Genomic DNA, 144,179 nt, shown 5'->3' on the forward strand with positions numbered 1-144,179 from the left:
GCCTAATTCAACAGTTGTTTCATGTCTCAAAAAAATATTTAGAGCCATTAAGATGTCATTAACTGCCTGGGATTTAGCTCAGTGGTTCTGCTGCCTGCCTTGCAAGTGAAAGGACCAGAGTTCGATCCCCAGTACCAAGAAAAAAAAGATGTCACTAACTATTCTTATAGTGGAACTGCAGGACCAATCACTGTTTCTTTCATTTATGCACATATTTATTTGTATTGAAATACTGAGTTATGGCAGAGATAGAAAAAGGTGCTTATAACACCAAAGAGAATTGCTTCTACAGATGATAGTGTCAGCATTTAAAGAGGTTTTTGGAAGTTTTCTCCATAGGCCTTTTAAGAGTTGGCCAAATAGTAAAGCAATTCTGTCATTTTTCTTTTTTGGTAAGTGGGAGGAAAAGATTAGTGATCAGCCAAGTTGCCATAAAGACCAAGGAGGTCCCTAGGATACCCCAGGTAAACTAACTTCTAGTGAAGTTAACTCAAAATGTCATCAGCTTTTCCTATGTTAATGGATATGCTGATCTGGAAGAATTAGTCACTCAGCAGGCATCTATTCTCCTAAAACCCCCTTACCAGTAGTTTAAATTCTTCTAAAGAAACTCCACCCTTTTAGTTTAAGACTTTGATGCCTTTAAACAAAGAACTTTGCTGAAGCAACTGCACTTGAAATTGTCATCAGTCACATATAGAGTATTAGGCAGTTTTTGGTCACTGTAATGAAATTCTTGACAAGCTAACTTTATAAAGAAAACAAGTTTGTTAGCTTACATCTCAGGAAGTTCAAAGTTCCAACGACATAATGCCCACTTTGGTTAAGGCTGCCCTTTAGCGGTGTCACTTTATGGCAGATAACAATGGTGGATGCACATGTGTGAGCAAGAAGTTACATCTCAAGCAGAGAGCTGAGGGAAGCTAGGGATTTAAGGGTTTGTTTTTTTTTTATGCAAACAGTGATGTGAATCCTCACTGCCAACTACACTTAGGAGATGAGTAATGCACACTTCTGGGTTTGTCTCAGGGCATGGCCTTGAAGACTATATTTGGTCGCAGGCCCTTTCCCTATGGCTCTTTCCTTCTCTCTTTGCTTCCAGGCTGCCAGTCTGAGCAGTTTTCTTTGGTCACGCCATTCTGCCATGATATTTCTGACTTAAAGAGCCAACTGATCATGGGCTGAAATCTTTGAACCAAAAATGAATCTTTTCTCTTTTAAGTTGTGAGTGTCATGTGTTTTGTACCAGCAACACAAAGCTGACCAAAACAATCTCTTGTTAGGTCGCATGAAAGGGTTATTATAACTCATAGGCATTCAGAAGAAAGTATTATTATTGTTCCAATTTTACAGAGAAGGAAACTGAAGCTTAAAAAGAGGAAATTACATGCCCATTGTCACAAGCAAGAAAGCCATGTAACAGAGAATTGAGTCATGATGGCTCTTACCTTAAGATTTATGTTTTGATCATTACACTTCTTAGTAAACTTTGCTATTTTTATACATTCCTTTTCTTGAGACCATGGTGGGATCAGGCCCCAGCAATCATGAAACAATCTCTTCCACCATTTAGATCCCTTTGTGTTACTTACTCTTTTTGGTGTCCTTGGCCACGTACATATTTACATACTGGGTGTACTTTCTCCTTTCATCTTGCTTTTTATGTACTGCTCCTCTGGCAGGAGTATATTTCTCACTTCCAAACTTATTTCCCATCCCATCTCTCACACATTGCCTGAATAATCTTCCATATCCCCAAATGGTTGTAATTTCCTCCCAGGGCTCACTTTACACCACCTACCTCAGCTAGATGCTCCTCTATCATACTCTAGCACTTTTCAGAGGACATTGCAGCCTCCTCTAGACACCCTTAGTGTGTGCCACTGCAGCTTTCTATATCATAACCTGGTTACAAGGTGGTAGATATTTATCTGTCATTCTTGTACCATGAAATATAACATAGCTAAGCAATTCAAGGATAAAATGAAAAACCCCAGCATGATCCATATATGGTTCCCAGAGACCAGTCCAAGGGTGAAGGGTTTGAGACACCAGAAATTTCAGCTGTGGGTGCACCTGTATCCTGGGCATCTCTCACCTCCTGTATTGCCTGCCTTGCATCTTAACATCCAGCTTGGATGTCACTGACAAACTTCTTTTGTCATGACTTGGATGCTCACATTAGAGCAAAAATAGTTGTTACCTGTTTTTTATTTCAGTCAAATTTTAAGAAATTTTCACATCAATTTCCTGCTAAAACAGTAGGTACAGCTCATTGAGGTGTCTTAGAAGTTTGAGAGGGTGATTGGGTAGACACAGGAGCAGTTGATTTGGAAAGTGAAGGGATAAATTGGAAGGACTATGCATTTACTGATGTTACCTGAGGTCTAACCATGCATGGACTTGAGAAATGGGTAGAAGATGCTTTCCTACAAATGACCATGTGAAAAAATAGAAACACTTCTCTTCCTAGTTTCATTTTGCACCCTGGATAAAAAAGTAATAGCTAGCACTTAATATTTGCATAGATTTGTCACAGTCTTTTTATTTGGTAGAATAATTGGTGAGTTCCTCTTAAAGACCTTCTCAGTTTATTTTTTTTCCTCAAATTCTTTTGTTGGTACATTTTAGGTATACAATATATTTACATTTATCATTGGGCGCTTGTAGCTGTACATGATGTATCTTGGTTCTTATTTTTTCCCCATTACCTGTGCGCCCTTCATCCCCTCCACCCTTCCCTATTTACATAGATTTCATTTCCATTTTTTTTTCTTTTCATATTTTTTCCTTTCTTTTCTTTCCTTTCCCCTTCCATTCCCACCACCCCTACACCTTTGGACCTTTTCCTATTTCAAATTATCAATTATTCGTTTTAATCTTCTTTCCTATCAGCTGGGGAACTTTTAAAATTAAGTTCAGTGTTTAATTACCTTTGACAGAAGATATCAATGCATAGAGAAGGATCAACTAATATTGGGTAGCTTCATCTTTCTCTGACTGGCTGGATTTTTGTCATAACCTGGGGAACTGGAAAAAAATCTGTAGGAGAGGACTGGGCAAGTAGGATGATGTGCCTGGACAATTTCTCACTTCTCCTAGAGCCTGTCCTCTTTCATCTCACTTTTTGAAAGGTTAAGCATTTCTGAAATGCAAGACACTTGTCCTCAGGTGGAAGTAATGACAGTTTCAAAACTGCCAGAAATAGGATTTGGATCATTCATTCTGTTCATCAACCTCAGGGGGAAAATAGAGTGTGGACTACTTAAACTGGCCATGGGACATGTGCTGCTCCATGGTGTAGTCTGTGTAGCATTAAATGTATTCTGCAGAGGCCTACTAATATTTTGTGCCTGCTTAAATACTTATTTCAGAGTTTAAAAGCATTGGAGTGGGATGGGCATGTAGATTAGTAGTACAGTGCTTGCCTAGCATGTATGAAGCCCTGGGTTAAATCCCCCGAACCTTAAAAAGAATATAAAGATAGGGGAGCATACATTAACACAGATGTCCACAACCCTTCTGCCATGGACTGACCTGGTCCAGTGGTCTTTTAGGAATCAGGCTGAACAGCAGGAGGTGAGTAAAGGGTAAGCGAGCAAAGTTTCATCTGTATTTCCAGTCACACCCTATCACTCACATTACTGCCTAAGCTCTGACTCCCTTTAGATCAGCTTCCACACTGGATGCTCATAAGAGTGCAAACCATACTGTGAGCTGCTCATGCAAGGAATCAAGGCTGTGTGCTCCTTATGAGGATCTAATATAAATAATAATAATGGAAATAATGTAATAAGGGAAAGAAACCACACGATAAATATAATGGGCTTGAATCATCTTGAACTCTTCCATTTATATCCATGGAAAAGTTGTCTTCTGTGAAAACCATCCCTGTTGCCAAAAAGGTTGAATTGGCCATACTAAAGGATTTAGTTATAGACAGTAATTAAGAGGCTAGCAAGAAAAACAAAAAAGTACAATTAATCTTGGTTCAGTTTACAAGGCAGATAATGACAACAATAACTAATAATAATGACAACTAATATTTTAAGTGCTTAGTCTTTGTCAGCCTTTACATGCTGAGTATGTTAAATATTGTATCTTATTTAATCTTCACGATGCTTGCAGTAAATAGATATTATTACTCAGCTGTTAACCAGGACAGAGACCTTGCTGTTATTCTCATTAGGCAGTCAGGAAATTTTCAGTTGAAATCATAAGCTTCTCCACATAGTGCTTGGCACATGCATTCAGGAAAGTTGCTGCATTTTGAAGTCTTTCTTATCGGTGTTTTGGGGGGCAAGAATGGAAAATGTTGTTTGACAAGGACAAGTAAGATTCATCTGAAGCTGGACCTTTGCCCTGGGTGCTGAGGACCAACTGCTGACTTAGGACCCAGGCTAACAAGACTTGGGACCCAGGATAACAAAACTTTGTCCAATGGAAAGCAAGCCTTTCACACGCAGCACCACATCATCCGCAGGAAGTCTTCAGACTGATGTTTCCCCACTGAAAGCACAAATGAACTATTTACTGTGAATTGAAGAATTTAAGGACAGCACTGATTTAAGGGAGCACTGATGTTTTCCTGGAGTTGAATTCCTACTTAGCCAACCAAATACTGTAATTAAAATATAGAAAACCCAAGCCAGGGTTTTTGTTTTTTTGTATGACAAATTTTAAATGCACATTTATTAGACATTGATTAAATCCGCTCTATTTCTTTACATCAAGTGAGAGAGCATTTAAAGTTTATGCCTCGCCTCAAATAATGCTACAGATTCATTAAATAAATACCAAGTTTGGAGGCATGGTTGGAGGTGGTGAGTGGCAGTTTAGAATGAATGAAAAGTAATGAACGTAACTATTCAAGACGTTAGCTACTCATAGGAAGAAATGGCCCCATGGAGGAAAATCACTTAGGTTGATTCAGTTGATGTTAGATACAGCTCTGAAAAGAATTAGTCATGCTATTACCCAGTGTTCAGTGCTCTGCAGTTTTATAAATTTTATATAGACACACATAGGTAATAAATATCTAATGACTATAAAATCTATTGTAGTGGTTGCCCTCTCTCCCTTACTTCAAGTTTCAGGATACTTCATGCTCTCCAAATAGCTGCACTGCCTTTCCCACTCACATAGGACATTTTGACAACTCCAGGAAGCAGCACTCAGAGGTCCTTCTGAGTGAGTACTTGCAGTTGATTTGAGTTGGAGGTCCTCAGTCTAACAAGGGAGTCAAGACAGAAGTTTAGATGCAGAAAAATAAGATTTTTCTCTTGAATGAATGAGCTATGATATTTTCTTAGACATTCGTGAGGCAAATCATGGTTGTGATTGAGTTAGAAAATAAGGAGGAAAGGAAAAGTTTAAGAAAATAATTCAGTATGCTACAAACAAGTCAGTAACTCATTGGGGGGAGGCTGTAGATAGAAGTAATGAGAGGTGACCAGTAAAAATGAGGAGTCCTTGCCCTCTTGGAATTTGGGAGAATCAGAATACAGATATTAAGCCTAGTAAAACAGAAAGCCACAGTATAGGAGTGTTGAATGCAAGATACTTGGCATATGATGGCTGAGAGAAAAGAGAAAAGAGAAAAGATGAAGCAGAGCTGACAGAAAGAGAAATAGCCAAATCTGTAGGTGTCCAGATGGACAGTCACCTTTTGGGAAGTCCATGCCTTACAGCTTAATCACTGAGACTTTGGTCCCAAAGTTCATTATGGAAAAGCCTCAGAACTCACCAGAGAACCATGATTTCCCAATTTGTCTGACAGGGAGAATGACAGAATGAGCCATGGCCCACCCTCAGAAGGAGCTAACTGAAAGGAAAAGACTCTCAAGCCCACCTCCTAACCCAATCCCCTTATCTGCTTCAGAAGGATTAAATTACAAAGTTGTATTTGGACAGGAGAGTATCCTTTCTCAGGGTGTGGCAGCCTTCAGCATTCTCAGGAAAGCCTTTTCATGGTGATAGATTAGACTGAATGTTCTCCGAAAGCTCACGTCCTACAAGTTTCATCCTCAGCCCATGACACTATTAGGAGATGGTGAAACCCTTAGGGGTTGCAGCTTAGCGGAAGAAGTTAGGCCACTGGGGATATGTCCTTGAAGGAGATTGTGTGACTCCAACTCTTTCTGTCTCTTTGCTTCCCAGTTGTCATAAAGTGAACTGTCCTTCTCCACCATGATGGTACTTCTACCATGATGTACTGTGCCAAGACGGGGCCCAAAGCAATAAGCCAACCAATCATAGACTGAAAGCTCTGAAACTGTGCTAAAGTAAACCTTTCCTTCTGTGTTTCTTGTCTGCTGGGCAGCAGGCAATGGTCTACTGTGGCTGACTTTACAAAGAGCTAGCATGATAGTGAATGGGGAAAAGTTACAAGCTTTCTCTTTAAGATGTAGATAAGACAATGAAGCCTCATTCCACCCCTTTTATTCAGCATGGTGCTGGAAGTCTTAGGCAGATCAATCAAGCAAGAGAAATAAAGGGATTCAAACTGGAAAAGGGAAAGTCAAACTGGAAAAGGGAAAGTCAAACTGTCACTGTGTGCAGATTCTATGATCTCATACATTAAAAACCTAGAATCTACCAAAAAGCCAATATAACTAGTAAATAAATTCAGCAAAGCTGTAGGATATAAAAAATAAACATAGAAGGCCGGGGATTTAGCTCAGTGGTTCTGCTGCCTGCCTTGCAACCCCAAGGTCCTGAGTTTGATCCCTGGTACAAAAAAATAAAATAAAATAAAATAAAATAAAATAAAATAAAATAAAATAAAATACATGGAAATCAGTGTTGCTATACTAGTAGTGAATTTGCTGAAATAGAAATTAAGAAAAAAACCCCACCTAGAATACTACAAAAATATTAAATACCTAAGAATAAATTTACTACAAAGGTGAAAGATTTATATGACAAAAATTATAGATAGAGACCAATGGATTACAATATAAAACATAGACCAATTGATCAGAATAGAGACCCTAAAGAATATTTACACATCTATAGTCATGGATTTTCTACAAAGATGCTAAGAGCATGCACTAGAGAAAGGACAGTCTATTAAATAAATGGGGCCGGGAAAATTGAATAGCTGAAGAAGAAGATTAATCTAGACCCTTTATTCTCATCAGTTACAAATATCAACTCAAAGTAGATTAAAGACCTAGATTTAAGTTTTGAACCTGAAACTACTAAATGAAACCATAGGGAAATACTTCAAGACATTGGAATGAGAAAATATTTTTTGTACAGAACCTCAAACACAGGAAATGAAAGCAAAAATGGACAATGGAACTACATCAGACTAAAATACATCTGCTCAACAGAAGAAACAGCATAATGAAGATATGGCTTACAGAATGGGAGAAAATATTACCAATTTATATATCTGATAAGGGGTTAATATATTAATAACTCCAAAAATACCCAAAAGCAAAAGAAAATTACAAATAATCCAACTGAAAAATGGATAATAGACCTAGGAATTTCTCAAAAGAAGACATAAATCAGCCAATATATATGTTTTTAAAATCTTCACTACAACTAGTCTTCGTAGGAATGCAAATCAGAACCACAATGAGATATCATGTCACCACAGTAAGAATGGTTATTATCAGAAAGACTAAAATCAGCATATGTTGTTGAGTATATGGAGAAAGAGAAACACAGGTACACTGTCAGAATGTAAGTTAGCAGAGCCATTATAGAAAGCAATATAGAGCTTTTTCAAAAATTAAATCTAGAGGGGCTGGGGATTTAGCTCAGTAGTGCAACTGCCTGCCTTGCAAGCTCAAGGTTTTGAGTTTGAACCCTGGTACCAAAACAAAACAAGACAAAACAAATTAAACCTAGAGCCCCTGCTCCTGGATAGTTAGAACCAATATTATCAGAATGGCCATACTTCCAAAACTGTTATACCGATTCAATGCAGTCCCAATAAAAATATTAACAGCATACTTTGCAAATCTAGAGAAAACAATCCTAAAATTCATATAGGACCAGAAGAGACCTCAAATAGCAAGAGTAATCCTGGGCAATAAGAGCAAAGCTGCTGGCATAGTAATACCTGACTTCAAGCTATACTACAAAGCAATAGTGATAAAAATGAAATGGGACTGGAACAAAGACACATAGATCAATGGAACAGAATCAAGGAATACAGAAACTTCCTCAGACACATTCAACTATCTGATCTTCAACAAAGGGGTCAAAAGCATATGCTGAAGGAAAGATAACCTCTTCAACAAGCAGTGTTGGGAAAATTGCTTATTTGTTTGCAGAAGAATGAAACTGGACCCTTATCTCTCACCATTTACTAAATTAAATTCTAAATGAATCAAAGATCTAAACATTAAACAGCAACGTTAAACATCCTGGAAGATAAAATAGGCAAAACACTTGAAGATATTCAGGTGTAGGAAAGGATTTTCTAAACAGAACCCCAATTGTACAAGAAATAGCAAGGAGAATCAACAAATGGGATTGTATCAGACTAAAAAGTTTCTGTATAGTAAAAAGAATCAATCAGTAGAGTGAAGAGACAATCTACAGAACGGGGAAAAGTTTTTACCAGAAAGAATAATTTCTAGAATATACAAAGAATTCAAAAAAATTAAACCATCTAAAATGAAAGACTCAGTCAAGAAATGGGTAAGAGAAATGAACGGACACTTCAGAGAGGAAGAAATACAAATGGTCAACAGATATATGAAAAATGTTCAACATCTCCGGCCATTAGAGAAATGCAAATTTAAACAACCGTAAGATTCCATCTTACTCTGGAAAAACTGGCAATCATTAGGAAATCAAAGACAAATGCTGGTGTGGCTGTGGTGTAAAAGGAACCCTCCTTCATTGTTGGTGGGAATGTAAACTAGTATAACCATTATGGAAATCAGTATGGAGATTTCTCAAAAAACTGAAATTAGAAATTCCATATGAGCCAGATATCCCTGATAGATATCTTCCCCAAAAAGCTTAAGTCACTATACCACAGCAATCTTTACACACCCATGTTTATAGCAGCAAAATTCATAATAGCTAAATCCTGGAAGCAGTCTGTATACTCATCAACAGATGACTTAGATAAACAAAAAGTGGTGTCTATATATAATAGAATATTATCTAGCTATAAAGAAGAACAAATTTGAGACATTTGTAAGAAAATGGATGCACCTGGAACATATAATGTTAAGTGAAATAAATCAGATGGACAAGTTTAAATACTGTACGGTATCTCTCATCTGAGTGAAGAATAGTAAAAACAAAGAAAATGATATAGGATGGATAGAAGGAGACAAGTGGACAGATCTCTTGCAGTAGAGAAGTGGTCCAAGGGAGCTAGGATGAGGGGAGAGGAGGGAAAGGGGAAATAGGAAGACTAGAGATGTGCCATATACACAAACCTAATAACCTCAATTAATGTAAACACAGTATGCCATAACATGAGCTAAGACAAATAATATCGACAAATATGAAAAGGGGGATAGGGGAACACGTGGTGGGGGAAGGTTGGAGAAGTGTATTAAAAAAAGAAATAACAAGCTGTAATGTGTACATGTAACCATTCCCAAGATGATTGTAAACTGCATGAACTGCAAACACATACTAATAAAATTTAAAAAATTAAATCCAGAATCATATGATCCAGCAATCCCACTACTTGGCATGTAACCAAAGAAAATGAAATCAGTATGTTGAGGAGACATCTGCACTTTTGTGTTCATTGCAGTACGATACACAACAGTCCAAGGACTAGCAACAAACTTAGTGTCCATCGAATGGTGAGTGGATGAAGAAAACATCATGGTGCGTATTCATGATGGAACATGATAAGAATACTATTTGGCCACAAGAAAGAACAAAATTCTGCCATTTCCAACAACATGGATCAAACTAGAGATCTAAGCACAGACAAACAAGTACTGCACGCTGCCACTCATTGTGAAATCTGAAAAGTTGATTTCATAAAAGTGGAGAGCAGAATGGTGGTGATATGAGGCTGGAGAGAATAAGGAGGTCAGAGGAAAGTGGAAAGGCTTATGAAAGTGAGCTAAATTTCAGTGAGAGGAGTAAGAAGCTCTGGATAACAATAGATAACAGTGTAACACACTGTGTGTTTCAAAAAGTTAAAAGAAAGGATTTTGAATGTTTTCAAAGTAAACAAATGATAAATCTGTGAAAAGATGTTTAACCTAATTTAAACATATACCATGTACACATGTATTGAAACAGGACATGATACCTCATTAATATGTACAGTTTGGATATTTTCATGTATAGGTTAAGTAAATTTAAACTTAAAAGAAGAAGGGAACACACTCCCCATTTCCCATCACCACAAATATCCTCTTGAAGCCACTCAGTAGCACTGTGACCCCCCTCAGAGATGAGCAGTCTGAAATTCAGGGTTGCAAATTTAAGGGCCTCTGAACTCACTGAACTGTGTAAAAGGGTGCTTTGTTAGGCAGCCTTAGAATTCACAATGTCTCCAGATAACGGCATTGCTTTCTGAGCTGAGAACAGAGGTGACAGGGGTGGCAATGCATGGAGATTTGCTCCACAAACACCCTTCATCAGGAGGGAACACAGGAGCTAGTAGAAACCACCACATTGGCTATGGCACCAATGGGCCCTTGGTACATTTTACCATGCCCTGGGCTCATTTCGTCCCCCTCTGCTTTCTCTTCCTACCTCTTATGGCCTAGGTTCATGGAAATTTCAGATCCTGGCCTTTGGAATGACCATTTTGCCATGTTTTCTCATTGCTAAAGTGATTCCTTCTTCTTTCAGGGTCCAGCTCTCTGGCTACGGTGACTTGAGTGTTATGATGTGGATCTGGAGTGCTCCCCATGTCACTTGTGCTAAAGGGTTGGTTGCCAGACTGCGGCATTATTGGGAGATGGTGGGAATACAGGACAGAGCATCTAACTGGGAGGAAGTTAAATTACAGGCGGTAAGCACTTGAAGTAATATTGGAACTCCATCCCTTCTCTCTCTTTCCTCCTGGATGCCATGAGGTAAGCAGCTTTGTTCTACCATCTCCCACCTATCAGGGTGTCCTGCCTCAACACCAGCCCCAAAGCAATGGAGCCAACTGGCCATACATGGAAATCTCTGAACACATGAGCCCAAGCAAATAGTTCTTTTTTATTTTGTTAATCTCAAACATTTTGCCATGGTGATTAAAAGCTGACTAGTGCAATAATCCTTGCTGATTATGTCATTAAGGGGGGAAGTCACTTGAATAACCCTCAATGGTCACTATCCATACTGGGTCCAGTGTAAGGCTCAATGTGTCTCCAGGGAAAATTTCTGTGAGATGTGAAATAAACACTCAAGATCCTCTTCTCAGTCTCCAGTCCTCTTTGGTGAGTGGCTTTGTACTACTACAGCCTGCATTAGTTAACATTTTGCTTACACCAGTGGTATGAGCTAGTAATTATGAAACTATGTAATGGACATTCTAAAATTGAACAATTGAATTGCACTTAATGGGAGGAAATTTTCTCACTAAAAGAAAAGGGATATACATGAAAAAGAGAAAGCTAGCATGAATCTGGGTGGTGTTGGAATTAAATAGAGGGTATCAGAATAAACTCAACAGACAGACATGGGAACATTACAAATAAGACGTACATAAGAAACCAATAAAGGAGTTCTTTTACAAGGCCACATACTGGATATAAAAATTTGTATATAATCTTTATGTCATTAGCACCAGGAAGTGAATACAGATACTGAACACAGCAAGAAAGTTTCAGGCTGGAACTTTTAATCCTCCTGCCTCAGCCTCCCAGAGTGCTGAGATTACAGGTATTTGCCACCATGCCCAGCTCCTCTATATAAATTCTATAATTCTATAAAGATCTAAAAGTATACAAAAGCAAACACTGTATTTCAAACACTATTTTGGAATTTACAGTATAATGTGCAGCTGTAAAATTTATTCCAGGAGCATGAGTAATTGAAGGAGTTAAATTAAACTGTTTTGTAGTTATATTTTAACATTTATTCGAACAATACAGTGTTAGCTCTAAGTAGGTCATATGCTTTATGTCAAAGTTACATATTATAAACCCTGGAGTAATCACAAAAGATCCAAGTATGGTTCATTTATATGCTAAAAAAGAATGAAATTAAAGAAAAAACTAAGAATGCTCATAAATTCATAGTGATAAAACTCAGAAAATAACCAGCCCCAGTGTCCATCAATAGGAAAATGGGTGAACACATGAAAATATTGCAATGCATTTGCACAAAAGGATACTACTAAGCAATGCAAAGAAACACACAACCTAAACACCCACTCACCTGTGTCAATCTCGTAAGTGTTGTACTGAGACATCAAATAATACACATTGTCTGATTTCAAGCAAAATGGGCCTATGGTGAAAAATAAATCAGAACAGTAACTTGTCTCTGTAGGAGGAAAAATTTTGCCTAGGAAGGAATATAAAAGAATTTGCAAAATGATTCTTAAATGAGGTGAAGGTTATATGGGTAAGTTTGTCAAAATTGTAGAGCCAAGATTTGTACCTTTCAATGCGTGTATGCCAGATCTCACAAAATGTAAAGAACTAAAAGATTAAGTGAAAGAGTGGGGCATAGGTTGATGTGTTAAAAAAATTTAAAAAGCACGATTGTTAGATTTTGTGATCTGAGTAGTATGTCTATCATACTATCCTGTTTATTTTACACGTACTTAAAAGTGTCTGTAATAAAACAATTTTTCAAAATACAAATTTGTCTGTTGGCTGTTAAGATCTTCATCAGCTTTGGGAAAGGAGGAATGAGGAAGTGATGAAAAGGGGATGAGTAAAGTCGGTTCTATTTTTTCGGTTATACAAGTGTATTCTATTTGCATTGATTATTTCGCTTTGCATGAGTGCTATGTATGTGTCTTTCTGTACATGTTTCACAGTGAGAAAAACTTAAATAGTAGATACTTACAGAAGATCCTACCTCAGTATCTCAGATTGACTACAGAGTTACGTTCTCTTTTAAAGTGGGGCATGTTCACTCGTATTCTCATTAGACGGATGTTAATATTTTAAGGTATGTATTCATGTCCTAGTCCCTGAGTGACCTCCTAGGTCTGTTATTATTTGTCTGAATTTGATAGGGGGCATGGTTTTATTATTTTTGTATACAATATTTTACCCAAAAAATGCTCTCCTCTACAGCAGTGCTCACCAAGGCTGAGACACCCAGCACAAAGCCCAGAACACAGTAGGGCACATATGGGACCAGATTAGTTCAGGAACCAAATGGGTAGTAGAGGTTGAGTCCAGCAAAACATGGTAAGTTCATAATATATGTAAGATCGGAAGGCTATGTCAGCAGCAAATGCTTAACATTCATTTAAGAAGCCTCTTGAAAGGAGTTCAACAAAGATATTCATTTAAAGCAATAGTATTTGGGCTTAGCCTCACACTGAACAGCTTTGATTAGTTAAAACCAAAGAATAACTCAAAAATACATTCAGCTGCTTGGCTGAATTGCAGCAAGAGGAAATGTGTTCTCAGCATACACTTTGTGTGTCTTTATGCCACTTGCTTTCAGAGTAAGGTATTGTTTCAAGCCAAGTAATTTGACTTTGTATTGCAAATCATAAATAGTCAACAAATACCAAAATGATTGAAAAAAATTGCATGCCTGTGGAGTGCATTATATGTGCTTTCAAAGGTCTCCTATAATGATAAATGAAAAATGCGTGGTTGTTACCACATTCCCTAAATTCAGTCCTCAGCCATTTCCCATGATTTATTCCAAGTCCTTCCAAGATGCTTCAGAGGCATTATTTTAAGGAGATCATTTCCAATGGTAAAGAGTACTAGATGAATATGAATCCTGCTTTTTTTTTAAATAAGTGTCTTTATATAAGTCCTCAAAGGATGAGGTGTTCCAGTGGAGGTATTTAACCTTTGGAGTCAGGTGGAGTTGATCCATGGTCCTAACCAGTTGCTTTCTAGTTGTGCAACTTTGGAACAAGTTTCTTGAATTGAAACAGTTGTATAAACCTCATCTATAAGGAAAGGCAGAATGATACTGGTGCAAACGATGCTTTCCTGCATCATTCTTCAGGCTTTCCTGCATCTGTGGCCTTGGCAATATATTTTCACTGTTGTTATCACTAGAGCAGAAACTGTTCTATAAACTTTAAATCTGTGCTGGCCTTATTCACTGTGGCTCATATAAAGTTGTGACTATAAAAGTCTACTAGTTCAGTACCTAGGGTGGAAAGGTCTTAAATGTGTTGGCTATTTTTCTCAGAACCCTGACATTTCCATCTATGAAAATTAGCCCACGTTAGCTTCCTGGAGAATGGAATATCACAGGGAGGAGAAGCAGGGTGCCCTAGTTGCAGCCAGATTACCCTCTTAAATTGTCTCCTTGGAAACCAGCAGGGAAGCACACAATTAGAAGGAAACCAGCTAAGCCCAGCCTAAATTGTTTATCACTCCAATCATGAGCTACCATAAAAAGTTTTAGAGCTTTAGAGCTGCTTCTTAGCCAGTGATAGATAACTAGTATGCCCACAATAGGCAGGATGCCGGAATTCAGTGACATGGGTTATCTGACAAGTTATCTGGCAAACAGTAGTGTTCCTATAGGTACAGATCTCTTCTTAGGTGGTTTCAAATTATACGGAACTACATATAGACATGTATACCTATGATAGGTGAGTAAATCATACAGAATTACACACCACAGGAGAAAACAGACATCCACAGTCTGATGGTTAGGCCCAAGAACAAATTCTAAAGCAAGAAATTTCCCTTTATTTAAACTCTGTAGTTCAAGTCTGTGTATAGATCTGAAGACAAGGGTTTCTCATCTCCTGTGTCTCCATCTCTCTTTGTTTACTGTCTGAACTCTGAATGGAGGATGGACTAGCAGGTGGAAAGCAGTCATTTATCTTTGGAAACTTTTTTTTTTAATCTTCAGGCCCAGGAAGAAATATTGGTTAAACAAAGTGCATTCCCTTACCTTTGACATAAATAGGAAGTGATTCAGGTCCTTTACCTCTCTGGGGTCAGGGGAGTCATTAATCATGAAACTGGGAAGTGGGTGCTCTGAACTGAAATATTCTAGAGCCATGAGTTCTGAAAATGTAGCCTAAAAATATGTGTAGGTCATTAGTATATTGATCACATATAATAATGATGATAATTTTTGATATGTCAGATTATTGCAACCAATTTCACCTTTTAAATTTTCTGTCATGGCACTGGGGATTGAACCCAGGGACTCACCTAAGCAATTGCTCTGTCACTGAGATACACTCTAGCCCTTTCACTTTGTTTTTTTGTTTGTTTTTGAGACAGCCTCTTGCTAAATTGCCCAGGTTAGATTTGAATTTGCACTCCTGCCTCGGTGTTCTGAATTATAAGCCTGTGCCACCACACTCAAACCAATTTTTGTTTTATAAATATGATTTCACTTGAGCAGTGAGGCTTTTGCTAGGCCTTTAAATTTTAACCCAAGGCTAAAGTGGCTGGCCCTAGTTCCAGTGCCACAGAAGCACGCAGCACTGGAAATGTGCTTTTCTCTGCCCAGATCCTCCAGTCCACACAGCTGTCCGACAATGGGAACTCCTAATTTTTTAAAACATGTAGATGCCATAAAATTTAAAAATACACTGTGCCTCACTTGATATACATTAGACATTGCTACTTCAGAGGATTGCTTCCCATTTCAAAGCTCAAGCTGCCTCCTAGCAAGACCAGAGACCAGAAAAGTTAAGTGAAATTTTAAAATAATTGTCACATTGTTCCTATTTGTGAATAATACATACGTAATTTATAAATTGATATGCGCTCATATACAAGGTAAAAATGCAAATGTCCCCCCCTGGCCTGCCAGGAGGAAGCCCTTGACTTTATAAATAGATGCAACCAGAGGCTCTGAGTTCCTTCTCCAACGAAACAAAAGCCAAAAAATAAACAAAATAAAATCAAATGACATAAAAATGCTGCAGTCAACAACCTGCCAGTCTGGCCTTATTGTGCCATAGGTTAGATAGCATGTTCTGTCACTCAGGACCCAGGGCACAGCCTGAATCTCTGTCCAATCAGCGACCCTGGCCTGAGAACTGCCCAATCAGGCCTTCAGCCGGAGAGGAGGGGGCGGGCTTTCCCATCGCAGAGGCCTTCATCTCCGGAGCTGTCCGGTCTGGGATCGATAGTGATAGTCTGGCACCCGCTCCTTTGCTCTAGAACCCCTGGGGGCTGTAATGCAGCCCTTTTGCTCCGTGACCTGCAGAAGCTGGGAGATCCCTAGAGAGACACTCCAGAAGCCAAGACATGGTGAGTTTGTGGGGCCCAGTGTCCTGAGCCTGGGTGGGGGTGGGGGTGGGGGTAGGGGGAGAGGCTGCTTGCATCCAGCTCGAACTGGCTGTGGTGTGACCTGGTGTCTCTCTGATCGGCTCTGGAGTGTGCAGATCGAGTCCTCCTCTGGGGGCACCTTGGCCTTCGGTCCCTTCTGGTCTGTGAAGCCGGCCAGCAGCTGGAACTCTGTGATTTCTGTTCCATCCCTCTGAAGCTACTTCAGCCCCTGTCAGCAATCCTTACTGGTCAGCTCTGCGAATGCAGCTGTGAGTTTCCCTAGATGCTGTCCTGACTACTGGGAGGATCCTTAGAGAATCCCGACTCCATGTGAGGGATTCCTTAGGAGAGGAGCTACTAGCTGTGTGGTCCCTAGTTTCCCCTGTAAAATGAAATGTCGCCATTTGCTACTGAGCTTTCTACATGTACAGCAAGCAGGATCTCACAGCCCTGTCCACCCTGCTAGCCTAGCTCCCCCTGGGTTTGGCAGTAACTTTCTAAAATCCCAGCTTCCTTCCTGCATTCCTAAAGGCCAACTTCCCCTGTCCACATTATCAACTATTTGTTTCCCATGATACATTTCAAACAAACATGGTATTTTGTCGTTATTTTTTTTGAAATACTGGGTAGCGCTTTTTAAGAATTGGATTTCTGTTTGTGAACATTTCACAGGAGAGGAAAGTGGAATAGAATAACAACCCTTTGTAAAAGAAAAATCTTTGGGATTCTCCTCTTTTTGTTTTTCATAGACATAGACATCTTAGCAGAATGCTTTTGGGTTGAATCTCACCCTTGGGGGCTTTACAGAGTGATGTCTTCTCAGCCCTCCATCTTTCCCAGGTCCTGGGTTTTAGAAACACCTGACACCGGCGGTTGACATCAGGTGCCTGCAGCTCCAGTGTCTGTTCCCTAGGAGTCTGGTGTATATCAGCCCTAGGTCCTCTCCTCCTTGACAACATCATAAAGTGGGTGTGGAGCTTTTCAGGGGAGTCGCTGGATGCCCCGGGACTATCAGGAATCTCCTAATATACACTTCATCTGTGATGCCTTCAAATCATTTTTGTATCTTGGCTACTGAGAATAGTGCTACAGTGAACAGAGACACGCACTATTTGGCATACTGATTTTAATTCATTTGGATACATACCCAATATCATGACTGCTGCCTCATGCTCTATTTTTAGGGTTTTTTAAAGAACTTCCATATTACTTTGCAAATGGCAGCACTAAATTTATATTCTAACCAACAGTGTACAAGAGTCCCCTTTCTTCAATATCCTGTACAACATCTGTTAGCTTTTACCTTTTTGATGATAGTCATTCTGACAGCAGTGCTCAGGCTCCAGGATGTCAGCTGTTTGAAACATTAAATCCGTGATGCAAGTTAATTTGAATCCAGACTGTGGAGCAGCCACTGGACAAGTGTGCTTTAACTCTCTTCTTGGAATAACCAGGGATTGGTGCTTTATAACTCCTTCTCTTCCCTACTTCTGAGGGTTGCAGCCCGTGGAAGTACTTACACACCCAATGAAAACCTCGTTTGTCTTTTATGTAGGGAGATTTGCACATACGGTGTCTCCTTTGCTCCTAGAGCTTGGAGGCTTAGGATGTAGTCCTCAAATGGTAAATGTTAGAGTTGGGACACTTGTGCATGAATAACTCCTTCCAGGAGGATTTAGTAGAGCTGGAGGTATTATTTGTAATGGCCTCAGGGAAAGGAGTCTAGAAATGCTGAGTTCCCATTCAGCCTGCTGGACCTCTATAATTTTTGCCCTATAAATTCCCTGATGCATACTAAATAAAATTTCAACTGTCAGCAACAGTAGTTGGCACAGTATGTGGCAAATCTCTTCCTGGGAAAAACTGGGACCTTTGCATTTTAACACATTCTCTTCCCTGGTGCAGGATAACGAAGCACAAGGAAGTACTTGTATGACCATAGGAAACCAGTATCTCCAAATGTGCCTCAGCTTTCCTAGTCATTTGATGTGGCTGTTTTTTCTTCTTTTTTGTTCTATTAATAGCACCATATTTGCCATACATTATGGATGCATGTACATACTTCATTTTAATGCTTTTTAACTTTCCACCCACGCCATTGCTCTCCATCTCAAGTGTGCCTCACCTTTCCTACTCTTTCGATGTGGTTCTCTGTCAGCAGCAAGTCTCTTACCTCATGTATGACTTTCTTTCAGAAGAGCTAGAAACATAAGTAGATGTTTATTCAGTGTGCCCACAGAGGGAGGGAGAGTCAGGAGCCTTCTGCTCTATTTCCATTGTCACATCTTGTTAACTCATCCTTTCATGAGTGTGCAGAATTGAACCCAGAGCCTCATACATTCTGGGCATGCACTCTAAAACTGAGCTATGCCCCAGCCCCACCATCTGCCTTTTGATTGTGTTGTTTAATCAATTCATTTTTTATGTTATTCTTCACAGGGTTGGGTTTTCTATAGGCCTTTCTGCAACTCTTAAAATAAATAATTCCTTATATCCATAGGGATTTGCTTATGGATTTTGTTTTTATTGTGATCAGTCTGTATTATTGCAATAGTATAATTGCACTATATGCATTAGTGTCAAGTAATGGTAGCTACTCCTGTTGTTCCTATAACTCAGAAGTTTCCTTGTTAAATATCTTTGTATAAATATCTATGTTTGTGTCTGTACAAATATCTATATTTATCCCTATGTTTTTTAACTTTCAAGTGAATTTTTAAATTTTTTGGTTTGTTCCTTTCTTCCACCAAGAAATTAAACATACAATTTTGGAAAGATACTATAGATTAATTTGAGAACTCACCTTTGTAATGGTGAGTTTTATCATCTACAAACATGATGTATGAAACTGAGTCTTTAAATTTTTATTATATCATAAATTCTACATGTCTCCTTTTCAAACATGTATCCTTGTGACATATCACATGCATGTGACACCCATATAAAACTTAGATGGCTTGTTGTACTTTTTGTTAAACTGGATGTAAGAAAGTGCCTCACACTTTGTTATCTATCTCTTCCTGAATGTACCTCCTCTTTGCCCACCCCCTGGATTTCATTCTTAGATTTAACGCTACTGTCTCTTTACATTACTTTTATTTTAATGTAGTATGATTTATGAATATTTTCTTTTTTATTGTTTTGTGTTATCTTGAAAAAAAAACTACTTTATCCTATTAAAACTTTTAAATGTTTTATAATTAGTTTTTGTATTTAAGTATTATTACCTCAGAAAACAATTTATTATGTAGAATGAGGAAAGGATACAATTACATTTTTTTTCACATTGATGTCCATTGTTTGAGTAGCTTTCATTGGAAAGGTTATTTTTTATTTTTATTTTTTTTTGGTACCAGGAATCAAACTCGGGATCTTGCGCTTGCGAGGCAGGCACTGGTGGTTATCTTTTTTATTACTTATCTGCAGTGCAATCTTTGTCATTTTGGGGGGTGGGTACCAGGGATCGAACTCAGGATCTTGCTCTTGTGAGGCAGGTGCGGCACCCCTGAGCTAACTCCCTGGCCCTAATCTTTGACATTTTTAAGTGTTCAAAAGGCGAGAATTTTGTAAAGGTTTTGTCTTCAGTTCGACAAGTTTACTTACTCTTGTCTTTGCACAGCTTTATGATATAGTCATGCTCTGCACAATGACATTTTGGTCAGTGAGGGCCTTCATATGTGACAGTAGCTGTAACAGCTGAGGTGTGTAGCAGGTTTGTGTTAATATATGTTACATCAAGGTTTGTGGTAATAGATTCTGTGATGTTTCCACAAGGATGGAATCACCTGCTAATGAATTTCACAAAGGCATTGCTATTGTGAAGTGAGGCGTGACTGTGTATATACATGTATACGTTCCAATTATATAATATATAATTAATATATAATTTTCCTTATCAATTTTTCAGAGTTCTTTCCATTTCATTACTGTTTTATTTTTACCATAGAAAACATATATAATTTATTAGATGGACATAAAAACCAGTACAGATCAGTTTTGGTTACCTCTTGAATACAGACTATGGGAATTTTCTGCCAAAGAATAGCATATCTAGCAGGCAATGCCATGAAAATTTAGGTTTTAGTTTTTAGAACAATACCCACTGGCAAGACAATTGTAAGAAATGTTGTGTAAGCAATCTAACAGTATCTTATTACTGTGTTTTAAAGAACCAACATTTGACATTGCTTGTACTCTCTAGGTATGTTCATTTACATTATCTTTGAATTTTGCTTTTTGACTTAGCAGTTTCCTCTACTTTCCTATTTATAAAATTTGCCTTATCTAAACTATCAAGAATGATGATTAACTAATGAGCTCTTAGTCTTTTTTTACTATGCCTATTAAAGCTGATGTTTCTTACCTTCAGCATTCGATCCATCTTAGTCTATTTACAACTTTATTGACATACATTAATCTTCATTACAAGATGTGATTGAACAATAAGGTGAATATTACATTTTTATTGCAATAAAAGCCACATTCCCATTAATTCCCCTCAAAATACTCCCATCACTTCAAATAAACTTTGCCCATCATCCTTGCCACTTTCTGAAGCAGTTTTGAAGTCCTCTTTCATGTCTTTAGTTGTGCTGATGTGGTTGCCTCAATGTCCTAAATCAATTCAAAGCATTTACCTTTCATGAACATTTTGACTTTGGGGAAGAGCCAGAAGTCACACAGTGCCAGATCCAGAGAATAAGGAGGAGGAGGACCCACCGCAGTGTTTGTACAAGCCTGCCTTTCCCTTGGACGGCACTGGGCAGCAGCATCCACTGTATTTTTGTTCCCACCTCATGTAGACGGTTCCCCAGAGTGCAGTCAAGAGCACAGGTTAGGGCCTGCACCTGGCCATAGTTCCGTCCTCTGTTCTGCATCCGGGTTTGACTCTCCCCCTTGAGCTCATCTGGGTTTGGAGATCTTGGAAATATTTCCTCTTTATGATTTCAGAGGCTGTGCACCCTGCCTCCCTTTCCCATTTTCCCCCTCTGTGGCTTTTCCACCACCCTCTCCTCTCTGCAAGTCCAGAGACTCCCATGGCTACCCCCACACCCATTATCCTCCTGTGCATGGGGCTGAGGTTTCCCTAGTCCTGGTAAACACTGTGTAGGAAGATAACTTCTCTGGAGGGTCTGCATCTCCTGTGCCGTGGGGGCAGCCCTGTGGTATTTGAGGGTTCCCGTGCATTAAAAACTAGCAAGCACGTGAAATGACTCTCATGCTTGAAAGTTCTAACTTCATGTCTCAGCTCTCTGGCTTGTTTTTCTGATTCACAGCCACACTGGGCCCACTAGGATAATCCAGAATAATCCTATTTTAAGGTCAGATGATGAATTGCTTTTATTATATCAGCAAAGTATTTATTTTTATGTAACATAACATAATGATAGGAATAGCACCAAGGGTTGATATATGTTGATGGCATTGTAAGAGTAGTGAATTTTTCAAATAAAAAAAAGCTTTTAGTTATCAGCACAAGTAGAAAGCTGTTACACTTGCAAAAGAGAAATTGATATCTCAAAAGAATTAAAATCAGCACTCTGTAGAAGGTTGTGGTTTATATCTAGTTGTTCCCCCAAAGCCTCATGTGCTCAAAGGTAGGGGCTTCGAAAAGTGACTTGCTGTTAGGATGTAGAGTCTGCTCAGAGGACACACTGGTCACTAGGAGTGTAGCCAGGAAGAGTGTATTTTTTTAGCTCCTCCTCTTCCCTCTCTGCTTCCTGTGCTCCATACCATGAGCAACTTTCTTCCACCCTGCCCCTTTGTCATCCTGCCTTGGACTGAAACCTCTACAAACTGTGAGCCAAAATAAGCATCTTTTCCTTTATGTTGTGGGTGTCCGGTATTTTGTCCCAGTGGTGAAAAAAGTGACTAAGACATAGAGATACCTGAATTACCTGCATACCCATGTTTATTGCTGTGTAATTCACGATAGTTAGCTATGTGCATGGTGTAATGGTTGTGGTATACAGTATAGCGTGAGAAGGACCCAGTCTTGTTATCATACATAGATAGGTTCAGGATTCTGTGACCTCATCCCTTCCCAAAACTATGAATGCCATTTTAACTGTTTCTGCAATGACATTGAAGTCTTGAGAAGCTGCGACTCTATATAAATTGTGTGCGTGTGTGTGTGTGTGTGTGATAATTTCTAAAAAAAATGACTAGCTCTCAGCTCTTATCTCCAAAGAGAATCTGAAGTGTTTGGGAAACTCTTTTCATTCTTAGTGCTGGGGATAGAACCCAGGGCCTCATGTATACTAGGCAAGTGTTCTGTAAGTAAACTACACCTCTAGGCCCCCAAGAGGTTCATTCTTATCCTTAATCCCTCTGGGCAGACAGGGGCTTACCTGATCTAATCAGGAAATACTGAGCTCTAGCACTCAAGGAACCGAAGGCAAAATCTGTGTGTATCACTAGATTCCAGTTTGCAAAGAAGTCTCTCCCAGCCAGATAGAAGTCTTTCTAAACATGAGACTTATAGGCTGTATGTTAGATAAATTATATGCAGAGAAATGGAATTGCAAGCAGTGCATAGGAAGGGTTTTAAAAGAGGAACATGATGCCAATAGTTCACATCACAAGTCACTGGACTTACATGCAACTTAATCCCAATTAATGTGAAATTTTGTAGAAATGTAGTTTACAGACATTATATTAATATATAAAATGTATATAAATATATTTATAAAAATATAAAAATGTGTTAGTAATATGTAGCATACTAATTTATTCTTTTGTATTATTTCCATTTCATTTCTTTTTATTAGTTCATATTAATTATATAGAATAGTGGTTTTGGGGTTATTTTTAGTGGTTTTTGTTTTGACACAGTCATTTCATGCATGTGATATACTTTCGATCATTGCCCTACCACCTTCCTCCTGTCCCTGGGCCTGCTTCATCTTCTCTGATAGTCTCCCTTCTACTTTCAGGTCATCTCTGTTTTCCTAGATTCCTCATTTGAGAGGAACCATGTGGTATTTAACTTTCTCAGTTTGGCTTATTTCACATAACTTTATGGTCTCTAGCTCTATCCATTTTCATGCAAATGACATGATTTTATGTTTTATGACTCAATAGTAATATTTTATCACATAAATATCACAGATTTTTGTTTCTTTGGAGGGGTTGGGGGGATTGAACCTAATGCCTTCACACTGAGCTACATCCCCAGCAATTTTTTGTTTTTTATTTTGAGAGAGTCTTGCTAAGTGGCCCAGGCTGAATTCAGACTTGTCATCCTCTTTCCCCAGTATCCCAGAGCGCTGGGATTGCAGGATTATATACCACATTTTTCTTTATCTATTCATTTGTTGATAGGCACCCAGGCTGCTGTCGTACCTTAGTGAATTAGAGTCAGGTGAGCATTCTATTTCAATATAACAGGGCAAGACTTTTAGGGACATTTTGAAAGCAGGAGTCTAGGTAAGTGATCCTGTTGGAAAATGGGATTTTTAAAAAAATTTGATACTGGTCCATTTCCAAGGCCACTGAGGAAGGAAGAATTGATCCTAAGGCATGAGGTACACTAGGAAAGAAAAATGAGGCTCCTAAAGCCCTCCACCCATCCCTAATGGCACCTAATATCATATAATCTAATGTCATCCCCTCAGATCATGAGTATTGATTTTTAACATTTGTAAAAATTAAATCTTAGTTTTATGGTGTCCAAAGACTATTTTTGAATTTCATCCAATGATCAGCCCACTTTATACAAATTGTGAAATTTTTAGGTTCTAGACACCTGCCTACATCTTCTCCATGTTCACAATAATGAGTGGCATAAATTTATAAGAACCATCAAATTCTATCCAGAGTCAGTGTATCTGAATGGCAATTGCTAAAGCAGAAATGTTTTCTCACACTCCAACATATGAGGTGCCGAATGGAGACAGCAGTTCTCTCTGTACTGAAAGCAAAAGTGCTGTGGTGATAATGGTGACATTATTAGTGGTACAGTAGGTCAGGAGACAGCACTTAAGAGAAGAAGTAAATTTATAGACCTCAGTTGCCAGCCTTAAATGTATCTTGAGATTATTTTCTCTGGTTTTGAAAAATTCTAGTATCAGTGCCCCAAATCTACCATTTCAAATTATAAAATGCCATTAACTTTTAGCAAAGCTTCATGCAGCCTTCATCCTATCTTTTCCCTACCTATGGGGCCTCCTGTCCTTACAGGAGGAATCATAGGAGAAGATGCTTTTCAATTTGATGAAATCCCATTTATTGATTTTTGGTATTATTTCTGAGCAACTGAAGTTCTGTTCAGAAAGTCCTTGCCTATGCCTGTGGCTTCAGGTGTTTCCCTATATTATCTCCCAGTAGTTTCAAAGTTCCTGTTTTACGTCTATGTCTTTATCCATTCGATTTGATTTGGTACAGAGTGTGAAATATGAGCTTAGTTGCATCCTTCTGCAGGTTGATAACCAATTTTACCAGCACCATTTGTTAGAGGCTATCTTTTCTCCAGCATATGTTTGCAAAAATTATGAGAAATGGAAAAAATGGAAACAAAGACTTTGTAAATAGGGAAGGGTGGAGGGGGTGAAGGGAGGGCTGGGAATGGGGAAAAAGTAAGAACCAAGATGCATCATGTAAAGGTACAAGTTCCCAATGAGAAATGTAAATGTGTTGCATACCTACAATGTACCAAGAAAAGAATTTTTAAAAAATCAGATGGCTGAATGTACACGAGATTGTTTATGTGTCTTCTGTTTATTCTATTGATCCACATGTCCATTTTTTGGCCAGTATCATGCTGGTCTTTTTATTAGATCTTCGTAGTATACCTTGACAGGCAGAACTGTGATGCGTCCCACTTTGCTCTTTTTGCTCAGGATTGCTTTGGCTGTTCTGGGTCTCCTCTGGTTCCACATACATTTTAGGATTGTTTTTTCTAGTTCTGTGAAGAATGTTGTGGGTATTTTAATCGGGATTGAATTAAATCTTATGTTGTTTTCAGTAATATGACCATTTTAGTATGAATTTTACTTATTCAGGAGCATGAGATTTCTTTCTAATTTCTGAGGGTTTCTTCAATCCCTTTCTTTAGAGTTCTACAGTTTTCCTTATAAAAGTCTTTAGAAATCCTGGTTAGAATGATTCATAGGTATTTAATATTTTTGAAGCTATCATGAATGGAATTATTTTCTTGATTTCTCTTTTAGTGGATTCATTATTGGTGTACAGGAACATTATTGACTTTTTGTGTTGATTTTGTATCCTGCTACTTTGATTTATTGAATTTTGTTTACAAGTATCTTATTGAGGATTTTTGCATCTATGTTCATCCAGGATATTGGCCTGTAGTTCTATTTTATATTTTTAATCTTTCTCCAATTTTGTTAGCAGGGTAATGATGGCTTCATGAAAAGACTTTGAAAGCATTTCTTCTCTTTAAATTGTATGGAAAATTCTTACAAATAGTGGTGTCATTCCTTATCTAAATTTCTGGTAAAAACTGAGTGGTAGGTCCATTCGATCCGGGGCTCTTTTTAGTTGGTAGATATTTTTATTACTGTATTGTTTCATAGCCTATACTTCTTGGTTTGATTTTGGTAAGTTATATGTGTCTAGAAATTTATTCATTTCTTATAAATTCTCCAATTTATTGGGATATAAATCTTCAAAATAGTTTCTTACAATCTTTTGGATTTCAGTGGCGTCTGTTGTAATTTCACATTTTAAAATTTTTAATTATACTGATAAGGTTCTACTGTCTCATAGTAAGTTAGGCTAAGAATTTATTAATCTTATTTATCCATTTGAAAACCAACTTCTATCCATTAATCCTTTGTATTTTATTAATCTCAGTTTCGATTTTCACTTTACTTTTTATAATTTCTTTCCATTAGTTTTGCATTCTTGTTTTTCTAGAATTTTGAGATGCATTAATAGCTTCTTTACTTGTGATCACACTGTTTCTCTAATGTAGACACTCACAGCTACAAACTTCCTTTTTAGCATTGCTTTCATCTGTGTCATGATTTTGAGATGCTGTATTCTCATTGTTGTTTGCTTCTAGGAATTTTTTAATTTCTTCCCTAATTTCTTCTATGATCCATTGATCATTCAAGGATATATTATTCAAGTTCCATGTGTTTGAATAGTTTTGTGGTTTTCTCTGTTAATTCCTAATTCCATCCATTATAATCTGATAGGATGTGAGAGATTATTTCATTTCTTTTGTATTTATTGAGACATACTTTATGGCCTAAGATATGATCTATTTTTGAGAAAGTTCCAGAGGCTACTGAAATAAGTGGATACTGTGCTGATATTGGGTATACCACTTTGTAGATATTTGATAAATCCATTAGTTTTGTGGTGTGATTTAGCTCTGATATTTCTTTGTTGTTGTTATTGTTGTTGTTTTGGTCTGTCTGGCCTGTCTACTTGTGAGAGTGGAGTATAAAAGTCCCCCTCTATGATTATATTTTATGTCAAGTTGGTTTTGGTTTATGTACTTGGGTGTGCCAATATTTAGTGTATATATATTTGCAATTGTTATCTTTTCTTGGTGAATTATTGCCTGTACCATAATTCTATGTTTTCATTACTTTTCATTGGAAGTCGTATATTTATTATCTCTTAGATTTTGACCTAGAAATAATAGCTTAACTTTTAACTACTAATCAAAATGTCAAGGAATATGCCCTGTGGCCTCTGGACACTGATGCATTAATCTAAATTTTAGACTCTTCAACTTTTAAAATAATTACCAATCACATTTCATTTAAACAGGTTATAAATGGGTAGCCCAATAAAAATTAAAAACTAAATACACTTCTAGGTGAGGTCTGGTGGATCAAAATAACCGACCTCCTCATGTCACCTTTTATAATTTTAGGACATTTTGTATTCTGAAATGTTGTGTCTCATCATCAAATACAGTAATATGGGATAATGCTCATTTTATCTCCTTTTCCTCCTCCTGGTCCACATACCTTGGTCAAGTAATTTTTAATAAATGTGTATTTCACCCCAAATGGGTGATCTTTTCTTGACTGCTTCCAGGATAAGAATGAAAAAGGTAGAAACTAGATGGATCTATTTCCAAAATTTAAATTTTTACCCTGGCCTTTCCTGAGGAAAATGTGACTTTCTTTTTCCAAATAGCAAACATAAACAAGCCTGGTTCTTTGTTTGTTTGTTTGGTTGGTTGGTTTTTTTTTTTTTTGTACCAGGGATTGAACTCAGGACCTTGTGCTTGCAAGGCAGGCCAGGCAGAGTGAGCTAAATCCCCACCCCAAACAAGCCTGGTTTTTATCCTGAGTGTTAGCCCTGCCAACAGGGCTCCTGCCTTCTCTTCCTGACTTTTTATTTCTCCTTTCTTTTCTGCCCAACAGGGTTGGGGGAGACAGCAGGAGTGAATCAAACAGGATTCACAGGCTGATGATCTTGCACGTCCAGGTAATACTCTAGCCCTTCTTCCTGCCCACAGTGCAGACTCCCAGCCATCTCTTATCTATGTTCCAGTAAGTGGGTGAGAAAAGAAACTACTTTCATGAGTTTCAGTTGACCCTCAACTTCAGACATGTTGTATACGCCCATCCACACAACTTCCTGTCCACTTGCCATAAAGGAATTCCTGAAGGTCACAGATTTACTTTTCCCAGTTCCTCCTGATCTTAATACTTGAGACAAAATCCTGCTAGTTCTCTATCCCTGGACTCTTTCAGGAGAGAGAGAGATAAGTTGAGGTTCTTGAGTGATCATCAGAGAAGATCTCAGAAGTAATCCACTGCCTTCAGGTTGAAGGATATAGGATTTGTAAATGGATGTCATCTTCTATCTCACTTGAATCCCTTTGAGTATTACAAAGTTGAATTTTGTGCTTCCTGGACGTTTTGTTGCTCCCAACATTCAATTCAAAAATAAGACCCATTCCAGGCACTATAAATCTTGTTAACAGAGTTCAAAGAAGGTAGAGGAATCCTAAGAAATCATAAGAATTGAGCATCAGAGGATGACAGGATTGAACACTGAAAACTAAAACCAAGCACATCGTGCAAAAAATAGGTCTGAAAAAAAAAACAGGTCTGAGTCTACCAAAAAGAAATATAAAACATGGTGATGGCCTTTCCAAGAGGAAGACACTGGTCAGGTGGGTCATGTCACTCAAAAACTCATAGAAGATGAACTCAGACGAACTCCTTGAAAAGGAGATTAAATGATGTTAGGGAATTTTCAGTAGTCAGTGCTGTTATGTTTAATTTTAACTTGATTCTGAGCCCCAGCGACCCATTCAGTAGTTGTTCATATTCAGTTAAGTGAAGGCTGCGCTCTGATGGGGTTAAAAACATAATATGTGAAGTCAAAAGGTGGCCTTATGAGAGGCCCTGGAAGGCCAAAGGCCTAGGATGGTCATTACTTTGAGGCTACCCCTTTCTGACTCTTAGAATTTTCATACATATGCTGGAGTTAGGAGGCTGTTAAGAAAAGGAAATGAGATGCAGTAGAAAAACATGCAGTTTTGCACTAAGCATGAACCACACAGTTTTAGAATCATCTGATATTGTCACCATGTTAATAAATATACACAGTGTAGTCAGTCACATAAATAGTGTGCTTGATCATACATGCGATGCATCCAATATGTAGAGGCTATAAAATTCATTCTTATTTAAAAATAATTTTTTATATGTAGAACATTTGTAACTAAACACAGTGGGTTTGTCTCTCTGAGTGCAAAGCCAATTATCTCAACCAGGAAATAAAAGAGTGAAGGTTCATTACATGCAAAAATAAGGAGAACACTGGGGACAGTTCCCAAAACTGTGTGTTTCTTTGAGAGAAGAACATGAGGCAAGGGAATTGTATAGGGGAACTTATGCATATTCATAGCATTATAAGGAGATGATAATGAGCAAAGAAGAATGAGTCAGTGATTTTGGCTGACTTATTGTGGTTTTGTCTGGAGTGCCTTAACTGAAACAAATAAAGCAACTTAAAGAAATAGTAGCAGCAGTTTAAAGAGGTACCCGTTTCCTTCCCCATAAGCATAGGAGTTTGCCCCTAAAAGTTTCTGCTTAGAAGCTAACAAATGAGAAAAAACATCACCTTGGAAATATCTTTTCCCAGGTGTGTTGTGTTGACTCACCTGCACATCCAATGGAAAGAATATCGAAGTAAAGGAAAGAACATGCTGCAAGCATCCCATCCACAAAAGGTGGGGGTTTGGGTATTGTTTTCTAATAAAGTACATTTAGTAGTATGGTCAAGATCAGAAAGACGTTTGATCCTTGATTATATAATACATCATGTTTCTGTATGATTCCCTTCATGAAATATTTTCACTTCTTTATCTCAATGTTTTCTTTGCTATCTTTCATCTTTCTGGCTGGAATTTCTCTCATTAACTTAAAAACGTACCTTATCACCATTATCTCACATTTTAGCAAATATTTCCATATAGTCAATACTCATTGTTAAGCTAACAATACTCATTGTTTTGTTGTTATGTTTTATTTTATTTGTCCTTCTGCAGAAACATCTTTTATGTTCCAAGTCTCATTTGTTATCAACCAGTAGATAGGCAGTGTGCTCATTTTATTTACTCTTAAAATCTGCTCCTTTCTGAAGTTGGCTGTGGCTGCAAAGGATTCCATTTCTGTAATAGAGATGACTCAGGGGATCTTTTCCCTGCTTTGGAAGTAGTTAGCTCAAATTTTAGTCTGGTCCTCCTGCCCAGCCTCATCTAAGATAATGCCCTACACTTTCTCTCCATTTAGCACTACCTTCTATAGCTGTCTTCTCAGCAGGCTCACAGTCCACCTCAAACTCATCATACATGAACTGCCGAGTCAAAGAAGACTTGCCCACCCTATTGTGCCCACCATGATGACTTTGCTCCAGGCCAGACAATTCTAACCCTTAGGCTTTTTGTGGCTGTCTTGTGTCACTGAGTTTTCACCAGAGGATTAAGAAGACATGGCACTGCTGGCCGGTTCACTGCCCCGTGTGTTTCCAAAGCCACAGCTGAGAAAATCCACTTAAAGGAAGAAATTTTGGGCTCATGCTTTCAGAGATTTGAGTTGGCTCTGGAGAGACAGCACATCACTGTGAAAGTGCATATTGGTGAACAACTGCTCACCTCGTGGCAGCCAGAACGCAAAGGGAACACAAAGGATTGTGACAAAATAAACACCTGAAGCCGTGCCGCCAGTATCTATTCCTTCCAACTATGCTCCATTTCCTAAAGTTCCACCACCTGACAATAGCCCATATAAGTATGAATCCAGTCTGGAAAATCTGGTCAGAGCCCTTGTGACACAATCACCAGCCGAAGACCCCAGCTCCCAGCAGTGTTGCTCCAACACATGACATTTGAGGGTACGATTCAGATCCAAACCATGAGAGTTTTCACAGGGAGACCTCCCATAGCGAATTCTTGTCATGTCATGAGAAAGCAGTGATTAATAACAGCAAAGGTTCGAAAGTAGATCTGTCAGATCCTGTTTCACACTCATAGAGGGGTCTTTACACAAATTTTCATTACGAAGTTATTTAAAATTCAGTAATTCACTCACCAAATATAGCTTGTTTTTGTAGATTACTGTTAAAATCAAATTAATTGAATTTAATTCTGTTAAAATTTTAACTGGGGCCAGGCATTTAGCTCAGTGGTTTCGCCGCCGGCTGCGCAACTGCAAGGACCTGAGTTCGATCCCCTGTACCAAAGAAAAACAAAATTTTAACTCAATTTTCTTATAAAAGTAAAATTCATTTGACATTGTGGTATTTAAATTCAATTGAAATTTACATAATTTATCTTTTAATTTTTTATTAGTACATGCTTGTGATATATAATGAATACGTTTGTCATGGATAATTGGTACATATACACATCACATCTTAATCTCTTTTACTTTTCCTTCCTCCTCCCTCCTTCTCTTTTCCTTCCATCCCTATATCCCCTTCTCATCTGCAAAAGTTCTGCCTCCCTGTTTCCTATCATCTCTTTTATTTTTTATTTTAAATTACTTACACTTTGGGTTTCTCATATAAGAGAAACCATGCAATATTCAACTTGTATCTGATGTATTTCACTTAGCATTATGGATTTTGGATCATTAGCAAGGTGAATTTTCCTATTCATGACTCAAATTTATCCTTTTTATGCCTGAGTAATACTCCATTGTGTATACACACCAAATTTCATTTATCTATTCATGGGTTGATGGACAGATAGACCATATCCAAGAATTATCTAGAAACATGGTGTTATAGAATTAGGTATAAACATGGGTCTGCATGTATGACTGTAATATGTTTTTAACTCTTTGGTAAAGATCCTCAGAAGGGCTGTATCTAGGTAAAATGGAATTTCTATTTTTAGTTTTTTGAGGAATTTTCATACTGATTTCCACAGTGGTTGTACTAGTTTATATTCCCACCAACAGTGTAGAAGAGGTTCTTTTTCCCCACAACCATCCCAGCATTTGCAGTATTTTCAGTTTGTGATGATAGCCATTCTTTGTGGAGTAAGATGGAATCTCAGTGTTTTTTTAATTTGCACTTCTCCAGTAGCCAAAGATGCTAAACATTTTTTCATTTACTGGTCATTTGTATTTATTGGTCATTCTTCTTCTGAGAAGTGTCTGTACATTTTAATAGTCCATTTTTTTTTGACTGGATCGTTTATTTTGAGAGGTCTAATTTCTTTTCTTTCTTTTTATTTTTTTGAGACAGAGTCTTGCTATGTAGTTTAGGCGGGCCTTGAGCTCACTGTGTAGCTCAGGCTGGCCTCAAAGTTGCACTTGTCTCCAGAGTGCTGAGATTACAGGTGTGCCATCCAGCTTTTAGTTCTTTATGTAGTCTAGATATTAGTCCTCAGTCCAAGGAGTAGCTGGCAAAACATTTTTCTATTGTGTAGGTTGTCTCTTCACTCTGTTGGTTTTTTCCTTTGTTGTGCAGAAGCATTTTAATATATTTAAATTTGTCCCTATTTGTTGAGTCTTGGTGTTATTTCTTGTGCAATTGGAATTCTATTCAAAGAGTTCTTGCCTATGCCTATGTCTTCAAGAGTTTTACCTATATTATCTTTCAGCAGATTCAGTATTTGTGTGGGGATTTTTGGTACTGAGGATCAAACTTGGGACCTTGTGCTTGCAAGGCAGGTGGCGGAACCACTGAGCTAAATCCCTGGCCCAATATTTATATTTTAATATTTAGGATTTTGACTCATTTTTATTTTTATTTTAGTACAAGGTGAGAGATATGGTTCTAGGTTCATTTTTCTGCATGTAGATAACCAATTTCTCCAGCAACATTTGTTAAAGAGTCATTTTTCCAGCATATGCTTTTGGCCCATTTGTCAAAGATCAGATGGCTAAATGTGCCTGGAGTTGTTTTTATAACCTCTGTTCTGTTCCCTTGATCCACTGAACTGCATGTCTGTTTTTGTGCCAGTATCATGCTGTTTTTATCATTGTAACTTTGTAATATAGCTTGAAATCTACATTTGTGATGCCTCTTGCTTTGCTCTTATTGCCAAGGATTGTTTTTGCTATTCTGCATCTCTTCAGCTTCTATATAAATTTTAGAGTTTTTTTCTAGTACTGTGAGGAATGCTATTAGTATTTTGATTGCAATAGGCAATATGGCTATTTTTTTTTTTTTTTTTTTTGGTACCGGGGATCAAACTCGTGTCCTTGCGCTTGTGAGGCAGGCAGTGGAACCACTGAGCTAAATCCCCAGCCCAGCAATATGGCTATTTTGATGATATTGGTTCTGCATATTCAGGAACAGAGGGTATCATTCCATTTTTTTATGTTCTCTTCAATCTCCTTTTCAGATTACTATAGTTTTTTACTTCCTTGTTTAGTTTAATGCGTAAGGATTTAATTTTTTGAATCTACTGTGAAAAGAATTGCTTTCCTAATTCCTTTCTCAGTTGGTTGATTGTTAGTGTACAGGAATGTATTGAGTTTTGTGTGTTTATTTACTTTGTATTCTTGTACTTTGCTAAATTTGTTTATTAGGCGTAAGAGTCTTTCTGTGGAGTTTTCTTTATGGGGAAGGTATACTGTGGAGAAGATCATGTCATCTGTGAATAAGGGTAGTTTGACTTCTTCATTTCCTGTATGTATCGCTTTTATTTCTTTTTCTTCCCAGATAACTATGACTACATTTTTGATTACTATATTTAATGGGAGTGGTGAAAGTGGACACCCTTGTAGTGTTCTTGCTAGTAGAGAAAAAGCTTTAAGTTTTTCCCCATTTAGTGTGATGTTGACAGTGGATTTGTCGTAAACATCTTGTCAGTTTGAGATTTGTTCCTTCCATACATATTTTCATTAGAATTTTATCATGAATGGATGTTGCATCTTGTCAATGACTTTTTCTCCATCTATTTAGATGATTATGTGATTTTTGTCCTTGCTTCTGTTTATGACGTATTGGACTTGTTGCTTTGTGTATATTGAGACAAGGTTATGTATACTGAACCTTGCATCCCCGGCATGAAGCCAACTCAGTCATGCTGTATGATCTTTTTAATGGTTTGTTGCATTCAGTTTGCCAGTATCTTGTTAAGGACTTTTGCATCCCTGTTTATGAAGGAGATTGGATTGGGTTTCTTCCTTTTCTCTTTCTTTCTTTTTTTCTCTCTCTTTTCCCTTCCTTCCTTCCTTCCTTCCTTTCCTTCCTTCCTTTTTTCTTGTCCTTATCAGGTTTTGACAACAAGGTCACATTAGCTTGCAAGAATGAGTTTGGCAGCAGTCTTTCCCTTTCAATTTCATTGGAGGTTTTTGGGGTTTTTTTGGTACTGGGGATCGAACTTGGGTCCTTGTGCTTGCGCAGCAGGCGGCGAGACCACTGAGCTAAATCCCCGGCCCCCTCATTGGAGGTTTTAAGGAGTAATGGTGTTTGATTGTCCCTGAAGTTGTGGTATAATTCTTCAGTTGGTTTTTCTTTATTGGTAGAATTTTTATTACTGCCTCTATTTCAGTGCCTATTATGAGTCTATTTGGAGTTTTTATATCTTCTTGCTTTAATTTTGGTAATTCATACATGTCTAGAAATTTATCCATTTCTTCTAGGTTCTTCAGTTTACAGGAATATAAATTTTTGTAGTAGTTTCATATAATCCTGTGGATTTCAGCACTGTTAATTGTAACTTGTCCTTTTTATTTCTAATTGCCTTGATATGGATTTTTCTTTCATTTCTTGGTAACATTGGCTAAGGGTTTATTAATCTTGGTTATCTTTTTAAAGAATCAACTCTGATTCATTGATCCTTTGTACTTTTTTTTGTCTCAGTTGTATTAATTTCCATGCTAATCTTTGTAATTTCCTTTCATCTACTAATTTCAGATTTTAACTGCTATTATTTTTCTAAGATCTTGAGATGCAGCAGTAGGTTATTCGGGATTGCTCAGTTTTTTACTACTTTTATGCTGCAGATTGAAGATCAGTTAGGATAGAAAATCTCTGTCACTGCTGTGGAGATCTTTGTAGTTAGAGACTGTTTCCCTGTGATGTGTCTTTGTGCTTGGTTATGTTTTGGAATTTATATCCCTCTTCACCTTACTTAGCATATAATTTGATAGCCTTCTTAGTAGCTACAGTTCTTGAGTCTTGATCCCCACCACCACATAGAGAGGAGAGAATGAGCCACAGTAATATTGATAACACAAAGACAAACTAGATATTAACATTCAGTGAAAGTCAATGAACAGCAACAAATATGCCATGACTGGCAATAGCAAAGAAATCAGCAATACTAATAGAATCCAAGATAAATTGGATATTGACATACCATAAACATCAATAAGAGCTACAACTATTCCACACTTAACTATAAAAAAAGAGATCCACATTAGTTATATAAACACAAAGACAAACCAAATATTGACATGTAATAAATATATACTAAATACAACTACTATAACATTACTAATAATAGAAAAGAATTCAGCAATAATAGCATATAGTCAACCAAATGTCAAAAAATTAATGAAGCATAATACTAGTAATAATAAAATGGAGAGGATGCTGAAAGGAAAACAAAAAAAATGAAATTTGTAAAAGAAAGAAAAGAAAAATGAGGAGGAAGAGGAAAAAGTGAGACAAAGAATAAAAGAAAGTTAATTGAATTAAGTAAAAGTAATAGAAAAAGCAAACAAGAAAAAAAAAGCCAAAAAGAAAAAGACTAAGCACAGCAAAAGGAAGGAGAAAGAAAAAAAGAAGAAAAAGTTTGCAAAACAAAGAAAAAGAAAAAATAAATCCAAAAAATTTCTTTCTATAATTGGGTGAGTGGATTCTTTCCAGGGCATATAGGCTTGGAACCCATCTATGGCGAACGGATAGTGCATCTCAACCAGTGCTTATTTTATCTCCACACCCACTTCTTTTGTATGTGTGTGTGCTGAGTCCTGCCCTGCCTTTCCTGCTGGGTGGGGTATCTGCCTTAGGGCTGTATTCACTCCAGCAGCTAATCACCACCTAGCTTTTTTTTTTGGCATCCTCCATATTTATATATTTATATTAATATTATATTGTACTACTGTGCATTACATAACAAAAAATGAAATCCTAAGATAATATAAAAATGAACAACTTTCTCGCAGATAATCTGCTAACATCTCAAAATGACATATATTCAGGGTAACACTGAATGACAGTGTTAAATTTAAATTTCAAATCATCATATCTGCTCTTCAGCCATGCAGAAAGTACTGATGCATGCTACAAGCCCTGAAAATAGTATGCTAAAAGCAAGAGGCCAGACACAAAAGGCCGCATATTACCTGACTCCATTTACAGGAAACACACAACCGGAAAAATCCATAGAGACAGGAAGTAGACTGGTGGCCCTCAGTAGCAGGAGGAATGGAGGGAGACACCTCTGGGTGCCAGAGGTGTGGGGTTTCTTTTTGGGGTGATAAAAATGTTCTGAAAATAAACACAAGTAATGGGTGCATGTCGTGAGCATACTGAAAAGCACTGGATCACATACTTTTCGAAAGAGTGAATGTTACAGTCTTTTAGTTACATCTCAATTTTTCTTTTTTTTTAAAAAAAAGTATCAATAAATAAGCTAAGGGAAATACATCACATCTCCTTGGCCCATTATGGTTTCATCTCACAAGGCACTGGCCATTCCCTTGCTGTTTGCTTGGCCTTATATTAATAATCTGGAGTTTTCCCTGCCAGAATCTTTTAAAGCCACCTGCTGTCTTTATGATGTTAGTTTAGTTAAGTAACATCCTTAAAGCCAGTCACGTGGACACTCATAAACCACAGTCTGCCTTTCAGCACACTGCAAATCAATCATGGTAGAACTGGGCTCCTTCCGCAGCAGGCTCCGAGAACCGGCCTGGGGCACGCCTACCTGTTCCCCGAGGGCTGGTCCCCTGCTCATCCTCCACACTCTCAGTAAGATGGAAACTGCACGAATTTTGGAAATGAAAACATGGAGAGATCCTCCAGACTCTTCCAGTCCCCCAGGGGTGACCCTGCAGACTCTGCCATGGGTCACGGGCCGTTCTGCACCCTGGAATCACCCGGTTCACCCTTGAAAGCTTCAGGTCTGGGCGCAACTCCCCAGGGCTTCTGACTCTGGCCGAGACCTGACCCTGTGCAGCAGATGCCATGCTTTAGGAAAGAGTGCTGCAAATCACTGGCCGGTGAAAGGTCGGGGAGCGGGGAAAGGCACAGGGCACACTCTAAGACGAGCTGGCTCTGATGGTTCCACTCTAAACGCGCTAAAAAAAAAAATCTCTGAACTGTGTACTTATCAGGGCTAGGGTTTTATTTAATTAATTAATTTATTTATTTTTGCTTAAATTCTTTTATTGGTACATTTTAGGTATACAGTACATTTACATTTATCATTGGGTGCTTGTACCTGTACATGAGTATCTTGGTTCTTATTTTTTCCCCATTTCCTGTGCCCCCTTCACCCCCTCCACATTTTGTTTCCATTTTTTCCTTTTCTCATAATTTTTCCTTTCCCTTCTTTCCTTTCCCCATCCCCTGCCACTTTCCCTACACTTTTGGACCTTTTCCTGTTTCAATTATCAATTATTCGTTTTAATCGTTTTAATCCTTATTTACACTTTCAGTTTCTCACACTAGAGAATCTATTCGGTATTTACACATGTGTGTCCTATTTATTGCACTGAAGAGTATGGCCTCAACGTGCATCCGTTTAGCTATACATTTCTCTAGTTTGTCATTCTTTATGGCTGAGTAGTACTCCATTTTATTAAAAAAAAACCCCACATCTTCTTTATCCAGTTTCCAGTTGATGAGCACTTGGACTGTTTCCAAGCTTTAGCTATTACAAACTGTCCCGCTATAAACATGGGTGCACATGTATCGCTGTGGTATGATTCTTTTAATTCTTTTGGGAAGATACCCAGCAGGGGAATAGCTGGGTCAAATGGGACCTCTAGTCCTAGTTCTTTGAGGTATCTCCATACTGATTTCCACAGTGGTTGCCCCAGTCTGCACTCCCACCAACAATGGAGAAGGCTTCCTTTCTCCCCACACCCCCGCCAGCATTTGTTATTGATTGATTTTTTGATAGCATAGCAGCCATTCTTTCTGGGGTGAGGTGGAATCTCAGTGTTGTTTTCACCTGCATCTCTTGAATGACCAGTGAGGTTGAACATTTTTTTGTATGTTTATTTGCTGCTTTTACTTCTTTGTCTGAGAAATGTCTGTTCATTTCAGATAGGGCTAGGGTTTTTTAAAGCTATTAAAAACTATGAAAAAGTCCTCATATGTCTCATCGCAGGAGCAGCCATGTGCTCCCCAAAGGACCTGTAGATGTCCAGGGAGGAAGACGCACATGGCCTCACGCAGACCTCGCCCACAACCTTGAACCTCACTGTCTGCGACCCAAGACCAAGGCGACCTCCATTTATGAGCTTCCGCCAGGAAGGAGAGTGAGACAGAGTTCATGACAAGACGTGTCATTTTCTGACTTTTAACACTTTACACAGTGTTAACTGTGCGCAACTGAAAATGAACCATAAACACTGAAATAATAGACAAATTCCCCGAGACACAGTGGCTTCTGTAAATATCACAAGCTCTTAAAAATCCCACCAACACAGGCCAGGGCACCTCTCTGCCAGACACCCCATGTGGGAAGCTGTCTGGCATAATCCCAGGGGAGGCCTGCCGTCCGTCAGACGGAGAGGGCTTGTCCATCACAGTCAGACACAGGCCCCACAGAGGAGCAAGGATGGGGCCAGGGCTGCTGGCTGGGAAGAAGGGGCTTCTCCAAGACAGAAAGGTGCTGTCTCGCTGCCCTGAACTCGGGATCTGGAAGGGGACACAGCTCACACCTCTGAGCCCACAGGGCAAGCAGGGAAGAGAAGGGAACCAGTGCAGGTGATCAGGCACAGGAGAGGGTCGGCTTCACCGAGCAGGGAGAGGGCGTGAAGACAAATGGCTGGACTGGTGATCTGGTGGCAGCAGGCACTGCTCTCCACCTAGGTTTACAGCCTGTGGTCTTGTGAGGTGACCCCTTTGCTCCAGAGGCCCCTCTGTCTCTACATCCCAGGATAGGACAACTGTCCAAGCTGAGGTGTATTCGTCACATTGGCAGACCAGGAAAGCAAATAGACCACTGAGCTCTGTGTTGGACATAGGCAGCAAAGGAGGAGCGTCTGGAGCAGTCTGCTGGACTTAATAACAGCAATTTTGACCCAGACCCCTCAGAAATCCACATACAACTGGCCCAGCTTTTCTCCACAGAAGATAGGACCACTGTATCCTTCCTGGCCTGACCTCAGCACTCCTTAAACTTGCGAGGCGTCTATGCCTAGTCTGCCTCTGCTCTATGACTGTCTCTTGTGGTCTGTCCCCATCTCTTAGCCAGTAATCATGGTAGGGTGACCCCAGAAACCCTGAAGTGTAGTTGTTCTGTAACTTCTGATTCCTGAAGTAGCTCAGTCTTAAATAATTAACCCCTCCCCAAAATGGCTCCTGATTTATTACTCTGAAATGTGGCTGCTGTAATGGATTTCTCCTCCAACTCTAGCCTGCCATGTGAAAGGAGTCACTTTCAGAGTAAGATTTCACACCCTATTCAGTTTACAATAACAATGGGCTTTTCTTGCTTGGGGCTAGTGCTACCAGTCTGTTGTTTCTCCCTTGATCTGCCAACAGTTTCTGGTTTATCTTGTGTTTGTGGAGATGAGTCTGGCTCCTCAGAAGCCATAGTTGGTGTTCAGATTGCTTTGGGGTTGAGGAAGCATTGTCTTCAGTTTTTACATGATTTCTAGTTTTCTTTTTAGCTCTTTCTTGATTTCTGGAGCTCTTCTTCCTTTTCTCTTTGAAAAGTTGTTGTTTTCCTGGTGTTTGGATTCCAGGTCCTGATATGCTTCCAGCCTTTACTCTGTCATCTTCTTATCAGAAATTTGTGAAATTTTGACACATCAAAAATTTTGTTACCACCCAATATTATTTGAGACTCCACTTTATATATAGATAACACAGCTTGGGAAACACTGATTCACCAGATACACTTCCCCCCATCTTTTCTACTCTCTCAGTGTTGAGTCAACTAAGTCAAATGAGAATAAAGCTCATTTCCTAATATAGAAGTCTCTTTACTGGGAAAGCCCTTCAGAGGAGAACTGTACCTTAATGAGACATGGCCTAAATCCCATTCAGTTAAGGTTGTGAGTTCTCACTTCTCAGCCAGTAGGGTTGAGATACCAATTTTTAACATGGAAATTCACTATTTGACTTAGTTACTTTTCTTGTTGCTGAAACAAAATTACCGACATCCATAAGTTAAAGGAAGAAAGGTTTATTTAGCTCACAATTTGTTAATGTTTCAGTCCATAAGTGGCTGGCACCAAGGCAGGGTGGCTTGGCAGAGGGGCATTTCAGAGGAGAAACAGTTCATGGCATGGCAGGGAAGGCAACTGGCAGCAAGCAGCAAGAAATAACAGCAGGACCAGACCACATCTCCCTTTTATCCCTTTCAGACTACCTGCTTTTTGGGTGGTGACACCTACACCCAGGGTTGACCTTCCCATTATCCATACCCAGAACTATGCTAAATCCATCAGTGGACTGATTTAGTAATCACACATCCTTAATTCCAGTATCGTGCCCTCAATCCCAGGATCACACCTTTAATGTACACTCACACACTTAAGATCTACCACCTCCAAAAAACCCCACCTATGACTGGATGAAGCGTTGGGGGGACTTCTAGAAACAAGTCGTAATACCACCCTTTATCCTGTTTAATCAAGACAGTTCTGAAGGCGTATTATTAAAGAGGCCTAGACAGTGGAAGTGAAGGGACACTGTAGACCTTAGTGGGATGCAGATGAGGTCTATAATGAAGATTAGATATCTGTTCCCAGGATCTGTGTGTTTTCTTTTGTTCCTGTTTGGGCACTCAGTCATTTTTAGTGGCAAGGAGGCTAGTGAATCTGTATAGCTCCCAGATTTTATCTCTGATTCTCTTTGGAGTATCAGGACTGAAAGAAGCTAAGTCTCACTATTTTGGGGAAATTCTGGAAAGTCTGGTTTAGATACCTGAAAAGACACTCTTTTCTGGTGCCTGAATTTTCAGTTTGAAGTCCTAGGCTCATACATATTTAGCAGGCAGAGAATAGGGTTTGCATTTACATCAGGACATCTTGTGCCAGACGTGCTAGTGGCCCAGGACAATGCCTTGGTGTCAAGTTAATCAGAAAAGCAAACATCAGGTCTGTTGGCTATCAGGTTGGCAACAAGTGTAGTATCCTAGCCAAAGAGTTTGGATTCAGAATGGGATAAACCAGTACATTTATCTTCTATCCTTTAAATAGTCCTTTGATAAGAGGGAGCTCAGTGTATCTGTTCAGGTGGGTTGTGTTAGACAGATTTTATCTTAGGTTTATTGACAGCTGACTGACTTATGAGAATAGATGCAGGAGGATATGTTCTTGCATGTATAGAAGGGCATCAGGCTTCTAGGATGATGTGGGAGATAAGACATTCCAAAAATATATTAAGCTAAGCGTGGTAGTAAACACTTATAATCCCAGGAAGGTCACATGGTTGAGGCCAGCCTGAGAAATTTAAGTGAGATCTTTCTTAAAATAAAAAAATAAAAATGTTGGGGATATAGCACAGTGGTAGAACAACTTGACCCTAACTCTCTTTCTCTCTCAATCCTGATTTATATATTTTCAATCCCCTTTTCAATGAAGAATAATTACACAATTTAAAACCACACCGAATCCATGAAAATATTTTATAGACAAAATGAAAATGATGATTTCATACTTTGGTGTCCAGCAAATTACAAAATAATTGTTTTTTGTGTGTGACTATCATTTTGAAAAATGATGATTCCTAATACTGTCCATTTACAATCAGTAGAAACATAGAAATTTGTTCATGCTTGTGAATAGTATAAATGATCAGAGACTCACGATATATGTGGGTTGGCAACAGGCATGGCAATCAGCCCAGATCCTGGTACCCAGAGGATGCTCCACTTCCTTTTTGGAAAAGCTTGGATGACTCCCTGTGTGCTGTGTTGAAGGCAGTTTATCAAGCTATAGCCTAGGTACAGGCCCAGCAAGTACATTCCCTGCAATCCTGGGAGAAGCTATTTGAACTTGCCCAGTTCTGAGGGCCTGTGTGCCTCATAGTATGATCTTCTAAATCAAGACCACCCAGGCAGGCTTGTGTCTTCCCTGCTGAGGGCTGGTTTGTCATAGCTGCTTTTGTCTACTCTCTAGTATCTATCCTTGAATGAGGCATTATCTCTCAAATGAGGCAATGGGCCCACCCTAATCTACAAGGATGATTTTAAACACAATGCTAATAAATTGCAGAATGTGAGGTGGTCTTAGGAGAGGAATTTGAAGTATATACTCAAATGTTAAATGCTAAATTTAATGTAGACATTTGATATCTTTTGTATGTCTGTGCATAGTCATGAATTTCTTCATGATCAGGAATGGATTAAGGTATAATACTCATGTGTTTGACAAAGAATGAATCTGCAGAAAGAGAGCTGATGTTTGAAGACCATGGGTGAATGAATTCTCAGGTCTTCCAGATGTTTGTAAATAGATGATGGCCAGGCATTTTTTTGGATGCTTGACCCGAAGAGGTGATATGTGACCTTCAGAGGGAGGTGGAGGAAAATGCTTTGCACAAACCCATCGTGCATCATATTGGCTGGTCGACACAATCAGGATAACAAATCAGGTACTTTCAAAAGACATTGTGGATAAAGCTGGAAGTCTGGAGGCCTTTGACTATCTTTCCCAGTGTCCCAATATCAGTAATATTGATACATCTAATCCAGCATGTGACTATTTTTATGCTAATACTTATATCAGGTATGTGCCTACCATAGTCTTATTTTGCCACCAGAAACATGGTTGTATATATAAATAGCAAGTACATATAGACATGGATGCAGATATAAATATAGATTAAAAATGGACTTTGTAAAAGCTGAAGGTTAGCAATTTTGAATTTGCAACCTTAGTATTTACAGAAACTGAACACTAGGTGGCAGCCAGTTACCTTCACATTGGAAACGGATTCAATTTTTGGCTTCTCTTTTTCTTATATGGGAAATTTAAGTGTTTCTATCCTTATATAATGTTTAGTCATCAACTATTCTGACAAAATGAACTAGGGCTGGGCTCATCAACCATATTGAGTTTGCATACAACTTCATTTTGTTTTATTTGTGGTGCTCAGGGCAGAATCCAGGTCTTGAGTTATACTAGACAACCACTCCACACTGAGCCACATGCCCTCCCCCTTACATGCAGTTTTCAAAAAGTAGATTTATCATGCAGCTCCTTAAACTTTTATTCTCTTGGTCTCCACAGAACTGTTCAGTAATGAAGAGTAATAAATGAGTAAATGAACCTTCACTTGGCTCCAAAAACAGGCCAATCCCTAATCCCATTATTGATTATAATTACCTTGCCTAAAATCACAACTCTGCATTCAAAATCTGAGGGAAAAAGTGCATCATTGTCATTTACATTTTTTTTTTTATTGTTTTTACAGACTCACCAAGGTGAATCTTTATTTTAAAAGGGCCTAGGCTGCAGCGCAGTCGGGGCAGGCCACATGAGGGAACCCCCCTAGAATAAAACCTGGGAGGTGCTACTGACATAGCAGCTCCAAGGCCCATTTCAGTGAGGGTGAGGGCTGAAACTGAGGCATCCTCTTCTGCAAGGCTTGCTGGGAATGTTTGGTATACAAATAAGGGGTACAGATCTATCCATTCCGGATCTTAACCATTCCGGCGCATGCTTCCTTCTCATAAATGGAACAGTATCTTCTGAAGTGACTGGGGTGGGGTAGGGTCACCATGCTGCCTGACTGTCTGCACACATGTTGGAGTGGAGAATGGCAGCTTGACAGCCAGGGAAGACACTGACGCAAACTGTTCCAGTCCATTATGGTGCAAAGGGGTGCCAAAGGAAGCAAGGGGAGGGGCAGACAGCCCTGACAGGATAATATGCTTAGTCTTGATATCAATTATCAGTCCTATATCTAGGGTAATATTATTGTGTACCTCAGAGATGGTCAGATTTCCTCTTTGACCCTTACTGAGTGTGAACTCTCATCAGGCCTTTAACTGTGGCCATTTTGTTTTTGTTATTCACAGACGACCATGGCATGGCTTTGAGTCTTTGAAAACATAAGAAATCAAGTACAATACAAATTCTTTCTACTTCAGAGAAATTTATGAAAATTACTGGAACATACAAATTTCAGAACATATGTTTCTGATTAACTTTATGTTTCTAACCATTGTGCTGGGTAAATATTTCCAAACTGCAAGAGATACTAGATTCCTAAAACTTCATCCAGTAGAGCCAGAATTAACCCCATGTAAGTGAACTGATAAAGGGTTATTAATTTGGGGTATAATTTTTTAAATTTTTATTGGTACATTTTGGGTATACAATATAATGACATTCATCATTGGAAATTTGTACCTTTTCATAATCTATCTTGGTTCTTATTTTTCCCCCTTCCCCTGCCCTCCCTTCAACCCCTCCATCCCTCCCTATTTACAAAGACTTTGTTTCCATTTTTTCATTTTCTCATATTAATTCCATTCCCTTCTTTCCTTTCCCCTACTCCTCCCACTTCCCCTTCCCCTTTGCCCCTTTTCTTCCTATTTCACCTTATCTATTATACCTTTTAGTCCTTATTTACACTTTCAGTTTTTCACACCAGAGAAACTATTCAGTATTTACATGTGTGTCCTGTTTATTTTACTTAAGAGTATCACCTCCACTCCACGTGCATCTGTTTAGCTATAAATGTCTCTAATTTCTCATTCTTTAAGGCTGAGTAGTACTCCATTTTATAAAAGTTGCTCATCAACTGGATGAAGAAATGTGGGTTTTTTATAAAATGGTATAAATTTTTTTAAAAAAATTTGCTGATTCTTCTGCTTGGCTTGCAAGATTTAAGAAAAAATTTCTTTTGGGTTACCTACACTTTATAGCAATTCAAGGCATTTCTGACTCCAGCATCCCTGAGGTGAGTAGTGAAAACCCGAGATGCTAAGGCTCTCTTTCCCCTTAGGCTACTGAGACTCCTTCCTTACTCCCACTGCCGTGTGATGCTCCATGCCTGGGTGGTGGTGGTGGAGTCTAGTGAGAGACGCTGGTGCAGGGGCAACCACATCCATGTTGTTGCAGCGAAAGAGGAGCAGGTCAAAGCGGATGAGGCTGGCAGTGGGGATACAGGCACCCTCTCCTATGGCCAGAGTGGGTGGCAGTACCTTCCTCTTCATCCTGGTGGTGATTACCATAATGCTCTGTTGGCTGAAGAGTCCCTTGAGAAGGGCTTGTGCTCCCCTACCATGTAGAAGGTCCTCTACTTCACATTAAAGCAATATGTCGCAGGAAATAGATAGCAAATTCTAATCCACACATAGAACAGGGCAAGAAGCCTGAAGATGACACACTTCTTCCTCATGTGTAAGGGAGCAGAGCAAGCCTGGAGGGCTTCCTGGAGGTCTGAGTGATGCTGGGCCTTGAGAGCTGGGCCAGACTGGGGCAGGTGAGTATCATATAGCCATAGTAGAAGTGAGCATAGAGGAGTAGGGGCCTGATTACTTGGGTTATTTGGCAGTTCACACCTCCATTCTCCCTCTCCTCCTCCCAGATTAGCTGCTCCCTCTCACTAATGCTGCCCCCCATCTTCACCCAGCATAATGACTGTCTTGGAGGATGGGTAGGGAGCATTGGTGATAGAACAAGGACAGCAGTCACATTTCCCACAGCCTCCAGAGCCCTGGTGCCCTTGGGCAGCAGTCTCTGTGACCCCTCACTATGGCCAGCAGCACAGCCCTGGCCTGTTTCCTTGGTGACTACTGGTACCTCAACACAACCCACTGGTGGTGACTCTCCTGGGGGATGAGGGTTGGTGCTAAGGGAATGGGGTTGTTTGTCCCCCGAAGCTGGTTCATCCATTTCAAATCTGGAAGATATTCACGCTAGAAGACTCACCATACTCCAGTACCTTTCCAAGTGCAAAAGACACCACAAGGCGAAGCTGGTCATGTGCACACAAGACCTGTGCAAGTCCTTTACCTACTAGTACACTAATTGCTGAGGGTGTGTGTTCTCCCAGGCTGAGAGCCAAGCTTCTGATCCCATAGTAGCTCCAGCTCCTGGAGTGAGTGGTGAGTGAGCCATTAGCTGGCATCCTTACAGACCCTTCCTATATAAGGTGGGGAGCATGCAGTAGGTCAGTTGAGAGCCATATCAGCCTCCTGCCCCCAGGACAAGATTCTAGAAGAATCACTGTATGCCTTCAGTGAGGATCACCTTCACATAGCTGGTGAAGGGCCTAGGTAGCATCCTTATCTTGATGTCTATGCATATGTGTCGTGGTCCTGGCTCTGACTTCCATGTCACTGCCCTGTTTATACCTGAGGTGGCTGTTTTAGCTTTGGGAGTGGGACAGATCCTTCAGTGCATAGCCTGAGTACAGCTGTGGAAGTAGAGGGTGGGAGAGCACAGAATTGACCACCCCTGCTTCCTGCTGGCAGGAGTACGTGGACCATTCAGTGCCCCTTGAGGAGTACTCTACAAGTTGCCAGGACACACTCAGCTCCTATGACTGCTGCCCCTGGCCCTCCCCAAGATTGGGGACCTTCAATGCAAAAGGCCCCCACTAGTGTGATACTAGACCCCAGCTTGTCCTGTTGATGCTGGTATGCTTTCGATGGGGACCAAGACCCATTGTGGATGAGCAGGCATGCAGGTATAATTTTATATCACAGTTGTGTGGGGAGCAACTCTCAGTCCCTTGGTTGCCTGTGCTACTGCATGACCTCCTGACCAGTGCCAGGAGCGCCAAGGAGGGACTTTGTCCTGGACTGAACCAAATGTGGATGGTACCACACAGAGAGCTGCAGAGAATAGGCCACTCTCTGGTATCCAAGATAGACCTCAGCCCCTCCACTGGCCAAAGCTCAGGAAAGACCCCATGGGGCAAACCTGCCAAAGTGTCACTTTGTACCTGGAGGTGAAGTCACAGCTCCCCCACCTCCAGGGTTCCCTGTTCCCCCCCACCATGACTGAAATTATGGGCACCTGAAAGTAGGATCCTTTAACTTTTATTTAACAAGTTTATTCCAGAAATTATTGTGTATAAGTAGATGCTATGTATCAGATACATTTGCATACATATCTATACCTATAAAAATATCTACAGAGAAGAAGAAAAGGCTGGTACAGCTAAGACACAGGAGCCTGAGGGGACAGGAGGCTAGGTGCTGCCTTGGGATAGGGAGGCCCCCAGTGAGGGACTTGCTGGTAAGACAGATGTAAAACCAGAGGAGCAATGGGTTTTTTTCTGGCACCACAGTTTTGTTTCAAAGTCTCTAACTGCCCTTGTGTATTTGAGAGCTACTTCCTGGCCTCATTTCATCCCCGTAATCAAAGCATTTATCCAGGGACATGCCACAGTGTTTTAAATTTTATCTCAATGACTGAGAAGTTTTTGAGGGATTGCTGAAAATATTCATCCAGCCAACACCCACAGGCCTTCAAGGTCCTTAGTGGTTTTAGATGATTCCAGTTATAACATTTTATTTCTTTCCAGCTAGCTTTTTCAGAGAAACATTATGCACTCTGAATTTTTCAGTACCATATTTCTTCTTTGGGACAGAAAAAACAGAGAATACCTCAGAGGAAGGGGACAGGGACAAGCTATGGTACCCAACATTACACCTTCGAGACCCACTCAAACATACCCAGAAGTGTGTTTTACTCATCTGCTAGGCATGTCTTAATACAGTTAAATTAATCTCAATTAACACTCACAATTGTGTTGTACATAATCTCTCTGTTAACTGACCACAAATTGGATATATGTCCAGTAGTAAGAAATTCTAGATAAGTTTAGAAAATAACATACCTAATGTTTCCCATGCTTTAATTCCTGCAAGGAACATGATGAGAAACAAAAATGTCTTTATAGGACATTCAAAATGGCAGAATAGATTCAGGTGCTGTGTTTCCCTGTTTGGAGTAAAATGCAATAGGGCTCATTTTGGAAGGATGTCTCTTCTAACATCATGCTAGAACTTGTTTTCCAGGTAAGTCATATTTTTGGGGAAAGAACAGTTAACAGCCTCTCCACAGCCTGAAATCTATTCAGTGAGATAAAGAAAAGAACTCTGGGGATCAAGAGAGAGGTAAAGCTACAACTCATAAATAATAAGAATGGCAACATAGAGAAAATAATGAGTTATAACATCAACACTGGCTCCCAAGGTGGGGAGAGGAACCTGACTCTCCAACCACAAGGCAATCCCAGAGAGGTCAGGAAGCTCCAGTGATAAACAATGAACCAGAAACAGGATCTACAGAAAAAAACCTATGATTACAATAAGCTGTAAAGCTGATGAAGAAATCTACAGTGAAAGTGACTCTTTGCACACAGCAGGCTAGCGTTAGAGAAGAAATCCACTACAGTCCTTAATGTATTATTTTGAAGTGGTGTAACTAGGAGCCATGGTAAGGGGCTTACTTGAGACTGAGCAACCCTGAGGATCATATATCACCGAACAACCACACTTCGGGGTTCTTGGGGACACCCTGCCACTGTGACTGGGCAGGAGACAAACAGAAAAGACAGTCATGGAAAGGGGGAGAATTAGTTTCAGACTCCCTAAGAAGTTTAAGCAATGTGGAGCTCCATCTGTGTAGGGCTTGATGGCTGGTAGCACTATATTAAATGTTCTGAAGTGAATTCATTCCGGAGGAATACAACACATGAGTGGGAAAAGTGTGGCAGAACTCAGCATTCACATAGCAACATCCTGTTTATTGAGCTTGGAAACAAAACTTTGTTGCAGCTCATTATTCCTCATTCATCTCTGGTTGGTGAAAAGGAACTTTACCCATCCACACAACTCAGTGTTGAGAAAATTTGGGGACCAATTTTCACTGTTTTTTCTGTTTTTACTCCTTTTTATTTGTTTGTTATTTTTTCTGTTACTTTTACATGATTTCATTTAATTTTATTCTTTAATGTGAGTTTTTGGTTTCACTTTTCTCCAACTGTTCCTTATCTTCTTAAAAAAAAAAGCACATCTTTCTCCTTCTTTCATTTTTCCCCATGCCCTGCCACTTTGTTATCATCATCATCATCATCATTATTATTATTATTAATCTTTACTAATATTTAGCTTTTTGTTTTCCCTTTATCATTTTTAGTTCTCTATATTATGCCATTTTGCTTTTCTTCTTTCATTTCTATTGTTGATGATGGATTGGTTGTTGGTTTTAATTTGTTTTTATTTAATTTCAGCATCTGATATTTCTTCATATTGGCATTATTACTATGGTTTGTTTTCTCCTCTCCTAGTTGTACTAGGAATCAAGCCCTCAAGAAAGCTGATCACAAAGAAGAAACTCACACAAAAGTGGGTAATGCACAAATATCAGTATAAAAAGAAGAAGGTGATAAAATAAGGCAACATGACTCTTCCACAGGTGACTAATTCATAAGTAACAATACAAAGATATCCAAATGGATAAAAAGGTGGACAAAAATCAAAGAATTATTTTTAAATGACCAATAACTTTAAGGAGGGTTTAAATAAACAGTTGAATGAATTAGGGAAGCTTATGCAGGAGATGGAGCCACAATTCAATAAAAAGATAGAGGTTCTAAAGAAGAGGAAAACAAAAATCTTGGAAATGAAAAGCTCACAATCAAATAAAAAACTAAATGAGATGCAAGCAAAGGACAGAATTTCAGGGCTTAAGGATAAAAGTGATGAATTATCACATCCAGATACTAGTAAAGAAAAAATAACAAGTTATTAACAAAGCACCCAAAACCCTGGGACGTGGTTAAAAGACTGAAATGAGGAAGGTGTTGAAGTTCAGACTAAGTTCGTTGAACAGAAAATCTATTTCAATGAAATACTACAAAGTTCCCGAATGTTGGAAAAGATACTGACATCCATATGTAGTAGGCATTTAGAACCACAAAGAAGCATGGCCATAAAATAATTTCCACAAGTCACATTATTGTTAAAATGCCAAGCATATAGAGCAGGTTAAGAATATTGAAAGGTGAAAGAGAGAAACTTAAAGTCACATATAGGGGCAGACCCATTAGAATAATTGAAGACTTATCTCCAGAAAGTATAAAGGTCAGAAGATCATGAAATGATGTACTTCAAGCCTTGAAAGAAAGTATCTACTAACATAGATTATTAAATTCAGCAGATTTATCTTTCAAGTTGAAGGAAAAATAAAGAATTTCCATGAGAATCATAAACAAAAGAAATTAATGACCACTAAAACATCATTGCAGTATAAACTTAAAGGAATCCTACATACTAAAGTGGAAAAAACATCAGCTATTGAGAAGAACGTCAAGCACTACAATAATATAATGAAATAACTACTGCCTATCTTTCAATAATAACTCTGAATCTAAATGGCCTTATTTCTCCTAAAAGAAGTGGACTTGCAGCCTGGATTAAAAGCAAGACTCAACTCTTTTTTGCCTTCAAGAAACACACCTCACTAAGAAAGATATGTAAAGTAAAATCAAAAGGAAAGAAAACAAAGTTTTATGAAAATGGAATCTGAAAATAAGAGGAGTAGTTTTACTCATATAAAACAAAGAAGAATTTAAGACAAAATTATTTAGAAGAGAAAAAGAAGGCCACAATATATTGGTAAAAAAATAATCCACCGAGAAAAATAGAAAACATATACACATTGCATATTGGTGCATCCAACTTAGTAAATCAAAATATTTGATGGAAAGGGACACAGCACCCAATACAATAATAGTGGGTGACTATAAAACTCAACTCTTGACAAGACAGGTCAACCAGACAAAAAACTAGCAAAGAATCATGAATTGAACTGCACCTTAGACTGAACAGGAATATAAGGAATATTTCATCCAACAACTAGAGAAAACACAATTTTTATAGGCACATGAGTTGTTCCCCAAAAGACACCATATTTTAGTGTATAGAGAAACTGTTAACAAATCTAAAATGTTTTAAAAATTCTTATATCTTATCCTATCATGATAGAATGAAACTGGAAATTAACAGCAAGAGAAGCTACAGGAATTGCACAAACACATGGAGATTGAAGGGTCTCTATTTTTGAACAATCAGTTGGTCATTGAAGAAATCAATGGGGAAGTTTAAAAATGCCTAGAATCAAATGACAATACAACCAAATAACAAATACAACCAGCAATAACAAAATAACAGTACAACCAACAAGAATCTCTAGGCTATAAAGGGAATAAAAGGGAAATTTCTACCTTTGAATGGCTACATCAAATAATCAGAAAGATCTGAAATAACTTAATGATGCATCCCAAGGTCTTGGAAAGAAAGAACTATCCAAAATCAACCCCAACAAAAGGAAAAAATTAGTAAAGTCAGGGATAAAGTTGATATAATGAATACAAAATGAACAGTACAAAGGATAAATGAGACAAAGTTACTTCTTTAAAAAGATAAACAATATTCAAAATCCTTTATTTAAACTAACCAATTAAAAGAAAAGACCAAATCAATACAATCAAATAAGAACAGGGGGATTTAAAAAAAAAACACCACTGAAAATCAGAGAATCAATAGGGATAATTTTGAAAATTTATGGAGGATCTAGAAGAATGAGGTAAATTTCCACACATATACAATCTACCAAAATTAAAATAAGAATATATAAAACACTTAAACAGGTCAATAGCAAGTCAGAAGGTTGAAGAAGTAATAAAAAGTCTCCAATAAAGAATCTTAAGACCAGGCAAATTCAGTGCTGAATTTTATCACACTTTTAAAGAAATATTACCACCAATGCTTCCCAAATCATTTTATAAAATATAAAGAGAAGGAATGCTTCCAAACTCATTCTATAAGGCCAATGTCACCAAGACCAGAAAAAGACACAAGAAAAAACAATATTAGTGATTAAATGTAGATGTAAAAAGCCTTAATAGATTACTTGTAAACAGAATTCAGCAATCCATTAAAAAGATCTACTTGGTCTATTTTCAGAGATTCAAGAATAGTTCAACATATGCAAATTAATAAATGTTTTGCATAACATAAAGAGAATCAAGGATAAAAATCACATGATCATTTTTTTGAGGCAGAAAAAACTTCAACAAAGTTCAATATCCCTTCAATGACAAAAGCCCTGAAAATCTAGATCTTGAAGCAGTATACCTTAATATGGTAAAGGTTATACAAAAAATGTACAAGCATCATACTGTATGTATAAAACTGACAGCATTTTCTCTAAAATCAGTAATGAGACACAAATGTCCACTGTCTCCCCTCTTATTCAATGTATTACTTGAAATTTTAGTCATATCAGTTAGGCAAGAAAAAGAAATAAAATGGGCACGAATAGGAGAGGAATGAGGCAAATTATCTTTAGTTGCTGATAATACGATTCTATACTTAAAAGATACTAAATACTCCATCAAAAGAATTTCCAAACTGATAAATTCAGGAAAGTAGTAGGATATAGAATCAATAATAGAAGATAGATTGCTTTTGTGTACACCAATAATAAACACATTGAGAAAATAATCAGTAAATACAATTCCATTCACAAATGCTTCACAAAACACCTACAAATCAACCTAACTACAAAGATGAGAGACATCTGCAATAAAAATTTAAGAATTCAGAATAAAAGAATTGAAAAGAACACTGGATGATGGAAAGATCTCCCATATCCATGAATCAGAAGAATTAATATTAACATGGCCATATCAGAAACAATGATCTACAGAATCAATGTAGTTCACATCAGAATTCTGATGGCATCCTTCACAGAACAACAAAAATCCCAAAATTCAGTAAAAACACAAAAGACCCAAAATAGCCAAATAAATCATAAACAAAAAAGAGAAAAGTTGGAGGCATCACAATTTCTGATTTCAAATTATACTTCAAAGTCATACTAACAAAACATCATGGTACTTGAACCAAAAAACGACATGTACATTAATGGAATAGAATAGAGGATACAGAAACAAACTCATGCAACTACAGCCATCTGATTCTTGACATGAGTCAACATCATACTCTGCCTCTTTAGCAATTCTCCTGGGAAAACTGGACATTCACAAGGCAAGACTGAAACTAGGTCTGCATCTAAATGTATCAAAGACCTAAGTAGAAGACCTGAAACTTTCAAGTTGCTAAAGAAAATATAGGAGCACTTCTTGAAGTCCTAGGCACAGGCAAAAATGTCCTGAATAGGACTTCAACAGCACAGAAAATATGATCAAGAATCAACAAATGAGACTACATCAAGTTTATGGGTCTACACAGCAAAAGAAACAGTCAACAGAGTGAAGAGACATTTTACAGAATAGGAGAAAATCTTGGCCAGCTATTCTTTTGACAGATGATAAATATCTACAATGTATAAGGAACTAAAGAGTTTAACATAAAAGGAAGAAAAAGGAAAGGAGAAGGAAAAGGAAGAGGAGGAAGAAAAGAGGGAGGGGAAATAGCTTGATAAATAAATGAATTAAAAGTCACTTCTCAGAAGAAGCACAAATGGACAATGAGTATATAAAAATTTGTTGAACATTTTTAGCCATTAGTCAAATGCAAAACAAAAAATTACATTGGAATTCCATCTCACCCAAGTTAGAATGGTTATCCTCAAGAGTACAAAAAACAATAAATACTGAAAGGATATGGAGGGAAAGAGCTCTTCTAATATGCTGATGGGAATGTAAATTAGTCAAACCACTATGGGAAATCAATGTGCTCCTAAAAGAATATAACTAACATATGACTACATTCTTTGGTACATATCTGAAAGTGTTAAAAAGTCAGCATATTATAAAGATACTTACATACCCATATTTATTGAAGCACAATTCACAATAGCCAAGACAAGGAACCAGCCTAGATTTCCATTAATGGGTGAATGGAAAAAGAAAGTGTGATATGTACACACAAAGGAGTACTGTTCAACTGTGGTGAAGAACATATTATGTTATTTTCAGGAAAATGAATAGAAACAGAGATAATCATATCAAATGAAATAAGCCAGACGCAGAAATACAAGTGTCGTATTTTCCCTAACATATGAATCTAAAATAAAAATGGCATGAAAGTAGAAGTGAGATTATTAGACAAGGGGAAGGGAATAAAGCAAAGTTTGGAAGACATAAGGAAGTTAATAGAGGAGATGGATATTATCAAAATGTGTTAGATCCGTGAATGAAAACACCACATCAAAACCTAATATGTGTAAAATTAATAGATACTAATAAAATATATTTTAATACTGGAAAAAACTAATATCTAGAATATATAAAAAATTCAAAGATTAGCCCCCCACCAAAACAACCCATTCAAACTATGGACAAGTAAAATGAATAGACACTTCTCAAAAGAGGAAATACAAATGGCCAATACTTACATGGAAAAATGTTCAGCACCTTTGGCCATTAAAGAAATGCAAATGAAAACAACCCTGAGATTCTATCTTACTCAAGTCAGAATGGCTATCATCAAGAACATAAAAACCAACAAATATTGACAAAGATGTGAGAAAAAAGGATACTGTTGGTGGGAATGCATTCTTAAAAAAAAAAAAACCAACCCTAGACCTAAAAGTATTATTCCATTTGACCCAGGTATACCTCTCCTGGGTGTATTCCCAAAAGCGTTAAAGTCATTGTACTTATATATAGAGATACCTATGTATCTATGTTTATAGAAGTTCAATTCACAATATAGCTAAACTATGGAAATAGCCTGGATTTCTTATAAACACACAAGTGAATAAAGAAAATGTAGTATATATATGTGGAGCTTCTCATCACACTCAGTGGGTCAATGTTTGCTCGGGTTGACGGGGGGTGGGGTGGGGGGATGGGTGCTACTAACTCCAAAGAGCCAGAACATCTTGAAGTTGGGATGTTTTCCCAACTCCAGCAGAAATGGGCCTTGTAGGGAAAACAAGGAAGCTCCCTTGGGGACAATCAGATAAAAGTTAATAATTCACCCAAATGGTCACTATGCCTTGCTAACCTAAAACAAACCTCTGCACTGAGCAGAAGGCTATGCCTTTGTTGTTCCTCGATCAATCTGGACCTGGAGTCAATTTGGGGCTTCATTTCAGTGAAGTTCCCTGACCCTCCATAAAGATATTCTCTGTCTCTCATGTGTTTCATTTGTCTCTCTGTCAGAGTTTGCTGCCCTGAACCTGGCATATATACAAAATGGAATTTTACTCAGCCATAAAGAAAAATGAATTCATGTCATTTGTTGGAAAGTGGATGGAATTTGAAATTATATTAAGTGAAATAAATCAGACATAGAAGGTTAACTATCACATGGCTTCTCTTCTATGAGAAACTCTAACTCTAAGAGTGAAATAAAGGAGAGATGGTAGGCAGCTTGGAGGCAGACTCCTTGGAGATGGGAAAAGGGATTCGAGGAAAGGAGAAATGCAAGGAGAAAGGAAAAGGGAATCAAAACTGATCAAGAAATTCCCCCAAACAAATGTTAATTATTATGTATCACAGGCATATCCAAATAAAACTATGTGTATTTAAATGGGGAATATTGTGAATTACTGGAGTCTTCAGAGTCTTGATCTGCTTTGTGTTTTGAACCCCTGTCAGTATAGGGCCAACAGAGGGCATTCTGAATGACAGATCTTTAGGAAACACTGTTTTCACACATTTTCAATACCCCTCCACATACTGTCCATAAAAGGTAAATTTGAAGAATTTTAAGAAATCTTTAAAATGCAATATTGGACACTTAAGTAACCTAAAATTTCCCATGGAGGCACACACTATGGACAATGAACCTTTTAAGAATAATATTCAAATTCATTATTCTTACATTCTTCTCTACAGTGTTCTTAATGGAACATTGTAGAATATTTGTAAGAAACTTTATATACTGATTTGGAAATTGAAGTAAACTTAAGGGTGTAAGGCTGGCATTAAGTTTCATTCCACTGAAAAACTATGGATGATGAATTTTTTTCAGTACCAGGGATTGAACTCTGAACCTTGAGCTTGCGAGGCAGGTGGCTGAACCACTGAGCTAAATCCCAATGATTAATTTTTTTTAAGAACCATGATCTGATCCATATTTTCCATTCCCTTATGCATAGTGCCCATAAAGTTCCTATGTCCATAGTAATGAGAAACCTTTGCTAAGAAGTTAGAAACTGACATAATCTAAAGTTTCTCAAGGTAACATGGCTGAAATTCATAGAAATTACACTGTGGATGATGGATACTAAGAATCATGTTGTGATACATTATTCCTACACACTTCTGTTATAGTGCCTATGAAGGGTAAATCATGCAGTATAAGAAACAGTTGCATGCCATGCTACTTTTGGAGAAGAAATACACTTCAGGACCTACTTTATCCTGGCATATTATAATCAGAAGCTATCTTGAGAGGGACCTGATTGTTTGAAACTTAGTCACTCTAGGAATCAGAAGTCACAGAACAAGAACAGTTTAGGTTTCATGGGGATACTCTGCCATCAAGACTGTAGGGGAGACAGCCACAAGTGACAGTCAACAGTCTTGGTGAGAAGGAAATTTAATCACAAATCTGAGAAATCTCAGAAGCAGGGAGCTCAGGCTGGGGAATGTTTGGTGGGTGGCAGCATCATCTTTGTGCTGAAGAGTCAGAGGCCCATTGCCTGTGGTTTGGTGAAGGGGCTTAGCTTGAAAGTGGCAGGATTGACTGTAGCTTGCTTGGTTCCAGTGACATTTCCCTTCACCAGAAAATGCAGTGGCATTTGCTTTTCCCACTCTCTGATTACTTGGTATGGTCCTGGGTTTACAAATCTCGGGAGAGCTCTGGAGCAAGTAGGACAGCTAACCAACCTACATTCCTCAAGACAGTTGGGAATAGCAGTGGCTCCAGATGCACATAACGAAACAAATAAACAACAAAAAGCCCCTGGGGTGAATACAACCCTAAGATAGACAAGGTAGCGTTGAATAGCCTCCCTCAGCAGGCAGTGTAGCACCAGCTTGTTAAGTGGGAGTGGAGAAAAATTACAACGGCCCCAAGTGTGACTCACTAGTTCTCCGCAATACGTGGTACATTCAGGTACTGGGAAGTAACAATCCAAATACCTTGGGGGTTTTTTGGACTAATTTTCTTTTCTGTTTGTTGTTTCCCACTATAGCTTTTATCTAATTTTATTGTTTTTATTCTTTAATTGGACTTTTTTCAAAGGCAGTATCTATTGGAAACAGCAATCCTTGCTGCAGTGAGTTTATATACATTAAGGAGTAAGTTTACCTTTTATTCCACATGATCCATGAGCACACGTGGCACATTGGAACAGCACATTAAACCTCACAGAGCCTATACAGCTAGATAAATAAAACTCTGGATACAAAATAGGACTTTTATGACATAGAAAACAATGCTGTACACACAAAATGAAGGTGGGACAGAAAGAACAAATGAAAATTTAACAACTAAACTGAGAAGTTCTGCATCATACCTTAAACTTCAAAGCACAGAAATCATCTACATTTGGTCCACATTGAAGGCAGAATATGCACAAAATGATATTCAAGGAAGATTGGATTTTTAATCTCCACTCTTTTTGCCTTCTCTTTATCGTCTCATGTTTGTTTTCCTTTATAAAATCTTGTTTAATCTTTACAACCAGCTCTATAGAAGCAGGCTACAGCCTTGAGGGGAAAATTTTTCGGCAGCTCCAAATCTATACTGCTGTTGTATCAGTCTATCAGAGTCCTAGCCCAGCACCTCGACACTACCACTTTCACCATGGCCTATTTGAGACTCCCAGAAATTATGTCATAGGCACAAAGTATCAATATCATACTGTTACAGGAAGTAATACTGGAGATGAAATGTGAAATATTATATCTCCCAACCTGCTCACTGTACAGTATGCTTAGGTCTTCTCTAGAAATCAAAGAATGAGTCCTAGAAACAACTGAGGTGAAGAGTAGGAAGATACTTATTGATAGGAAAGGTCCTGAGGGGCAGGAGAGGATCCAAGTGGGGAGTGGGTAGCCGGGGGACCCACTTTGCAAAGGAGTTTTCTAGGGTGAAACCCAGGTGGGTACAATGTGGGCCACACCCATGAACATCCAATCAGGTCACAAATATAGTCACTGAGATAATAGTGGTCCAGTTGAGAAGCAAGTTATGTAACAAGCATGGATGGAAAGAACAATGATTTTCTGGTCACCCATGGGGGTGGCTGATGCCTATCTAGACTTCATTAGGCCCAGTGTTTGTTGTTTGAGGAAGTATGTAGGTCTGATCATCTTGTCTTTATCTTGAGGCCCAGTTTCCAATGGCTGCAGCTGTGGTGTGTTTCACCTCTGTCCTAATTCCTTCAAGGACCTAGCCCTATCTGACTGCTTATAATATTTCTACCTAGCTAATCTATCTATACTAATACCCCCCAAAAGGGGGATCATTATGTCAAAATGTGTGTCTAAGGAGGAAAATAAAAGGTGCATTATTCTAGCTAAATATAGAATCGAAAGAAGTTGAAGTCATAGATGTGGAGAGTAGCAAGGGAGGTGGTTATTAGGGGCTTTAATCATGATTGTCAGCTAGACTGGTTTTTGAGATGCCTGAGGGATTAGTAAAGCACCCTTCTGAATGTACCTTGGGAAATCATGGTGGCATTATCTTGGGGGCTGTATTTATTTGGCCATTTTTCTTGGGTGCTTTTCCCCTATGCTCTGCTTCTTGTCTGCCATGAAGTGAGCAGCTTTGCTCCGATATATCCCTCTGTCATGATGTTTCTGCCTTGTGGCCAGCCAAGCATGGACCGAATCCTTTGAAACTGTGCATCAAAATAATCCACTCCTCCTTTAGTTAGAGATGTCAGATATTTTGTCTCCGTCATGGAAAAACTGATCAATGCAGAATATTGGAACCAAAAGTGAGGTCATTGCTTTGACTCCACAATAGCAGAGTATGGATTTGGAGCTGCCAAATAATTTCCCTGTCAAGGCTGTGGTCTGCTTCTATAGAGGTGGTTTGAAGCCTCCTGATCATTAAACAGCTGGAGGACAAGCTTCCTTCTGAGGAAAGTCAGAAAAGTGAATCTTAGTGGGGCAGAAATGCATCTCTGTTCTTGGATCCTTGTGGTGAACTTTCCACTGGGCACCTTCATCCAGCTCAGTACCTGGCCAGCCCAGCTCTCTTGATAACTGCTAAATTCCCATCAAAATGAAGTGACAGTGGGTTTTGATTTCTTTATTTCTCATGCACTGGGACTGGCAATCATAAAAGTTCTCATTCACAGAAATCAGCCACATTCTGTAGTGCATTATCATGAGGGTAAATCCTCTAAAGTGATAAAATTTGCATTGGGTATGTTTACTTGGCAGTTGTGAGGACACATTTGTCATCAGCACCCAGCAGTAACAGAGAGGTAGTGTTTTTTCATTCTAGCCACATGAGCCCCAAATGTTTTTCAGTTTGGTGGAATCACTTTTTTAACTTAAGTACATTGAAATGGAGATCCCAAGAACCCACACTCCCTATTTGGCCCTGGGCTGCCTCTTTAGAATATTAGTCACCAAAATTGATGGCAGATCTATAATTGGCACAGCAGATTATGTCTGGGTTCTGCTATATTTATTCAGTAAGTGTTCCATAAAATCACATTATATAATCAAAACATGATCTTAATAAATCATGGTGCATGAAATCTACCATCAGTATTGGGAAGTCATTTCTGAAGGAAGGAGTTTGCCGATTTCCCAAAATTGGGCCTTGCTTGGCACCATCCAGGGCTGCTCTTCAGTCCCTGGAGTGGCTGAGAGCTGTTCAGGCACACAGTTTGGCCCAGGGTATTCTGGGATTGACTTGAGTTGGGAAATATTCTTTTAATATCCTTTGTTGTCAAGCTCTCGACCCTGCTCCAAAATATATCCATTCTTCCCAACTTCCTTTCCCCATTGCTCATGCTTTTATTCAAATATAGAACCCAATTATTGCAGTAGCTTCTTCACTAATCACACTTCAAGATATTTTATTTGCTCTAACTTATCATACACTCATGATGCTGCACGTTACACCTCCCCAGATCTTCCCTAATCATTCGCTAGTCCAAACACCTTCTGTCAATGAAACCTAACACACACTCTTTTCCACTTTCTTGTATCCATCATACCAGTCTGTGGGGACAAGTCAGAGCTCTCCCTTGTCCTCTGCCTATGTGTTAAATTTAGCTAACTGAGAAGCTTGAAGAATCCAGTAAGAAAGAGTGACAGGAGATAATGAGAACAGAATATTCATTTTCCTGTTGCTTTTCTTTGACTCATCACAGGCCAGTTGTATTCTGCAACAAAGATCACAGCTCCTTTAAAGGATTCTGGGAAGGTGAGGCAAGAGAATTGCAATTTTGAGTCTGCCTGAGCAACTTGGTTACTTAGACACTGTGTTAAAAATTAAAAAATAAATAAAGGGCTGGGGATGTAGCTCAGTGCATAAACTTTGTGTTCAATCCCCAATCCGAGAGAGAGAGAGAGAGAGAGAGAGAGAGAGAGAGAGAGAGAGAGAGACAGAGAGAGAGAGGAGGAGGAGGAGGAGGAGGAGGAGAAGGAGAAGGAGGAGAAGGAGAAGGAGAAGAAGAGAAGAAGAAGGAGAAGAAGAGAAGAAAAGAAAAGAAAAGAATGAGACCTCATGGCCTTCTTTCCATGATATTCTCCTTCTGGTTCTAGAAATAACTCCCTCTTAAATCCCTTTGGGACCAAGTGTGACACAACACACAGATTACAGCACTATTCATGGAACTGCTGAACATACCCTTATTAATAGGCCTTCAATAACTCAACATCTTTTCATTCTAATTATATTTTATCATTCCCTGGCCATCTCTCAACTGAAACACTTTTCTATAACCATTCAGGGCTTCACTTTATAAGACAGAATTTCATTCACCATTCTTACCAATACGTATCATTTTCACAGTTTACTCTTTGCAACATCGTTTGATATTCTTCTTTAATATCTACTCCTTTCTATATTAGGGTAAATATGTTTTATGTATGTTTTAAAAAGAAATTCTGTAACTATCATAAACAAAAAACTAGCTTCATTATCCATAAATAAAATATAACTAGAAGCATAAATATAAAACACACAAAGCTGTGTTAGTGAGTTTTTTGTTTTGTTGCACTGAGCTTTAAATCTGAGAACTCTACCCCTGCTTGGTTGAAAAACAAAAAGGAGATATTATTAAATATTAAAACAGTATTAAAAGCATCCTCCTTGGTATAATAAAAGGCAGGCAGTGAATCATAAAACAAGAAAGTTACCTGGTTTTCATTTCTGTGCTCTCTTCTGATGTGTTTGTAACTTTGCAAAAGTTGTATCACATCCCACTAGTGATCTGCTCTTCATGCTCAGAGACACTGCCTCGCCGGATAAAATATAGTTCATCAGGTATTGAGTGTTCTTCTCTGAGGAAGGCAAGACTAGTAAAGGCATTGGAAGTCCTGCTCTGACTGCAGCCACTTTTTCCACCTTCCTCTTCTGCCAACCCTCTGGGCATCCTGTTTCAGCTGAATTAAATTAAATGACAGTCTCCATATCTTCCTTTTGCTTTCATGATTCTTATCTGCCCACAATGATGTTCTACTACTACTCATCCTATGAGGCCCTCCTAGGCATCACCTTCTCCACCCAGCTTCCTTTGCTCATGATCTGCCTGTCCTGTGCTCACAAATCTGTTGGTCATCCCACCATCCTGCAGTGTAAGTCCTCCTGCTATGGCCTGGAACTTCTCTTTGCTTACATCTCTCTCTTACTATGCCATGATCCTATAGCCCAGTGTAAAAACAATAAGGACAGTTTAAAATTGAGTAAATTGAAACACTCACTCACTAGTAAATTCTGCCTTACTCAGTGTACAGAATTAACAACTTAGATCTCTGCCTGAGTTTTCCAGCACAATCAACTTCTGAGATCCTTCTCTGCCCTTCAAAACTTGTAGAATGCTCTAGTTTATATTTTGGCAAGTGTCCTGTTATTATTTAAAGGAAAACCAGGCAAAAAGAAAAACCAATGAATAAAGCCTGAAGAAGGAACTACTATAGCTGAGATTTATTTTTATAGCAATGATGTTCCATATAAATGTAATTATTGCACATTTTCTTCAGCTTTGGGCCTCAGGACTGCCACCAATTCATGAAAAACTTACCACTCACAAATCTACTATGTGTAGTGGACTCTGGATATTTGTCTGGGCTCAGCCCCTTAATAATTATATGATCCTGCTCTATTTTTTTGGCTTTGCTGTCCTCTGCCTCCATGAATTGTTACCTTTGCCACCTTGTGTGCACCATGTTGTTTCTGCTCTGCCATGTCTGTTTGTCACCCCTGCCTTGGAGTCGGCTGATTATAGACTGAAACCTCTCCAAACTGTAAGCCAAATAAACCCTTTCTCTTCTAACTTTGGTCTTGGGTATTTTGTCTCACCAATGAGAGAAAGTAATTAACACAGAAATTTGGTACCAGGGAAGTGGGGTCATTGCTGTGACATTACCTGACCATGTGGCTCAGAAGTCTTTAGAACTGCCTTGTGAGAAGGGAAAGAGGAAAGATCCGGAGATGCTGGTTACAGAAGTAGCATTGGAATGCCTTAGGCTGTTTTGTATGGGAGATTCTAGTTAGAGCTCAGAAGACCAGAAATCTGGTAAAGACCAGGCTCAGGAGATTTCTGCCAGGAAAAAAGACTACATTTTGGGTTGGACTCCTGATGATGTGCGTTATGGCTTGGCAGAAAGTTTGTCTGCATTTTGTTCTTCTCTAGAGACTTTGCCTAAGACTGAGATTAGGGGCAGTGGACTAATTAATCTTGCAGAAGAAATTTCAAGGCAGTTGAATATTGAGTCAGTGGCATGGCTACTTTTGAGAGCTTTTAGCCAGATCTATGTTGAGAATCAAGAGCATAAAGTCCAGAAGAATGATTTAAAATATTTTGAGTTTGTCGAGGAAGGAAGTTCCATTAAAGCTATGAACTCCAAAGATAGAGCAGAGGAGACCTTGCTTTATGAGAAGGAGCAGGAGAATAGAAAAGATGGCCTAAGAGGATCACAGGAAGCAGAAGGATTGCATTCTTTGCAGCTTCAGAGTTGTAAAGGTAAAAAATTTTGCTGGGAGAAGAAAGCCCCAGAGCACCATGTTCCAGAATGGTGGTAGCCTAGGGAAGTTGCTCCAAAATGGCGGCTTAGGGAAGTTGTTCCTCGGGAGTTGATTCATAGGCTTTGGACCCCTACAGCCAAGAGAGAGGAAAGACTGGCTACTACTGCTCCAGCTGGCAGCAGACCTTGGCATCATCGATGTGGCACTAGTTTTAGGCGCAAGTAGAATGCAAGAGTTGTGGGGTGAGGAAGGCTTCCACCCAGATTTCAGAAGAAGGCCTGGAAGGCCAAGCAGTGTGCTCCTGAGAGCACAATATGTGAAACTGTGAGTGTGAACCCAAAGGTGCATTGGAGACCCCAGAAATTTGGAGAAACCAGGAGCATGGATCATCTGAGGAAAGCTACAAGGAGGGAGCAGAGCCAGTCCAAGAAAGAAGCTGTAAGAGCTACAACCACCGAAAGTGCCATGGGGCAGAGCCACCAAAACCCTTTGGAGTTCACAACTTGCCAGATTGTCTCAGATGCTGGAAGTGGAACTGTAATGCCTGCCCTGCTGGATTTTGGACTTACTTTGGTCCTATGCCTTTGTACCTTCCTATTTGCACCTTTTGGAATAGAAATGTCTATCCTGTGCCATTGGATGTTGGATGTGTTTGACTTCTCATTTCTACAGGGGAGTGCAGCTAAGAGTTTGCCTTAAAACTCATGGGAGACTTTGGATTTGGACTTTTCAGCAGTGCTGAAACTATTAGGACTTTGGCAACTCTCAGAGACGGACTTTTGTGTAAAGGAATGTACATGAATCTTTGAGGGGCTAGGGAAGGAATGTTATGGTTTGGGTCTAAATGTTCTCCCAAAGCCTCATGTAGTCATAGGCTTAATCTAGAGTGTGTGAAGCTGGAACTGATTTATGGTGCAGTGCTAGGCTCAAGGGCACTAGGATTAAGGGTGTGAATGCTGCCCTCCCTAAGTAGTCTGAGTAAGGTAAAAGGGGCAGGGAGACACTGTTAAACTCTTTTGTTTTGCTTTTGCTGACTTCCACTGCCATGAACTGAAGCTTGTTCTTGTCACCTTTGCCACCTTGTGCACGCCATGCTGTTTCTGCTCTGTCATGCCTGTTTGTCATCCCTGCCTTGGAGTTGGCTGATTATGGACTAAAACCTCTACAAAGCAAATAATCCCCTTCCCTTCTAAAAACAAAAATAATAATAATTATATGATCCTTAGAAAGTTCCTTAAAATCTGGATCTCAATTTTTTTCAATTAGAAAATGGGCTTAATAAAAGTATCTATGTGTTCAGAGCAGTGTCTGGCCCATGGTATGCATTTTTTGTTGGCTATTATCAATTTAAAAAGGAGGAGGAATAGAAAGCAAAGAAAGAAGGTCCAACAAGTACCCATGTCTCCAAAGCTTCCCTTGGTCAGTTTATGTCTACCCAGAAGAAGACTCCTAACCTGTCAGGGTTTATCTCCTAAAAAACAGAGAACCCCTGAGGACCCTATAAATCCGTGGAGGTTAGATGACACAGCAGTTTGGGAACATCACCTGTAGACGTCAGTCTCCTTTGTTATAGGTCAAATCAAGGGAAGCAAAAAAGTAGTTTTGGGAGCAAACAACCCCAGATGAGTACAACTTTATGTGATGATGTAAATGGAGCAGTTCCTCTGACTGCATCTCAAATGAAGCACAGCAACATACTCACCTTGCCTCTGGGGAAAGGATCATTCTTCAGGAATCAAAGGCTCTCCTTTCTGACATCACTGGGGTAAATTAAAGGGATCAGTGGGCACCTTAATATGTTAATCTGGTAACCTAAGAATTCTTTCAACTGTGTGTCATCCACTCTTCTCATTTTGTTTCAGCATCTGCACATTATTAAACCTGTTGCATCCTGATTAGATCTTTGTGTAGGTGTATGTGTGTTGCTATGGAAAGGCACATAGATACTGGTTAATATTGAAAAAAAAAGGTATAGAATAGCGTGTTCTAAATTATCCTGTTAAATGGATGCACGTTGAGGCAATACTCTTAAGTGAAATAAATAGGACACACACGTGTAAATACCGAATAGTTTCTCTAGTGTGAGAAACTGAAAGTGTAAATAAGGACTAAAAGGTATAATAGGTAATGTGAAATAGGAAGAAAAGGGGCAAAGGGGAAGGGGAAGTGGGAGGGATAGGGGAAAGGAAAGAAGGGAATGGAATTAATATGAGAAAATGAAAAAATGGAAAGAAAGTCTGTAAATAGGGAGGGATGGAGGGGTTGAAGGGAGGGCAGGGGAAGGGGGAAAAATAAGAACCAAGAGAGATTATGTGAAGGTGCAAATTTCCAATGATGAATGTCATTATATTGTACACCTAAAATGTACCAATAAAAGGATATACAAAATTTTTTTTTTAAATTATCCTGTTAAAAGGGGAAAAAAACAATAAGCATGGAGCAAATTCAAGAATAAAGTCTACAAAATCTTAATAGCAGTTATCATTAAAGGATATCAATAAATGAGTATGTACATTTGGAAGTAATTGGTGAGGGGGTGTGGGGAATGGAGAGGAGGATTTTCAGTCTATACAAGTATTAACACCAATATGATCTAAGGAGAAAAGTTAGGACTCTCCCTACAGCTTTACCCATGTAGTCCACAACATCCTGTATTTCTATTTCTCGTTCAAGGTTTGCTGGGTAAACAAGTGAAGTCACCTATTTTATGTAAGTTGAAGACACATTGTAAAGAGGCCCCCATGTTAAAGTGTCTTTTTTGATGAGAAAATGGTACCCAATAACAACATAGAATGAAGTGAAGAATCTTAGGAAAAAGGAGCAAGTTTAGAGGATTTATCACATTCCACTGAAAGTAGGAGGTTGAACTCTAATGGCTCAGATATTAACATGGGGAACACTGGCAACAGGTGGAATGGCTAAGAGCCCTCAAGAGGATATCTGCCTTGGTCAGTTCTTTTGAAGTTGTCACAATTTTCCATAACAAACCCACTCAGTGCTGTGAGATATATCTTATTACAAATGAAGACATCAGAAAAATAGGCTTCATTTGAAGCCTGGTTTTTGCTGGATGCACCTTCAATCCACTGCGAGGGGGCCTGTGTTTATTCCCAGACTACAAGCAGAAAAATAATATATCACCACAAAGAGTAGCCCTCATAGGAAAGAGTACACTCAAATTAGGATAATTTGAAAATTTGTGTTAAAAAATTACAGAAGTCCAGGGAAGGTGTGGGAAACAAACAAAGGCAGTGCAGGAATCCAAGCTAGTGAACCAGGAGTGGTCATCAGCTCTAGACCTGAAGAGAAAATGTTATAGCTTAAATCTAAAATATTCCCCCAAATTCTCACATGAATGGAAGATGCTTGCATCATGGGAGTCCTACGCTTACCCATTGATGAGTTCAGTGGTTGAAAGTACTGTTAAGAGCTGAGGCTGGTTAGACATGGGTCCCTGGAGATATGACCTAGAAGCATATATTCTTGTCTTCTGCTACTCCTTTCCCTCTCTGCTTCTAGGCTGCCATGGCACATTTTTTTTTACATGCCCCTCTGCCTTCTTGTTCCTGCCTTGCAGCCAGCCTACCATCGGCTGAAACCATGAGCAAAAATAAACTTCTCTTCTTTAAGTTGTGAGTGTGGAGTATTTTGTGCAAGTGATGGGAAAGTGACCAAGATGGAAAAGAAAGGAGTGATTTCAGGTTTATGATCACAGGTCCTCTTGAGGGGAGGACAAAGGGCAGAGCCACCTAAGCAGATGAGCAGGAGAGAAGCCTCATTCTTCTGACTCCTGCCAAATTTCTCCCAGAGTCCTTTCTTGTAACTGAACTCAACCAAAAGCCAGACAGAAGACAGAGGCCCATTGCTGTACTACTCAAAACGTTCTCCTGGGGCAGCAGTAGGATCGAGTTAGCATGGAGGTATGAATGGAAGGTAGCACATAATTGTTCCTGACAGAAGGATGGTAACTTAAAGGTAAGAAATAGCTTTGGGTGGGAGCTAGGTGAGGCTAAAAATGTCCTCTACGTGTGTCAAGTAGAAGATAGGGAGGTCATATGCAGCAAGAAGAAGACATCAGTTACTCTGCATGTGGAGCAGTTATGTTTCAGGGAAAATTCACACAGATTGCATTTCCAATGGGTTGGGGCTCCTTGGCATATAAAGATAGGTTAGATGAAGAAATAGCTTTTTATTCCCATCAACTCATGAATTCCCTGGGTGCCTGAAAGCAGAGCTTTTGTCTTTCACTGGTCGTGTGCACTCAGAAGTGGAAAATAAGAATTCACCTTGCATCTGGGGGTTGTGACTGTCTGCAGTACCCCAGGTCTTCTCCCCAGAAATGTCTTGCCTTCCTCTTTCCTTTCATCTTTCTCTTTCCCCTACCAAGTTGCTTTGCTTTCATTCGTGTATCCCCAAGTCTCTTATGACAGTTATCTTTCTAAACCACAGATCTTTTTGTACTTCCCTCCATGTGTACTTTGACATCATTCTGGAGAGCAATTCTACAGCCTCTAGTACATTGCAAAGGCACATCAAACATTGTAATAGCTCCTGTTTGCCCCTAAGGAATGAGTTCCTCCAGTTCAGTGGAACACTGGAGGCCCTTTCCTCACTGGCTGCAGATCTTTTTAGCCTCCCTCTGCACTGGCCTCACCTGAGCATGTGAGTCACACCCAAGTGACGCATGTGCCCACAATACTCTTATAGCTCTGTATGCTTTTGATCAGGTAATTCCTTCTGTAGAATTTTGCTTCCCCATTTTCCCTTCAGCAGCCTCGGCTGTGATTGATCTCAACCTTCAAACCTAACCCAAATGCTATTTCTTCTATGAAATCTTCACTTAAGTCCTTGGGGTTTCCTTAGCCTTTTGTATAAATCATTTTCACTCCACATTTGCAATTCCTTGTGTACTACCATCTCCCAGGATTCTAAACTGACAGATGAAAACAAGATGCTACCTTTGGCCCCTCTTCTTCCCATAGATCCTTCCAACGTTCAGACCCCACCCCTGTTCTTGCTGCACCTTACACATCTAATTGGCAACACATATGGAGCCCAGACAGCTGGAAACTGCAGCCCATGGGTCAATTCTAGACCAATCACTTATTTTTTTAAAAAACAAAGTTTTATTGAAACACAGCCAAAACACTCATTTACATATTGTCTTGACTGCTTTGGGTACTTTTTTTAGTAGTTAAGCAGAAAAGTTTACTAGTTAGCCCATTACAGGAAACGTTTGTCAACTCCTGATGTAGCACATTACAAATGCACATCATTTAACAATACATAATTTTATAATTAATATAATAATTTTGAGTGAAAAGCAAGTTGAACAGTGATAATGACAGTATGGAAAAATTATGTACATGTAAAAGTACACACAAAATATGTAAATACAAACATACACGATACAGAACATTACAAATCAGCTAGAAATATACACATTAAATATGATAATTATTTCTTCTGAAAAGAGGAAAGAAAGGGGAACTCAGGCTAGTTGTCAAAAGTTTTAGTTTTATTTCTCTTTTACAAAAGAGTAAATGCAAATATGAGAGAAATATTAACAACTAGTCATTTTGATAGTAGAAATAAAGGCACTTATTATTATCACTGTTGTACTTTTGTATTTTCAGTTTTCAACGTAAAGACAAACCTTTCTTCAGATTTCATTTGCCTGCATCCCTTTGCCAGTTTTTAATTTCCCCATCAGAATAATGGCCCCAGCTCATTTTTGTTTTGTTTTGTTTTGTTCTGTTCAGAAATGGGGATTTAATCCAAGTCTCCCACATGCTAGGTGTTGTGGGTTAAATCTGAAATCCCTCCCAAAAGATTCATGTGCTCATGGGTGGGAGTCTGGGAAGGTGATTGGATCATGGGGGTACACAGCTGACTTGTTAGGAGGTGGGGTCTGGTGGGAAGAGGCAGGTTGTAAGTTACATTCCCAATCTTCAATGCCTGTTCTTACTTTTATTCCTCCCACACACATTGAAATATGGCATTACTAAAGCAATTATCGACATAGTCTCCAGTATGTTTGTCTTACTCACTGGAATGTGAGCTCCTTGAAGACAAGTACAATTTTGAATTCAGGCCAAAGTGGGTTTCTAAACATATTTGAGATGAATTGTATTGACTTCTCTTATAGCAATAACAAAATATTACTCTAATTGTAGTCATTTTTTAGATCTTCTGAATAAGACAAGAGCTCCTTGAGAACAGGGATTGTGCATTACCGGTTTCTAAAACCTTTTGCCTGGCACCCAGGTAGTTAGCTGAGTCTTGGCTCATAATAGCCACCCCAGTAGAGTAAGCATAAATCATAGACCCATCTTTCATTTACATAACTTACCCAGGTGAGAACAAACAACAGTGAAAATGATTAATGAACTAAAAATCAAAGAACTTGATGAAAAGTTTAGAGGAGATCAAAGTGGAGGTTTAAAGGCAACAGTACAAAACTCTGCCACCTTCTCTTTATCTTTATCTATTTTGTGGCCACTGTTTCTGTTTCCTTTACCAGCCTTTAGCACAAGGAGGTCTTCTTAAAGTAATCACAAGAGTAGCATCCCCAGACCTGCCAATTCAGAAGCTGGATCCAGATCTTGCCAAACACTCCGGCTGATTGGGATGCACCCTTGAGTCCGAGAACAACTGCTACATGGTCCTGTGCCTTCCTGGTCTACTTACTAGTGTTGGCTCTTACCTTGGGCAAATTCATGATCTCTCAAGGACCCCATTGCAAACCACAACTAACATTCAAATCTACCACAGACTCATCCTAACTACTTCCAGGCTTCTTCAAGTTGTTGACTGAGTTCAATTCCTTATGATTTTAAAATTGAGGCTCCCGTTTCCTTGGTACAGTAACTGTCAACTAGGGCCACTTGCAATTCCAAGAAGCTGTCCATATTTCCTGACACCTGACATCCTCCATCTTCAAATTCAGCAACAAAAAATCTCCCATCTCCCTCACATCCAATTTTTCCCAGGCTTCTCACTGTATCTCTGGGAAGAACCTTATTCCTTTGAAGGATTTACTTGCTTAGGTAAGGCCCACTCAGGATAATCCCTATGTTTTAAGATCAATTGATTTGGGCCCCTAATTAAATCTGTAAAACCTTTAGCATCAGCATATAGATTCTTGTTTGGTTGAAAAATGTGGAGAAGGTTTGTAACCCCCACCAGGGTGGGGATCTTGGTGGTCATCTGAGAATTCTGCTGAGCACATAATCTTCTGTTATTTGATTCGTGCCTGTCTCCTCTATTAGCTTTCTAACTTTATCTCCCACTGAGTTATTCTTCACCCACACTGGGCCTGACATTCCTGTCTCTGTATCTCTGCCCACACATCATTACTGTCTAAAATGCCCTTTCCTGTCATTTTTACATGAGACCTCTCAGGTTCCTGTTGGAGGAAATCCCTTCTCCTCTGTGCCCAGATAACACTTTCGACATCTAGGGTAAAACATGTTGTTCAGGTTAGAATCACTGATGCTAAGCTGTCAGGTCTGTGTTAGCCTGGGAGTGAGTAAAGGGCAAGGAGAACTGCTCATTTTCAACTGCCCAACCCCATGGCACCCAGATCCTAGCAAAATATGGGTTAGATTTTCAACAAACATAAGAAGAACTGAAGAAAACTGAACCCAGAAATGGCCAAATTATTGAGGGGAAGTGAGAGAGCAGGTGAAGATGAGTGGAGGAAAGGGCCAGTGGAGAAATGATCGTAAGAGAGGGGCCTACCTGGGCCAACCAAGGACCTCCCCTGCTCATCTGCTCATGACCTCTTTATAGTCAGAAAAGATCACTGAAGTCAAGGCCACTGGAAGTCTCATTGCTCATCTTAGGCCATAGAAACCATTGGTGCAAACACAACAGCCAGGGTAGAGGCACTCTTATGTGGAGAACAGTCTACCATCTTCAGTCACATTTACTGATTATCTTAAAAGGGGCTGGACATCAGCAGAAAAGGTACAGGTTTGGATTCTTAAATTTTCGTGCACATTAAAATCTGAACATTTAAACTGGTATATGCCTTAGGTGAAATTCAAGTAGTGAGAGACAGCTATGCAGAAAGAAGAAAGGAAATGGCCTATGGCATAGAAGTTATCCAAGAAAGTGTAAGCGATATCTTGCATGTTTGAATTCAGGGATAGATGATGATTGAATTCAGGGTGATCAGGACAGGGCCTTTCCACTGGGACTCTGTCTGGTGGTCCTTAGTACAACACCATCAAGAAAGCCCTCATAACGACGCTGACCCCTCATCCACAGGTGGGAATTTGAGCACCGTAAGAGAGGAAGCTCACACGAGCAAGAGACCCGCGGTGGCAGATGCAGGGTCACTCTTGGGCCAGCACATGATCATCATGCACTGATATTTGCATCATCTCAAAGGGGAACAACCAACACCCAAGTTACCTGGTCCACAGGTATTCATCCTGCTTTTGTTCACTGCATGGTTGCAAGAGAAGTATGGTGTGAACTATCAGAGAAAAGGGTAGGGAGAAGACAGGCCTGGAAGGGAAGGAGCCCTTGGTGGGCAATAGAACAAGCTGAGGCCCATTCCTAGCTGACAAACTCCAGGGAAGTAACTAATAAAGCAATAGAGGAATAGTGAAAAAAATACATTATATTTTCCTAAAATATTTTTATTAACTGTAGGGAGGAGTCCCTATGGTTTTAAATTTTAACTGGAAAAAAGGAAGAAGGGAGGAGGGAGGGAGAGATGGAAAGATGGAAGAAAAAAGAGAGGAAAGAAACAGAGAAGGTGAAAGAGAAGCAGAAAGGAAGAAAAACCAAGACTAATAGAAAAGGTACAGAAATACGGAAGTATCTACTTTTGACTGTCACTGTACCTCTTTGGGTATGGTACTAGCAATAGCTCATGTGCACCTAGCCCCTCAAATCACTGTGTGATTGCTTTGCAAACAAAGAGGCCATAGTCATCCTATTTCTCAGTCTTTCCACCACCTAGCAAAGGTTTTCCTAGAGTGCCTGCTGCCCGCTCAGGTCATCTGGCAGCCACAGCAGAACTCATTACTATGGGAAAATTGCTTCCCATCATCTAATGTGCCCTGTTGGCATCCATGGGGACCTGAACCCCAAAGACTGCTTAAAGCTGACCATGAAATATTTAGAACTGGAGATATTACTTTGAAAATGCTTCAGAATATAGAACTTTATCCAGAAAAGGAGCTTCATCCCTGCTCATTAGGGCAGTAATTTAATAGGGATTCCATTATAGAGTATTTATGCTGCAATAATCAGTTACCACCAGTAAATTAAAATATAAATTAGGCTTTTAGGGGGTAGAGGAAAGAGGAAGTTTGAAATCAATTGGTTTTGCATGCTTACAAATACATATTTCACAGTGATAGTGCTTAAATCTCAAAACCAAGCCCAGCCACAGGACTTGGCAAGTAGCATTGACTTTGTTTTTTGAAGGCTACTTACTGGTAGGACTGGTGTGATTTCTTTTCCTTTTTGCTTTTTAAAAAATACCAGTGTAAGGACTATAGCAATACCTGACATTACTAAATGATTTTTTTGTGCAAGATACTATGCTAAATCATTCACAGGGATTAACTTGCTCAATTATCAAAACAAATCTATGAAGTAGGTCCTATTAGATTCAGAAATTGAGCCAAAGACTAAAAATCACTTCCTGTAGCCCAGGTTTCATAATTCAGCAGCCCAAAGGCAACTTGGGACCATGACAGCTCCCCTATAACAATAATAATTGTATGTGTACATACTCACATATGTGTATTTCTATGTCTCTCATTTCCATGTCTTTGACAGGAAAGGTTTTGCCACAGCTGCCACCAATCCCTAATGTCTTTTACCTTGTCCACTGCACCTATTTATTCTGCCTATATGCCCCCTGAAGACACGTGGGTTATTAAACTTATTTGGAACAAGTCTGCAGCTTGGGCAACATGGGTCGTGTGTGGGATGAGGTTATGTCTTAGAGAAATAATAGAATTCAGAAATTCAGCTCTGCAACAGTAGGAGGCTCATCTATCTTTTCTGCCTCAGGTCTCCTTAGGGCTTTGCCTTTGGGAGGTGTCTCAAGTTGGGTTTTCCAGGAGCAGATGCTGGGAAAGAAATTTAAAAACTGAAGGAAAGGCAAGGAAATAGGCTTAGCACAGCTGAAGCCATCTGCTGACCACACTGCCAGCAGCTGGGCAGCAAATTCTCCCTGGAAGGGGCCTCTGGGAAGCCCATGTTGACCATCTCCATATTGACCTCAAGAGGTCACTTCCAACTCCAACTTTAGCTGGTAATGTCAAATCTCTCTCTGGTGCTGCTTATCAACCAAAAAAGGCCAACTCACCACTTGAGTGTTGTGGGCTGAGCTGCCTAGAATCTGCATGAATTCCTAGGACAGCCCGGAAGGTGGGGAGAGAACCACTAAATCTAAATAACCCAGAGGACCTTTATTGTTGATCTTTCTCTGGGTTATCTTGTTGCTAGTGAAACAAATCCTTGTCTAAACCTAATTACTTCACAAAGGCTCCATCCTCAAGTAGTGTTAGGGGCGTTAGGGCTTCCACCTATGAGTCTGAGGGAGTGGGGGTCATAAGTCAGTGCATAGCAACCCTTACTATGAAGAACATCACAGAGATAAAAGCTCTCTCAAACATCGGCAGACAGAGGTGACACGGATCTCCTGTTTCTTACCCTCTGACCTGGCTCAGTTTGTTTTCTTTGAGTCCTATAGAACAGGTATTTTGGTTTAATCTCTCAAACCAAAATGCACTCCAGAAAATGTTCTCGTGAAATGAGTAAACCCAAGCTCAACAGGGATATGTTCTTACTGCTAGGACAGAAATATCAAGGATACATCATACCCTCTTTCTTCCTGAGTTCTCACTCAGGCTGTTTAGTATAATACGATCAAGCAAGGCGGTTCTCACCAGAACCTGACTATGCTGACACCAGGACCTTGGACTTACAGCCTCCAAACCTGTGAGAATATATATTTCTGTTGTTTAAGAATGAGGGTGGTGGAGCAGCAAGGGCAGGAGCAGGCAGCCTTAGGCACAGCCTTACATACTATCTATTTTCTTTTCCAGAGCTCTGATGTTGATCATAGTCCTACCTACATTTGTAGTAGATTAAGTGCATAGACACTTTGTAGTGCATAGATAAGAGATGTCCTTGCTCAATACCCAGCATTTAAGATAATACAGGGTAGGCCAGGGATTTAGCTCAGTGGTTCCACAGCCTGCCTTGCAAGTGGAAGGGCCCGAGTTCGATCCCCAGTACCAAAAAACCCCCCCCCAAAAACAAAAGATAATACAGGGTAAAAGGCTCAAGCTTCAGTTTGAGGCCTCCCTCTCTGCGTCGTTGTACAATGACATCCTCTTTGTACAATGAGGATGTCATTCACCACCATCTGCATAAGCTTAGGAAGGAATTCCAGAAAATGCTGAGACTCCCTTGAGATGAAGCTAGGGACTGCCCCTTGTGCTTCAACAGAGCAGCACATTTTCTTGCACATCACTATTGGAAGGTGCTCGTGAGTTGCATTTCCGGGGCTCTGCCCCTCTCTGCTCTGCCTTTCTTCCCTCAATCCCACACCAAGGCTCTCAGAAGTTGCTGCAGTGGAGCTGCAGAACAGCCAGACCTTTTGTCGCTCTTATCTCTTCCTTTTAGTCACCAGCCAACTCTTCTCATATCATACCTGGGCCCACCTATTTTTCTGACCCTTCCTACCTTCCTATCATGAATAGTTCCTCCTTGCTTGGGTCCTGGAACAGAGACATGATGTATGGACGTTAATTTCTTGGCTGTGATCAATGTACCCTGCTGATGTAAGATGTCAACTCAGCAGGAAGATGGAAACTCCCTCTACCTTAACCCTGATACCTGCCACCTGTGCGACCTTGAAGAGAGGGCCTCCACCCCTCGTATCAATCAAGTGGGAATAATGACACCTATTTCCCAGCTGATCGTGGCGCTTACATGAAATAATGTACACCGAGTGTCTGGAAGCCATTTCCTAGGTCACTACAAAGTGTTGTTCCTAAGAAGCCTGGGCTCCTTTTCTGTGTGAAGGCTCTGCCCATAGACCACAGTTAGACTCCCTGAGTGTCTCAGTCAATAGAGGATATTAGCAAATGCTTAGCCAAGGGTTCTGGCTGCATTTACTCCCACATTTACCACCACAGAAAGTAAATAGCAGAATAAATTGCCCATCTGCTACCATCAATCACAAATACAATCTTCGCCCACTGTAACACAAGACAAATACAGTAATGACAAAATCCATAGCTAGGGAGATGATAGAGTGCTGGTCAATACTTCTCACTCTACACAGTCCCAGTCCATGATCTATTATTTAAATGCATGGTAAGTGACTAAAGCAATCAACATGCTACCAGTCTTTGCTGTTATTAGGCAAATTGCTTACTTTGAGCCTTGTGCCTAGAGGTCTCTGAATGAAATCTTTTGGGGTGGACAGTTTTAGGATAGAGAACCACAAGAGGCAGAAAACTGAGAGCTGATTCATGAAGAAAAATCCTTGTATTTTTAAGAGCCCAAAGAATATTCTTTGTCATTAGTGGGTAGAAAGAATCACCAGATAGAAAAGACAAATAGATAATAGTAACTTAGTATTGTTCAGTTTTCTAAGAACATACACATACATGAAATAAATTTAAAATAAATTCTCCAGGGTTTAAAAGAAAGACATTTTAACAAATATAGAAAAGCCCAAGAAAAAAATCAAATGATGTAATTTCATTGCCCTGAAATAGCCCCTATTAAAATATTGTTCTTATATTTTTAGACTTTTTCTTATCCATCTGGGTACATGCATATACACACAAAAATCCTATGTCATCTAACTGTTCTTCCTTCTCTTTCTCTGTCTCTCTCTCTCATTCTGCCTTTGTGTATGTGTGTGAGAATGATGCATAGTATGTATATATACACACAATGTGTGTGTGTGTGTATATATATATATATATATGGGGTAGATTTAAAAGTGTTGATATAGGCACAATTATAAGCTATATATAACACTACTGATAATATATGTGAATAATCATTCGGGTTGCATGCCATTTTGTTATATAAATGTGCCCTGGTTTACTTGAGTACTTTCCCATTGTTGGACAGTGAGTTATTTCACTTTTAAGTAATTATGAAGAGCACTTTAAAAACAAGGTAGTTCATCAAAGTTTTGTCACATCCTTGATTAGCTCTTCAGGATCAAATCCTGGAAGAGCAATTACTATGTCAAGATTTTTTTATACATTCCCAAATTGCCCTTCACACAGGTTTACCAATTCACATCACCACCATCAGAGTATGTGTATATTTATTTTCTTATATCTTGAGCAACCGTAGGTTTTATCTTTTAAAAAAGAATTTTACCAGTTAAGTTAAAATAATACTTCATAGTTCTACTTTGTATTAAATAATTTTAGCAAGACATTAATCTTGGCTCATTCATTATTGGCTCCATTTGACAGATGAGGAAAGAAAGCCTGGAGAAAGTAAATTGCCAGTCAACATCATATAGTAAGGAAATTCCAAAATAAGGTATATGAAGTTAAAGCATGTGCATCTTGAGTCTAAAATTTCTATAACAAGAGTGATTTTTATTGAACCTTTATAAAATTTGCCTCTTTGTGGCATTTACAGATCACACATTTGAGTTTAATGAAAACAGATTTTAGTAACGAGTATGACAAAAGGGTAATCTAATTACAATAATGTCTCTTTTGCTTTAAGTTAATAAAGCAAGTTCTTTGTTCTGAGAAGTAGGTTGTGTGCAGGGGTACACATGCACATACATGTGTTTTTTGTGTTTGGGGACCCCTATTGTGAACATAGTGCAAGAAAGGCCTTCTTTTCTAGACTAGAATCTCACTGGTGATTCGAGTCATGAATATAAACAGAGCCTTCAAGCTCACATTGAGGATCTAACTGGAAGAAGCCACTGCCCCTGGGATTGATGACATTCATTTTACAAATACTTCTTAAACAACTGTGCTTATTAATGGGGACAGAACTATGAATGCCGTGGAACACCTCTTTCCTCATTGTTCTTCTGTTTCCTCAAGTGGAATTGGAAGACCAGATACTGACATTTCAGAATATACATGCAACTCTGGGTCATCAGTAAAAGATTAATGATATGGAAGGCTGTTTACATGCAGTAAATGCCAAAAATCCAAATAACCATTTTCAAGAGGATATATGAACTATCCATTCGTATGTTAAAACTAACCAGACAAATCAAATTTTATGCCTGCCATGTTGAATTCAGCAAGGTTTCCTATGGTCACAAGTACAATTGGCAAATAAATTCCTGGATCATTTTGTTTATACTTCAAACAAGCCAGACTTTGCAGATTTACAAAGCAAGTTGTACTTTGATTAAAAATTGGTAAGTCATTAATGATTGGCATTACTGTCTTAATTTCATCAAGTATGTTTGAATGTTACAACACAGTTGTGATCAGTCAATACACATTTGGGAAGCTTCCAGAAAGCAAGATGTAAGGCTGAATGAATTGTACAGGAACAATGGAAGTCTGAAGAAAAATCTCATCTCTGAGTTTACATTGGAACCCTGATAAATCTCTCCTCTAACCAATATTTGGCAACAGACTTACAGAAGAGTAATAGACTAGGGTTTGTGAGACTGGGTCAAATCTCCAGCTTTTCACATATGGATGACTAACAAATTTTCATGTATAATTCTTATTACACATGAGTAATTTCAGCCATCTCTATACAGATATGAGTTGTGCTGGCAATCTGGTTTATAACACTGAAATCCTTCAGTGAGTTGTCGCAAATAGTGTTTTTTACAGAAGTTGAATAGATCTAATGGCACTTCAGGGTTTTCTGGCAAATTAGACTCATGAGACTTTGACCAACTCACGTGTTCTCCCTTTTGCCTTCTCATTCCTCTGTGGTTCACCCTCTTTACCTTGCATCCTGTCTGTCCTTCTACCCTGCATTGTAGACGTCTTTGAACAGATGGATCATATTTGAGTGGAGTCCTGAGTATTAACCAGCAGCAGGGCTATTAGGAGTGAAATAGAAGCTTGAAGTGGGGCCTCAAAGGAAGGACTTTCGCCCCCTCAAATAATCGCAATGCTCAATTTTCCTATTAAAGCAACCACATATAAGAAAGGGACTTCATGCATGTGTATGCTCAGGAGACAAGGCAGATTCTCAGAGGTCTTCTCCACTGCCATGCTCTACCATACTGCACTAGGCTGATCATACACAACATATTTCTCTTGACAGATTAAATAATTAAATAAATGAATAAAACTCTTCCTCTATTTCACTGGAGTCCTGAAGCCTTAGGAAACTGCCATAGCCTCTGTTCTTTAGTGAGCCCCACATTCCTAACTGCTATAGCTGTTCCAGCTGTTTTAATAAGCACCTTGACTTGGAAGAAATAGGATACCAGGCTCCCAGTAGAGGGCACAACTTCTTATAGAAGTGATTCACTTTCTGAAGGGAACTGCCGTCTTCAAAATCTGAAGTCTAATTCAAAAGATTGACATCCTCTTTAAAATGTGAAGCACTCCCCATAATTTCCAGCTGGGTTCCACTTTGCTTCTCAGAGTCAGGCATCCCCTGGCCATTAGGCTGAAGTATTTAAAACTCCAAAATGGGGATGTAACTCAAAACAGGTCTGGGACAGATGGAGAGGGTGAGGAGAAGAGGTAGTGTCAAATGTCTCTGGAAGATGAAAGAGGTTGCCACATTTCTCTAGAGCATGATCAGGAAGTATGGATGCTAGCTGCTGCTTTCACCTAGACCTGCCCATTAGCTCTGGAAAGGCCCTTTGCATAGGTGCCAAAATCTGAGTAAGTCATTCTGGATAGTCACATTCTACTGCTTCTGAAGAATCTGTAGTTTTAAAGGCAACATTTGGGATTGAGTGTACAGTTTAGTGATAGAACTTTTGCCGCGTTTGAGCTCCAGCCAAACACACACACACACTCAAAATTCTTCAAAAAACATTATTTTGGATAAAAAGCTTTCTTAATATTTAACAGGCCTCCATGCCCTTTTACACAGGTGAGAAAATATTAGGGGCATATTTTGAGATACTGTAGAATTTTTGTTTTTGCTCTGTCATGCTTGACATACAGACATTCAGGCACGGGCAGAGCCTGTGTTTTGGGACTTGCAAGACAATTTGTTCAGTGCTGAGCAGACTTAGACTTCCACGGTTTGAATACCATTGTTAATTGTTTTATATTTTTTCTCATTTTCTTCTCAGGAAAATCAAGAGTTATATTTTTGCTCTTCCCTCTCCTTTCTATATCAATAGCCCTGGTTTCAGCTCCAACATTTCCCCAGTACATTCTGGGCCTGTGTGAGTGCATGTCACCTCTCCCCTTCCACCCAACTTTGGAACAGATGAGAACTTTCCCAAGACTCTTTCAGCTTACTGGGCTCATTCGTGTCAGATCTCTCACTATATATCTTTCTAATTAAATTCATCAAATTAAAAAAAAAACTCTTTGTAGCCATAAAAGTTCTCTACATTTCTTAACTGCTTACTGACTTTCAACTACAAAGGCACTTTCTTCCTCTCTTTTATTTGACTTCAATCACCCTTTGCTAAGCATTTCAATTGTTCCAATAGAAAAGCAATACAACTAATTGGCCACACTATGAAAATGTTTAGAACCTGCTTGTGTATGTATGTACATATTTATAAATTTATAATTTTTTAAGCTCTAGAAAGAATCTTAGTTTTTTTCCTCCTAAAATCCCCTTAACAACCCCAGCCTAGCTGAGTGAAGATAGCCACAATCCTGGGCTTAGCATAGTTACGTGTAATTACCTTCAGGTGCAAAAGAATCCTTAATGCTTTGAATTCTTTTTCCACTGTATTGAAGTAAATAGAAGTAATTTATTATTGAAAGCACTGCTGCTACGCCTGTTTAGGGGGTGGGAGTTGACATTTGCAATATTGTGTAATGTATAATGAGTCTGAAATGAGTGGTTCTGATCCAGTCAGCATTGCAGGCAGCTTCCCTTGTAAGGAAAAATGATTGCAAATTAAGTTGCATATCTCCATGAAGGCAGGGAATGGCATAAACTGTGGAAATATTGATTTTGATTCTGCTTTTCTTAGAAATTGTTTTGGATGTGTATTCAGAAACAGATTTTCTCTAAGATAGAACCCTGTATTTTCTGCCAGAGAGATATTTGAAAGACATCTTTGGTAAGGATTGTTTTTCAGATGTCAGGGAAATAAAATCAATAGGGGCTAATTTCTACTTGTCACTTTCTATGAATATTGCTTGATGAGGTTGCAGACCAGCCACAAAATTAAGGGATCACTGCTTTCTGTCTCCTCATCCTTCCCTCTCAAGCCTAGACTGTTGAAAAATGGTTTTGCCACTTGGAGGAGACCCAAAGATGGGACTTGCTCAGAAAGGATAAGGTGAGAAAGTTATTAATTGTCCAAGAAGTGGAGAGGAAATAGGTAAAGGAAATGACATGCACAGGTAGCCAGGAGAATATGGAAAGGAGAGCAACCACCTGTAAAAGAGCAACACTACGGAACTGGAAAGCAAAATTGACAAGATGAAAGAATGTGTTAATTTACCTGGAAATCACACTGGAAAAGGGCCAAGTTTCTGACAAAACTTTAAGAAGTAGTATGTGCTCTCTTTGGCCATAGTGTTCCATTCTCCTTCATACCCTTGTTTGCCTCTGTTGACTTCAGGAACTTTCTGCCAGATCATTAGGAGTAAATGATTCAACATGGTGGACTGTGGAGTCATTTCTGCCTTTTGGCAAAATAGTTGGTTTGGCACAAATTCAAATATGAGTCATCATTTTGCATTTTTTGACACTACTTTTCTTACACAGAAACTGAGGCATCAGGTGCCCTTACAAGCTTTTCCTAGGAGGATTCCTATTCTTTCTCCCATGGATTGAGTATTTGGTACAAAATCAGAGGCTTCATAAATTCTCAGGACTATACCAGTTATTCCTCCCCACAAAGAGCCATATATTGTAACCAAACTCAGAAGTGAGAACTTACCACAGTGCTAAATGTCACTTCTACACTTAAATTTAGTTTCTATTCTTCTCTGACCTGTTGCATGCTCAAAGACTCATCACTGCTGTGGTGGTAATACCTGAACTTCCTTTCCTGTGGCCTTCAGTTTGATTTTAACAGTGTGATGCATTATCAGGAGATGCAAGAAAAGGAGAAAAGATAAGACAGGTCCTTTCTTTTCATATTCCATGTCTGCTGTGTTTCTGGCAGTGACTGATCCTCCCATGACTACAGATGCTAATGGACAGTTCCTCCTCAGTGGCTCAACCTCTCACTGTGTTCCAGCAATGCAATTCTTCCCTTTGTATCTTTGCCCCTAGAAATGGAACAGCTCATTGCTAGTCTCCAGATGCTTCAAAATCTCCAATTAGTTTCCTTTAGCCCTACCCACAACTCCACAGGTGGTCCCTCCTTTATAGTCTATTCATTTGAACCATCTGGGTGATTCTGGGTTTTCCTAGATTCTGCTTGACACAAACATTCCATGAGTCACTGGAAACATGAAATGCTGGAGGTTAATGAGGGAAATCGTCCTGGGAGAGGTGGAATTTGAATTGTGCCTTACAGGAATTGTATTTATCTGGATTCTGAGTTAGTTTTCTGACCTTTGCTACTGAACAATCTAGCTTAAGCATAAGGAAATTTTGCTTTATATAACTTAAAATTCAGGAGTCTGTAGTTGGATCCAGGACCTCAAACAAAAAATCATCAATACTTTTTTTCTATCTCTTAGCTCTCTTTGTTCCTTATTGTTGTTGTTCTCTGGTGAGCTGTGTTTGATGCAAAATTGACAACAAGAATCTTCAGGACTAATTTATCACAGTCGCATAGGAAAGGAAATTGTTTTACACCCAAGGTAACTTCTTTCATAGGATTGCATTGGGTTTTTTGGGGAGGGGGTTCACATCCCTTAATGCTCCTCCCCTTGCCCAGACCTACCACTGTGTCCAGAGGATTGAGCTACTATTTCCTCTCTATAATCAGGGAGTGGGGCCATTTGGATTGGGTATGCCCCAATGCTGGAAAAGGACAGCTTTCAGAAAGAAGGTATATGGAAGTTGAAACAAAATATTGTGGAGGTATCAACTCTTCCACCTATTTAGAACTCAAACCCAGAAGAGACCCAGCAGGATGATACTTATTTTCCATGAAAATAAGCTGATTTAGAAACCAAACACGGGCCGCTAAATCTCAAAGAAGGGTTTGATGAGATGTTGTTACCTGAAAAAGCTGAGCAAAGTTTTGCCACTGGAACTGTCTCTAAAACTTGTTGTCTATAGACCTACTTGAAACAGAGGCCCATGATTCAATTATAAATGTCAAGAAATTAAAAGTAATAACAGAATATCAAAAATTTCTTTCTCTGCAGTATGACCTTTCCAAAAGTTCATCCAGAGGTAAGGTTAATAGTCTTTTTGTTTCTCAAATAATGAAAAAGTTTAGCTAGGCATAGTGGGTCAAGCCTGAAATCTTAGGCCTTTGGTAATTGAGACAGGAATATTGCAAGTTCAAGGCCATCTTGGGGACCTTAGCAAGATTAAACAAAATATAAAGAAAAAGTTTGTGTTGGCATTTGGTTTATATCCATGGCCAAATCATTTACTTCCAGGGAAGCATACTATGACTGCTTAGAACATTTGTATTTCTACACTTTTAATTTATTGGTATTTTTTAAAAGCAGTATAGCTGCCTGAAAAGAATAGAGCACTCTGTCTACCCTCATAAAACAGACAGTGGCAACTTTTGATGAATTTCATCTGGAAAATTTTTAAAGGTAAAAGCCACATGTTTGTTGTCTTGGAGGTGTGGGAAAATGGGGCAAAATGACACATACATTTAAGAGGCTCAAAGACTGTATTTCTAAGGTGCCATGGTGGATCAAAAGGGAATTTTTTCTAGATAATTTTAGGATACAGAAAGCCACAGAGCAGTATTTATATAAGTACTTGTACAACATCTTTTATTTTTTTATTAGCAAATACCCACATTTTGGGTTTTCTTAATCAATTCAGCATGGTTATTTTGCCTAGTGAAATTAGAATTCCACCTTTGTCAGTTCATGGTACTCTCTATTTTCCTTAAGGTTTGAGTCTTGGAGTGCACTAGAATTTGAATCTAGGCTTTGTGACTGAATCTTGAGGATCTCCTACCATATTTGACTCCTGTTACAATCTGGTGAATGAGGCAATCTGTGATCAAATCAACCTTTCTCTAGTACATGGAGCACAGACAATAGATATGAAAAGCTCTGATTAACCAGAAAGTTTACAAATGGGCCCCTCTAGTTAATAAAGGCAGTCTTTTAAAAAGAAGGAGGAAAAGCTCATCATGATAAGCATAAAGGTAAATTCTATAGGGTTCTGCTAAGCTGCACTGTGGCCTTCTGTGATGGATAATCTTGACTGTCAACTTGATTGGCTTGAGAGATGCTTAGGAGATAGTAAGACACACTTCTGTGTATGTATGGTTCAGGCAGAGGGTGTGACCTTAAGGACTGTAACTGATCCCTGGCCCTTTTCTTTTTAACCTTTTCTCTCTTCATACTGCTTCTGGCCTCCATGGAGTAAGCAGCTTTTCTTTGCCATGCCCCTCTGCCTTACAGCCAGCTGACCATGGACTGAAATCTCTGAAACTGTGAGCCAAAATAAACATCTCTTCATTTTTGCATGTGTCAGGTAGTTTACCCTAGAAGTCTGAAAGCTGACCAATACAAAAATAAAAATTGGTACCAGAAAACTGGAGTTGTTGCTATGATTATACAAGATAATGTGGTTCAGAACCCTCTGGAACTGGTTTGTAGGAAGGATTTGAGAAAGTTTGGAGAAGCCAGTTAGAGAAAGTCTAAATGCTATAAGCAGAGCCTGATTAGCAATACTGATCAGAGTGCAAAGAATCAGACTGGTGATGGGCATAAGGGCAGTAAAGGCCAGGGACATTCAGATGGGAATGAGGACTCTTGGGAATTGCCTAGATGCCATGTGTGCTTCATTTTGTCAAAAACTTTGTTTGTACATGACCTAAAACTTTGTGTGAGACTGAGTTTAAAGGTAAAAAACTAATTGATCCAGTGGAAGAAATTTCAAGACAGCCCAGTATTCATGGTACATGAGTACTGCTGGGCAATTTCAGCCATATTTAGAGTGAGAATTGGGAATAAAAAGGAGAGCAAAAAGATTTAACCTTTTTTCAGTTTGGCAAAAAAGAAATATGTGTAAAGGGGCTGGGGATTTAGCTCAGTGGTTTAGCCACCTGCTGTGCAAGTGCAAGGACCAGAGTTTGATCCCCGGTACCAAAAAAAAAAAAGAAAAAAGAAATATATGTAAAGTTTGGGTCACAGAAAGTGTGTGTTATGTTTTAAATCTAAAATGTTCCCCCGAATTCTCATGTGTGTGTAAGCTGATATACTTCTCAGTGAATTAATCTGTCTTTAAGTTCATAGCTGAATGTGCTATTAGGAGCTGGGACCTTGTTGGAGGTGGGTCACTTGAGGCATGATCCAAAAGGGTCTATTCTTGTCCCAAGCTCCTCCCTCTCTCTCTCTGTTCACTTGATGATATGAATTGAAGAGCTTTTTTTTGCCACGCCTTTCCACCATACATACCATTTCTGCTTTGGAGCCAGTCAACCATAAGCCTAAAGAATAAAAACATAAGCCAAAATTAACCTCTCATTGTTTAGGCTGTAGGTGTCAATATTTTGCCACAGCAATGTGAAATTACTAAGACAGTGTGGTTGCTAAAGAGATTGGAACCATTAAAGTGAAATTAAGTACTTTAAAAAGGAATAAGAAAAAGTATACTTTGGAAGCATCTCAGGATCAACAAGACTCCACCCATTGTTTGCTCAAGGGTATAATTGTGTAAATGTTTCATTTGAGAAGAGGGTCTCTGGGTACCCAACTGAAGAAGAGTTGCCTTGAAAGTTGATTCCTCTGTATTCATTTCATCATGCTTAGCAATCCAGGCACATCATGCTTAGCAATGACCATGCCACTGTAAACATCGTCCAAGGCAGCTTGGCTACTGCTTGAGCCTGAAGCAGATCTTGGCACCATCCGCTTGATGCTGCCTTTCCCAACATGCAGAACTCAAGAGTTATGGTGTTCTACACAGAGGCTTCTACACAGATTTTAAAAGAAGGCCTGAGAGATCAGGCAAAAAAGTGTGTGACTGGGTCAAAGTTGCTTGCCGGGATCTTGTGAGAAGGTACTACATGAAGCCAAAGGGGCAGTGGAGACCCAGGAAGTTGGAGATGCCAGGAACAGGGAAAGTCTGCTGAGGAATGTCGCAGGCAGTGAGTGGAACCATCTCACAAGATAGGCCATGTGGATTACTACCAGCAAGGTCATAGTGATGGGGCTGCCCAACCCCTCTGGAATGCATATCTCACCGCCATGAGCTAAGAGTGTCAGATGTAAAGTTACAGGCTGCCTATGTCCCCAGCCTCCAAACTTGTAAGTGTGTGATCTTGTATGAGTAAAAGGAAATTTGCACATGTTGCTAAAGATCTTACAGTGGGAAGATTACCCTGAATTATTTATGTGGGACACAATGTCATTATTAGGGTCTCATAAGAGTAAAGCAGAAGGGGCAGAGTCAGTGAAGGAGCTATGTAATGTTAGACTACTTGATGGCTTACAAGATGGAATGTGGGCATTCTGTATTCTTTCCATCATGTTTTTAAAAAGTGGATAATGTAAATCATGGCAGAGGACAAGGCCATACTGATTTATTATTATTTTCATATGTACCTTGGTAACAGTTCTTTTCTCTTAGGTAAAAGAGAGGAGAGTTTGAGTTTTGTATAGCAATTATTGGATGGCCACAGCAGCTCAGGATGCAATCCACATATTTTCCTATTCTTACACCTATTTGGTTTGTTTCTGATGCTCATCACACTTGTACTGACAAATCTCTCTTCCTTACCAGATGATTAGCTATGTGAACCATGTGTATTTCTTCAGCGCTACCGTCCTGGGAAACTTTGCCCCAGGTCTGACAAATACTACCTTCACTGTAGCTTTTCCCACAGCTAGGCCAAAAGTTCCTGAAGATACAGATGAATTATAATTCTCATATTATGTAACTTAGGTTTTTCATATACGTAATCAAACATGAGTCATAATTTGAGTTTAGATGAGCAGGCCCTATTTTTCCATGTTTTTGTGATCTCTAGGAAACATCAGGATGTTAATCTCCATGTTTGACAGCAGAAGTCTACAATCAAAACTTGGGCCTGTCGCTTGCTGAGAAGCCACGATCAGGTGATTTTATTTAGCTGAGCCTCAGTTTCTTGTGCTATCAAATATAGAGGAGCAAAGGGGTGAATGATGTAAAAGTAGTTTGAAAGCTCTAAAACAACACAGAATCCAAGATCTCCCTCTCGTGTTGTCTGCAGTAAGGCAGCATCAAATGGAAATAGATTGATGTAAGGGGTTGGCCCTTTCCCAACCTAAGTGAATGTGGACTGATAAACATTCCTGATTCTTTCTCTAGCACTGGCAACTCTGACCAGGACTTCAGAGCTGCTGAGAGAATCAGTTTTTCATATCCCCGCATTGAAGAAGCAAGAAGCAGCAGAAGTGGAGGGCAGCATGCAAGAGACAAAATCAGACCCTCCAAGGTTTCTGTTCTTACACTGGTGCTTACTAACAGTATGACTATGGAAGAATTACCCTTGTTCTCATCCCAGATCTCACAACCCATCAGCACCAGTGTCATAAGACAATGTACATATAGTCTCAGCATCAAGCCTGGCACAGAAGACAATCTGCAAATAGCAGTTATCGATTGACTGAGGAACCCACAACTCTGACTTAATTAACTGAGCTCTAGCTTTCTTTCTACATTTCTGGTTGGTAGATTCTCCATCTGGCCTATACTCATATGCCCTATGGAAATCCAATTCAGCATCCTTTAGAATTTTCTAGTTCCTTATTTGCATGAACCCAACTTGAAGATTAAAGAATTGGACAGAAAAAAAATGTTTTCTTATATTTATGTCTTAGTAGAAGTGACGATGACAAACAGGAACATCTTTATTTACTTACTGATGCAGAAAAACTAATCAAAATGTTAAAAGTCAACCCAATAATAAGTTTACATAGAAAAGAAATGAAGAGCTCTTTGGAAACCAGGGTGGGGGGCATGTAGTTGTTCATTGGTCTGAAGCAGAAATAAGCTACTCTGCTCACCTACAATCCCCTGCTATCAAATAGTATGAAAAGAGACCAACAAGTGAATTCTGACTATTGATTTCTCCCATTCCATTGAAAGGAAAAAGATATAGGATTTCTGATTGTTTGTTTGTTTGTTTGTTTGATGCTCACAATTGGACTTTTAATGCAATAGAAACCTCCTTAAGGAGTTTGAAGTCTCATAAACATTTGTGTCCAAAACATTTATGCTTCTGTAAAGATCTCTAAGAAACATGTTTTTTGTCAAGGTCAGTATCTTCCACCCTGACTTCCCCTTGCCAAAACATTCTTTTAAAGCATCAGATCTGACACTTTGTTGAAGCATTTACAATTTAACATTCTTGCTGTTTTCAACCATGAACCCTTAGCTTGCTGGTTTTATTTTGTACTTTATCTTTTTTTCCAAATCAATAAAGCTATATAACTAGTGTTTAAGATACTACAGTAGCGACTGAGGCCTGCAGACAGTACATGCTAATCAATTTTTAATTATGGCTTTAATTTTATATGACACTATTTAATTTTATTAGATATATTAAAGCAAAGCTGTCAGATCATAGGATTTGCTAGTCAGGCCAGGGAGAGAAATATCCCAGGGGCAGCATGAGGGTGTATGACATCATTAAGAGGGTCCTAAGAGGATGTGCATTACAATGTGCATATTGGGCACATAACTGTCGCATATGTCTGAGTAGCTGGAATGATTTCCTCACTGGCAACATTTGAGTTAGTGGAGCTGCTGTGCTCAGGGCAGATCAATGACCACACAGGATGGTGGGCTGCCAGCTGTGAGTTAGACCCAGTGTTGCTACCAGAGCGTCTCACTGATTTACTTAAGTATGTTATCTTACTTTTCTGAGCATCAGATTCTGCACCAGTAGAATGAGGATAATGTCAGTTTAAGGTTTTGTAAAGAAAAACTGAAGCAATAGAAACTAAGCTAGGATTAACCTCTTGCCCATGGGAGAGAGATGGAGATGAGAGAGAGAGAGAATGAGAGAGAACAGGGAAAAGAGGGAGAAGAGGAGAGGAGAGGAGAAGAGAGGAGAGAGGCAAAGGGAACGGGAGGGACAGAGGAGAGGAAGAAGGAGGTGGAGGACAAGGAGGAAGGAAAGGAGAAGAAAGGAGCAAAGGATGTAAGGGACACTGTTAGTGCTTTGTCTCCATCTCCTCAGATCCTTCCTCCAGGCTTGTGTTTGCTTTAGTTGGCCATAGTCTGAACATTGCCTTCAGGTTAGGGCCACTTCACCTTCAAGATTCAAGACTGAAAATGTGTCTTGCCCCACCCACAGACTCCCAAGTGTAACTTACATTCCAGATCAGGACCAGGCTGAAGCATTGACCTCTGAAACACCATCTTTATGTGGCTTCTCCCTTTGGTCCTGCTTCCTATGGGGTTCTCTGGAGTGTACTTTCTTACTGAATCCCTTGCATGTAACTCCTTGATTCAGTAAATGAGGAGAAACAGGCTTAATACAGAGAAAAAGAGCTGGGGAGATGAATCGTTTCACAGACCAGGAGAAATCTTTATTCGCTCACAGTTAGAAAGGTAGAGCTATTTTGCACCAAGATTTCCTCTTCACTTGCCATGTGGGTGTGTGTTATTGTGCATACATGCATGTGTGCACAGAATTTTAAAGATTTTTTTCTTAAAGGCTTTAAGGAATAAGGTGAATGGGATGCCACTGAGATAACATCTGATTTTCTAATGAAAACAGCATCGTAAGAAGAAATCTATATTCCTTTGCCCCGAACCACTTGCCTAAATCTCCAGAACTGGCCACAGACACCACATGAATTCAACCACTAATCAAATAGAAAAGGTTCACCTACATTAAAAAAACAGCATGCTGAGCTTCCTAAAGTGCAATATGTATCAACTGAACAAGGCAATGTCATAACCAATGGCATAAAATTGTATTGAGAATGCTTCTAAATGTCAAAAAAATATATATCCAAAGTTGCTTACTGTCTTAATTTCTTCTTGAAATTAAGAAGGAACATGTTCATCAGGCTCACGGAATTCAGAAAGTCTTCTCTCAAGAGATTTTTGAGAGTCATTTTTAATACTTTGCATGGCTTGGGAGATATCAAACCACAAGGATTTGTTTGCTGCTTTCTCTCTGTTGATTTGCCTTAGTCCAGCTTCTGTACACCTGGATAAGATGAATAATTCTTCTTTCATGTTCCTTCCCATCTTTATTTTTACTTTTCTTGTGGCACTTACGTCCTTCACTAACTGATTGGGTGCAGATGTGTGTCTCTCAAGCAAAACTCTTCTTGATGCATACATTTGTTCAATAGGTACAGAGCAGACTGAATGGGCAATATGCAGGCCATGCATCTCCCCATGCTACTGTGCTTCTTGAGCACCTACTATGTATCTGTGCTCTTGTAAGAATACTGTGATTGGTAGAGAAGAAAGCACCAAGAACATTTTCAGGGGAGCTAGCAATCTATTGACGGTGGAAATCAGTAAATAAAATAATTCCTTACAGTAATAAGAGCCACGATGCACAGCAAATAGTGATCAGACACTAAGTGACTATGTTGAAGGTATTGAGAGCTGGAATTCAGGAGCAGTTCATGAAGGAAACTTTTATGAACCAGGAGTCAGTTGTGAACATGTGGGGAGAAGAGTGAAGAAGAGGGAGAAGCTGAAAAACTCCCTAAAACAGGGAGAAGCACAGTATGGTTGAGCACTGAAAGGCAGGGTGAAGGCTGGTAGGAAATAAGGTCAGGAAGGAACCAAACTGTCAGGACCTTGTGACCCTGGGAAGGGGCTTAGATTTCCTATGCCAGGTGGCCATTCTGGGGCATCCTACTTGTGTTCTCTGAAAGATCTATGCTTGAGACATGACCTTAGATGTGGGGCCAGGTACCTGGAGAGTTTCAAGTGCTATAAGTTAGCAGGTAAATATGTGTCACAGCACAGGTCACTATCTTCAAACTGGCAATATTCTGTTACCTAAAATATTGGGCTGAGATTCTTGGATGCCATCATCAGAGATCCTCTGTCCCAGCCTTAGCTTGGAGCATTATACTCTCTCCCACTGGCCTCTGATGCCAGGTCACATTCTCCAGATGCATATCCTACTCCAGATGCATATTGTAAGCTGACTTTGTCCCTGCCGCTTTAGCTCAGAAGTAAGGGCTGTATGTCACAAGCTCCCTTGGTAGGTACAAAGCAGACAAACACTAAGTGAGGAGGTACAGACTCAAATACTTCTGCAGGGCCTGCTGAGTAGCATGGATGAGAAGAAAGGCCCAGGCAGGACCTGTGGAGCCAAGGAGGGGCGATGCCCATAGCAGGAGTCAGCTGCCTCTCACACACGTCAATCCAGCATTGGCAAAACATCAGCTTTTCATGAAAAGCAGAAATCTATATTATTGTGTGAACTCCTTTGAGTTATAAATATTGATGATTATTTCACATTTTTAGCATTGTGTAGGCCAAATGTGTCTAATAATAGCAAACACAATGACGAAGTGCCAGTGTTTTGCAAACACTTCCATAGATTTTAACTTAAGTAATCCTAACACAGACACCATTTTTACCAATTTTCTACATGGGAAAATAAAAGTACAGAGATTAGGAAATTTAAAGTCACTCACCAAGTACTAATAAATTGGGATCTGAACAAAGCTGTGTGCTCTTTGGAGATATGCAGCTGGCAAAACAAACATGGATAACCACACCCCAGGATGCTCTGTGCTTGTTTGCCCCCTATAAGGAAGTGTTGGATCCCCTCTATCAACTGCTGGGAAATCAGCCTGAAGGCCAGAGCTGGCTGACTGAGGCTGGACCAGAAGCATCTCATGATGAAGCTTCATCTTAGACATCCAGCCCTCCTCAGGGCCCAAGGTGGACCAATGTCCCATCCACTTGGTACCTGTACTATTTCAGCAAGGCAGCATGAGGTCAGTATCAGCAACATCATGAACCAACAGGATGGTTTGGGGCATACAGAATAGGGACACAGGACTGAGGGGCCAACAGTTACCAATTCTGTGGGTTCTTGTGCTCTTCATCAGGAGAATTAGGCAGAAGTACAATAATACAGAAACAAGGTTCTTTGACTGTTATGCTGGAGCAAAATGAGAAAACCAATAGGGGACATAAATCTCCTATCTTACATGTATAGTTGTCCTCCTGATTAAAATAAGAAGATAATAAAATGTCATTCTACAGAACTCGGAAAGGAAGCAGGACCAGTCTGTCGGTGTTATGGTATGTGGAGCTCATGGAAGTGGAGCTCATGCTGTATTTTCTTCTGTATGCCTCTTCATGTAATGCTGTCTCTATTAGTCACTTTCCTATCACTGCGACAAAATACCTGACACCCACAACTTAAAGGAAAAGAGGTTTATTTTGGCTCGTGGTTTTGGTGGATTCAGTCCATGGTTGGCTGGATCCAAGGGAGCAATAGTATTACAGAGGAAAGCTGTTCACTGCATGGTGCCAGGAAGCAGAAAGCGAAGGAAGGAGACAGGAATGAGACACACTTCTAAATCATGCCCTCAATGATCTGCCCCTTTTGACTAGGCCCCACCTCCAAACATGAGACTTTACGGAAGTATTTTAGATGTAAACCATAGCACTTATTATCCTCTCAGGTTTCTGACTCTGGGTTTGACTTCTACTATGCTAGTGAAGTAAAGTAGATTAGTGACTGCTCTGTGCACGAGTTTGGCTCTTCCCCTCACCAAGGGGCTAACATTGTTTAAAGCAAGGTAGGTTATTCTTCAGTCGTAGAGGGTCTGATTGATAGCTAGGTTATTTTATTTTTCTTGCACTTGATATGCCTGCTGACCATGTCACCCTTGAAAATCAATCTGACTCCTCAGGCTCTCATGTCCTGGTACTTTAACTGACACCATGTCCCTGCTGGTGTTAGCAACTGTCTCACAAACTCAGGCTCTGCAACCTTCATACCTGAAGCTCCTTCCTCATCAATAAATGAGCATACTAATTTCTCCCTTGGAAATTTGTTTGCATGGGAGCAATGAAACTAAAGTGAGGCAAGGGAGATTCTTAGGGTACAAAAGTGAAGGAAGACAACTATACATGTAAGAGCAGGTGTCCCCTCACACTCTGCACCCTGGGCAGGTGCATCTGCTTCACCCTTACCTGCCCTGAATAGGCCACAGAGGTCCTCAACTTAGCACTGCACTGGGTCATAGGAAACACTTAACCATTTCACTGGTTGTTATGTATCAACTGGATTACCTTTAGAGATCTGTTGTTTTATATGTAATACGAGAATTAAGAAGATAGGGAATTTTTAAATTTATTCTTTTCCCTCTGAAGTTTTGATAATTTTAATCTATGAAAAAAACAAATGATCATGGACAGATAACAAGAAAAAGAACAGACTTATATCCCTAAGACATGGAAGTGTTAGGTTCAAAGAGAGGCAAAGTAGTTGATCCTTGTATAGAGCTTAAGGGATTGGGTATAGGATTCTGGGTGGAAGGGAGTTGGTACAGGCTGCAGGAGGTTGGGGTGCACAACAAGCTAGGGTAGTCTTGTGATTCAGGTGAACCATTAGCAGCCACTTGTGGTCATCTCTAACTGGGTACTTTGGACCCTGAATCTCTTCTTCCCATGGAAAAGCTCCCTGCTAAGCAGAAGAAGGTAGAAATGCAGGTAGAAAAGCCTCTGTCTGCATTTTCTATTTACCTTACTAATGTAGATAGATGTAGATTTCTTTTTATAAGAGGGCAGCCTTTCAAAGCTATTCCTGTGTCTGCAGAGTCCGCAGCGTGTCTCTGAATAATCAATTCAAAATATTCCAAAGAAAGATATTTGGAATGCGATATTTTACTTTCCTGCAAGATTCTGTAACAACTATGTTTTGGCCTGTAAGATAACATGGAATTTTTCAGATAAGGTCAGTTAGCATGTGGCTGGCACATAGTCAGAACACACAAAGGGCACTTCCAACCCTCTGAGGATCCAGACAGGGGCCACACTTGAAATCCTTGGCAATGATATTTCCTTTAGCTGTGCACTGCCTGTTCTGACAATGCTATTTGGATGTGTTCTTTGGTCTGAAAAATAACTCTAAGTGATAAGTATTTCTGCCCAATTTCTTGCAGTTGCCATACGATGCTGACTTGAATACAGCTAATTTTGAAAGGCAAGTATTATACAAGCATGTGTTTCCTCCTTAGAACATTCTGGGGAGAAGGAGGACCCTCTCGCTTATCTAACAGGTTGGGCCAATGTGGAATACAGGTTGCCAAGTTGGGGGTAGGGATGTCTGTGACCACTGCTGACACATGGTGCTGTGCCTGGGGAAACGTGTCCCGCATACACATCTCCTTTCCAGTGGTAGTCAAGAGGGAAAACTGGATCATTAAAAATTGAGCTGCTTCTCCCAATTTCCTCAGACTAAGAATGTCAGCTGCCAACCTCAGCCCCTCCTCAGCTCAGATGAATGGTCAGAAAACGAATGCCTCTGTCGGAAAGAAATAGGCAGATGCTGGCCCCAGGACACAAAAGGAGGATCAGCAATGTCCTAATCTAGTGTCTTATTCCATCTCTCCCTTCTCATCTTTATTGTAAAAGCTGTTGCACTCCAGAACAAAGTAAGATGAAGATTCAGGGCAGTGAAAGACCCTTCCATATCATTCAGAGCTAGCTTTTACATAACACCTTTTTACTTCCCACCTTAAAAATGGTCTCCTCTGTTTTGAGGGACTGGTGAGTAGTGTGGACCTAAGTGGCCAGTGACACATGCAGCCAGTAGCACAATCTTCTGAGTGTGGGCTCCATGCAGGCATTGTGCTAGGAACAGGGGACAGAGAAGAGAATGACAGAGCGCTCATCCTGAACATGCTCACAGAGGAGGAAGACACCAAACAAGGAAAGACAAGGCAATATGAGACTTGTGCTCTCTCTCATTGCTACAATGGAGAGAGGCCAACTATGTCACATGGACCTTCTTGCCAGATTATAAACTCCTCATTATATGTCATTGCATGAGTAACCAGAGATGAAGGCAAAATAGATACTTAATAAAATAGTGTTGGCTAAAAATACAAGTATACAACAATGTAAGTAGCGACTAAGTTCCAAAACACAATTACCAGATTGAGGGTAGTCTACAAAAGTGTCAACAGATGAGATCTGAGGAGGTCCCCCAAAGAAGAGATGGGGACCTCAACTCCACCACACCCCCTGGATAGGTCTGTTGGCTAACTTGTGTCACAGAAATGAATTTCAGACACATCAATGAGAGGAATGGAAAGGGTTATGGGGCAGAAAGAAAGAAGCACAGAGAACAGAGTGTAGCCCCTCAAGAGAGGTGCAAGTGGTCAGGTTTTGGGGGCCCTGTGTGGTCTTGTGGGTGTCTTCAAGATGGGTGACATAGGATGTGTATTCCTACTGTCTCTCTGGTTACCTGTTTAGTGGCTTATGTTAAAATGTAAGCCATTGGCATGTGTTTGAGGTTTAGAGATGTGCTTTCCACTTCATAGTGCTGCTTCCTGTGCAAGGAAAAGCACAGGTCCAATGTTTTGGGGAGGGAATTTCCTAGAAAGGAAAAAAAGATATTGTAACCTTGGGTAACAGTGCGTTCTGAAGCTACATGTTTTCTTAAAAGTACAATTTTAAATTACAATTTTCCTTGTTTCCTTTCTACTGACCTTTATTCCTTCTATCCTCCTTCAAAAGGAACCTTCACTTGTTCAGAACATTTGCCCTGTGATCTGTAAAAATCACCACCACCCTCTCACAGCGTTAAAAGGGAAGTGGGTTGTAGGGGCTGTAAGGATTTTGAGGACCCCAGCAACTGACAATTGGAACTCCCCATCCAAATGCAGGGGTTCAAAACCATGGCAAAATTTAATTAAAATATATATACAAATTCTCTTGGTGTGAAACAAAGTTTTGGGGATATCTGTGTCTTCTATGAGGCTTTTTGTTCAGAACGGCAGGAAAGTGGTAACACCCAAATCATTCTGGCAAGCAATTATGGCTCAGAAATACAGAGTAGGAAACCAGCAGGTCGATAGTGACCTTCTTCCTGGGCCAGGTCCAAGGCTATTCAATTCCTAGGACCCCACAGAGGTTACTTGAGTAGGGAATTTGGGACAAATTGCCAAACCTAGGGCCTACTTTGGAATTTGGGGTAGAGGTCAGGCTCTTGAGCAGCCTCTGTCAAGACAAGGTTGTAAAATGAGTATGCTAGTTTCATACTGAGATAGGAAAGGGAGAGTATTTTTTAAAAATCTGAAGAATGTTGACGAATTGAGCAATTAGGAACACATGAATGGATGCATTAGAAATGACAGAAATAATTATTCCTGGAATTCATACAACTTACGTAACTTTGCATTTCAAACATATGATCTCATTAAGTCTCATTTTTTAAAATAATTTAAAATTGAGTTGGTGTGTACGCAAGTTTTCACTGAAGCTTCATAACCAGGCTGGGCTATTTTCACAGGCCCATAGAGGTCTTTGCAGAAGCATTATAAGGATTTGTCCTAATTCATGAAGCAAAGAGATGACATAGAGGCAAAAATGAACCCCTTGCTCCCTCTTCCTCAGACCCAGTACCAGAAATCCATCTTGCCCCCCTACCTGTGCTGTGCTTGCACCCACTTTCCACCACACCCCTAGTTGTGGTGTCAAGGCTGTGCACATGTGCTTCTACATCCTCTGGGACCCCTCTCTCTGTAGTCTCAGGCCTTGTCACTCATTTTTGAGCCTCTCATATCTAGATCATAAATCCACAAGTTACTAACTAATAAATGAGTAAATACTAATATGATTACTTCTGTGGTACAATAAAAAATATATGTGGTGTTTTTCCTACTTCTTGTCATAGAACACATTGAACTCAGAATTTCCTCGATGATGGAAGTGTCTTTTTCATTCATAAGGACCCCTTTCCATAGTACTTGTCTTTTGGTAATGAGATGACAGGGTGCCACCCTTAGCTTCACGTTGGGGCCAGTCAACCAAGACCATGTCAGTAGAGGGCTGGAAATTTTACTCCCATCTACCTACCTCTAGGAAGGAGTTGGAGTGGGATAGGGTAGCGATTAGCTCTGTCAAAACTCTTGCACAGTATTTGATGAACTTCACCTTGCTTAGGACCTAGGAGAGTAGCTGGTTAGAGAGGACATGGCTGTTCCGCTTACCACTACCCTTACACCTTACCCTTCGCACATCTTCATCTGGTTGTTCACCTGTACTTTTTATGATGTTATTTGTAATTATATCTGGTAAACATAACTATTTCTCTGAGTTCTATGAACCACCCTGGTGAATAATGGAATAAGGTAAGGGTAAGAACCCTAATTTATAGCCAACCAAATAGCAGTATAGGTGACTACCTACTAGTTGTGATTGGTTTCTGAAATAAGGGACTGTCCTGAGGGACTGAGCCCTTGATATCTGGGACCTGACTCCAACTCTAGAGTTGAATTGAGTTGTAGTATACCCAGTTGGTGTCTGCTAGAGAATTACTTGGTGTATGGAGAATGTTTCCCAGTCATCTGTTCACAGAAGTAATCTGTGTTCAGTATGAGAATAGAGAGAGAAAAGATTTTTTTTCCTTACAAATGCCTTTGCAATATTTCTTGTGTTGGGCAGTTGCTTCACCTTTGAGATGCCTGAGACATACATTTCCAACTAGAATGTACGCTCAGAGTAGCAATAATGATGTGTCACTCTTTCCTTTTTGCCTCTTTCTCCACTTAATAAAGTGACTGACAGATGTCAGATGCTTAGAAAGTATCTGTTAGATTATCTCAAAATTTCCTTTTGATTGCACAGCAACTATTAGAGAACACAGAGAAGGATGTGGACAGGGACCTCCATCCTATACTGATCATCCTTTTATAACTTCATCAGAAGCTGGTCTTAAGACAAAGATTTAAGTCACTGAAAAGAAATTAAGGAGAGAAGGTAAAGCAGCAAAAATATTGTGTGCTATTAAGTCAGCCTCCCCCAGTAGGGAGGAGAATTGAATCCCACTGGGGGTCTCTGGTGAATAGTGTAAGACACATTCTCGGTTTCCCACCTACCCCTGTCAGTCATTTCCAGGCTGCTCCTAAGGGTGCTGATTCCCTAGCAAGTCAAGTCTACTCCCAGCAGGCAAAAGAGACTTTGGGCAGAGGAATATGGGCCCTGGCTGTTAGAAGTCAGACCAGAGTGCACAGAAATGATGAACATCGAGGAAAGCTGGGTGAGCCTTGACAGCATCTGCTACAGTTGCTCTACAAATATGGAACCGAGTGGGACCAGACTCTGACTGTGAACCCTGGATTCTACTTCTGCATCTGAGTTCTCAGGATTTGTCTCTCTCTCTACCTCTATCTCTGCCTCTCTCTCTCTCTCTGCCTCCCTCCCCCCCTTCTCTCTCCAGGATAAACAGAAACCCATCATCATTTTATCATTCCTTGTGTGTAGACCTTGATGACAGGAGTAAACTCACCTGCCAAGATTCTGAGCTGGAAGGGGAAGCATTAGCTCAGGATGAAGGAGTCCTGCTTGCATCTGATTCTAGCTCTACCTAGCTACATGGAAGAATGAACAGCTGAACAGCTTGTACCTTCTGAGCCTCTCCTGAAGGCTTGGGCCTGTTTTGTAAGAACTTCACTGCCCTGCTGTGGTAATGCAGTTTCCTCATTGGACGGAAGTCTTTTTTTCCTTTGACATTTTTTGAGCTATTATATAAGTTATATATAATATGTGCTTATCATAGCATGATTAGAATAATGTAGGTAATCTTATGGCACAGAAAAATGTTTTGGTACACACCTTCACAGACACCACACACACACACACACACACACACACAGAATTAAGCAACAGTGGAGTTCTGTAGGTTAGCTTAATACCTATTCTAGGTTCTCAGCCCACAAAGAAGAACTAAGCAGACAAGTTGCCTGGCATTCAGTTGGAGGCCACAAAAAATAAATAAAACAAAATGAAGAATTTTGAATAATATTGGTGCTGTCTTAGTCATGTTTCTCCTTGATGAGACAAAACACCCAAAACCCTAAGTTAAAGGATAAAAGGTTTATTGTAGTTCACAGTTTGTAGAGGTTTCGGTTCATAGTTGGCTAGCTCCAAGGCAGGGTTGCATGGCAGAGAGGCATCGCAGAGGAAAAATAGTTCATGGCAGGTACAAGGTAGCAACCAGCAAGCAAAGTGACCACATCAGCCCTCTTTCTGTCCATTATATTCTATCCTGTGCTATTCTATCCCTAAAGGTGGACAGTACTCACATCCCAGGGAAGGACCTCCTGTTATCCACTCCCAGAACTATGCCAAACCAATCCATGGACTAATTTAGTAATCACATGCCCTTGATCCCAGCAACACATACTTAATCCCAGTGCCACACACTCTAGATCCAGCCACCTCTGAAAAGCTCAATCTGAAAAGCCCACATTAGGCTTTGGGGGTACATCTAGACACAAGCCATAACAAGAACTTTCCTTCTTTAAAAAAATAGGTAACATGATGAGACATAAACTCCAGTTAAATAAGAAGTGATGTTCTCCTATTGCCCTGACAAAAGAGGGAAATTTTTAGGATAAGCTGAGAATAACTCAGGTGGAATTTAAATATGTTTGGCATTCAGAGCCTATTACACTAATTTCTGAGCTTTAAAAAATGTTATTCCTGGGCCGGGGTTTAGCTCGGTGGTTTTGCCACCTGCTGAAAAAGTGCAAGGACCCGAGTTCAATCCCCGGTACCAAAAAAAAAAAAAAAAATTATTCCTAACTTCTCAAGTAAACTCAAAAACAGAGATCTCTGTGGCATTTGCCAGCTGCTAAATACAAGGGTGAACCAACTTAAAGGGATATTTAACGACTTTCGGCTAGAAAATCATTCTACATTCATGAGTGGAAGTGAGTAGAATCCGTTCTTTATACTCGGAGTGGCCTTAACCCGCTGTTTTTAAAGTGCTCCTCCCCAACACACACACACACAAGCACGCACACGCACACACGCACCAGCACCAAGCTCTTAACTATTCTTTTCTCCACAATTATTTGACAGTTCCTAACTCAACTGTCATCTTTTCAAAGAGGCTTTTCTTGGCAAGAGCATAAAACACACATATACTATGTTTGCTACCCTGCCTGCTTCATTGGCTCCATAGACTTACCTGTTTGGACGGGACCCACTGTTCGAGCCATCTGTGATTGACAGCTCTCACAAATCCACAACATTCTCCCGCACATGATATATGCTTAATAAGGATTTTTATTGATATTATTGATGGAGAGCGGGCATGTCAAGTCAGGGGAAGGCTACTGCTGTAGGTTGAAAAAGAAATGCTTCTACGGAATGTCAACATTTGACCTAAAACCTGAATGATAAGAAGCAGCCACATCAACAATGGTCTAGGTCAGGGGTTGGTAAACTTTTCAGTAAAGCATAAGATAGTAATATTTTAAACTTTGTGGGCCCTATGATCTCTGTCACATCTTTATCTTTTTCTTTTTCTTTTTGGTATCGGGCATAAAACTCATGACCTTGCACTTTGGAGGCAGATGCGATGCCACTGAGCTAAATCCCCAGCCCTCTCTGTCACATTTTAAAAAATATACCCCAAAACCTTTAAAATGTAAACATATTCTTTGTCCTCAGGCTACAAAGTAGCCATAGTTTGCTGACCCTTGGTGTACAGGGAAAGCAATCCAAGGAAGAGGAGAAAATGCAAAGTCCTTAGAATGTGTGCTGGGAGTATTTAAGAGACAGGAAGACGAGCAGTCTGGCTAGAGCACGTGGAACAGCTCCCAGAGAGAGATGCGAGGAGAGAAATCAGGAAAGACGGGAGAGCCCAGGCTTATAGAGCTTTGCAGTTTACAGTGAGGAGTTTCTGTTCAATTCTCAATGCAATGAGGACTTTATGCAAAGGAAAGCGGTAATGAAATTTATGTTTTACAAGTGATCACTCTGGATGCTGTTTGGAGAAAGCCTTATGGTAAGAAGAGAAGAGATGGCGAGCCCTGGTAGAGGCTACACAGGAGGTAGGTGAGAGATGATGGTAGTGATGAAGGAACATGGTCCAACATGGGCCACAGAGGTACTGTGTGGGTATTTTTTCAAACTACTTCTTTTTATTTCACAAGACTAATTTTCTGTGGCACTTAATATTCTTTTTTAAAAAATTCCTTGAAAAGGCTTCAGAATATCACATTGTACTATAATCTATTTCAGTGATCTCAAAAGGAAGACACTGAGGTAGTTTCCAGTTATTCAATGTTAAGAATAATCTTTCAGCAACACCTGACTTGCTCAGGCCATCAGCTTTATCAAGATAATCTCTTTGAAATGACCTCCAGACTTCTCTGAAGGCTCTTATATTTTCTCTCTTTTAGGAGGACTCAGAAAAGTAAATAAATAATGACCTCCCCCACCTAGGGGTCTAGGACCTCCTCCATGGTCTTCATCAACATCCTCTCTCCATTAGCATCCCCTTTCCTTCTCACCATTCCACTCCCCTACAGACTTTCTTGGCTTTTGCTACCCTCTCTTTCCTTAGAAGAGCTCCTTTGACTCTTACATCTTCCCAAATTTTTACCTCTTTTCCTATCAGCCATATTTTGTTACCTGGGAGATTATTTTTCTCCTCAAATCAGAAATAATAGTAGACTGGAGACCATGCAAAAAATAGACCCAAGAACCTACCCTAGTATGGCCCTTTCTAGCAACTGACCCCTTTCTCTATCCCTTCAAATGATCCTCTGCTGTGATTGGCCCTGCCTAATCTTTCCCCCATAACTGGCTCTAGGATTGGTGCTAGGAAAAGGTGCTAGGAAGTGGTGCTAGGAAAGGCAGCAAGCCTTTCCCTGATTGGCTTTCCTTGAGTATATGGTCCTACATAAAGCAAACCTACTTTGCCTTTCCGCAATGTGACCCACATTGTGATCTTTCCTAGCTACGGGTCTTCTCCAATTAGTTGTCCCCATCTATATGACTCTCCTCTTCCTGTGTAGTCCTTCCCCAAGATATGCCATCCCCCATGGATGATCTCAGAGAGGAAGTCCATTCTGCCAAAGGAGGAAACCATGACTGTCAGCTGCATAAGTCACACAGCTGAGAAAAGACAGACAAGAGGAAACTCAAGTGTGGAACTAGTGTGTCCACTGCTTCCCTGTAAAATCTCTCTGGACCTTCTAGTTGGAATACATGGAAGTGAAATTTATTAACCAAAGGGAGTTATTAGAGGAAAGAAATCTAGTTATCTCTGGCTGAACAGAAATTGATTTTCTCTCACACTCTCCTCTTTCTCCTTCCTGTGCTTCTTTTGCTCCTTCAAACTACTTTTTTTTTTTTTTAATATCCACTCCCCTTTATGTAGAACACTGGTCTGGACTAAGAATGTGAGGGCTGAAGAGAGCTGAGGAGAAAATATGTTGATATTGGAAAGGTCTCTAAAGTGAGAATATGAGGCTTTGACCCACTAGGAAAGACCCAGAGATTCTAAGAAGTAAGGGAATCTAAATTCAAAGAAGACCTGTGAGAATTCCTAAGTGGACATCATAAAGTCTCCAGAGTTTCCATGTATATCCCTAGCATAGGATTCCCAAGAAAGCCCAGAAAACAGTCACCTAAAACACTAGGACAGTCATCGTCATCTCTCTAAGCTTAGGCTGGGCAGAAACTGCAGTCGCCAACAACCCAGAAGCATGCACACCAAACAGTCATCCACAGATCAGGGCCAGCAGACACTACAGTCCCTACAGCCCAGGAAAGTACAGACATCGTAGTTCTACATAGCTCAGGGTAGGACAGATGTATTCATTCATACCATAGAGTTTGGGCAGATGATCCCTTACAAACCTGATGTGCCCATGCTGTATTCCCTGTAGGCCAGATCTGCGAAGACACTGCCCTTCCTCATTATCCAAAACAGGGCTCACAAGCGGTCAGATGCTATAACATCTCATCATTCATGACTGGGACTTCATCTGGACATTGTGGTCACATCTGTAACCCCAGTACTCTGGGAAGCTGAGGCAGGAAGATCATGAATTTAGACCCAGCCTGGGCAATTTAGAAAGACCCTGACTCAAAATGAAAGAAAAAAAATTTAAAAAGACCTGCGGGTGTAGTTTAGTGCAAAGGCCCCATGTTCAATCCCAAGTACTACCCAGTACCACCACCAACCACACACACACACACACACACACACACACACACACACAAAGAGCTCTTGTTATCAGAATCTTGGCTGTTCTGAGAATGTGCACAATGATTCAATAACTGAAGATCAGTGAGAATCTTATAGTTCTGCAGATATCAGTGTGGACAAAACTGCCCTAAAGGATAAAAACCCTCCTTCCTCAAACTAATATTTGAAAGTCATATGACTTTCATATTTAGATACTCTGGGGGAAAAATTTTTGGATTGAATGTATCAGAAATTAAGATAATTAATTCTGCAAAGATTATGTTATAGAAAAATGTATGTATTTCCTTTTATACACTAAGCAATTAAAATAGCCAGGCTTTCATATTTTCCTAGGTCCCATGTTTTGCCTCCATGTTAAGAGAATATGTCGGAAACACATAGAGAATGATGTCCTGAATACGCCTTTGTGCCATCCTCTCAAGAGACTGTCCCCATTCCCAGACAACTTTGAACTCTTTAGCCTTTGTTACTGAAATGAAAACCTTTCACAGAAAACAACCTCCGCTCCTCCCACCCAAGTCTATTACAGGTCTTTGTAGGTCAGGCAACATGGGTTACATGTAAGATAAGGGCTTGATGGTCCCCAAAGAAGTTTCTTCAACAGCCTCTTTCTACCAAGAGAAAAATCAAGTCTTCATCTCTGCCTTTGACAACAGAGCCTTCCATGGTGAGTGTTGCCCTTGTTGCTCCTTGCTTCAAGGTGTTTAGACCTAGATACTAGGTTTGTGTTTTATTAAACAATGATGGCCCCAAGAAAATCAATTAGCAGGCAGAGTGATCAACAGTAATCATGATCACTAGCATTTACTAAGCTCTCATTGTATGCCAGGTAGCAGAAAAGTGCCTCATAGGCTTTGTCACACTTCATCTCCACATGACAAGGCAGGTAGTATAGTCTTTTTCACTTTACAAATGAGTTAAAGAAGTAGATAGAAGCTAACCCAGAACTGCTAAGTATTAGATTAGGATTTGAAAGTAAGTTTTTGCAGCTCTGTAGGATTTCCACTAAACTACTGGGTCTGTAGCCAGGAATCCCTCACCTGGATTGGGAGTGTGGGAGTAACTGGGAGCCATCTAGAAGGGACACTGTGAATGATTTGTGTGCCTTCATTCCCACGAGTGTGTAATTTGTTCTCGTTTCATTTTTTGCTTTTGTTTTTTAATTTGAAATAACACCATCCAGTTGGCAAAGCCTGCAGGGAGAACCATTTTATTACTTTTTCTAAATATAATGTGAAAAAGTTGCTGACCCAGAGCTCTGCGTCAGGAACAAACTGTGCAAGGTCTTTTAAGAAGAGGATAGATGGCCATCTGGGACTGTGGAAAGGGGGCTTTCCAGAATAGGCTTCTGTGAGAAGTTAATGCCCATATTTTGTTCTCTTCCTGATACAATCATCACATTACCGGGAAAATGAGCTCCTTTTTCATGAACTGTGTTTGAACTTTGATATTATTTGCAAAAGAGAGAATCTGAGCTTCCATTCTAGTCACACTTCCTTCAGGAAATGTTCTCTGAGCCTCACCTACCAAGGGCCAGGCAGTCTGAGTGTATAGGCTTTAGTATATGCCGACTTGGACAGTTCCTACCTTTGTCATCTAATGCTGTTTCTCTAGGTTGTTTTCTGGAAAAGTAAGAACTGAGTCTTGATTTCTTTTGCCCACACTTTCATCGCTTAGCTGTAATTGGCATGTGGTCAGTTCTCAGTAGTCACTTGTCTAACAATATCTGAATCTCAACTCTTATGGCGCAATAATACATATACGTCTTTCAGGGTTATTGGGAGGATTAAATACAATGTATGCAAAGCATTCATCACACTGCTTGGTAAGCAATAAGAAAATAATTGATGGTGACTTCTATAATGTGTTTCAGAATTAAGAGTTACAAATGGAACGCAAGTTTTGTTTTCCCTTCAGGGTGTGAGATTATGTGCCCTGCAACTCTGTGGAGGTCAGTCATCTGTGTCATCATTTAACTTTCTTATTGATCTTAATCCTCCTGCTGATGAGACCTTCTGGTAATGTCGCCCTGGTAGGTGTAATTAAAATTAAAGCAAAGCAAAACAAAACAAATATGTTAGAGAGTAAGAAGTAAGGGCCGGAAGCAATGGGAAAACAGGATGGAGCTGCGAGAGGCTGTGCTGAAAGAGTCTCCACTCCTAGAAGAAGAGGGAATAACCTGGGACCCGAAGATTTTCTAAGAAAAAGTGGCATTTCTAAAGACAGTGTGGGAGGAGCTCTGGGAAGGAACTGCAGATCTGGGGAGTCAGGTCTGGGAAGACCATCGAGATGGTCAGGTTCTCACTGCACAAGGGGTGATTAAAAAATTGGTAAATGTTTAAAATCTTAAAAGTGTCTTAAAATAAAAGAGATGTTATTATTCATCCTCTTCAAAGTACTCTCCCTTGCTTTGAAAGGTTTTACTCTACTGTTTTTGCCACTTTTTAAAACAGTACTGGAAATCTCTTTTCATGAGTGTCTTTCAGAGTAGTGATAAAACAAAACAAAAAGCAATAAGTACTGTTGCCAAGTACCATCCAAAGGAAAGGCAGGCTTATAAAACTATTACAGTGTGCTCTCATCCACCTTATTCCCCAGATGTGGCACCATGTGACTTCTAGCTTTTCCCTAAAGTCCAAATGACCAGGAAAGGTAAACATCTTGAATCAATTCATAACATTAAGGTAATCACAACAATGCAACTAGAGACACTCACAAAAGAAGACTTCCAGAACTATTTCAGAAAATGACAAGAAGGATGAGATAAGCATGTTTGAAACAAAGGGGAGTATTTTGAGGGGGATTGTATTAAGGAGTGCTTACAAGAGCTTGCTAGGCTGGGGCAAGGGTCCGAAAAATCTTGCAGATGCTCTGAATTAGATTTTATGCAGGACACAGAAATTTATAAAATTGGCCTACAATGGCCACCCACAGAGTCAGATGCAGAAAACTGTGAAAGATCTGTCCATGTGCTAGAGATCTGAAGGATGCAGCCATTTGGATGGCAATGTCCTGCATGAGTCCACATCAGAAGGCCAGAGGATCTGAGACAGAAGGCTAAGGAGGGGAGTTTGAGGAGTACATGCTAGAAGCTAGAGTCTCTGCAGGCTAGAAGGCCAGTGCTGGAAGCTGAAAAATCTGCCAGACTGAAAGCCAGGAGAAGATGCCCAAGGTGAAAGCAAAGACTGGAGCTCCTCCAAAGAGAACAACAGCCATCCTTAGCGATGGGGGAGGACCAGAGCTCTTCTGAAAAGAACAGCTGAAGCTCCTCTAAGGAAAAGCAGCTGAGATCCTTCCCTCTCGTTCTCCTTTTATACCATTCTGACAATAATTCTCTTTAAAGTGGGTCTTTCATGCCCAAGACCCTGCTGACTCAATTCAACTGGGCATTCCCTACTCAAGTTGACAATTAATTAACCACCACAGGGATTGATGGCAGTGTGTCTTTTACTGTGATAATTTTTTTTACTTAAACATACATTGTATTTTTCAATCACACCTTGTATATAAAAGGCAAAAGAGGAATGGAGAAGGACTGGGACTTGCCCAAGGTCTCATAGCAAGTAAATAACTATTTCATGTTGTGTTCTGTCTTTCAGGTCACATTCATACTCTTCCAGAAAATCACTACCATCCTCATGTGTAGTACTTCTGCCCAGTTAGGTTCAATGATCTTCTGGTTTCAGAGACACCTCCTGTGACCCAGTCCTGGTTAATCAGCCCTTCAAATACCCCTAGAGATGGTGATTAATTCATGATACACATTGTGACCTGCACTGGCCCAATGAGAATGTCACCCAAAATGAATAGAGGAGCTTTTGGTAGTGATAGTTCCCCTTGGATTTGATGATGTCAGGTTGGAAGGGTGCTGCATTGTGAAGTCATTTAACCACAAGGTGGAGCCTGAGAATAAAACACAGGGGAGGAAACCAGAGCTGAGATGGGAGTCTGGGTTGCAGTGAGACGTCTTTGGGAAGGAGGGGGTCTCTAGATCGAATCACACTTAAAGATAACATACTTGCTAAGTTTTCCGTTATATGAGACCATAAATTCTCTTTACTCTTGACTGCGTTGTTTTCTTTCACTTTCAACAGTACAAACTCGGAGTTGCTGCAGATTGGTTTACTTAACATATGTTCCCATGTCTTTCCAGTGGGTGTCACTTTACTGCAGGAATGGGGAGAAGGTAAATTCACTACTCCAATTCCAACACTGCTTAAGGCTAGGGCTCTGTGTGTGACTGAGGCTCCACCAATCAGATGCTTTCATGTGAGACTTGATTTGCACTAAGTTGAATGCAGATAGAGAAGAGCTATCTATCTTGCTGGTTTGATGCAGTAGGTGTCGAAGTGCTTCTTGATCCCCACATCACTAGCAAGGTGGTGAAATCTGGAGTTAGTGGTTAGGACAGAAATGCTTTGTTCCACCTCTACTCCCCAATCCAATCCTTCCTACTCACAGCCAGTTACAGCAAAAGTAGCAAGCAATTCTGATAGTGGGTCAGTTCTAAGGTAATGTTGTAGTCTCAAAATTGCAAAGCCTGGCTCTCAGGCAGGCCTTACAGAGATTTTGCAAACACAAAATTATACCCCATTCTGCCTAGGTTTCTATTTCCTACAATGAAATTTAACTGATAAAAATCAGAAATCCTGCACCTGGACAGGCATTTGCTTTCTTTGATTAGGTATTAACATCCCATGTTCTCCCTAATTTAGGGCATCTTTCCACTATTGGGTAGCAGGAGGCTATTGGCAGCCACCAAACTCCCCACATTATGATTGTGTGTGTGTGTGTGTGTGTGTGTGTGTGTGTGTGAGATGCCCAGCTCCCAACTGACCCAGATTTGGGGTGGAAAAAGATAAAGTATGAAAAATGAGCAAGGGGATAAATGGACTGGACCCAAAGAAAGACAATGATACAATGGGCATGGGCTATTTCCCCAGAGAGGACTTCTTTAGGGTTTCAAAATAACAATTGTTGAGCCTTTTGGGGCATCCTCTACAGAAGTACCTTAAAATAACTGTTATCCAGGGGTCTTTGATCATGCTGCATCCAGCCTCACTCCTGAAGAATGAGACAGTAGGGCCAGAGGTAGGTTATTGGTTACTTCTCAAAAATCATGACTTGTCATCACTGGTAGAAAACCAATGATCTTACAATTTCACACTAAGTTATTGGGTCCATCTGTCTTTACATCATGTAGCTCAAGGTACATTTAAGCTTTTTAAATCTTCTCAAATATACGTGCTGTTATATCAAGCACAGGGCATTGTGTTCTTACAGTGTAGTTGGACCCTAATATTTGACATTTCAATTACATTTGATTTCAAGCCTCAAATGAGATCCCTTAAATATAAAGATTCTGCACATCTACCGACTCAGTGCCTTTTCTGACTTCCCACTAACCTGCGTTGCTACACTGCCTAGAACAATGATTATTCAGTGTGGCCTTTGAACCAGTAGCAGCAGCATCACCCTAGAACTTGTTAAAAATGTAAATTGTCTATTAAGTCCTACTCCAGACCTACAAAACATAACCTTTTCCATAGGGTGGTTTTGGTAATTAAATTGAATATATATATATATATTCAAGAACCTGCAGCTACATGGATGAGACTCCGTGTGTGTGTTTAGATCTTTGCCATATTCTCATCTCTGCCTGTACTAACTCTTACATCCTCAGCTTAATGGACCTATACTCATTCATATTTAAACTCAAGCACACATCTGCATATTTGTCCCTGAACTCTTTTCTTAGCTTCTTTGCTCCCGGTACTAACTCTTCTCTCTGTTGAGCTTCTACCTCCTCCTGAAGAGATAATACTTCAACACTCCTTGGTTGGACGTTTATAGAAATTGTCTGTAGTGACCAATCCAGAATCCATTTGCCCTTCTCCTATTCATGGCATTCTGATCTTATTTTAGAAAAATCTTACCTTACCCAATCTCAATCCATGCTATTTGGATAGGATTGATCCTACACGCCACCACCCCCAAAAGCAATTCTTTTAGGACCAGCAAATCTTACCCTACTTTATTTTTGAGTGACCCCAAGGAGTGTTGGTCTACAGACTGGTTGAAAATGTTGGCTTGATTTTGGCTGACCAAAATGGACTTCATTGGTGGGATAGGAGAAATACTGCTCACAGAGCAAACTTTGAGGGAAGCGGAGGGACAGCAATGGAGACAAATTTTCTTACCCAAATCTGCTAATGCCTGCACATCAGGCCCTGTGAGTTTGTAATTGTATCATTAACCAAAACATTTTTTGTTTGTTTTCAGAGAGAGAGTTTTGTAATTGCTGTTCCTTCCCGTATCATTGTGAATTCAAGTGTCTATCATGTAGGTCCTGCATCATTGTGAATTCAGTTTCTACCACATGGGAAAAAAAGGAATTGTTGGCTCTTTTAATTCTGAATAGGAACTTTTTCACACTTGCCTTACCAATGCTACACTCCTACAAGGTCTGAGATCCATGGTAGGATTGCAAGAAGTATTGACTGACCAGAGGAATGTCTCCAAAGATAAAAGGCTGAATTCTTTTTCTCAGCACACTTGTCCTTCAGTTCTTTTCTCCTCTCTTTAACATGCATCCTTTGGGCACCCTTACTGTGTGCCAGGAACCTCTTCACTGTACATTTTTTCTTGCTGAGCCTATCCTCTGCTGACTATTCCAGCCCACACAGTATCAGTGAAATCTCTTCAGAGATGGATGGAAATGTCTACACCCCAAAGCCCAGGCAATAGTCCCTCCAGGACTCCCTCAGTCAAAAGTCATTAAGCTCAAAGAGCCATGCCAGGGAATAGTTTGTTGACTGTGCCTCACAGTGTGGAACAAACATTTTTGCAAAAATGTCTCTCTGAAACCGGCTCCATTTGCCCCCAATGTAAATTAATACACTATTTTACATGAAATTAATCAGTCTGTCATCCAGAGGATATTTGTTTGTCAAATACCCAAGTGACTGGCAGCCAACCTACTGGAGGATACTGTGAGTGGTAGTATATTCCACAGAAACTAGGCTTTTCTCTACACTGACTCCCTTTTGAAATAGGATTCCTCTTCTACCTAGGAAATATTGTCTGAAGCTTTCAGGCAGTGGTAGGATTGCAGTTGGAGGTAGGGAGTCTGAGAAATGGATTCCTGGTAGCTCATTACAAGGTGGGAAGTATCTCATGTTGAGAAGCATGTTACAGGATACCTAGTCCAAGACTGTTTCCCCTGAGGAAGACTTCAGCCCGCAAACTGGGTGGAGGTTCTTTTTGCTGATCTGTTCACAGGGAAGGGATTACTTGCCCAACAGTGAGTCCCATAGTGAGTCCCTGGCAAAACCTGGATCTGAATTCTAAGCCCTGGATGCCTGACCAATGATTTTCCACTCTACTGTTCTTTGAAGGAGGAATGGAATGAAGGCAAAAGTAAGGTGAGGGGGAGACAGAAGGAGATGGTAAGAGGAGTAGAAGGCAGTAATGTTCTGGACATTTTTTAAAAGTAGAGGTTAAATTGTGAGTTTCTTTCTTAGAAAAGCTCTCAAACCCACTGGAGCAAGCATTATGTAGAGACTCAAGATGGGAGCCAGTCTTTTCTCGACTCTTCCATGGATACGGTTACACCTCTGCTAGGGATGAAGACAGGATCTTGCATCAGGAAAACCTCAGAGACAATTCTAGCTCAGTCCTTTCCTTTCACATTTGAGGCCCCAGATTGCTGGTGCTTAAGATATATGCTGTAGCAAACACAGGAGTATTGAAGTTGAACTGAGACTAGAATACCAGTCTCTGGACTTCTAACCTAGTTAGTATTCTCCACTAACTATATCCATAGGTTCTACATCTGTGGATTCAAACAACTACAGATAAAAAATATTCAAAAAGAAAAGTTACATCTGTACTGAAAATGTACAAACTTTTTACTTATTGTTATTCCCCAAACAATGCAGTATAACTACTATTTACATAGTATTTGCATTGTATTAGGTATTCTAAATAATCTAGATATGAATTTAAAAGCAGAAATCTGGGAGTGTAACTCAGTGGTAGAGGACTTGCAGGGCATGCAGGAAGCCCTGGATTCAATCTTTAGGAATGCAAAACAAAACCATAAAAACAAACAAAACTAATGAAAAACCCAAAAGGGTGTGTGGATGGGTTATATACAACTATCCCTTTGAATGAGGGACTTGAGAATCCACAGATTTTGATATGGGAGTGGAGAGGTCCTGAGGCCAATTCTAGGGAATTATCAAGGGAAGACTATTTAGGATTAGCCTTAGACTGCCCTGAGCCTCCTGTCTAAAGAAGTTTTTCACAACACTCAATTTTAAGGCCTTCATTAATATACAAATCATGGCCTTGAATTGGTAACCTGAGCTTTAAGCAATAGGTTATCCTGTAGCTCCTCCTGGTGGATTGGCAGAGTATATTATTATTCAATCTCTAGGTAGCCTTGAAGTGGCACCATCTTTCTCTATCCCGACATAACCCCATTTCCTCCAAGGCTGTGAGATCTTGGCTCTATCCAGGCCCCACCCCGTGGCCCAACCTGTGTCAAGCGAACTTCTCTTTCTTTCTTAGATTGAATGTGATCTTTTCCCCTAGTTTAATTTTCTTTCTCCAGCCCTTTATTCGTTTCCATTCACACATTTAAGAACGTGAGTCTACAGAGCTATAGGTATTATGCGCAAATGTTAGTCTCCCCCCTAGCTGAGATGCTTTCCCATGGAAGGGACTTGGTTGTTTGCTGTTTCGGTTTTGTTATAGGACAGGGCCAGATAAATAAGATAAATAGTAGGCACTCAAATATGTCTCAGAGGGAGGAAAGAGAGGCATGGAGGTCAGACATATTTAAGTTGGTTTTTTTTCCCTTGGTGCTAGGGATTGAACCCAAGGCCTTGAATATGCTAGACACACACTCTACTGCTGAGCTGTACTCTTGGCCCAAACCCAGAGATGTCTTTGGATGCCTAGCATAGAGTCTGACGGAGCAGCATTGAATCATGGATTGATAAATAGATGGATGAAGGAATAGCCTTGCAGGGCTTTCTTCTCACCAAACTCATCTTCTAATATGCAGCAGCCTTGTGTCCCTTTGCCAAATGTGCCTCTGTGGTTACTATCCAGGTTCAAAGTGAGTAAGACAATTGAGCCTTGTTTTATCTTTCACTTTCAGATTCATTAAATTTTTTCTCTCAGCAACATTTATTACCAAGCAGTGATGTAGATAAGACAAGTAAAGCAATCTCTGAATTCAAAAGGCTCCAGTTTCTTTAGGGAGAGAGAGGAAGACTGGAGTCAGGATACTCTCTTAACAAAAACTTTGAGGCCTGGAGAATCACACTAAGTTTCCAAAATCAAGCGGGCTGTTAAAGTGGACAGTCAATGGTAGATTTGAGTAATGTCAGACAGTGAGACAAACCTGAGGTTTCACTACCTGTGGTTTTCTGCATGTTTCCGGGAGCAACAGAGCCTGTAGTGTGGGTATTTTGTTCACTGAAATGAAATCACAGTAAACTCGAGTTCTTTACTGAAAGTTCCAAGAATGCAAGAGAAAACACTTGTATTCTGATTGTAACAAGATCTATCTGGTCTACCCTGGAGATTTTGAAATTGTCTGTGCCATTAGGAGGAAAGCGTCTATCGACAGGAGATGAAGGACAGAGCTGATGGCGCTCATCTGCCTTCAAAGCAAATGCATCTAAGGCTGTTTTAACACAGAAAGAACGTACAACTAATGAAATTAAATTCAAGGCAGAAAATGAGCTCTGATAATGATTAATGTTCAACTTGATAGATTATCAGGACAAGCAGAGTGGAGCAGTTGCCCGGAGGGTTCCAGTCAGATGACCATGAGAAGAAAGAACAATAAAACAGTTTCAGCACCCTTACATGCACGTCCTGTCTCTGGGAAAACACAGTTATTAATTGCTCTGAAATGTCAATTGTTTCGCTTCAAAGTAGCCACCTTCTCAGCCTCTTTCTGATCTTACCCTTTCCAATGGGAACATCAACTCTTCTGTTTGAAGTGGAATTTGGGGTCTGGTACCTACTCTATCTGTGCACTGGCTTTATTAAAAGGGACAAGTCAGCCCCAGTCAACATTGGGAACGAGACAATGCTATGCATTGCTCTGTTTTCAAAGAAGATAGAAATTCACAGAGTCAGGCAAGCCCAGAGCTTTGGGAAGCCAGATCTTTGGCGGTATCTGAAGGAAAGGCAAAGAACCAGAAAGATTTCAGCTCAAGCAGCGCCTCAGAGGAGGCAACAATGTTTTCCTACAGGGAAAGCCTTGGGGCTCAGAGTAATGGGTGAAATGGGACTGGCTTTTCTTTTCTTTTCTTTTTCTTTTCTAGGCATAGGTGGCAAGTAGGAAGGGCCCACTCCTCACTGACTTTAACTTTCAGACATACTTCTTTCCTGCTCCATCCTTTCCTCTCTTGAGCTGAAACTGTAGAAAAGAGAAATACTAGAGTTGAACTAAAACTAGAATCTCTCTCTCTGGACTTCCAGCCTTGTCCAGTCTTTTCAATGTTTACAGTCAGCCCCCTGTTTCCATATGGAGCCCCGGATGTGCGGCAGGCCCTGGGACAGCTGAGGACAACAGGCTGCAGGCTCTGTGGTTCACAAGAGAACTGAACTACAGCGAAGTGGACAGCTGGGACGTGAAACACCAAGAGAACCCAGGGCAGGCAGGCACAATGGCAGACAGTGGGGAGGGGACTTTGTTTTTCCCCAGAGGCAGACATCTGTGTGACAGCTGAATAATCCCCCTATTTTGGACTTCGTTGTATTTAACTCGGCAGTCTTTAAAATAATGTAATCTCTAGGACTCTGCGGCTTCCCAAAATCCTATTGACCTGTGAGTCGGATAAGAATTGATCTCATTTGTGTCTGAATGAATGAATGTTGTCTGTGCAAGCAGCAGACTTCAGGGCCAGGCTGGCATCCAGCATAATAAAAGCAAATGCATGCTTTGTGGTTATGGATTGGCACAAAAGCAATCCAGTCTGCCTCTCTTATGAGGCCTGCAAGGGTCCAGGGGTGATGGGAGCAGATGCCATTAAGCCTGGCTCAGTGCTTGTTTGCTGAGTACCTCATGACCTTGTTGAGAGTGCGTCTGATCAGCCATTTCCCCTGTGACTAAATATTTGGTCATGGCAGGAGGAGAGAATTCCATGGGTGGACAGCTCTATTTTTAAGGCTGCGGTTTTGTTTTCTTTTTTCTGGGAAGGAGCCCCTCTGGCAGACTTGAGCATCTCTCACTGACAGCCACACTGGCAAATGTTAAGCAGGTATCTGATGTGAGCTAAAGGCACAGAAATACAGTGAAAAGAATGGAGTCGAGAGGCTGTATTCCTTGGGGTGAACGCAGCTGTACTACTGGGATCTGTTTACCAACTCAGGGTGATCTCTGATTCTTGTGGTTGTATGGTGTGTGTGTGTGTGTGTGTGTGTGTGTGTGCGCGCACATGTGTGCAGGCACCTAAGTATAATGTGAAGATGTATGCTGATCTCCCATGACTACGTGAAACACCGTATTTTCCATTCCAGCTAATCAGTTCATGTACTACCTTCCCTTATCAATGGACCTCAGTTCCCATTCTCTTGCCAGGCACAGCCTGCCCACTTCAAGGCTTCTTCTTTCTTTCCAAAACTAATGGAGTGTGCTGCACTCTAGAAGCTCAATCCCAGCCCTCCTGCTCGCTGATACTGTGGTCTTCGGAAATCACTTCATCAGCTCAGGTCTGTCCCTTCACCGGTGACAGTATTCCCCCTTCATGGGATATGGTGGAAAATGCTGTGTGCCAATGTCACATCAAAGAGTAGCTGCTCTTATTCTCCAGCCTCACGTGGGATATTGCCACTCTTCTGTAGAAACTTGCCATCCATGATCTATGGAAAAGATAACATTGAGTAGGCAATGCTCCTGGCTTCTGGTAAGAAAAACTAGCCTACTTTGGCCCTCATCATATCCTACAGGACTTGCTTTTCTACCATAGGGCAGAGGAGCATGACTGGAATCACCATAGTAGATACTAATTCTTAACCACTCCTTACAAAATGATCCTTCCAACTGTGCCTCTGGAAAGACTTCCTATTAGAAGGTCCCATCTTTTGGGGGTCATAATCCTATTAGGCTGTCTTATATGGAATCTCCCTATTTCTGGCCATAGTGGTTGGTCTACAATTGAGCATTTGAGCTATTTGAACCAATCAGAGTTTTCCTGAGATGTTGTGGATGGAGGTGATGATTAAGAAAAACCAATTTTTGTGCTACCAATCAATTTCTCTTAGGCTCTGGCAGGGGTCCACCAGGAGAGTGGGGCTAACATGCAGATAAATAGAGAGAAAAAGCAAAGAGTGTGTCCCTGCTCATGCCTGGGTCCCTCAGCCCTTCTCTACTGCCATCTGCTTGTCTCTTTAGGACCACAAGGACAACAGGAGATAAGAGAATGGATCTGAGAGGGCCATGGAAGAGGGTGCAGTTGGGAAAGTATAAGAGGTAGCAACATACTTTGAAATAAATCCCAGGGAAAAGTGTTCTTAAGAAAACAATAGAAGAGCATGATCTACAAAGATTTCTGCTCTTGCAGAAGTGGAGGAACAGGAGAGTGAGTTTAAGTGAAAAGCCAATTGTTTCAAGGGTGGAGCCTGTGAGGTGTTTGGAACATTGACTCAGAGCCTTCCCTGCTGTTGATGGACTCCCCAAGGAGTCCAGGGTGAGCAGGAAAGAAAACAACAGATCAGGGCCATTAGAAAATGTTACTATCATCAAAAAGCCAAGACATGGCATGGAAGAGAACCAGGCTTTTCTAGCTTACCCCTATGGAAGACATTTTGACCCAAATGTGTCTAGGTCCAAGGAAACCCCTCTCCATGATGTACTTTTATTCTGTATTCGGTAATTTTTTTTAACATTTAAACTAAATGACACCTTTGTTTTTTGCCTGTTGTATTGTTTTTACTTCATCAAACTTCCTGTACTCAAATCCAACATCTCACCTTACGCAACTTTGATCTGCCTAGAAAGAACATGAGTTTCTCTGGGTTCACATCAAAATCAAAACGACAAATTCTAAAAGTAGATAAGATTGGTAAGATAGCGGCAACAGTAGCAATGCCTTAAAATCTTTAGATAGGTGTAGTTACAGAGTAGTGGTTTGCTGAAGCTATTCTTGTGGCATTTAAAAAAGAAAAAAAAAGAAGAAAGAAAAGGCTGAATGCCATAAGAATGGGCTGGGGTTTTACCAGCCTGTTGTACTGGCTTGGTCCAGTACTACACTTGTTTACGTTTCCCTATGACTCTTGAGAGCATTCAGATATGGTAGTGTTGAAAATCTAAATACACACATGAGGGTATTCAATTCAATATGAATTCAATTCAATAGGAATTGAATTAATAATTTAATATTTAGGAATATATGTAAGGTGAGGGAAAGTCCTATTGTATTTTCTTTATCTTCAAAGTTCTCTCAGTTCCGTTTAAATATGTCTCTACAGTACTAATTCATACAAGCAACCCCCATTTCACAGGTGAGGAAAACAGCTCTAAAATGTGAAAACAGTCAGGCGAGAAGTGGGCATCAGATCCCTACCTTAGTGCCCCCTGTTTCTTTAAAGGAAATAATAGAAATCCTTGCTGCAGGGGTGGTGGGAGATTGTTTCAGAGGGGGTTTGAGATCGATTTGTATACAATTCCTTAAAGGAAAGGTCACTAGAATGCAGTGTAAACTTTAGGGAATTTTGATTATAAATTGGTTCAACAGCCCACACGCGTCAAAATGAGGAAGCAGCAGCTCACTGGTGCCTGTATCGTGAATGGAAATTATACAAGTTCCGAAAATAAATTGTTTTGCTGTAATGGAACTTGGCTATGAATCAAACTTATTTGATTTCCCCTGTGGCCAGCTGTGAGCTTTACCCTGCTAGGAAAGGTATCACAGTTTACAAGGGACCTCAAGCCTCTCTCGGGACACTGGACACAGGGTGCTAGTTCACGCAGGACTCACGGTCCTCCAGGCTCCTCGCTCGATGAGTTACATATATTTTGTATCCATGACTATAATCAGGGGAAAGCTGCAGAATGAAGCAGGGGTCAAGTTCAAGGACCATGAAGCTATCCCACTGTGGCCTTGCTAACTCCTACCTGAGGCATGTGCAAACTGCAACCATCTTCCTCTTGGGTTTGCTGGCACCACCATCGCTGTAGGTTCATCACTGTGTCCTGCTGAACTTCACACTGAACTTTAATTGCCATCAGGTTTTCTCTGAGACCTAGAGCAAGTTAGAGACTTGGGTTGAAGCAGAGTTCTGGGAGATGAGACACAAATGGGAAATGAGAGACAACCTCATAATTTGGCTGAGACAACGCTCTGGGCACAGAGGGCTTGAAAAAGCTGTGATGTAAGGAGCTAACATGAATGACCAGCTGTTCTACCTTAATAATGGGGACTTGAGGTTTTATCAGCCCTGCGAGACTCTGAGAGGAGCTGCAAAAAGCCTGTGTTCCTGACCCACAAGGAGACTAGAGGTCCAAGCTGCTCCTCTTGGGCAGGAGAGAAAGAGTGCACCAAAGATGCCCTCCTGCCACATCCAGTCCTTGAGTCCCCAGAAGCATGACTTATGTAAGCCTCCAAGAGGACACTGGCAGCTACAAGCTAAGAGCCAGGGAATAATTCTATGAGGAGCCAATGAATGCCTTTGCTGATGTCTTATTTACTCTCTTTTTTTCTTCCATTAAGTTTATTGGCACATTTTAGGTATGCAATACAGTTACATTCATCATTGGGATCCTGTACCTGTACATGATGCATCTTGGTTCTTATTTTTCCCCATTCCCCTGCCCTCCCTTCAACCCCTCCACCCTTCCCTATTTACAAAGGCTTTGTTTCCATTTTTTTCCTTTTCTCATATTTTTTCTTTTCCCTTCTTTCCTTTCCCCTACCCCTCCCACTTCCCCTACTCCTTTAGACCTTTTCTTCCTATTTCACAATATCAATTATACATTTTGATCTTTATTTACATTTTTAGTTTTTCACACTAGAGAAACTATTCAGTATTAACACGTGTGTCCTATTTATTTCACTTAAGAGTATTGCCTCAATGTGCATCCACTTAGCTATAAATGTCTCTAGTTACTTTCTTGTCACTGAGACACAATACCTGAGATCCACAACTCTATGGATGAAAGGTTCATTATGGCTTACAGTTTGTAAAGGTTTCAGACCATAGCCTGCTGGCTCCAAGGCCAGACAGCACAGCAGAGGGGCAGGGAAGAGGAGAAAGAGTTCGTGGCATGGCAACAAGAAACACAGAGAGATCGGTGGAAGAGGGAGAGAGCTTTACCCTTCCAGCCCACGCCCTCAGTGACCCACCTCTTTCAACCAGGCTTTGCCTTCTAACTTTACATTTAGCTATAAATTCCTCCCTTATAGTGGGGATCATACCCCCATGATCCAATCACCTCCCCAAACCCCTACCTATAAGCATATGAGGCTCTGAGGGGACATCAAAACATAAACCATAACAGCTGACTTTCAAGAAAGCACAGATACATTTAACAATGCTCCTTCTGCTGGCTCATGTGGAAGCAGTGATGGGTTTGTTCCAAGACCGTCTTGCATTCCAAGATGGACCTCTGGGTCAGAGGTAGGGTAAAGGGGAAGTGACTTATTCTGGTGATTGTCAATCACTGATGTTTTATTCTAAGGGGATTTAACCAAATCTCTCCACGTGGTAAGCAGCTCTCTTCACAAATCAATTATGTTCCAAATGAGTTTTTCCAGCACAGCTCACAGAGGCCATTCCTAAATAATTACTTAATTTTTATAATGGGGCCTATTACTGTCTCTAAGATAAAGGCAGGTGGAGAAGGCTGAGTGAGCTCCTGTGTGTGTCGCATGTCACTCAGGCATCAGGGCCCTCTGTGTCCGCTTGCAGGCCTAGGCACATTTTGACTCTGGATGGGACTTTAGCTGTGTGCAAAGGGAAGGGAGCCACAAAAGGGAAGACTTGGAGGGCAAGTCCCCCACAGAATAGAGGACACAAGATATGGAATGAATGAAGGCTGTGAGCAGAGGATGGAAATACAAAGGGGAGGCTGTCCAAGGCTGCACAGAAAGAATGACAATAGCAGCTTTCACCACCTTGCAGGCTTTCTGGTTGAGGCACGTAAGCTTTAGAAATCTCTACCTTGTAGGGGAATCATGGGTGCAGGGGCTATGGAAGAGACAATGGGTAATTACATCAGGGCATATAAGCAAGGAGATGCTTTGTTGGGTTTGGTTGAGAGGACTTGGAAAGCATTTGAATGCATACTTTTTTTTTTTTTTTTAGTTCATACATTTTAAACAATGTGTTTCTAAAACAATTCCAGGCAGGACTAGAGATACTTCCGAAGGGAGGAAAACATCTCCAGCCGGATTTCAGGAGCTAGGCTGCGACAACACCAACATTAACAACAGAAATAACACCAGGGAGCAAATAAATGTTGGAAATGTCTTGGAGTGTCCTCCAGGAGAGGACTGTGCTGGAGAGTTCCACTGTGCTCCACTAAGTGTTTTTCAGCATTGTCTGAGAACAGAGAGCAGAGCACATGGTTCCACATACTGCATCACAACATGGACTTAAACACAGTGGTTGTGGTTCTTCTCCTCCAGTATTGGAGCTCAGTGCAGAGCCCCCTGCCGCCTGACTGTCTCTAAGCACCTGTCTCCCTGGAATAAGCCATCGTAACAAATCTAGAAAGTTTGCAACCAAAACCACACAGCCTTGATATTTGTAAGCAAAACAGTGACAGATATTAAAGAGTGACTATTTGAGGAAATAATAACAAATATAGTTGACAGCATCAGGCAGGTGACTGCTTGAGTCTCCATGGCTGAGACTTTGTCAGCCTTTTTATTATGAAACCAATTTCTCAGGGTTTATAACTTGGAAGTAAAAAAAACAGTGCTCCCGGCAGAAAGCTGGCATACGAGGTCTCTGTCCAAAAAAGAGGGACTTGAGCAGATTTGTTCAAATCAATTTGGGAGTTGTAAAGGACAACTACTCTGTGTGTGCACACAGGCTTGGCTCTGTAACAAATCACCCAATTTGGGCTGCAAGAAGCTAGCAGTGGAGGAAAGAATGCGGGAAATTGCCTAGAAAACACCTGTGTGATGTTTACTGAGCAAAATTTACAGATGAGTCAAATTTTAAGGGCAAAGACTATTTGCCCAATGGTTGCTGGAGAGTATGTTAGGAAGACTTCCCTGGCCAGAAAGAACTTGGATCTGAGGCCCTGGTCATTGTCCAGCTTCCTGGCATGAGAAAATTCATCAAATCTGATTCATGAGCTTGTTTAGGGCTGATTTTCCTTTTGATGTTATAAGCTAAATTCATTTTTCCAAGTAAGAAAGGGCCCCCAAAAGCCAATTTGCATAATGAAGGAGGACCCCATTTCCCCATCCTCAAATGCCTCCATTCCATTTTCCAAAGGACTTGATAAAATGTTAGCCTGATTCCTGCCCAAACACTGTTTTCAAGATCTAGATAATAATCAAATGAAATGAAACCTCATTCTCTTTAATAAGATCATCAGTATCACTAATAGGCCAAGGGTGTCTTTCTGATAGAACTGTTGATTCCACAGTGGATGAGGATTCCATTCACATCGATTGTTTATAATTAGAAGATGGAGGGATGAATGGCAATGCACTGAGGCAGTGTTAGTGCTCTCAAGAAACTTCAGCTCCAAGATTCACAGCCTCTTAGCTAAGTTTCATCAGGAAGCACTACTGTTGGAGCAACCCAGGGGCCAGGTTTGCAGATTAAAAATACTCTCTTTTTTCTGCAGGAAATTTGAAAAACATAGGAGAAAAATGAATATGAAAATAAACAGTACTTGTACTACATCATCTTCCCATTAGCTCTACCTGTCCAGTGTTAACATTTTTAAACTCCCATCCAATAATGTAAGAATGATACAGATCAAGAATTTAGGATTATATTTTGGGGGATTATATTTTATATTTTTATAATCGGATGTATTTTATTTAGCAATATATTAGGTATATTTTCCTATCTCATTAGTATTGCTAGAAAAAGATCATTTAAAATTCATTCCATGATACTCTCTTGTGTGGATATAAATATTATATTTTTATGTTTTGCTGTTCTGATTTGTGGTGATTATAAAGACTATATTAATTGGGCTGGGGATTTAGCTCAGTGGTTCCGGTGGCTGCCTTGCAAGCGCAAGGTCCCAAGTTCGATCCCCGGTACCAAAAAAAATAAGAATACATTAATGAACATCTTCACATCCAAGTATTTTCTTATGCCACCAATTATTTTCTTAAAATGGCTTCCTAGAAAGTTCTGAAAAAACTGTCAAAAGTTAAACCATTACAATTTATCAGGTTGGTTTGATGCAAAGTCAGACATTGGCTACACCATAATGACATAAATATTTCTCTCTGTGACAACAAGCAGAGGATTTAATCAAAGCAAAGGCGAGGTTCTTGGGTAGTTAATGTGGCTGGTGCTTCTTTTTATTTTCTGCTTTGTTTTTATGGTTGAGGTAAAAATGTCAAAATAATATTGTTGGTTCACTTTTATTTGAAAACTTACTATGTGATAGGAACTTAGTCACTTTTTGTGTGATCTTTGCAACTTTGTGAGGAAAACAGTTGTCTTCGGGCTAGTTTGTAATATTTCTTCATAATTTTTCCTTTTCTTCCTTTCCCTACATTTTTTTAACTGAAGGCAAAGTATATATCCCTACCCTACTGACTTTAACCATGACCATGACTTACTTGACTGATATAATAAAATCAGATACACATCAAAAATTTTAAACATGTTTGTGGTATTTCTGTTTATCCTCTTTCACTCCTGCACTCACAATAAAAGCATATCCCAGAAGGTCACTAATCCCAAAATGAAGATACTTTAGGGATGTCCCTTAGCTCAGCTCTCACATTGTACTCAAACTTGCCAAAGCCAGCTACACACATGCACATTCCTAAATGAAATGTAAATAATTGTTATTATAAGCCAGTGAGATTTGGGGAATGTTTGTTACACAGTATTATCACAACATAACCTGACTAGAACAGCTTTGTCGTCAGATAAGAAATATGAAACTTAGAAAGATAATCTGTCCAAAGTTATGCAAAAGAAATGGAAGCACTATCATTCAAATATAAGTCTGTCTTCATTATGGCAACATGGTCAGTACCCACAAGCAGTTAGGGCACATGTGCATGGCATTATACCTTTCTGTATGGTGGCTAGATTTCTAGGGGTTTCTGCTGATGCTTAAGGCAGTTGCAGCCCTGAGATCCTGCTTCTCTCTAGATGAATGTCTTCTATCACAACAAGTCATAGACAAGGTCAGAACAGAACCCAGGCAAAACTACACCAAAACAGTTTGTATACCGAAATGGCTCATTTAAGTCACTTATTATAATGACTAATGCATTTACAATCTCAGAAAACTAACATCAAACTTGATGGATCACATATACACAAATTTCTTATGTATGAGTATAAACTAGAGAGTCTCACTGCTTGATTTTAAATTCTAGCTTTCCATCACTTATTAGATTTCTGACTTTAGGCAAGTTATGGAACATTTCTCTGTCTCAATTCTTTTACTTATAAAATGAGATGACAAGAATACTTCTTTCATACAAAGGATGTAAAGATTAGATTAAATAATGTTTATATATATATATATAGAAAAGAGTGTGATACATAGTAAACACTCAGTAAACATTAGCTAATATCTAGTTTTATTTTCTACCCTTCAAAGTCCATGTGAACATGGTGTAATGCATCGGCTACATTAAATTATTTTTTTCTGATAATTAAACCAACTAACAGTCCCAAGGTTAAAGTATGAGGGATTCTGGACACAAAATAAGCTGTAATTATTTAAAGTTGCATTCTTTTGGTAAATAGTAAGGTTGAACATCAATATTAACAGATGGTACAATAGGAAACTTTGTCACCAAGCAATATGTTTAAGATATTTTTATTTCAACTCTGTCTTCAATTTTGTCTTTGTCCAAAATCTCTGATTATGATATAATTGCACAAGGTGTAATGCTGATGTATGTTAAATAGTCTATCTGTCCTAAAATTTCTATAGTCCCTTTCTGTTTGGGCTCTACACATGAAAATACCCCATTCATATGTTTTGATATTAAAATAACTATGCAGAAGTAGAGAATAGATAGTGCTTACTGGAGGTTAGGAAAAGGAGGAGGAAGAGACAGTTGGTTAACATGGAGGTTGGATGACAGTTACTGAAGTACAGTTAGATAGAAAAAATAAGTTCTAATGTTCTATGTCACTATAACGTGACTATAACTCAAAGAAATTTATTATACATTTAATAAAGAACTAAAAGAGTCTGAATCTTTTCAACACAAAGAAGTGATAAAGGTTTAAGGAGAATAAAATGCTAATTACCCCCAATTGGATTATTACACACTGTATAAATATATGGAGTTATCATGTTGCAGCTCATAAATACAAGTATGCACAATTATTATGTCAAATTTTAAAATGCAATGGGAAAAGTCAGTTGATAGAAAATAAACAAGAGTGAGGAAATGAATCTGTTCCTGGAAATGATCAGTGATACAGATTTATGGCTGTGACCAGATTGTCAGAGTCAGCCAGGAGTTAGCACCGTTGCCAACAGAAGGGTCAGTCCCAGTCCGTCCTTGGGGATGTGGGATTCAGTCAAAGGCCAGCATGTTCCATGTAGTCACAGAGTTGGGAAAACTGGCTCACTTTGTTGATTGGGTGAGCTGCGTCGTCCCCACTGTGAGTTATTTGTTGGAGTATATTGAATGAATGATGCCACTTCCTGCTGACAGGTACCAGGCTTGCTACCTTTCTCCACCTCACTGCAAACTCCATTGATTGTTGGGTGTTGAGATGCTGGCATGGGCCTTTCCTTGGGCCAAACCTGGGTATATTCCGTGAAACAAGAGAGTGGGAAAGTAGGTGCAGAAGGTGAAGGGCCCCAGCAGTCAAGAAAAATGTTGGTGCCCTGTACCTGCTTGTAGGGAAAGAAATAAAATCTCTCCATTGGTTGCTATCCTGTTGAAGCTTGAGGGGCTGTAATTTTTGTAACTATGCTTCCACCTATGCCTGTCAGAGTGCTTACTGTATGACAGATTCTCAGTCATTATTTACTTCTATCTTTTTCTAAGACTGATTAGTCTATTGTGCTCAATGATACTTAGAAAGAATCAAATAATCATAGAATCTCTGAATGGAAAGGGAACTCAGATGGTAGTTATTGCCTGTCTTCCATAATGTATTTAAGTAGTCTCTGTTTGCACACTTATCATGGGAGAGAGCTCCCTACATGCTAATGCAATTAATTCCATTGACAGACAGCTGTGCATATTGAGAAATTCTTTATTACAACAAATGGAAATCTCCTTATTGTTGTGTTAATTATGGGGAAGAAGGTGTCTTCAGTCTGGTAGACACTATGTCCTTTACTCTTCTCCCTTATTCTTTATCAAGTCCTTGGTTCGATAGAACGGACTAGATGAAATTTGGTTTAATAAGGAGATGCTCCTTCCAGCTTTGTTAACCAGAAGAAGTTTGGTTTCCAATTATTTCACATAGATGTCAAGGATATATATTTCAAGTATGAGTAGTCAGAAAGATGACCCAATGTAGTAATACTAACAAATGCAAAGTTTTGGATAAATATTTTAGATCCCCATTGTAAATCATTTATTGTAGAAACATAGTTAGTGGTCATGAAACAAGATGATGAGCTTTTCTTAATGAAGTATTTCATATAAACATGTTTCCACTTATCTTGGTGTTAAATGTTATGCGAAGGGAATGGCAAATAGGGGAATAAATGGGCACATTCTGAAATGCACACATTTCTTCCCAAGCCCAAGGGCCAAAGCAGACAGGGCTCAACCCTGTTGCCTTTAGAAGCCTCAACCCTGAGCAGTGCCTTCCCACCTTGGCTCAATACCACACTATTCAGGGTGACATTTGATGTTGCCTGTGGCGTGGTCCAGAGTCCCTTCCTTATTCAAGAGGTTTGGTGGAAGCGGCGGAGGGTGTACACCTCTGGAAACTGACCTTAACTGGTGAGCAGAGAAGTGATGGACATTCAAACACAATCTGAACTTTAACTTTTACACTTGTAAGTTAATCTATGTCAGTTTCCAGAAAAGGTCATGGGCATGTGCTCAAATAAAATAAACACATTTTAGAGTTGAGAGTAATCCACCAAACCTGAGAGCCTCCTTCGCTCATTTATAATCATCAAACACGTTACATCTTAGAAAATGAATCACCAAGTTCGTGGCAACTTTACATAAAATATGACTCGCAGGTCAAGCTGATCTAATTTAAATATCTTAGCATTAAGCATTCTCCACTTGACCTTGTAAGACAAATGTAATGGAATCAAGATTAAAATATCAGTGCAACAGGGAATGATTGTACCCTGAATATAACAAAAATCACATGTGTTCTGAGGTTACAGGTTTAATTTTAAATATCTATGTCTCCTGTTCAAGACATCCTCGCAACTTGCTTCTCTGTTACATTTACATTAAGTAAATTTAAATGAGTCACAGTGCTTTGCTCCTCAGTCCTCTACAGAACTACAGTGTTCTTTGTTATTATTATTTTTCCTTTATCTCTTTCCTCCACCAAAATGGGATTCATGTAGGATCTTGAGAAAGCTGTTCCTCTTGACTAGGTTCCCAATTCCACGTAAAACCATGGTGACATTGTGTTCCACTGGACTCTTACTCAGAAATAACAGTAGATTAGGAAAGCCTATTAGGAACTCAGAGGCTAGAAGAGGCAGAACAGAGTTTGTCTTCCCTTGGGGCTCTGCAAATTTCAAAGAAAGCCAATCAATGGGCTATATGACACGCATGTTGTACCTGTGAACTTGTACCCCGCATGAATGAAACCAAAGCATGCTCCCGAGCCAAGACATATTTATAGAGCAAGGATAGCCACAGTGTTATCCATATTAGGTGCATACTCATCCAGGAGCTAGAGAGTAACCCCACCCATGCCCAGATACAAGTAAGGTGCCACAGTAAACCAACAGTGAAAGCCTGTAGCCGGGCAGTGGCTTCCTTTTTTACCTCCTCTTACCTTTTGTCCCTATGTCACATTCAGCTGCATCTCCCTAAGCCATAATTCTGATCATGCCTCCTTCTCTTTCAGACCTCTCCAGAAGCTCTACTTTGAACCTGAAATGAATCAGAGCATCCTTACCTTGACCTCTGAGGTCCAAAGTGGCCTGGAACCCACTCCCCTCTTGGCTTCACTCATGTCACATTCATCCATCCCATGGTTCTCTCCAGAGCCTCTTCCCCCTAGCTGCAGTGTTCACATATTTACTATATTTCATTTTCTCAGACTGGAATTTACTTTCTCATTCTTCTTTGTTAGTTTGAGTTCATCATTTGGGGCTACAGTAGCAAACACTCTGTAGCATTGATGCACAAGGCCTCTATCTGAGTACTTTACCACTATAAAGTCATTAATGCTCATAAACTAGGGAGCAGGAACAATTGTTATCATAGCCCCCATTTTATAGAGAAGAGAAATCACTAAGAATCATGCAAAGTGTAAGCGGCCAAGCCAGCACCTGTACTTGAACAATCACTTTGCTATGTGACCTCTTGTGTTTTTTTCCAGGGAAGTGTTCTTTGATGACCTTCAAATACCTTAACAGCCTTCCCATCCACTGGGTCAGGGCCTCCACTGTTAGCTCCAGTGGCCCCTGCCTTTTATTTTGTGGTGTTGATCACAGTTTGTAAAATTTCTTGTCATTTTAACATTGCTATTTCAAGTGTGTTTCTCCTGTTAAGTAGTTAAGTTCCTATGGGCAGAGCCTTGTCTGTTTTGCTCATTGTGTGTGTCTCCATTGCCCGGCAGAATCTCTGGCCTATAATTAGTGACTTTGCTGAACATTCGTTTTCCCAGTGGATGAGCATTTCAGCTGCTCGCCAGCTAGGGGGTGGGGGGAGGAAGTGCCACTTTCAGATGTTTTGTCTTCACTTTTGAATTGTTCTCTGTCCAAGGTTTTGTGTGTGGAAGACAGAAATTACATGAGTCCCGGCCTCAGAAAGTGACTCATGGTCTGGAGAAGAGGCATGGTTAGCCAGTGCTATGGTTTGGATGTGTCTCCCAAAGTTCAGTGTTAAGAGATGAAACTGTTAAGAGGTGATTAGGTCAGGAGGACTCTGAACATGTTAATGACTTAATTCCAATATGGCAGGGTAGGTTAGTCAAACAGGAGTGGGTGGCTGATGACATTGTGAGTTCCGCCCCCAGCCCAGTCTCCATCTCTCTCCCTCTCTTTCTCTCCCAGTGCTCTTTTGGCCTGCTACCTTCTGCCATGAAATGATGCAGTCAGAAGACCCTCACCAGATGCACAGCTTTAGACTTAGACTTCCCAGCCTCCCGAACTGTAAGGAATAGTTCTTTGTAAACTATCCACTTTCAGGTATTCTGTGACCTCAGCACAAAATGGACTAAGACACTCAGCACAGTAGGTGTGAGAGACAGCAGCCTTACCTAGGGCCTTCTATATAAGCATCTAACTGCTGATTCTTCCCTTTGAGAATAATAGAAATTGGAAGAGCAATGGAGAGTCACAGAGAAAGAAGGAGTCAGTAGCTTTTTTCTGAAATTTTTTGTCTCTACACTGTTTGTTTTTAAAAGCAATCCCTAACTTTGCTCTCCCGGTCCACTAATGGAAAGTGAGGCTGTTTTGCCACAATATGGGCCATCAAGGGCCAAATAAGCCTTTCCTGCTTGCTGAGACTGAGAGAAACCTTCCTGCAAAGGATGTGCTAATGCCAGTATTCAGCTGCCTGGGGTATAAATGCAGCTGCAAGGGGCAGCACTAGGGGAACATAGATAAACTGCTAGGCATCCAGCAGCAGGGAACATCTCTACATATAGCTACTTCCTAGGAGGCTCCCCAGAGATCCCGAGTTCTAATTCCAACTCTGCCACTTTTTGTCCTCTCAAAGAAATTGTGGGAAGTGACACTGTCCTCCCCGAAATGGTAGGCAGATTAAAAGAGTCCGATTCAGGAAACAATTTTATATACAGTTCATTTATTCTTCCATTTAGTGTCACTAACTGGATTGAATATTGTAGATACATTTTTGGTAGGTACAAGGTGAATCCTATTTCATAGAAATCAACCCACACATCCATGAGGCCAGATCTTCTTTTGATCTTTATAAGCCCAACTGCTAGAATGAACAACCTGATGAGTCCCAGATCTAAAACCCTTCCTCCTATGGAAACATCTGGTATTTTTCACTGGCTCATAGAAATTCTCCCTTCTGGGCTGGGGATTTAGCTCAGTGGTTCTGCCGCCTGCCTAGAAATTCTCCCTTCTAATGAAATATCTTAATTGCTCTTGGGTGAATGCCATCTTTTTTATTCCAGTTCCTTGATATCCATGAGCACATGGTGTGGTCAGTTCCTAGCTCTAGGAGAATTCCTGTGGCCATCAATGACCTCCATTTCTTTTCTTTTCTTTTCTTTTCTTTTTCATTTTCTTCTTCTTTTTTTTTTTTTTTTTTTGGTACTGGGGATTGAACTCAAGACCTTGCACTTTCGAGGCAGGCACTGCATGCTGCCACTGAGCTAAATCCCTGGCCCTGCCTCCATTTCTTTTTTTTTTTCTTTTTTTTTCTTTTACAGCTCTTCCACTCTCTCTTTTTTTCCTGTACTTTTTTTTTCCTAGCCCACCCTTCCCTATTTACAAAGACTTTATTTCCATTTCTCAGCATTTTTCCTTTCCCTTCTTTCCTTTCCCCTGCCCCTCCCACTACCCCTACCCCTTTGGACCTTTTCTTCCTATTTTGCATTATCGATTATTCATTCTAATCATTGGTACATTTTAGGTATACAATATAATGACATTCATCATTGGAAATTTTCACCTTTACATAGTCTCTTTTGGTTCTTATTTTTCACCCTTGCCCAGCCCTCCCTTCAACCCCTCCAGTCCTCCCTATTGACAAAGATTTTGTTCCTATTTTTCCATTTTCTCATATTAATCCCACTCCCTTCTATCCTTTACCCTATCCCTCCCACTTCCTTCCCCTTTGCCCCTTTTCTTCCTATTTCACATTACCTATTATACATTTGGTCCTTATTTACACTTTCAGTTTCTCACATCAGAGAAACTATTCGGTATTTACACATGTGTGTCCTATTTATTTCACTTAAGAGTATCGCCTCAATGTGCATCCACTTAGCTATAAATGTCTCTAATTTCTCATTTTTTATGGCTGAGTAGTACTCCATTTTGTAAAAAAAACACATTTTCTTTATCCAGTCTCCAGTTGATGGGTGTTTGGGCTGCTTCCAAGTTTTAGCTATCACAAACTGTGCTGCTATGAACATAGGCGCACATATATCACTGTGGTATGATTCTTTTAATTCTTTGGGGAAGATCCCCAGCAGTGGAATAGTGGGGCCAAATGGGACTTCCAGTCCTAGTTCTTTGAGGTATCTCCATACTGATTTCCACAGTGCTTGCACCAGTCTACACTCCCACCAGCAGTGGAGCAGGGTTCCTCTTTCCCCACAGCCCTGCCAGCATTTGTTATTGGTTGATTTCATGATAGCAGCCATTCTTTTTGGAGTGAGGTGGAATCTCAGCATTGTTTTCATTTGCATCTCTTGAATGACCAGTGATGTTGAACATTTTTTCATGTATTTATTTGCTATTTCTACTTCTTTGTGTGAGAAATGTCTGTTCATTTCAGATGCCCATTTTCGGATTGGGTCTTTAAATTTGGGAGGTCTGATCTTTTTAAGTTCTTTATAGATTCGAGATAGTAGACCTTTGTCTGAGGAAGAGCAGGTGAAGATTTTTTCCCACATTGTGGGTTGTCTCTTCACACTGCTGGTGGTTTCTCTTGCTGTGCAGAAGCCTTTTAATAAGAAGAGATCCCACTTGTTGATTGTTTGTGCTAGTTCACGGGCAACTGAGGTTTTGTTCATAAAATCTTCTCCTACACTTATGTCTTCAAGGGTTCTACCTAACCTCTGTTCCAACTGGTTCAGAGTTTCTATTTTAATATTTAGATCTTTAATCCATTTGGATTTTAGTTTAGTCCATGGTGAGAGATATAGGTCTAGTTTTAATCTTTGGCAAGTTGAAGCCCAATTTTTCCAGCACCATTTATTAAAGAGGCTATCTTTCCTCCAGTGAGGGTGTTTGGCTCCTTTGTCAAAGATGAGATGGCTGAGTGTGTCTGGCGTTGTTTCTGCATCTTCTAATCTGTTCCACTGGTCCTCAGGTCTGTTTCTTTGCCAGTACCATGCTGATTTTTTCACAGTAGCTTTGTAGTAGAGTTGCAGGCTGGTCTCTGTTACCTAGAATTGCTTTTGCTATTCTGGGACTCTTCTTGATCCAAATGAATTTTTGGATTGTTTTCTCAAGGTCCATGAAGTATGCTGCTGGGATCTCAATTGGAATTGCATTAAATCTATATAGGAGTTTTGGAATTATGGCCATTTTCCCTATATTAATCCTTCCTACCCAGGAGCAGGGGATATCTGTCCATCTTCTGATATCATCTTCAATCTCTCTTTTCAGAGTGTTATAGTTATGAGAGAAGAGGTCTTTGATTTCTTTCGTTAGGTTGATTCCTAGGTATTTCAGTTTTTTGGATGTGATTGTGAAAGGAATTATTTGCCCTATTTCTCTCTCAGTGAGTCTGTCATTTGTGTAGAGGAAAGCTACTGATTTTTGTGTGTTGACCTTGTAACCAACTACTTGACTGAATTTGGTTATTAGGTCTAGAAGACTTTTGGTGGCGTTCTTGGGGTCTTCTATATAGAGTATCATGTCATCTGCAAATAATGACAATTTGACTTCTTCATTAACTATCTTTATTCCTTTTATTTCTTTCTCTTGTCTAATTGCCGTGGCTAATGTTTCCAGAGCTATATTGAACAAGAGTAGTGATAGTGGACATCCTTGTCTTGTTCCTGATTTTCATGTGAAGGATTTCAGTTTTTGACCATTTAGTATGATATTGGCTATTGGTTTTTCATAGATGGCTTCTATCAGTTTGAGGTAGAGACCATCTATTCCAATTTTTTGTAGGGTTTTTATCATAAATGTATGTTGGATTTTGACAAATGCTTTTTCTGTGTCTGTGGAGATAATCATATGGTTTTTGTCCTTGGCTCTATTGATATAGTGTATTACATTGATTGATTTGCATATATTGAACCATCCCTGCATCTCTGCGATGAATCCCACTTGATCAGGGTGTATGATCTTCTTGATGATCTTCTGCATTCTGTTTGCCATTATTTTATTAAGGATTTTTGCATCTATGTTCATTAGTGAGATTGGCCTATAGTTCTCCTTTTCGGGTGGGTCTTTCTCTGTTTTGGGGATCAAGATAATGCTTGCTTCCAGATATGAATTTGGGAGTATTGCTTCCGTTTCAATTTCATTGAAGAGTTTAAACAGTAGCGGCAGCAGTTCCTCTCTAAATGTCTTGTAGAATTCAGCAGTGAAGCCATCAAGGCCCGGGCTTTTCTTAGTTGATAAGTTTTTAATTACATTTTCAATTTCATTGGCTGATATTGGGTTGTTCAGAATTTTTAGGTCTTCTTCATTCAACTTTGGTAATTCATATGTATCTAGGAATCTGTCCATTTGTTCTGTGTTGTCCATCTTATTGGCGTATAGGTTCTGGAAGTAGGTATTGATGATCCTCTGGATTTCTTCTGGGTCTGTTGTAATTTCACCCTTTTCATTCCTAATTGCATGGATTTGGGCCTTTTCTTTCCTTTTTCTGACAAGGTTGGCTAAGGGTTTGTCAATTTTGTTGATTCTTTTGAAGAACTAACTCTTGGCTTCATTGATTTTTTTTGTATTGTTCTCTTAGTCTCCATTGCATTGATTTCTCCTCTGATCTTTATAATTTCCTCCCTCGTATGAGCTCTGGGGTTGTCCTGCTCTTCTTTTTCTACAAGTTAAATTTCTGTAGCAGTTTTGGATGTTGTCTCCCCTCCAGCTTGCCAGCAGGAATATAATCAAGATTCCAAGGGCTGGACAGTAAGCTTTTTGAGGACAGGACAAATATTTGTCTTTTCTTTCCTGTGGTGTTTGACATTAGGACACACACACACACACACACACACACACACAGATAGAGTGTTTAATAAAGATTCCTTGACTCTGTTTTTTAAAACTCTTTTGTAAAAGAATGAGCCAGAGATATAAAATGAAAGCAAAATTACAATATCCATGTTTTTCCAGATGTGGGTTGTTGGAAGAGAGGCAGTATAGCTTATTGGTTAAATCTGGCATCAGATGTTCTGCTTTTCAAGCCTTACTTTTTTACTTACTTGCATGTGATTTTAGGAAAGTTATTTCATCTCTATGTGCCTCAGTTTGTCCATCTCTAACATTAGAATAAACTTAAGGCCTGCCTCAGAAGATGGTGGTGTGAACTAAGGTGATGCATATAAAATATTCACAGTAATGTTCGTCTATGATAAGCACCACCCACTTGGCAGCTGTTGCTATTATTGTTATTATTACTACTACCACTACTATTAAAAGAGGAGGAAATGTTAACAATGGAATCCAGGATTACCAAGGGATTGTGTCCTAACAGTAAGCATTAATTCACAGAATGGAATTAAGAAGAGTCTCTGATCAACCTTTTACAGTGAGGAGACTGAGGCACAGAGAAGGGTAGTATGTTATCCATAGACCTAGAGTAAGGTAGTGGCTCACCATAAGAAATGCCAGGTCTCCTGATTTCCACTTTGGAAGACTTCTCTTCCTATTCCCAGATTTTGTGTCTAACTACCAACCTAAAGTGCATGGATGCCAAAACTTTACTCTCCCAGTAGAAATCTGGAGCCAAATCCCACACGGGGCTTTCCCCATATGAAAGCAACATACACAAGAGGCAGACTGTGAGAGATAACTAGAGCTGTCTTAAGAGAGCAAGAGAGTTATTTTCAACGGCATATAAATCTGCTAATTGCCAAGGCTCAGTCTCATATTCCCCTGGAAAATGTGCACTTTGTGTTTATGCAGCTTCGAGGCAATTATTTCACAAGAAAGAAAATCTCTTGATCATATTCCATAATGTTTTCCAAGTGAACATTTTGTATTTAGTGGCTAAGCAAATTTACTTTCCTATAATGAAGGGAGAGGATGACTGAAAAACATTTAATATACTGAGGTATGGGTGCCTACTGTCCAAAGGATTACTTAACTCACAGTTTAAACTCTCATATTTTTATGAAAAGCAAACAGATTTTCTTTATACTAGAAAGCTTGGGATTAACTGCTTTGTTCCCATAAAATTCTAACTAAATACGTGAATTGTGTGTTTTGCTTATGTGCTCAGTGGGGATATGCAGACCTAAGATTTTCAATATTGATCATACCTGCTATTTTCCCTATGCTTGGAACCCACTCTCTGTTGATGCATGCCTTCTGGGTGGAGCTGAATGGAGAGGAAGCTGGTTGAGTGCCGTTGATATAGACAAGAACCTGGGCCATTACTGTTTCATTCAGAGTAATAAAACCTTTTGAAATTGAGCTCAGGTAAATGTATCTTGACATTGTGTTGACAGTAAGCAACAGAAAACCAACCTTGACTCTCTTCAGTAACTAACAACAACAACAAATTTATTACAAGAATATGAAACAGGAGGGAGAAATTGAACAACCAAAATTTAGGAAGAGGAAACAGATCTGTTCTGTTTTCTCCAGTCAAAAGTTAATGGACTCTTTCAGAATTCACTTACAGTAACTTCAATTCCATGTGTCATTGTTTTTCAAGTTTCAAATTCACAAGAGAAAATTTTAGTGGTCCAGCTTGAGGCAGATGCCTGCACCTGAATTGGTCACTGAAGACCAGGGAGGCAGTGCCATGCACAGAGGCATGATCACAAATCACCCCCAGAGGTGATTGAGAGCTAGCTAGCACACTCAATATGCATTTATTAGTCCACAATGGAGATACAAACAAAAAACCTTTTCTAATTTCATGCTGTTTTCCTTCTCTAACAGACACTGGTAGAGGCCTATCAACACCTCCCACTCATAACCCCTCTGCACTATTTAAGTGCGTGACTCTCCACTAAGAAAATAAATACTTAGATGCAGTGACTCCAAGTACTTCCACATTATGTCCCATAATTCCCCAGCAGAGTGAGCTCTGGTTGTCCATAGTAATGACCTGCTCATTAGTCTCATTCTGCATCAGCCTCTTTTTTTATTCTGTCACATCCCCATTCCCCTATCAGTGCTTTTAGGGATCATTTACCAAAAATCTGTTTGTCCTTGAATTCTCACTTCAGGATCTGCTCCTGGGAGACACTAGCCTAGGGCACATTCCATTTAAAAGAATATGCCAATCAACTCTTAATTGATAATATTATCCCTTAACAGACTTGACAACCCCCTCTCTGGATAGGATAGCTAACACTTCTCTGCTTTTCTAGCTACAGCATGACTGGTGAAGGGGCTAGTAACTAAAGAAATAGCCTCACACTGCAACTAACCACTGAGATAGTCACAATCTCCTTTGTTTGGAAAGAGGCTGCCTGCCCAGATCACAATCAGTTCTGCGGTGCAGTGTCTGTTTTCCTCAGTGTTTCAGGTCTTATATGTTGCTTCTCCAACTGCAATATCAGCTGCTTGAAGCCAGGGATCACAGCTTCCCTTTCATTTCTTTCTCCCAGGGGATAAAACAGAGGGATAGATACATCGACGATGTTCAAAGAAAATGTGTTGTTTGATTAAAGGACCACAAAATGAACAAACATCACAATTTCCAATTCTCTGTAGGCCAAAGGGGTTTCTGCTCTGTATGTCAAATGATAACCCAAATAGTTTCAAAGCATTGTTACAGGCAGTGTCTGAATCCTGCCCCTTTCCCCTTGGGACTTGTTTCTGTGTAAACCAAAGGCTTCTTACTGAAAATTCCAGTGATTCTTGCCTTCCTTGTCAGCAGAAGCGTGCTTAATACTGTACACAAGGTGGACCACAAAACAGTCTTCCAATAGTAACAAATGGAATACAATGAATAGATACTCCAGCTCCCCTGATCCTTGGTGTTTGGAAGTGTGTTCTACAACATTTCCAAAGGGAATCAACTGGATTGAACCCATTTCCCATAAAGTAAACTACTCTTTAACACACTTTGTATTGGCTTTTTTTTCCTTTCCTATCTTCTCTACTCAATTCTCTTCTCCTTAGTTGGCACTTCCTAGAGTACATACTAGCACCCAAATCTGCAACACAAGATCTACTTCTGGTATAATTTCAGACCACAGGGAACTGGCTTCTCCTGGTGCAGGAAGTTCCTTCAGAGTCAAGGAAATGACTAAGGAAATTTAGTGTCAGTAAACATTTACATTGGATTAAATTTACCTCCAAAATGGACCAGATTCAGTAAGAAGCTTCTCCTTTTTATTTTTTTCATCTTCTAGTATGCTTGTGTTTCCATTCATGAAGAACATTATTTTACAAGATGGAAATATTTTCTCAGGCTGTTGTAAATTGCTATCAAACAATAGAGCCTCTTCTCTACTCATCATTCCCATGCCACCTGGACAGGCTCAGATAAATGGCCTGTTCTGCAGCCGTGTGCAACTGGATGAATCATGAGGTTATCCTGGGAATATGGCAGCCCCAGGCATGGGTGATGGAACATCTGCACATGTGGCCCTGCTATGTGTTCCTGGAGTGGAATGTTCCACCATGATTCAAACCCATCCTACTGCCGAGTCTAGATAACTGTGGGCACCAGTCCAGTTGCCAGAATCTGGGTTTAGATAACATTTTCCTCATGGTCTCATTTCAAATACCTCACTTTTGTGGGGAACAAGCTGTTCCAAATCCAGTTAGTGGGGAAATGAGTGGCATAAATTTCCTAATTTTCACTTTCAGGCTGTAAGTATCAAAACTCATTTTCTGAATTTAACAGTGCTGCTATATCCTACCCTCTCTTAAGTTGAAAGTAGACGATTAACAAATGGAAACCCCATTTGACAATAGTCTTGGATGTATTTTGATTATTTTATAGTCACAGAGTCTTGAAACACTTAACAACTTTGCTTTTAGTACTTAACAGCAGTTTTTAAATTTGGGGGATTATTTTGAGATTTGATTTTTTTTAAAAGAAAAGCTTGTAGGAATACCTTAAACAAAGAGGACCATGCTCAACATTTTGCATACAAAAATAGTGTCTAGAGCCACATATTGTATCCAGAGAGTCACTAATGGATCCTGGATCTCCAGAAAAGACCATGGTTGTGACTTGTTAATTACCATAGTAGTCTTGAGAATCAGCCTGAATCATCTTTCTGATGAGTAGTCTACCTGATGCCAAACATTGTATTTAAGAGAACATTGTGTAAAGTATATCATGCACTAGCCTATAGAGAAATTCTCCACAAAGAATCTGGAAATTAATTCATGAAACAAATGTCCCTTTTCTGGGCAAATGGACTATTTCAAAAATTTTAAATTTAATTTTACATTTGAAAGTTAAATTTAAGAAATGGAAATTTAAGTTAAAAAATTGTAGATAGTAATGCTCTCCCAGATTAAAAAAAATGCTGGTATTACTGATTGCATTTGTCTTTTGTTACTGTGGTTATTATAATTTAGACATTTTTCCAGATTTAATGCAATACAGTGGTAAGTTTTGTATGGCTTGTATAGAGCATTTGGAAGTGTAGATATTTATGTAAAGTAACATTTAAATATATTCAAAGCCCAACCATTTGAAAACTGAATGTTATAATTACTTAATATTTTTCTTTCTCATCATTTCCTATGAATGTACTTACATAGTTTTTATTAATTGACTAAATGTATTATTTGTTTTTTACATCATAGGATATTATTTATAAAGTCACTTGAAGATTATATAATTTTTCTTACTGTATTTAACCATTCTCCTATTGTTAGAAGCTTCAAGATGTTCACAATTCCCAGAACCTGGAAGGAAGCTCCTTACCTCCATCCCAGGCTCCTAGGGCAGAGAAGCTGAGCCAGTCCTAGCACCCAGAGGGAAGCTCACCCACTGCCATCCCAAGCTCCTAGGGCAGAGAAGGTGAGCTGCATGGGCACCAGAAGCACCCCCTCTTGTGGAAATGAGAAGACACGTAAACAAGTCTCAAAAACAGACTTCTGGATCACCTACAGCAACCCCAAAGGGAAATGAGATGGAACACTCTGATACTCAACCACCTGGACTCTCTGAACTGGCAACAAAAGAGGATCTGGGAAAAATGAAATCAGAAATAATTACTCAGATAACAGCAAACATTTTGCTCATGGTGCAAGACAAGATTAATAAATCTAGAGAGGACACAGATTAAAAAAATAGAGGATCTGAGGAACATGATGGAATCCCAACATAGGAAAAACATGGAATTCATAAAACAGATACAAACAGATTTCCAAGAGATTAAAAACTCCATGGAAAGTCTGCACAGCAGAATGAACCAATGTGAGGATAGAATTTCACATATAGAAGATAAGATTGCAATTAGTTAGGAGGAAAAGAAAAATTGCTTTAAAATTGTAAGGGAACATGAGAAATCAATCCAGCAGCTGCTAGACGATGCAAAGAAGAATAACATAAGACTGATTGGAGTCAATGAAGAAAGAGGAGAGAGTGCAGATGACATAAAAAAACTGTTCACAGAAGTGATGGCAGAAAACTTCCCAAGGAGGGGAAAAGAACTTGACATACAGATAAGTGAGGCATATAGGACTCCAGCTAGCCTTAATCAAAAAAAATCTGCACATAGGTATATAATAGTTAGGATTGCAGAAATCCAACAGAAGAATAAAATTCTACAAGCAGTAGGAGAAAAGAAACAAATCTCATGCAAAGGAAAGCCCATCAGAATCATAGCAGACTTCTCAGGGCAAACCCTCAAGGCAAGAAGAGCTTGGAGTGATGTACTTCAAGTCCTAAAGGAAAACAGCCTCCAACCCAGATTGATGTACCCTGCAAAATTATCTTTCAAAATTGATGGAGAAATAAGATACTTTCATGACAAAGAGCACCTCAGAAACTTCATGAATACCAAACTGGCACTCCAAAAAATTTTAGACAATACCCTAGGAAAAGACAATGAAGATCACAACCCCAGGAAACCCAACAGACTGAACCCATTGGGAGTGACAAATTAAACGCAAAGGGGGAGAATCCAACAAAAAGAAAAAGTCATGACAAGGCTTTTAAAACTTTTAATTTCATCTCCCTAATGAGTGTATAATTCAATCTCATTATTGTACTGATTAGTATTTTTCTGATTCTAGAGTTGCACACCATTCCTTGTGCTATACTGGCTATTTATCATCTTCTTATGTCTACATTTTAATTGGGTTGTCTATTAATGAGCTCTAAGAATTCTTTATATATTCTGCTCATAGGTTATATGCATTGTAAATATGGTCTGTTTAAGGACTACTTTTCATTTTAATGATGTCATTTAAAGTTCTAAATTTTGATGGAATCTCATTTATCAATTTTTTTCTTTTATACATCATGTTTTTTTGTATCCTAGGTAGTTCTTGCCTACCCTGAATTCATAAATATTTTCCCTTATAATTTCTTCTTAAAGTTTTATACTTTTAGCCTTTCTTATTTAGGTTCATAGATCCCTTCAAGTTATTTTCATGTATGGAAAAAAAGGGTTGAGGTTAATTTTTTATATACGGATACCAGGTGTTCTAGTGCCATTTGCTGAAGACACTATCTCTTCCTTGGCTCTTGAATCGAGTTTATATTCTATAAAATGCTAATGTTAAATAATCTTTCAAAACTCAGTGGACCATATGTGTGGTTCTATTTCTAGATTCTCTGTTTTATTGAAATGATCTATATGCCTTTCCTTACACCGACACTGCCTTGATTATTGTAGCTTTAGAAGAAGTCTTAAAATTGGGTACTAAACGTCTTCCAACACTGTTTTTGTTTTTGTTTTTGGCTTTTCTGGGTCCTTTGTACTCCTACATAACTTTTAAATTTCAATATCCAATTCTTCATTTATAGCAAGTATATATATATACAGACCTGAATTTTTATATATACCTTGTGTTTTCTAATCCTGCTAAATTCAAGTACAAGTTCTAGGGGCTCCTAGAGATTTCTTAGTATTTTCTCTGTAGATGATCCTTTCATCTACATATAAAGATTTCGCCTCTGCCGTGCCAATCCTATTCTAGTTGTGTCATTTTATTGCCAGACTATTTTGGTGGAGACTAGGTTTCAAGGTTTAATGGACAGATAAAGAAGCATATCTGTCCTTGTTCCCCACCTTAAGGAGAAAGCATTGTATCTTCTCCATTTATATAAGGCATTCTCGCTGGAAGTATGGAGTACATGTCTTTATTCTGTTGAGAAGTTTCTGTTCTACTTCTAGGCTCCTGATAGCTTTTACCATGAACAGCTGTAGAAGTTAGTCCAATACTTTTTCTCCAACTAGTTACAGGATCATATGGCTTTTTCCTTTCCTCTGTTAAAATGATGACTTTTGGGGGTGGATCTTCCAATGCTGAACCAACACTGCCATCCCTATAACAAAACCACTTTCTACATCCTGCCAGATCTGACTTCCAATAGTTTGTTTTGTTAAACAAATTTCTATCTATGTTCATACTTTTTTCTTCTATTATCTTTATCCAGTTTTAGGATTAGCACAATGTTGAGTTCCTAAAATGAGGGGAGAAGTGTTCCTTCTTTTTTCTGCTTTAATTGTTTGATATAATTTATCAGTTAAAATGTTTATGAGCCTGCTGTTGTCATATAGGTAGGTTTTCAAGCTAGGAATATACTTTCTTTAATAGGTGATATTCAAATTTTATACTTTCTCCAGAGTTAGTTTCATTAATTTGTCTTCCAAGTTACCTCTTAGAAGTTGTCAAATTTATTTCAAAACAGATTTTTGTAATATGCTTTCTATATCCTTTTAAATTCTGGAAAATCTGTGGTAATGTCTCCTAGAGCTTAATATTGTAATTTAAAAAATGTATAACTGATATTGTGTAACAGGAAGAAAAGGTCTAAAAGACCAGGGGAATTGGGAGGGGTAGGGGAAGGGAAAAAAGAGAAAGGAAAAAATATGGAAAGAGGAAAAAAAATGGAAACAAGATCTTTGCAAATAGGGAAGGATGGAGGGGGTGAAGGGAGGGGAAAGGAAGGGGAAAAAAATAAGAACCAAGATACTCCTGTAAAGGTACAAGATCCCAATGATGAATGTAACTGTATTTTATACCTAAAATGTACCAATAAACTTAATGGGAAAAAAGAAAGATGTTCACAATTTCTCACTCTACATTATCCTTAATATTTGAAGCCTTTTTTTATATTTCAAAAATCTTTCCTTTTTATTTAGACATAAAATACATTTCCAGCATGCAGGTTAACTTAAAATTATATGGCGTCTTCCCAAACCAATTACCTTTGAGTGTATTTTTAAGCACTGAAAATAAACCAACATATCCACAGGTAGACACAGACTCTCTACTGTCACCTCATGGCAAATTGAGAGTTACAAAAAAATTGAGAATTATGTACAATAGCTTTAAATTAAGCAAATAACTTAGTTAATTGATCACCATGACTAAATATTACTTTTATTTCACTGAATTTCTCTTCTGAACTATTTATCAATACCATTCAGTGGAACGTTAATATATCCAGTCCATATATTTGAAGCCTTTTAAGAATTTCCTCTTGACATTGTGACATGATCCTGAGCTTCCTGGGATTACTTCCAAGGAAAACACTTGCTCTTGAATTCTGAACTCTCAAATGGATTATTAGAGAATTAATTTTTCTCAAATGTGATCTTCCTTTGAAGAGAATGATAGAGTATGATATTCTCCTTCTTATAACAAAGTCTCTGTCTCTTCATCTTTAGACTAGCTTAATGTGGCAGGAATCACTTTCTGCAGGTGTTGAGTGAAGAAGGTGAGACTCAAAGAGTTTATGCCCTTTTCCTCAGCCACACCTTACTATAATTCCTATGTTCTCATTGCTTCTTCTTTCTTCCCTGACCTGGGTCCTACACCATTACTTTTTGTATGTCTGTGGCCAGATAATGTTTCCTCAGGGCTTGGCTTTTCCCCTTTTCCACCATGTGAAAGTTACAGAAATTTTTTGAAGAACCTGGCTGACTGTTCACTTCCAGAAGGGCTAAGGCCCTTTTCTAGGTTAAAAATATCAATTTTTATGAAATGAATTCTATATGCATTCAGTTGTCTACTTAATAAAATATTATCTATATAGGACAAAGTATATTCTTTGGGGCTAACTTTACACTCTGTCACTCCACCTTGGGCCTGCATGATGAAACTAAGTGAGACAGGCAGGGGAAAATTCACACTTTTAGAAGCCATTTTACATTCTTGGACTGAGAAATCAGAAAACTATCTCTGCGCTTATTTACTTGTGCACATATACAAACCTACATATGCATACACACATTCACACATAAGCATATATATGCACTGTGCTGACATGCTCATTCATAGCATAACATCCTTGGGGTTACCATAATCCAGGAGACAACGGTGCTGTCAATGGCATTCAGTGCTGCCATCCTGCTCATAGGTCAGAGTGAACATTTTGGGTTCAGGTGATGAAGGAGGAAATATGCCAACCCATACCAGAGCCATTACTTACACAAATTTGCCACTTTTAATGCACTTTCCAAACTATGTTTGTCTGACTGGTTCTGCCCATACCAGTTGGGCAGGACAATAGGGAAAGTTGAGCCTTGGAAATAGGTTTTTCCATTCCCCTGCTGCTCCTTATATCCATCTCAGGATGAACAACTAGGGGCTTGAGATTCCTGATCTCTTAGTCCAACACTGAAAACTAGCTTCTAAGATATGTATGTCCCCATGCATGCCACAATTAGTTTCATCAAGGAAGCCCAAGGGGAGAGATACAGAGTCTGAAGTTAGGCCCAAAGAATAAACTCTCTCCTAACAGATAAGGTGAGGTTTGGCATACAGCCTCCAAGCCTGTGTTGCTTTCATATTAATAAGGTTAATGTTCAGTGGATGCTTACTATGCTCTAAGCATTACTGTAAGTATCTGTAGACATAACTTATTTTATCCTCATTGAGGTATATACACCATATTTTTTTCCTGGTTTATAGATGAAAAAATAGATATGAAGAGGTTATAGAATATGCCTGTGTCATAGATGTAGGATGTAGTGGGGTCACCCCATGAGTGTCTTGCTCTGCCTTGGAATGGAAGTGAGGTTGCCTTTTACATCTATTTCTGCATTAGTCAGCTTTCTGAGGCTCTTTTTTCCAACCGACACTTTCAGGGCACAACTTGGAGTCATTTGGAAAAATGGACTATGGTGGTTCACTCAAATTAGAAATGGGTTGAGCGCCATCTTTATGCCAGAGATTGGGCTAGATGTTTCTTCCAACCCAGCTCATGTAGCACTTGTAAAAACACAATGAAAGAGACAAACACTTGTTAAGCAAATATGACATGCAAACCTTTCATGAATTAACTCTCTGGTCTACACCAGAGAGTTACAACTACAACTATGGCTTATGGACCAAATATGGCCTGCTTTGACTTCTATCTGCAAGTAGTTGTTCCTCTTACAGCAACATGGCAGTCCTGGTGTTTCTCAGGGAGTCGGAGTGGGAGAGGGTCCTGCCCCTATGTGTTCTAGGAAAAGTGAGGAACCCAGTGGCTGCTGAACTCTGCTCTGTATGTTCTCTCTCTGCTTAGCTATCTCAGCTACCATGTCTTGTCTTGCTAGTCCCAAGAATATAACTTCTTATCCATGAGGCTTTTTTGTTAAGACCACCTGACACAGGGCACGATAGTACATTTTATCATGTTGGGGACTAGAAATGAATGTGCACCCAACTGCTTCAAAAATTACCAAGGAGAAAAACAGCAATTAAATATTTGGCCTCCAACTTTTTCCTCCTTAGAGACAATAGTGTTAATTTCAAGTCGTCTCCCTGACCAGCACATTTGTGGAACCTTCAATAGGCTAATTTGAAGAAGGACAATTGCAAGCAGAATTCTCACTGACTTCCTTGCTCCTCAGCAACTTCTCGTGAGTCACTTTCTGACACTCAAGCTAGATCACAAGAAATCCCAACATCATGGATGACATTAGACACGAAGCCTACCTCCTCACCATCACCTGCTCTTCTTACCTGGACTTACGACCCACCCCCAACTGTCTCTTCCCTCCAGCTTCGCTGCTCCTTTTTTTCTGATTTAGCTTTACTCAGCTGAATATTATAATGAGATGTGAGGTGTATTGATATAATTTGGTACTAAAATGAAAACTGAAGTGTGAGTATAGACATTTAAAAATGTCTTTTTTAACTTTTGCTGACATATATGTAGAAAAATGAAAAATACACACATTATAAATATGTAGCTTGATGGATTTGTACAGACTTAATGCATCCGTATAACCAGCATCCAGTTTAAAGAATAGAATATAACAAACTCACAAGAATCTTGCCCTCTCATATCCTTTTCTCATCACTACCCCAAGGATAACAGCTCTTCTGACTTCAGGCACCATGTGCTCTCTCAGTCTTCAGGGAGTTTTAATCATTTGGGCTCCTGAGTCTGGCTTTTTCCTTCAGCACAATGTTGGTGTGATTCATGTAGATTCAGGTACCCAGTTATAGATTATTCATTTTCATTGTCATCTAGTGTGAATACATTAGAATTTATGTATGCATTCTCTGGTTGATGGGCATTTGAGTAGTTTCCAGATTTTGCTATTATAAATTGTGCTGCTTATATACATTTTTACACATGGTTTTTGGTGCATAGAAGTATGCATCCTGTCAAGCAGATATCTAAAAATGTAAAGGCTCCATCATAGTGTAGGTGCACATTTGACTTCAGCAAATATTGACACAAGTTTCCTAAAATGGTTTTACTAACATACTTCCCTATCAACAGTGCATGGGAGTTCAGCTTGTTCTACATTCTTAAAAACACTTATAATTTCAGCATTTTAAAAATTATCATTGTTCTAGAAGAATATAGTTTTTCTTATAAAATGACTCTCTTCCTCTTTCTTGCTATTTAATTTTTAGGAAAAAAAAAGAAATTTGGAATTAGAGAAGTTTTCCAGGATATATACAGTTTTGGGGTACACTATCTGCATGTCTGGGCAAAGCTTCTATTGAGTACCTAATTTCCTTTAGTTAATAAAGTGACAAATCAACCCAATGTTCTCGCTCCCAGCAGAAACTTTTGGCTCTCATCAAATACCTGCCTGTGAATGGCATCCATAGTGTACCGCAAGTTTGTTGGGACCTGGCCCAGGTTATTTTTCTGTCTTCCGACCCACATCACCCTTCCTGACACTTGTGCCTTAGGATAAACACTACCTGGCCAATTATTCACCCCTAGCTTTCATTCACTCCAGCTTTTCATATTCGAGTGCCTTCTTCACATTTGCTGCCGTAATTATATACCAGCCACATGGTTATTTACTTAGACTTTTAAAACTAAAGTTTGAGTTATCATGGATATGAAATGTTAAACACTTTTTTTTCTAAAAGGCATGAAATCAATACAGAACTACTACAATGTGTCTTTGTAGGAGTATCAGACTGCACCTCTATTGCCTACGTTGGCTGATGTGCCCCTGAATACATCTGGTGATGCTC

The 144,179-nt window shown here is 39.6% G+C and overlaps 1 long non-coding RNA gene across 4 annotated transcripts; it reads left to right on the plus strand.

The window, feature by feature from the left end:
* The first annotated feature begins 16,119 nt into the window (after positions 1–16,119).
* On the plus strand, positions 16,120–106,502 carry LOC101708362 (uncharacterized). 4 transcript variants are annotated; one of them, XR_015443035.1, is made up of 5 exons: positions 16,120–16,322; positions 27,692–27,755; positions 29,427–29,514; positions 86,240–86,327; positions 93,363–106,502. It is a non-coding gene; the product is annotated as an uncharacterized LOC101708362 (long non-coding RNA). The 4 variants fall into 4 exon arrangements; XR_001184367.3 differs by lacking the exon at positions 93,363–106,502 and adding an exon at positions 86,560–93,356; XR_205824.3 differs by lacking the exons at positions 86,240–86,327; positions 93,363–106,502 and adding an exon at positions 49,197–55,423 and having other exon boundaries at positions 16,123–16,322.
* Positions 106,503–144,179: the final 37,677 nt, after the last annotated feature.

Source organism: Heterocephalus glaber, unplaced genomic scaffold (genome assembly GCF_053883595.1).
Source record: "Heterocephalus glaber isolate CG9 unplaced genomic scaffold, H.glaber_assembly_v1.0 deba00001561, whole genome shotgun sequence".
In the NCBI taxonomy this organism is placed as follows: Eukaryota; Metazoa; Chordata; class Mammalia; order Rodentia; family Bathyergidae; genus Heterocephalus; species Heterocephalus glaber.